This window comes from Rhinoderma darwinii, chromosome 1 (genome assembly GCF_050947455.1).
Source record: "Rhinoderma darwinii isolate aRhiDar2 chromosome 1, aRhiDar2.hap1, whole genome shotgun sequence".
NCBI classification, from domain to species: domain Eukaryota; kingdom Metazoa; phylum Chordata; class Amphibia; order Anura; family Rhinodermatidae; genus Rhinoderma; species Rhinoderma darwinii.
The window spans coordinates 134,811,633-134,955,811 of NC_134687.1; the positions used below are offsets into that span (position 1 = coordinate 134,811,633).

Below are 144,179 nucleotides of genomic sequence, written 5' to 3' on the forward strand. Positions count from 1 at the left end.
TGCGGCTCCTCTAGTGCAAGTGGCCGATGACAAAATTAAAAATTGCTCATCAGTCTCACTTGCACTTTCTGTTTCCGAGTAGATCATGGCACAGACCTCTTCTGCCGTATACAAACGCGGAGCCATTTTCTCACTATAAACCGGTAGCCCTATTTCTAACTAATTTCCCCCTAACACCCTACACCTAACTTACGCTACCTAATGCCCTACGCCTAACACTATGTAACAATAATGAACCCAACCGAACGCTAAATAAATGCTCCACTATTTTTTTCTTTTAATATATATATAAACGCTAAAACGTCCCTACCACACGAACCCTATAAACCTAATGCTGAAAAATGTTCCCTAACACTAGCCCTAACTATGTCTAACTAATTGCCACCCTAATTAATGCCCTACGCCGAACGCTAACTAAGCGCTAAACTATATATATATATATATATAAAATATATATTATTTTTTTTGGAGACAAAAGCACACAGCTCTGTTCCCAACGATCTGACAGGAATGAGAACGGAGCCATTTGCCCTGCCTCCCATCCTTTACATGCTGCGATTGGTCAGACAAATTTGACTGACCAATCACAGCGATCGCTGTACGAGGACCGATTGGTCCCTCGACGGCTCCGTGTGACAATCAGCTGTGTATGACAGCTGCTGCCAGAGACTTGCCACCATGTGTTTAAAGACGGTGACAGTTTAAGTACAGAACGGATATATCCGTCCTCCTGTGCAAACTAGCAGCCGCCGAGGATGGATATATCAGTCTTTCGTCACTAAGGGGTTAAAATTGCAACACCAAGAAGGGCAAGCCGTAAGGTTATGCAAATAGAACTAGCAGGTGTCGCTAAAATCTGCAAATTATCAAATTTTCAAGCACCTATTTCTAATTTGTGGCATGCGAGAGGGGCATAAAAGCCAGATTAAAAGCAAAGATTTTTAGCCAAATGAAACCTCAAATAGTGGATCAAGTGGTGTGGGATGATTGTGCAAGGAGTCCTGTTCATTGCCACTTGTCGCAAACGGAGAGGGGCAGAATCCTGAAACCAAGAAATTTTGGTTTATCACCTGTGTGCCTAGGACGAGATGTCAGCACCGTTCAACGTTATGTGTCCCGGAGGTTGGGAGAACAAACAACGAGAATGACAGAAGAGGTGCGCAGAGGCGAACCTCTGCATGGACGGATTGTCTGATTGGAAGAATGGTACATAGTGATTCCTTCTGTACTGTAAGTGAAATTAGATGTCACATCCCAAGCCTAGGGCGGCAACCAGTGTCAACACAAACCATTAGAAGGCATTTGCACGACATTGGGCTACGAGCCAAACGTCCAGCTACAGGTGTTCCATTGACCACACGCCACCGCTCACAAATGCTATCATGGTGCACAGGAAGACGGCAACAGAGGCTGGAATGGCGGTCTATCATCTTCAGCGATGAGTCCTGCTTTTGTGTCTGATGCAACGATAGCCGGAGATTGGTCTGGATAGCACGTGGGCAACGCCATGAAGAGGCCTTTACAAGGGAATGTCACACCGGTCCTACTCCCGAGCTTATGGTGTGGGATGGCATAATGTACAGTAGCCAGACCCCACTAGTCTTCATTTCAGGTACACTAACAGCTTGGCGTTACATTGATTGTCATTTCTCCCAAAGTAGTTTTTCAACAGAATAAGGCCAGGCCGCATGTTGCGCGTGCTACTGTGATCAGCCTGCGTGGTCTATACCTACCATGGCCTCCAAAGTCTCTGGACTGATTTTCCATCGAGCATATCTAGGATGTCATTGGTCGGCAATTGCAAAGGGTGCTTCCAGCACCCAAGCTTGACGATTTGCATGACCAAGTGCATTCATAGTGGCGTAACATTTCTCAGACAACCATTAATAACCTCATCGACAGCATGCTAAGGCGTGTAAGTGTGTGTATTTCTGCGCGTGGCGCTAACACAGGATATTGAATAAATCAAGATGTTGGAACTGGTGAAAATGGAAACAAAATATTTCAATTGTTTCACCAGTTTACAACTGCCATATCTTCTATTTAATCAAATAGGTGCTTTAATGTAGTTAAAGAGGCTCTGTCACCAGATTTTGCAACCCCTATCTGCTATTGCAGCAGATAGGCGCTGCAATGGAGATTACAGTAACGTTTTTATTTTTAAAAAACGAGCATTTTTGGCCAAGTTATGACCATTTTTGTAGTTATGCAAATGAGGCTTGCAAAAGTCCAAGTGGGTGTGTATGGGCGTTTTTAATACTTCTCTTCAGAGCGCCCAGCTAGTAAAAGTATCATCCACTTCTCTTCAGAACGCCCAGCTTCTGACAGTGCAGATCTGTGACGTCACTCACAGGTCCTGCATCGTGTCGGCCACATCGGCACCAGTTGATTCTGCAGCAGCATCAGCGTTTGCAGGTAAGTCGATCTTACCTGCAAACGCCGATGCTGCTGCAGAATCAACTGTAGCCTCTGGTGCCGATGTGGCCGACACGATGCAGGACCTGTGAGTGACGTCACAGATCTGCACTGTCAGAAGCTGGGCGTTCTGAAGAGAAGTGGATGATACTTCTCTTCAGAGCACCCAGCTAGTAAAAGTATTAAAAACGCCCCGATGTACGCACATAATACATGCCCACTTGGACTTTTACTTTTAAACACACCCACTTGGACTTTTGCAAGCCTCATTTGCATAACTACAAAAATGGTCATAACTTGGCCAAAAAGGCTCGTTTTTTAAAAATAAAAACGTTACTGTAATCTCCATTGCAGCGCCTATCTGCTGCAATAGCAGATAGGGGTTGCAAAATCTGGTGACAGAGCCTCTTTAAGTAGTGTTATTTTTTTTTTAATAAGACTTATTTTTGACAAAGTTGTGAGCATTTCAAGTATTATGCAAACTTGTTCTTAATGCCCAAGTGGGCGTTTTTTTTACTCTTGACCAAGTGGGTGTAGTTGAGAAGTGTATGGCGCTGACCAATCAGCATCATACACTTCTCTTCATTCATGTCCAGCTTAATCCACAGCACAGCGTGATCTCGCTGTGCTGTCACTTACTCCCATAGTTCCTTCACAAAAGCGACAGGCGTATGACCAGACATCAACTCCAGGCTGGAGGCGATGTCACGTCATTCTCCCGTCGCTTGTGTGAAGGAACTACGGGAGTGACAGCACGTGATCTCGCGAGATCACGCTCTGCTGCGGATTAAGCTGGACATGAATGAAGAGAAGTGTATGACGCTGATTGGTCAGCGCCATACACTTCTCAACTACGCCCACTTGGTTAAGAGTAAAAAAAAAAAACGCCCACTTGGGCATTAAGAACAACCTTGCATAACACTTAAAATGCTCATAACTTTGTCAAAAATAAACATTTTTAAAAAAGAAAAAAAACACATTACTGATCTACATTAAAGCGCCTATTAGATTAGGTAGAAGATAGGGCAGTTATAAACTGGTGACAGAGCCTCTTTAAATTAACATTGATGGATTTACCCACCATAAATTCACATTGATCTTGATGGACCAGTATAGTAATAATTTTATTAAGCCTAGTCTAAAAGACCATTTAGTATCAAAAAATATGAAGGAGAGAGGTCTATATTACTCTGCGTAAAGAAGAATCTGATCGGGCTTCAAAATGAGAACAATCCTTGCCTCCTTTATGGACTCCGATAGGAGCCCCTCAACAAGGCAGGCATTATACATTTATAACTGCAAACAAAGTATATCCTGATATTACCTGTAGAGCTTGAGAGGATTCCATCAATAACCAGTGACTTGTCTATCGGCATGGCCTTAAATGCATTTTTCAGTTCCTCCAGGGAAATAAAAGTGATCTTTCAATTCTCTCTGATCGAGGAATAGTGATGGTAACGGATCCATTTTCAGATCGTTATCAACTTCCATATCTCAGTACATTACCCTTAGAGGTATATAAGGATTCTTAATATGCTATGAATTCTTAGAGGATGTCCGAACTAACCTGCAGCATTCTTTCGTCTACTGGCTGAATACTAGGTATAAATGAAATTTTTTTCTGAATCTGGCAACAAAAAATATATATAATACAACCTTGTACTCTATAGATACTTTGTACTTTTTCCATGACTAAATTATTATATGCTGTCTGAAGCCCATCCCATGTCTCCCTATTAGCATCTATTGGATTATGCACATCTCTTATCTCTGCTTCTTAAAATGTTATCTGTAAAGGCAGACTGGACACGACCTTTAATATAGCAAGCCAGTTTCACCTATCCAATAAACGATCCAACACAGTATTATAGTCACCCACCACCAATATAAGAAAATTAAGTTACATCAGTTTTGGATGGATAAAAATAAACACCCCCTCAGAATTTTATGGGGGAGGAATATAAATATTTTCAAGTACCATAATGATACCATTAATTCTCTTGAACCAGAAGGCCAATACATATTTCTGTACAACTTTTTGTGAAAGTAGCTCAAATTGAATGATACAGATTGTATAAAACCTATAAGCAACCCATTATTTCCTGGTATAATGCAATGTATCTTCTGCCAGATGCGATTTTTGTAGGCATATAGCAGCTGGAAGAGGAGTTGAAATTAAAGATGGCCCAACATTCAATTTGTCTGCTATTCCCCTTAAGGATCGGGACAGTATTTTAATTGACATTGGACAATAAGGAAAAAAACATACTCGAAGGCTGGATTCGTACTGTAATCATGTTTTCAGTACGGGACAGTTGTCCTGCAGCGAGGCAGGTACTCCTAGCATCGTACATAAGTATGATGCTAGGAGCCCGGCTCCCTGCACGGTGCTCGGTACGGAACTTGCGGCCGAAATACGTCCGTCAATTACGGAGGTAACGTGCTCGTGTGAATCCAGCCTAAAGTTAAAAAGGCAATAATCCCTCATTTTCTTTCCGAAGGAGTCTCGTCTTCTTTATTAAGACAATCTATTAGAGTATCATCTAGATCAGCGGTCCCCAACCTTTTTTTTTTTTTAACCGAGGGCCATTTTCATGTAAGACAATTTTAAAACCCACGCCATAGACTATATACAGCACGTGTTTTAGCTTGCTGCCAGAGCAATCGGGCAGCTAAATGTCAGGTCTCCTGCAGTCAGTCACTGATCGGGACCATGAGGACGAGATAGAAGCAGTTTTCGATGCTTCTATCTTCTCTGATCTCTTCTACACAAGCGCTGTGTATATGAATAGAGGCAGCGCCGCTGCCTCTATTGGTCCCGGTGATCATGTGACTGGCCGCATGATCGCTGGGATGCCGTTAGTGGCAGACTGCTGCTGGGTCCAACTAGACCCAGCACAGCCCTATTAGTGACAATAGTCACTATGAGAGGACGGATTTCCCCTGTAACTGGAGCTGCTGTACATGGTGAAAAAAAATTATGCAAAAGAAGTAAAAAATAAATAAAGTCCCCCACAGGTCTTTTCTGAAAAATTTAATAAATACACATTAAATATCCACCCCCACCCGCCAATCACTAGCCCTGACCAAATTACCCTAAAATGGACATGTAATGCCTATTATGTATATTAAAATTTACAGTAGAAAATAAAACGTCTATTTTAGGGTGAAAAAGCTTATTTTTTTACCATTATTTTCAAACTTTAAGCCTAAAAATTCAAAAATAGCAAAAAGGATGTATACAAAAATTATCAAAAAATAAATAAAAAAAAAATAAATAAAAAGAAAGCTGCATTGTCTACGGAAAAAAAAAAAATTGCAAAAATCACGTCGCTAGCCCAACAAATAAAAAAAAAGTTATAGCCGTTTAACTAACGAGTGCCAACAATGGCTAAACGGTGTCTGGTCCTGAAGGCTCAAAATAGCCCGGTTCTGAACCGGTTTAGTGTGTGCATATTTATGCAACCACATTATTTTTGTTCTTTATTTTTATTTTTCCCATCCTAAAAGATTTCAGTTTGTTTTTCAATACAATTGTACAGATTATGGGTGACATTAAAGGTGGAAAAAGTTCTGAAATTACTCATCTTGGACTGATTTTGTTACATGACAAAATCCTGGAATTTTAACAGGGGTGCGTAGACTTTTATATCCACAGTACATGCAACTTCATTACATTTTCATACAACTGTAGAGCCATTACGACGAAAAACTTTGCATGCAAGCCACCCACAAATTTCTAATGAAGCAATTGCATCGCTACAGTCTTAGGCCCCATGCACACGACCGTAAAAAACCTCAGTTTTTGCGGACCGCAATTGCGGTCCGCAAAAACGGAGCCATTTACTTTCATTGAACACTGACACCTTTCCGTAGCACTACGGAAGGGTGTCCGTGGAAATGTTCCGGGAATTATGGACCATGTCCGTTCTTTCGCATTTTGCGGGCCGTGCTCCCATACTTTGTATGGGAGCACGGCCCGAAAATGCGGCTGTCAGTCAGCGGCCGGCCGTGCCCGCAATCGCGGGCCGTGATTGCGGCCACGGTCGTGTGCATGGGGCCTTATTGTAGCACAAAAGCTCCAATTTAGGCCCCATGCACACGAACGTGCTTTTGCGGCCGCAATTCACCCGCAAATCTGTGGCTGAATTGCAGTCCCCTTTATTTCTATGGGCCCATGCACACGACCGTGGTTTCCACGGTCCGTGCATTGCCCAGGAGCCTGGACCGAAAAAAGATAGGACATGTCTTATTACGGCCGTGTTTCGCGGTCCAGGCTCATAGAAATGAATGCACATGGTCATGTGCACGGCCCGCGGCTGTTCGAGCCGAAAATCACTGCCGTGCACACCACTACGGTTGTGTGCATGAGGCCTTAAACTATAAAAGTCTGTATGTAGCCCCAGCCTAAAGAGTAGGCTCAGCCTAGGATTTGCTAAATATTGTTTAAAACTTGTCGGGTGCTCCTTACTTGCTCTTCGGTATAAACTAATGCTATAACAAGGCTATTTTGCAGTCATGTTTGTTTTAATACATTTGAGGTATACATATACCTTAAAAGGAACAGTGTCACCACAATTTTTTTTTAAATATGTTAAAGATGTTAGTGCTTTATTAAAAACGTTTGGATTAATTTGTGTGTTACTTTTTTTTATTTTTACACTTTTTCTTCCCTATGGGGGCTGCCATTTTTTTTTCCATTTCTGTATGTGTCGATTAACGACACATACAGACATGGAATACGGCAGCTCCAGTCCCATAGGGACTGCGAACGGGGCCCGTTCCATCCACTATCATGTACGCCGCTGTGTGGGAACTGCGCATGCGCCGCTCCCACACAGTTCAATTTGAAATGCGCGCCGTCCGGCGCCATTTTCCTGTGGACCGGAAGTCGCGTCCGGACAGTAATATTACTACTTCCGGTCGCGGCTTCCGGACTTGTGCACATGGAGCAGCGGCAGCAGACGGAGCGGATGGACCGGAGGGTGCGGCGGCGACTGGAGCAGGTAAGGGATTTCTATGTATGTTCGTGTTTCAGTGTGTGTTTACTACTGTATGTTAACCTACTACACTGTGTGTTAGCTCAAAAAATGGCGACACACAGTGTAGGAGGTTTAGACCGTTCAAACCCCTCGTTTCTCCCGGCACTAGCCAGGATAAAGGAGGGGGGGATTCTGAGAGCTCACTAGAGTGAGGGATTTTTACCAAATTTTGCAGCATAAAGCAATGTGGTTGCTTTACCACATGCAATGCTGCAATTTTGGGAATGGCTCCATCTAGTGACCAGCAACGGAAAATATTATAAATTAGAATCCAATTTATAATATTTTCTGACTCGTGAAAAAAAAATAAAAAAATTAGAACAATGTTTAATCACCTACACACTAATTGTTTAACTAAAAAAAACAACATGTTTTGCTGGCAACACATTCCCTTTAATCCTATTGCCCCCTTTCTGAAATAGTGATAGGTATACATTAGCACCTGATACCAAGAACCAAGCATTTTTCTAGAAATAACAGTAAAATCGACCAGAACAACATTTATGGAACCACTGTTTTACTCCAGCAATAAAGTAACTGTAAGCCGCAATTCAGAATATTGACAATATAGAATACTTATCACACGCGACAATCCAAAGGAATCTCAATTTGATTTACAGTACTGCAAGGCACATACAGAACTTTCCCTCATTTACAAAGCAGATGTACTCCCTGAAGTAGAATTTTAAAAAATTCTGAAAACAACAACTTAGAAATACTATAAAGTTAGCATTTTGTTTTCTAGATTTAAAAAAAAACAAAAAACAAAAAAAAAAAAAACCTTGTAGAAGATCATGCATTATCATAAAAAGTGATTTCACAGAATTATATACATATGCTCTCTGATGCTGTATTATATTTTAGTGGAAAATACCCTGAACTGGATCAAAATGCATTATTGCTTTCGGCATATGATGCACCATAAAGCTTTCACTATTTCAGGAAAATATAACACAAAACAATGAGTAGTGGAAAAACAAAAATATCCCACTTTTACAGATCGCTATGCTCTTATACTGTATTTATAGAACTGTATATATATAGGCAGCTTTTCTTTCTTATAGGAGGAACATACTGATGCATATCCATTCAAGTGTACACAATTCATTCAAATATAAACAGGAGCTGCCCGTCAACTCAATTGTTTTTTTTATGTTCAGTAAAAAGTGATGTCTCACAGTCAGAGATTGGGCTACATAGTCTCATCGGCCAGTATGGTATTGTCATCAGTGCATATTGGACAACATATAGACATTTTGTCTTATTCAAAAGACAAGTCTGCCAATGGTGCTGAACCCTCCTTCTCCACCGCCTCCAGAAGGACCGCAGCTCCCAGGTGGGTCATTATCATCAAAACCATTAGGTCGAAAAGAGCAGGTGGCAGATGCTGCTTGCAGAGCCCGTGCGCGTGCATTGAGTTCTTGCTCCTAGAAAGAGAAAAAAAAAAAGGTGTTATGAAATGAAAACATATATACAATTATTATTGTTATATATACACTATTGAAATACACAAACTTTATTTTTTTGGTTTAGGTTTTCATAATTCCGCCTCTGTACATCAGCCCAACGGATAAACAAAGCAAATCGAGATGCGATTAAAGTGTAGACTTTCGGTGTCTAAACCCTTACTCCCATACAGTTTTTTTTTATTGCGGCCATTAAGGGTACTTATGCCACGGTGCGGTGTCATAAGCTCGTCTAAAGACAGGCTCTTGCTCGAATGACCGGGATCAGAGATACCTCCGATCCTGACGGTTAAACCCTTTAGATGCCACAGACAATAGCGACAGCAGAATCTAAATGATTTCAGTGGGAGAAGGCTCCCTCTGTCACCCAATCGCCCCCCCCCCGCGAGGTGATCGTGGGGTGCCAATGGTTTCCATGGCAGCCGGAGACCTAATAAAAGGTCCCCAGAGATCTGTCATTAGTGCATGCTATTAGTCCCTGCCACTTTTACACTGACAGGCAAGAATACACTGCAATACAGAAGTATTGCAGTATATTATAAAAGCGATCGGATGACCGCATGGTTAAGTCCCCTAGTGGAAAGAATTTAAAAAAAAAAGTTTAATAAAAGCTAAGCCTCAAAAAGATAAAAATAAAACAAAATAAAAAAAAAAAAAAAAAACAACCACACTTTCCCATTACAAAATGCTTTATTATGAAACAAAATAAGTAAAAAAAAAAAAAAAAAAAAAAAGGTACACATATTTGGTATCGCCGCGTCCGTAACGACCCCAACTATAAAGCTATTATGTTATGTAACCCGTTGGGCAAACAAAATAAAAACCACTGCCAGAATTGCAGTTTTCTGTTCAGCCTGCCTTAAAAAAAAAAAAAAAAAAAAAAGGGATAAAAAAGTCGCATGTGGTACTCCAAATGGTACCAATAAAAACTACAAGTCGTCCCACAAAAAAAAAAAAAAGTGCATTGGCGGAAAAAAAATAATAAAAAAAAAGTTATGGCTCTTCAAATATGGAGACACAAAAACAAATAATTTTGAAAAAACGGTTTTTACTGTGTAAAAGTAGTAAAACATAAGAAAACTATATCAATTTGGTAACGACCTGCCAAATAAAGTTATGTTGTTTAGACCACACGGTAAATTCCGTAAATTAAGGACGCAAAAAAAAAACAAAATTTGCCAAAAGTGCTGTTTTTTTTCTATTACCCCCCAAAAAGTTAATAAAAAAGTTGATCAATAAATACGTACCCCAAAATGGTGCTATTAAAAAATATTTTAAAAATTCAAATTTGTCCTGTAAAAAACAAATCCTTATACAGCTATGTCGATGCAAACATAAATAAGTTATAGCTCTTTGAATGAGACGATGGAAAAACTTAATATAGCTTGGTCATTAAGGTTTAAAATAGGCTGGTCACTAAAGAGTTAATTGTGCAAAAGTAGTAAAAAAAACAAAAAAACAATATAAATTTGGTATTGTCGAAATTGTAATGATCCGCAGAGTAAAGTTATTATGTTATTTATATTACACAGTAATTTTAATACCCAAAAAAGAATGGCGAAATTGCTATTTTTTTCCATTGCTTAAAAAAAAAATAAAAAAAAAATAAAATAAAAGTTAATAAAAGTCAAGCAATAAATTATATATATCCCAAAATGGCACCATTGAGAAATACAACAAATCCCACAAAAAAAAACAAGCCCTTATACTGCTACAGAATGGTTTTTAGGGCATGACCACACGTGGCGGATTTCCTCCGCAACTGTCCGCATCAATGCCGCACAGAATCTGCGTTGCAGATTCTGCTGCGGATCTGCACAAAATGTGCAGTACATTGATGCGGACTAGCTGCTGCGGACTGCGGGAAAAGTGCTTCCCTTCTCCCTATCAGTGCAGGATAGAGAGAAGGGACAGCACTTTCCCTAGTGAAAGTAAAAGAATTTCATACTTACCGCCCGTTGTCTTGGTGACGCGTCCCTCTTTCGGCATCCAGCCCGACCTCCCTGGATGACGCGCCAGTCCATGTGACCGCTGCAGCCTGTGCTTGGCCTGCGATTGGCTGCAGCCGTCACTTAGACTGAAACGTCATCCTGGGAGGCCGGACTGGAGACAGACGCAGGGAGTTCTCGGTAAGTATGAACTTATATATTTTTTTACAGATACATGTATATTGAGATCGGTAGTCACTGTCCCGGGTGCAGAAACCGTTACTGCCGATCGCTTAACTCTTTCAGCACCCTGGACAGTGACTATTTACAGACGTCTCCTAGCAACGCTCCCGTCATTACGGGAGCCCCATTGACTTCCTCAGTCTGGCTGTAGACCTAGAAATACATAGGTCCAGCCAGAATGAAGAAATGTCATGGTAGTAAAACCAATACGCTCCGCAGCACACATAAGATCTGCGGACTTCATTGCGGAATTTTGACTCTCCATTGAAGTCAATGGAGAAATTCCGCCATGAGTCCGCCACTGCTCCGCAACAGACAGAGCATGCTGCGGACACCAAATTCCGCTCCGCAGCCTATGCTCCGCAGCGGAATTTTACGCCTCGTCTAAACGAACACTGCTAAATTAAAGTGTAAGTCAATGGACAAACGGCTCCGCTGCGGATTAACGCTGCGGAGTGTCCGCAGCGGAATTTAAGTGAAATTCCGCCACGTGTGAACCCAGCCTTAGAATTAACTTTAGGAATTACAGCAATTTTTCACAAGCTCAAAAGTAGTTGGACAATTGACTGATAAGCAGTTTCATGGCCGGTTTCCTTGCAATTTCAGGATAAATTAGGGAGGTAAATGGCCTAGAATTGATTCCAAGTGATGAATTCGCATTTGGTAGCTGTTCATGGGAACTCTTAATATTGATTTCAAAGAGGAGTCAATGCAAGTGAAGGCTTGTTTTGATTTTTCAGCCTATCAGACACAGCACAAAGTTTAGGGACTGCCAAGTCAATAACTTGGTACATTCTTAAAAAGAAGCAATACACTAGAGAGCTCTGCAACACCCAATGGCCTGGAAGACCACAGAAGATAACTAAAGTGGATGATCCCAGAACTTTACTCTGAAAACACAAAAAACCTTCATTACATCTAGCCAAGTCAAGAACACTTTGGAGGAGGCGTGCGTAACTTTGACAAGGTCTACAAATCAGAGACACCTTCATGAATGTATAAAAAGACCCTTTTACACGGACCAATGATCGGGTGAACGAGCGCTCGTCCCCGATCATTTCCCTGTGTACACAGGGCAGCGAACCACCGATGAACTAGCAAACGCTAGTTCGTCGGCTGATCAAGCGTTTTGCGCGGCCAAAACAACGTGCTGTAGATAAGATACAAATGTATGAGGACGAACTAACAGATTAATGATGGTTTGTCCCTAAACATTTCAACCGATGCTCCATGTAAACGGAGCTAAATGAGTGCTGATCGACGTGCTAGATCATCGATTAGCGCTTGGCCTTGTAAGACCACCCTAAAGGCCAGATAAAAATGCTAGAAAACTAGACGATGCTCAGTTCTGGAACTATATTCTCTTAAGAGATGAAACCAAGATAAACTTGTACCAGAATGTTGGGAAGAAAACAGTATGGAGAAGGAAAAGAAGGGCTCATGATCTGAAGCATACCACATCATCATTCACACATGGTGGAGGCAGGATTAAGCCAATGGAACTGGCTATCTGTTTACTGATGATGTGACTGCGGATAGAAGTGGCAGGATGAATTCTGAACCGTATAGAGCGAGACTTTCTACTCAGATTCTGTCAAACGCTGTAAAACCGATAGGACGGCGCTTCACAGTACATATGTATAATGACCCAAAACATACTGCGAAAGCAACCCAAGAGGAGCTTCTTAAAGTATTGGAATATTCCTCGATGGTCGAGTCAGTCTCCCGATCGAGCGCGCTTTTCACTTACTGAAGACAAAACGGAGGAGGAAGGAACCAAAAACAAGCAGCAACTGAAGGCGGCTGCAATAAAGGCCTGGCAAAGCATCTCAAGGGAGGAAACCCAGCGTTTGGTGATGTTCATAGGTTCCAGACTTCAGGCAGTCATTCATGGTAAAGAATTTAGATCAAAACTAAAAATATACTTTAGAATTATAATAATGTTCGTTAGTCCAATTTCTTGTGAGAAAATGGAGAGACTAGCTAGAAAACGGCTGTAATTCGTAAACATTTAATGCAATATTTTTGTTAAACCCCTTACATTAAAGCTGAAAGTCTGCACTTTAAAGGAACAGTGTCATCACAAATTATTTTTTTATATGTTAAAGATGTTAGTGCTTTATTAAAAACGTTTATATTCATTTGTGTGTTTGTGTTTTACTTTTTCTTATTTTTACACTTTTTCTTCCCTATGGGGGCTGCCATTTTTTGTTCCATTTCTGTCTGTGTCGATTAACGACACATACAGACATGGAATACGGCAGCCACAGTCCCATAGGGACTGCGAACGGCTCCCGTCCCATTGACTTCAGTGTACGGCGTCTGTGTGGGAACTGCGCATGCGCCGCTCCCACACAGTCCAATTCGAAATTGGCGCCATCCGGCGCCATTTTCCTGTGGACCGGAAGTCGCGGCCGGACAGTAATATTACTACTTCCGGTCGCGGCTTCCGGATTTGTGCACTTGGACCAGCGGCAGCAAACGGAGCGGACGGGCCGGAGGGAGCCGCGGCGGCAGGAGCAGGTAAGAGATTTCAATGTATGTTAGTGTTTGTGTGTGTTTACTACTGTATGTAAACCTACTACACTGTGTGTTAGCTCAAAAAATGGCGACACACAGCGTAGGAGGTTACACCGTTCAAACCCCTCGTTTATCCCGGCACTAGCCAGGATAAAGGAGGGGGGGATGCTGAGAGCTCACTAGAGCGAGGGCTTTTAACCCATTGTTGCAATGCTGCAATTTTGGGAATAGCTCCATCTAGTGACCAAAAATGGGTAGTATAATAAATTAGAATTAATTTATAATATTTCCTGACTATTCCCTGACTCGTGAAAAAAATAAAAAAAATTTGAACAATGTTTAATCACCCACACACTAAATGTTTAATTTTTAAAAAAAAAACATGTTTTTCTGGCAACACATTCCCTTTAATCCCATCCTTATTACTTTGTACACAACCACAGTGGATTTGTTACAAAGGCAAAATTATGAAAATTGTATCAACGTCCAAATACTTCTGAGCCAGATTGTCGATACACATTTTTTTTTAAAGCCCCCCCCCCCCCTCTTAAAAACACAGCTGTCGTTGTGAACAGAAAAGTTCATGAATTAGTGTGCCAATGGTGAAAAGGAGCTTGAGTGAGTTTCTGCAAAAGACAAGACTGTGCGTTTGGGCGGCCCACTGGCTGCAGACCACTCATCTGCTGGTTGGTGCTTCAGATCGTACTGGTATTTCCTGCTTAAGGGTCAGTTCACACTGAGTTTTTTGACACAGAAACCACGTCAGAAAACGCGCCAAAAAAAATGCCTCCCATTGATTTCAATGGGAGGCGGAGGAGTTTTTTTTCCCCGCGGGCGGAAAAACAGTCTCGCGGGAAAAAGAAGCGACATGTCCTATCTTTGGGCGTTTATGTCTCGGACCTCCCATTGACAACAATGGGAGGCAGAGAAAGCGTATTTTGCAGCGTTTTGCCTATCGGCGCTCAATGGCCTCGGGCGAAAAACGGCGCAAAAAACACTCAGTGAACATACCCTAAGCCCTTATTTACACGAACGTATAATAAGTGCGTGATTTTTCATGCGCGTGGCACGGACCGATGTTAATGAATGGGGCCGTTCAGATTGTCAGTTAATATCACGCAGCGTATGTGCGCTGCGTGAAACTCATGACATGTCCTATATTTGGCCGTGTTTCGCGCAGCACGCACCCATTTAAGTCAATCGGGGTGTGCGAATCGCGCTCGGCACACGGAAGCACTTCCGGGTGTCGCGCGTGATGGGCGCTACAGTAGTAAAAGAAATGAATGAAAACCGAAAAGCACCACGTGCTTTTCGGTTTGTAAACATAAAACCAGAGTGTCATCATGATGCCGGCTGCACGAAAATCCCGCAGCCGCGCACTATATGCTGATGACACACGGACCTTTTGCGCGCGCAAAACAGCCGCTTTTTTTGCGCGCGCAAAACGGACTCCTCCGTGTGAATAAGGAATACGAGAGAAAGTCTCCTGCTTTATTTAACCCCTTCGCGCTCAGTGACTTACTATTCAGTCATTTGCGCTCCATGACGGAATAGTACGTCACGGGAGGAACGGCCATCTTCCCGACACATACAGGAGCTGTGACAGCTGCTATCTCGTACAGCAGTTGCCGCAGCTCCTACAGCGGGGACCGATCGTCGTGTCCCCGCGCGTTCTATAGCGATCGCGGCTTCTTAGGGGTTAAACCACAATTGACGGCCCGCTACATGATCGTGGGCAGCGATAGTTGCTATGGCATAGTTGCTATGGCAACCGGACGCCTAATAATGGCGTCCGGCTACGCCATCTACGGAAGGACCCACTATGCTTGCTGTCAGTGAGTAGCTGACAGCTCTAATACACTGCACTACGCATGTAGTGCAGTGTATTAGAATTGCGATTAGGGCCTCCTGTCCTCAAGTCCCCTAGTGGGACAAAGTAAAAAAAAAGTGTAAAAAATAAAAATACAAAATAAAAAGGTGTAAAAATAAGACAATAAAAGATTTAAAAAAGTAATAATAGTAAAAATCACCCTTTTTCCCTTATCAGTCCTTTATTATTAATAAAAATAAACAAAATAAACTATACATAATTGGTTTCGCCGCGTCCGTAACGGCCTGAACTATAAAATTATTTTGTTATTTATCCCGCGCGGTGAACGCCATAAAAGAAAAATAATAATAAACCATACCAGAATCACAATTGTTTGGTCACTTCACCTCCCAAAAAAATCAAAAAGTGGCATGTACCTAAAAATGGTACTGAAACTACAGTTCGTTACGCAAAAAAACAAGTCCTCGCACGGCTTTCTTGATGGAAAAATAAAAGAAAGTTCTGGCTCTTAGAATAAGATAACACAAAAAGTAAATGATTTTTTACATAAAGTATTTTATTGTGCAAACGACAGAAGACATAGAAAAAAAACTATAAACATCTGGTATCGCCGTAATCGTATCGCCCCGCAGAATAAAGTGAATGTCATTTATAGCGCACGGTGAACGCTGTAAAACAAATAGAATAAAAAACCAATAGTAGAATTGCTGTTTTTTAGTCACCACGCCTCTTAAAAATAGAGTAAAAACTGATCAAAAAGCCGCATGCACCCCAAGAAAACTACAATGAATTCCTCAAAGGGTCTAGTTTCCATAATGGGGTCACTTTTGGGGGGTTTCCACTGTTTTGGCACCACAAGACCTCTTCAAACCGGACATGGTGCCTAATAAAAAGGAGAGCTCAAAATCCACTAGGTGCTCCTTTGCTTCGGAGGCCGGCGCTTCAGTCCATTACCGCACTAGGGCCACATGTGGGATATTTCTCAAAACTGCAGAATCTGGGCAATAAATATTGAGTTGCGTTTCTCTGGTAAAACCTTTTGTGTTATAGAAAAAAATGGAATAAAAAGGATTTTCTGACAAAAAAAATAAAGATATGTAAATTTCACCTCTACTTTGCTTTAAACTCCTGTGAATCACCTAAAGGGTTAATAAACTTTCTATATACTGTTGTGAATACTTTGAGGGGTCTAGTTTTTAAAATGGGGTGTTTGATGGGGGTGTCTAATATATAAGCCCCTCAAAGCAACTTCAGAACTGAACTGGAACCTAAAAAACCAAAATAAAAATGATGCAATACTTCGCTTCTTACATTATACTGGTAATGAGCAGTGCCCACCCCGAGATGACCCCAGTTTTGACCGTTTGTATAAACGGAGACCCCTATTACACCATTTCAGTGCCCGGTTTTCCCAAGCATACACCCCCGAGAAGTGTATTTCTATTGATGTGTCCTTAGTACATTTTAAAGGGAGGCTTCAATTCCGCCAGTACCTGCCGGGTAAGAGGGCAAGGTATGGCGTGAAGATGTATAAGCTGTGCGAGAGTGCATCAGGGTATACCTACAAATATAGGATGTATGAAGGGAAGGACACAAGTATTCAGCCCCCAGAATGCCCCCCCCCCCCCCTTACTGGGAGTTAATGCAAAAATTGTGTGGGATTTTGTGCCCCCACTGCTTGACCAGGGTTACCACCTCTACCTGGATAATTTTTACACCAGCGTCCCACACTTCAAGTGCCTCGCATCCAGAAGTCCTGCGGCATGCGGCACTGCTAGAAGAAATCTGAGAGGCCTCCCTAAGACTCTGCTTGAGCAAACACTCAGAAGTGGTGAGAGCAGGGCACATTCTAGCAGCAACATATTGTGTGTCAAGTACAAGGACGAGAGATGTCTTTGTATTGACAAGAATACATGGCCACACCAGTACCAGGACGAGGTACCAGTACAGAGACCCTCAAACCAGACTGCATCCTGGACTACAATAGGTACATGGGAGGGGTGGACTTGTCAGATCAAGTCCTGAAGGCCTACAATGCCATGCGGTGTGGTATAAGAAGCTGGCCGTGCACATCATACAGATGGCATTGTACAATGCGTATGTGCTACGTCGATGTGCAGGCCAGAGGGGAACTTTCCTGGAATTTCTAGAGGTGATTATCAAGAGCCTAATATTTAGGGACCAAGAAGAGGGAGCACCCAGTACTTCTGGTAGCGAGGCCACACACATCGTACCAGGGCAACACTTTCCAGTAGAAGTTCCACAAACTGGCAAGAAGGGAAAAAGTCAAAAGAGGTGCAGAGTCTGCTATAAGAGGGGGATAAGGAAGGACACAACACACCAATGTGACACGTGTCCCGAAAAACCAGGGCTCTATATGAAAGTGTTTAAAAATCAAGGGATGTATGATACATTTTAAATCTACCCCAGTTTTACTTACCCTGATGCACTCCGCACAGCTGATCACCCTTACCTTTCCTTTTTGAGCCCTGCTGTGTGCCCATACCCAGGAGAACCCACATTACAATTTATGGGGTGTATATCTCTGGTGGCGCATGCTGGGCACAATATATCGGAAACTGAAATGGCATATATGTAAAGGAATTTGCAAATCTCACTCTGAACCATCTGCTACGCATTACCTTTTACACAATACCTGTGGGGTCAACATGCTCACTACACCTCTAGATGAATGCCTTAAGGGGTGTAGTTTTTAAAAACAGGGGTCACTTCTCAAGGGTTTCAACTGTACTGGTACCTCAGGGGCTTCTGCATACATGACTTCGCACCAGAAAATCCCCAGTAGGCCAAATGGTGGTCCTTTCCTTCTGAACCCTCCCATGGGCCCAAACGGCAGTTTATCACCACAAATGGGGTTTTGCTGCACTCTGGACAAATTGGGCAACAAAATGGGGTATTTTATTCCTTAAGACATTCAGCCAAAACTACATCTTATTAGAAAAAAATTTCATTTTTTTAATTTCACAGCCCAATTCAAATAGGTGCTGTGAAAAAACGGGGGGTCAAAATGGTAACAACAACTATAAATGAATTCCTTGAGGGGTGTAGTTTCCAAAATGGGGCCACTTTTGGGAGATTCCTACTGTTTTGGCACCTCAACACCTCTTTAACCCCTTAAGGACGCAGCCTAGTTTTGACCTTAAGGCTCAGCGCCCATTTTTCAAATCTGACATATTTCCCTTTATGTGGTAATAACGTCGGAATGCTTAAACCTATCCAAGCGATTCTGAGATTGTTTTCTCGTGACACATTGGGCTTCATGTTCGTGGTAAAATTTGGTCGATATATTCAGTGTTTATTGGTGAAAAATTGCAAAATTTTGAGAAAATTTTGAAAAAAATAGCATTTTTCAGAATTTAAATGCATCTGCTTGTAAAACAGACGGTTATACCACCCAAAATAGTTACTAGTTCACATTTCCCATATGTCTACTTTAGATTGGCATAGTTTTTGAACATTCTTTTCTTTTTCTTGGACGTTACAAGACTTAGAACAATTTTTAAGAAAATTTCAAAAGCCTTTTTTTAAAGGTACTTCAGTTCTGAAGTGGCTTTGAGGGGCCTATGTATTAGAAACCCTGATAAACACCATTTTAAAAACTAGACCCCTCAAAGTATTCAAAACAGCATTTAGAAAGTTTAACCCTTCAGGCATTTCACAAGAATTAAAGCAAAGTAGAGGTGAAATTTGCAAATTTCATTTTTCTTGCTGAATTTCAATTTTATTAAAAAAAATTTGTTACACAGAAGGTTTTACCAGAGAAATACTACTAAATATGTATTGTCCAGATTCTGCAGTTTTTAGAAATGTTCCACATGTGTCTCTAGTGTTCTCGTGGACTAAAACACAAGCCCCAGAAGGAAAGAAGCACCTAGTGCATTTTGAGGCCTCTTTTTTATTAGAATATATTTTAGGCAGGATGCCAGGTTTGAAGAGGTGTTGAGGTGCCAAAACGGTAGAAATCCCCGAATAGTGACCCCATTTTGGAAACTACACCCCTCAAGGAATTCATTTATGGGTGTTGTGACCATTTTGACCCCATAGCTTTTTCACAGAACTTATTTGAATTGGGCTGGGAATTAAAACGAAATTAATTTTTCCCAATAATATGTAGTTTTGGCTGAAAATTTCTTATTTTCACAAGAAATAAAATACCCCATTCTGTTGCGCAATTTGTCCTGAGTTTAGCAATACCCCATTTGTTATGATAAACTGCTGTTTGGGCCCATGGGAGGGCTCAGAAGGAAAGGACCACCATTTGGCCTACTGGGGATTTTCTGGTCCGAAGTCACGTATGCAGAAGCCCCTGAGGTACCAGTACAGTTGAAACCCGCAAGAAGTGACCGCGTTTTAAAAACTACACCCTTAAGGCATTCATCTAGAGGTGTAGTGAGCATGTTGACCGGAGACATACACCCCATAAACTGTAATGTGGGTTCTCCCGGGTATGGCAATACCCTCAATATGGCTGTTAGCTGCCTGGGCACACAGCAGGGCTCAGAGGGGAAAGACGAGGGGGGATAAGCTGTGCGGAGTACATCAGGGTAAGTAAAATTGGGGTAAATTATAAACCAAGGGATGTATGATAAATTTTAAAACACTCTCATACATAGCTCTTGTTTTTCGGGACACGTGTCACATTGATATATTGTGTCCTCCCTTATCCCCCTCTTATAGCAGACTTTGAGCCTCTTGACTTTTTCCCTGCTTGCCAGTTTGGGGAACTTCTCCTGGAAAGTTTTGCTCTTGTTTGATGCGTGTGGCCTCGCTTCCAGAAGTACTGGGTGCCCCCCCCGCCCTGGTCCCTAAAGATTAGGTTCTTGATAACCACCTCTTGAAATTCCAGGAAAGTTCCCCTCTGGCCTGTACATCGACGTAGCACGTACACATCGTGCACATCATACAGATGGCATTGTACAGCCAGCTTCTTATACCACACCGCATGGCGCTGTAGGGCTTCAGGACTTGATCTGACAAGTCCACCCCTCCCATGTACCTATTGTAGCCCAGGATGCAGTCAGATTTGGGGGTCTCTGTACTGGTACATGGGTACTGGTGTGACATCTCTCTTGTCCTTGTACTTGACACACAATATGTTGCTGCTAGAATGTGCCCTGCACTCACCCCTTCTTGTTTGCCCTGCAGAGTCTTAGGGAGGCCTCTCAGGACTTCTGGAAGCGAGGCAGTTGAAGAGTGGGACGCTGGTATAAAAATTATCCAGGTAGAGGTGGTAACCCTGGTCCAGCAGTGGGTGCAACAGATCCCACACAATTTTTGCATTAACTCCCAGTAAGGGTGGGCATTCTGGGGGCTGAATACTGGTGTCCTTCCCTTTATATATCCTAAATTTGTAGGTATACCCTGATGCACTCTCGCACAGCTTATACATCTTCACGCCATACCTTGCCCTCTTACCCGGCAGGTACTCGCGGAATTGAAGACTCCGTTTAAAATGTACCAAGGACACATCAATAGAAATACACTTCTTGGGAGTGTATGCTTGGGAAAACCGGGCACTGAAACGGTCTAATAGGTGTCTCCGTTTATACAAACGGTCAAAACTGGGGTCATCTCGGGGTGGGCACGGCTCATTATCAGTATAATGTAAGAAGTGAAGTATTGCCTCATATATTTATTTTTTTAGGTTCTAGTTCAGTTCTGAAGTTGCTTTGAGGGGCCCATATATTAGAAACCCCTATCAAACACCCCATTTTAGAAACTAGACCCCTCAAAGTATTCACAACAGCATATAGAAAATTTATGAACCCTTTAGGTGTTTAACAGGAATTTAGAGCAAAGTAGAGGTGAAATTTCCTTTTTTTTTTTTTCAGAAAATCCTCTTTATATAATTTTTTTTATAACACAAAAGGTTTTACCAGAGAAACGCAACTCAATACTTATTGCCCAGATTCTGCAGTTTTGAGAAATATCCCACATGTGGCCATAGTGCGGTAATGGACTGAAGCACCGGCCTCCGAAGCAAAGGAGCACCTAGTGGATTTTGAGGCCTCTTTTTATTAGGCACCATGTCTGGTTTGAAGAGGTCTTGTGGTGCCAAAAGAGTGGAAAACCCCCAAGAGTGACCCCATTTTGGAAACTAGACCCCTTGAGGAATTCATGCAGGTTTCATGGGGTGCATGTGACTTTTTGATCAGTTTTTATTCTATTTTTAAGTGGCGTGGTGACTAAAAAAACAGCAATTCTACCAATTTTTTTTTTAAAGCGTTCACCGTGCGCTATAAATGACACTCACTTTATTCTGCGGGGCGATACGATTACAGCGATACCAGAGGTTTATAGTTTTTTTAATGTCTTATGGCGTTTGCACAATAAAATACGTTTTGTAAACAATCATTCACTTTTTGTGTTACCTTATTCTTAGAGCCAGAACTTTTTTATTTTTCCATCAAGAAAGCCGTGTGAGGACTTATATTTTGCGTAACGAACTGCAGTTTCGATCAGTACCATTTTTAGGTACATGCGACTTTTTATTCAATTTTTTGGGAGGTGAAGTGACCAAACAATTGTGATTCTGGTACGGTTTATTATTTTCTTTTACGGCGTTCACCGTGCGGGATAAATAACAAAATAAGTTTGTAGTTCAGGCCGCATCGGACGCGGCGATACCAATTATGTATAGTTTGTTTATATATTTTTATTAATAATAAAAGGACAGATAAGGGAAAAAGGGGGGATTTTTACTTTTATAACTTTTATTTTCTTATTTTTACACATCTTTTTTTAACTTTATTACTTTGTCCCGCTAGGGGACATGAGGGTAGGAAGCCCTGGTCACTATTCTAATACACTGCACTACATGCGTAGTGCAGTGTATTAGAGCTGTCAGCTACTCACTGACAGCAAGCATAGTGGGTCCTGATTTCGTCGATGGCAGAGCCGGACGCCATTGTCTGGTGTCCGGTTGCCATAGTCACCATCGCCAGCCGCTATCGCGTAGCAGGAGGCCCCAAAATGCACTAGGTGCTTCTTTGCTTCTGGGGCTTGTTTTAGTACACCAGAGCCACATGTGGGACATAACTAAATATGTATTGTCCAGTTTCTGCAATTTTTAGAAGTGTTTCTCTGGTAAAACCTTCTGTGTTACAGAATTTTTTTTTATAAAATTGAAATTTGCAAATTTCACCTGCACTTTGCTTTATTTCCTGCGAAATGCCTAAAGGGTTAAAAAACTTTCTAAATGGTGTTTTGAATACTTTGAGGGGTCTAGTATTTAAAATTGTGTTTTTTTGGGGTTTCTAATACATAGGCCCCTCAAAGCCACTTCAGAACTGATCAGGTACCTTAAAAAAAAAAGGCTTTTGACATTTTCTTAGGACATAAACCGCAATTTCTTAAGCCTTGTAACGTCCAAGAAAAAGAAAAGAATGTTCAAAAACTATGCAATCTAAAGTAGACATATGGGAAATTTGAACTAGTAACTATTTTGGGTGGTATAACCGTCTGTTTTACAAGCAGATGCATTTAAATTCAGAAAAATGCTATTTTTTTCTAAATTCTCAAAATGTAGCAATTTTTCACAAACACTGAATATATCGAACAAATTTGACCACTAACATAAAGCCCAATGTCAACAATCCTAGAATCGCTTGGATAGGTTTAAGCATTCCGAAGTTACCACAAAGTGAAATATGTCAGATTTAAAAAATGGGATCTGAGCCTTAGAGGCTCTGTCACCACATTATAAGTGGCCTATCTCCTACATAAAGAGATCGGCGCTATAATGTAGGGGGACAGTAATGCTTTTTATTTAAAAAAATGATCTATTTTCACCACTTTATTAGCGATTTTAGATTTATGCTAATGTATCTTAATACCCAAGTGGGCGTGTTTTTACTTTAGACCAAGTGGGCATTGTACAGGGGAGTGTATGACGCTGACCAATCAGCATCATGCACTCCTCTCCATTCATTTACTCAGCACATAGGGATCCTTTTAGATCACTATGTGATGTCTTATACTAAACACATTAACAATACTGAAGTGTTTAGACAGTGAATAGACATTCCACGGGATCTCTATTCAGAATCTCTGCACTTCGTTAATGTGTCTGTGGTAGTTACAGCAGAGGAAGCGTGATCTCGTTGTAACCGGTCATTTACTGCGTAATCTCACAAGATTACGCTTCCTCTGCTGTAACTACCACAGACAAAGTAACGAAGTGCAGGGGTTGTGAATAGACATCCCGTGGAATGTCTATTCACTGTCTAAACACTTCAGTATCGTTAATGTGTTAGTATAAGACAGCTCATAGTGATCTAAAAGGATCCCTATGCGCTGCCTAAATTTATGGAGAGGAGTGCATGACGCTGACTGGTCAGCGTCATACACTCCCCTGTACCACGCCCAGTTGGTCGAAAGTAAAAACACGCCCACTTGGGCATTAACCAACTCATTAGCATAAATCTAAAATCGCTAATAAAGTGGTGAAAATAGATCGTTTTAAAAAAAATTAAAAGCACTGCTGTCACCTAGATTATAGCGCCAATCTCCTTATGTAGGAGATAGGGCACTTCTAATGTGGTGACAGAGCCTCTTTAAGGCCAAAACGAGGTTGCGTCCTCAAGGGGTTAATGCCTGGGCACAAAGCAGTTCAGATTTCTGCAGCAGAGACCATACAGTGAAATACTGGTGAAGTCAGACAATTCTGCATGGGACTGAGAATAGTCCTTAAGCAGATTACAGGCAGCGGTTAGGTTTTATTTTATTTTCTGGTGGCTCATTTATTGCGTTCATAACCCTCATTTAAAATACCCTAATTTTTCAGTGGTCTGCATTCTGATGCTCTTTTTAGACATGGCCCAGGCTTAACCACAATGCAACAGTTCCATTTACAGACCATAACTCACTGCATGCCAACCACCAAGCAGGGGATTGGCATAAAAGTAGTCTTCTTCCCCTAACTGTAGTCAATAAAGAGTACAAAAATATTTACACTAGATGAGAACAGTGCAGCTTCAAGAGGCTCTGTCACCACATTATAAGTGCCCTATATTGTACATGATGTGATCGGCGCTGTAATGTAGATTACAGCAATGTTTTTTATTTAGAAAAACTATCATTTTTGACTGAGTTATGACCTATATTAGCTTTATGCTAATGACTTTCTCAATGGACAACTGGTTGTGTTTTACTATAGCCCAAGTGGGCGTTGTACAGAGGAGTGTATGACGCTGACCAATCAGTGACTAATCAGCGTCATACACTTCTCTCCATTCATTTACACAGCACATAGCGATATAGCTATATCACTATGTGCAGCCACATAAACACACTATAACGCTACTCAAGTGTCCTGACAGTGAATATACATTACCTCCAGCCAGGACGTGATGTCTATTCACAATGCTGACACTTCTGTAGCGTCTCTGTGATTTACAGCACAATCTCGCTGTGAATGACACCTTACACATCACGTCCTGGCTGGAGGTAATGTCTATTCATTATCAGGACACTGCAGTAATGTTAGTGTTTGTGCATGAGGCTGCAGATAGCGATATATGTATATCGCTATCTGCAGAGTAAATTAATGGAGAGAAGCGTATGACGCCGATAGGTCAGCGTCATACACTCCTCTGTACAACGCCCACTTGGTCAAAAAGTAAAACACACCCAGTTGTTCATTGAGAAACTCATTAGCATAAAGCTAATCTAGGTCATAACTCCGTCCAAAATTATCGTTTTTCTAAATAAAAAAAACACTGCTGTAATCTACATTACAGCGCCGATCACATCATGTACAAAATAGGCTACTTATAATGTGGTGACAGAGCCCGTTTAAAACAAGCCAAAACAATGGCTTAACTCTAAAATCGCATGTTCAGCAAAGGTCCTATTACACGGCCCGATATGGAGCAAAAAAAACAAGCCCCGGTCAATGAGACAGCTTGTTGATCGGCGCTCGTTTGCTCCTTTCAAAAGGAGCTATGATTGGTTATGTATGGGGACGAGCGATCATATGAAACGCTCATTTGCCCAATAATTAGCCATGCGTAAAAGGACCATAAGCCTACTTATCCTGGATGGCTGGATTTTCTCTTCATGTGATATATGCTCTGCAAACATTCTTTATAGCATACAGTGTGTTAGGAGGCATTACAGTGTCTTAATCATTAAATATTATCAAATACTGTAATCCACAAAGGTAGTAATCGGCACGTACCTGTAAATAGAGCTTATTATCCTTTGTAATAGCATCCATGAGCTCCTTCTGAAGTGGGGGCTCCCCATTTACCCAGAGTCCATGTGCAGAATTAGACTGCACATTTTCTAGATCACCACAGCCGTGCTTTTTATAAATCAGCACATAGGCCGTGTCCTTTGGAAAACGACTTGTAATATTTAAAACTGACTGAAATGATGTAAAAGTCACTCTACTGTCATTAAACAGAAACCATTCTTTTGACAGATCATTGCACGCTTTGTCATTTCCAACAACAGAGTTGCAATTTTCGTTGCCTACGATCTGACCTTGATGTGAAGTCAAGGTGGTGCTCTCTTGTTGGATACACCTTGCTGAACTAGTGACATTCCTGGCATATGAGTAATAATGGCCACTTTCTGAAGAGGTGCCAGAATGGACCACAATAGAGCTTAAAACATAAGGTATAGGTTGTGCGCAGCTCAGATCTTCAGTGCCAGATGGTTTCAGCTTTTTGGCCAAGTTTTCGCCAACATCAGGAATGTCAACATCTCGATTCCCTTCTCCAGAGGAAGCCACTGAGGTAGATCTTTCTACTGGCAGCTCAAGTACCAGTGGAATGGACACATTATCCAGAATTTTACGCCTCACATGACATTTTGGATCATATGAAAATCTTAATAAAGTTAATATGAGGTATTCAGGCTCTTCCAGGATTTCCATAGTCTTTTCAGCGTTTTGGAGGGAAGCACAATTTTCACAATGATAACGATTTTCACCATCAAGGATCTCAGGAGCTAAGAAATAGTTTAACAAGTCGGTTACAGACAGCGGTTTACCTCGCTCACCGTTTCTACAAGCGTCATTAGCACACTCTACTATACTTTCGCATGAAGGGCTGTTCAATACACAGGAACTATTGGCCTGAATATCACTCCCGGCAGATTTCGGCCTGGTGGAATCTTGGTCGCCTTCTTCAGCTGAAGGAAGAATTACACTTTGGGGTTCAGTTTCAGGTGCGACATCAATTTCTATACAATCATCATCTTTTTCTGTGGGGGAGCAGATCATGTTTTGTGCAGGTTTGTCAGCTGCTAAAGGACAAAATGCTAAAGAAAGGTCTGAGAAGGCTTCTATCTTCTGTGAAGTACTCCGGCAGTTCAGGCAGCAAATATTCGTTTGGAGCTTTCCTCCAAACATGCTTTCGATTAGGGTCTTTTCGTCATTTCTCCAGCCTGTGTTCTGTAGAGGGGGAAAGTCTTCTGCTCCTGAAGGGGAGGATGGCTGCACATTACCATCAGTGATCATAGTATCTGGATTCCTTGAGGACAGGGCTTTGATAGTCTTCTCCTCTTCATGTAATCTAGCAAAGACCAAATATAATCCATTACAAAAGGGAAGCACAAAAGAAAAATTTGATCAAAGCAAAGGATGGAAAAATGTAATAAATTCTTAGCCTCTTATCTACATAGCCCATTTTGGAAATGTCAGTGTTTTTTTTTTAGTTAGCAGAGTTGTAGTTTTTAAATGGTATTTTTTTTAAATGTAACTTATAATGTACTGAAAAACAAACAAAATATATTGTGAGGTGGAATTGAAAAACGCAATTCCAGGTTTGGTTTTTACAGTGTTCGCTGTGCGGTAAAAATCATATGTTAACTTTATCCTGCGGGTCAAAACAATACCGGTGATACCAAATTTCTATATATTTTTAAATATTTGACAAAAGTAAAAACAGTTTTGCCATAACTTTTTGATATTTTTGTAGTCGAGCTGTAGATTTTATTGGTATGTTGGGGTACATGCAACTTTTTGTTCACTTTTTATTCTTCATACTTGAAGCGAGGTGACTAAAAATAGCAACGCTTGTATTGTAAATTTTTCCTTTGGCGTTAATTCGGCGGTTTAAATAATGTAATATTAATAGTCAAGACAATTTTTTTACTTATTATTGCTTACATAATTTGTGAAAAATTTGAACTTTTTTTCACTTATTTAAAAAAAAGTGATATTTATTAAAATTGTACTTAAAGAGGCTGTGTCACCACATTATAAGTGCCCTATATTGTACATGTGATCGGTGCTGTAATGTAGATTACAGCAGTTTTTTTTATTTAGAAAAACGATCATTTTTGACTGAGTTATGACCTATATTAGCTTTATGCTAATGAATTTCTCAATGGACAACTGGGCGTGTTTTACTATATGACCAAGAGGGCGTTGTGGAGAGAAGTGTATGACGCTGACCAATCAGCGTCATACACTTCTCTCCATTCATTTACACTGCAGTTCGCGATATAGCTATATCGCTATGTGCAGTCACATAAACACACAGACGCTACAGAAGTGGTCAGGAGAATGAATACACATGACGTCCTGGCTGGAGGTAATGTACTGTATATTCATTGTCATGACACAGGAGTTGCGTTATAGTGTGTTTATGTGGCTCCACACAGGGATATAGCTATATCGTTATCTGCAGTGTAAATGAATGGGGAGAAGTGTATGACGCTGATTGGTCAGCGTCATACACTTCTCTCCACAACGCCCACTTGGTCATATAGTAAAACACGCCCAGTTGTCCATTGAGAAACTCATTAGCATAAAGCTAACATAGGTCATAACTCCGTCAAAAATGATCGTTTTGCTAAATAAATAACACGGCTGTAATCTACATTACAGCGCCGATCACATCATGTACAATATAGGGCACTTGTGGTGAGAGAGCATCTTTAACTTTTTTTTCACTTTTATTTAAAGTACCCCTTACATATTCCAGTGTATTGGCTTTATCTGTGCTCTTCTATTAAAAAGTGTAACTTTCATTTAATTTTTTTTTTAAATGTATGGGGCAGGCAATATCAATACTTTATTAACCGATTTAGCCTCCTTTCATTGTAAAACTGTTCCTGAACTGCTGCCACTATCCTCAGCTATTGGCCGTTGATCGGGGAAATCTGAATACAGATACTCTGTGTGGGGAACACTTCATGCTGCCTGCTCCTTAAACCCGATGTCTCAGTGTATTGGGTATTTCTGCAACAGACGGTTTCAGTCCGTTCCTAACAGTTCACAATGATCTTATTCCCTGCCAGACACTCTAAAGGGTGGGGATGCAGACCTCGGGCTGGATTTCCTCGCTCGTCCCTCACTAATCAAAGCGCCTGGCAGGGAGAGGAGATAAGTGTGGCTGGAAAAAACTTAACTTTTTTGAAGTCAATGGGTGTCAAACGGAGTGTCATAATGATGGCGGCTGCGCGAAAATCACGCAGCCGCGCATCATACGGGGCTGACACACGGAGCCGTTAAGTGCCTTTTGCGCAGGCAAAAGGCAGCGTTTTTTGCGTGAGCAAAACGCACACGCTCGTGTAAATGAGCCCTTACTGTGATGGTTAATCATGGCCGTCGTCGTCGTCAGTTGCAATAAGGGTCAGCCTCATCCTAGTCGTGCATGTGACATCTCCATGTACCCCTCCACCTCCAACAGCTCCTCATCATCATCTCCCTCGACGGGACATGTGGGTTCTTAACAGAGACAGGATGGCTGTTGGGGACCCAAAAGCCACAAGGTGGCAAGCAGGATGTGGATGCTGTTCTTCCTCCACCTCTCATATCAGTGTGAGTGTTTGCTCAAATATGAATATCAGGGGGATTACATAGTTGATGCCACTTTTGTCCCTGCTCACAATTCTGGTAGCCTCTTCGAAGGGCCCAAGTAGTCGACATGCATCCCTGATGAGCTGCCACTGCCTGAGCTCAAAATGACACACGCTCCCAGCTTTGGAGGCCTGGTGTATGATTTAACCATTGACCGCTTTATGCTGCTCGTACAGACGGGTCCAGCAAAAAATGCAAGGTGGAATTTCAGTTGAAACATTGCAGATTAAGCGGTGGAAAGGCCTACCATTCTGTTGCTGCAAGCCCAGGATGACATTCTTAGCTACATAACGGCTGAGATACGCAGAAACTCCCCTGGTCATGGTCAGCACCTTCTGCAAGCCACAATGCGTTTCAAAAAAATGCCCCTACCAAATTTATGACATGCGCCAAATGCAGTGCACCCACATTATGACATGCGCCAAATGCAGTGCACCCACAATGTTCCTGCCGTTGTCGCTGACTAGTTGTTGGCCAGTTGTAATCAGCATGGCGACATCCAGCAGGAACTTTGCTGCTCGATGTAGAACAGTAACTGACCTGTGGCTTCTCTTGTCCGGACTCATAAAGGTGTAATAATAGCAGCGCTCGAGCTTACACATAGGAAAAAATGGAGAAGCAGAAGCAACGCTATGACCTGCTGCTGTTGGAAACGGGAAGATGTCCACTGAAAAAAGACGTAGAGGGGGTGGGGAAGAGCATGGTGCCAGAACCAGACCTGAACAACCATGGGGGTGTCACTAGCACCTGGCCTGCTTGCCGGTGGTGAATAATCGGCAATGCCACACAAAACATTGACCCAGTGGACCATGAAAGACATGTACTGTCCCTGGTCATAACTGCTGCTTCACGTGTCTGTGGTGGCGTGACCCCTGCTGCGCAGCGACAATCCCAAGGAGCAGCCCACATTTACCACCATGTGAGTACAAGGCAGGGACGGCTATCTTTGAGAAAAAAATAACTGCTAGGGATCCTCCATTGAGGCAGAGTGTACACCATCATTCGCCTAAAAGCAGTGGGATTTATTAGAGAGGTTGTCCACTTTATATTTTTTCTATTAATTCATTTATACAACAGGAAATCATACAGATTTCTAATATACATGTACTTAAAATTCTGCTCACATACCTTTCTTATATCAATGCAGTTGTCGGTCTAAAAAAAAATAGTATAGCCTCAGATTTGTCCATAAAAAAAAGCACCCATAGGAGAAGTGAATGGACAGTCATGTGACCACTAGCATCCAGGTAACACTGTCCAGGTATATAATAGGTTATTGAGCAGCAGAGGTTATAAAGCATTTCTACCTCTGCCAACATCTCATCATGTCTGTCAGTGTCTGTGAGAAGCAGCCACTAGAGACAGGCAGTTATTTTATAAATCATCTAGAGACAGTGAAGTAGTTGTTCATATCATTATTCCACCATTACTCCTATTCACATAGCCCATGTTGCCCCAACACAGTGTGTGTGCGTGACAGTCACATGACTGATGCCATGTCTAGTCATATTAAGTTAGCCTGTGGATACATTACACAGGCCTAATCTGTGCGCTGTACCATTCCACTGTGACAGGGGCCTCATGCGCTATAATAAATGTATGTGAGCAGAATTTCTAATACATGTATAATAGAAAAACTGTATGATTTCCTATTTACAAATAAGTAAAAAAAAACTGGACAACCCCTTTAAGTGGCACACAAAACGACTACTGGGCACGTATTGCTATTACCCGCCCAGACATTGACGACTGGCGATGGAATGGGGGAGGAGGAGCAGGAGTAGACGATGATGATGATGATAATACTTAGGAATAAGGTTTGGCTACTAGAATGAGGACAGTCTCGCTCACATTGCTGGCCAAGTAAGCAGGTGATGCGGCTTCCTGTGCTGAAGGATTGCTGCAGTTCCTACATTTGTGCCTGAACGGCCATAGCTTATTTCCTGCCTGCAGAGCTTGCACACTTTGGGAATTTTTTCCCCACATCACCTGCCAAAACCAAAACGGGAGACGCCCGCACAAAGCAATCAGAAGCAAAGCTCGCCACATTTCTGCGACCAACACCCGAGCTTGCCCTAGATCTGACAGCTAGCCTACGCCAACAGCAGCATCACCGCCTCCCGAGCAGATCTGCCCCTGAAAGGTTTTGATTTTTTGGCCATATGTCAGCTCTGCAATTTATTGCCGCTGCCGGCACCACCACCACCACCACACCCCTTCTCTGATGTCATAACCAACAGATCCTCATCCCCTTGATCAGCTTTCAGGTCCTGTCATCATCCCACCACTTTTCTCAGACTGTGATATGCCATTGGCCCCTTATTCCCACCTCTATATTTGCCCCAAGGGCCACTACCACCATAGCAATGCATTTCACTCATCCCCTTCACCTCTGCCGGATCCTCCTCCACATCGCAGTCCAAAGACTGTCCTCCTTAGCACCCGGGTACGGTCTTATAAGAAAAGAAGGCATCACACTAGGGATTAGCGAAGAGAGAGATCTATAAATACTTCTATTAGGCCGCAAAGTACTTGAAAAAAGCAGGAGGAGCAGGAGGAAAGCGCTGAACACTGGCTCAAAGTCACGGTGTCAGAGATAACATCATCCTGCTGTGACCGAGATGATACGCCTATCAGAGGCGGACAACTGTTGGCTGCTGCTACTTGCGCTACGGCCATCCACATTCTTACTGGCGGATGACCAGGCACAGCCCAGCCCACAGCAACTCGGTCTTTTACAAAACATTTTTTCTTTTTTCACTAAGGCACCAGAGTCTGCGAGAGTTATTCTGACCACAAGGCTTATGAAGAGGAAGATTTAGAAGTCAGACTGTCTCTACTCAAAGCGCACTGTATGACTGCTGCTGTTATTTTTTACTAGGCTTAAAGTGTAGCTAAATGTTTGACAAACTTCTGCCATGTCATAGTGACATGTCAGAAGTTTGTATTGGTGGGGGTCCGAGCACAGACCCCCACCAATCGCTAGAACGAAAGCAGCTGAAGTGCTCGTGTGAGTCTTTAGCCGCTTCGTGTCTGTTCGGCTTTTTCCGGAATACCGATGTATCGGAGTACAGGCTCATAGACTTTCTATTGTGTCTGTACAGCGATGCATTTATTTCTGGAAAAAGCTGAACAGACACAAAGCAGCTGAGCGTTCACACGAGCACTTCAGCTGCTTCGTTTTAGCGATTGGTGGGGGTGTCAGTGCTCGGACCACCACCAATCCAAACTTCTGACATGTCACTATGACATGTCAGAAGTTTGCCGAACGTTAGCTACACATTAATGCTTAAGAATAAGGACATTTTACTAGTACTTTGTAGCAATTATATATATGTAAACAACGAGTGACGTCTGTTTCAGACCTCCAGGATTATTAATATCATTATTTATAATTATATTAATATTGCAGTTTGTTATCTCGCAGTTTATTCTCAAGCTCTGTTTGCAGTCTTCTCTCTCTCTCTAACCTATATCCCCATAAAGAGGAAGCATTTCCTGGCTGGGCTTTTTATAGTGAATAGGATTCATCCACCTATACCCCCTCATGATTGGCTGTGCTAAAAATGGAGGGATAACCAGGCTGCCTGCAAGGTATTATGGGAAAGCCCGCCCAAGGTCATGTGATCCTTTTTCTAATCTGTAGAATGACACTCGGCACTCTCGGGCAGTCATTTTGCCGCGATTCATGCACCACTAACCCAAAAGGTTCGGATTTTGCAGAATCCGAAACTTTAGGTAAACGGTCTGAATTTGATTGGCTAGATGTAGCCACGTGGGAGAATAAGATAAGCAGCAGAAAAAAAAAAACAAAGTCAACATATTACTCTGAGGTAACAAGGATCTTTATTAATCCCAATTAGACATTGTGGCAGCGTAACACCCGTCTTTGGCCCGACACCTTTGAGGTTTTCACTCACTGACCCGAACCACAAAGAAACTGCTGTGGCTTTCGTGCAGTACTATGAACCACGGGGCATTACGTGAAACGAGGTCACAAATATTGTAAAACATTCGGTCAGGCCAGAAAGATAAGAATAGTCGAGAGTTCCGATCTTGTTTCTCTTGAGAATCACAAGAAAAAGAACCTAAAATAAATGTGTCGCCTACTGCCGCAAAACTTTGTGTATTTACCAAACATTTTTTATTTTTTTTCTGTGGTTATGGAGTGCTTCTCCGCTGAGAACGTTCACGGGTGTCCTTTAAGTCTGGCTTTTCCTTAAGGGTATGTTCACACGTCTTAACAAAATACATCTGAAATTATGGAGCTGTTTTCAGGCGAAACCAGCTCCGTAATTTCAGACGTTTTTGCAAGTGCACGCGTTTTTCGCGGCGTCCATTATGGACGTAATTGGAGCTGTTTTTCAATGGAGTCAGTGAAAAACTGCTCCAATTACATCCCAAGGAGGGACATGCACTTCTTTAAGGCGGGCGTCTTTTTACGCGCCGTCTTTTGACAGCGAAGCGTAAAAATACATCTAGTCTGAACAGAACATCGTAAGACCCATTGCAAGCAATGGACAGATGTTTGCCGACGTTTTGGAACCGTCTATTCAGGCGTAAAACGCCCGAATTACGTCTGGAAATAGGCTGTGTGAACATACCCTAACATTTATATCAAAGCAACACATGGATACTAATTACAATTAATTGAAGTCTACCATACCTGTCCAAAAGAAATCGGAGGTACTCCGAGCAATCTTGCTGGGATCGTGCTGCGAACCAAGGCGGTCTAGAAGACTCAAAGAAAACCTGAGGTGCATATGCTTCCCTCTGTGAAGCGGAAAAAACAAGTAATATTAAACAAAATGTAGGAAAAAAACAAAACAAAATAAATACAGTAAAACTCCTTTAACCCCTTGCGTACCTTCGCCGCAATAGTACGTCGCTGGCCGCTTATTGCAGCGGACCTTCGCCGTACTATTGCGGAGAAGGAATAAACTGTCACTAAGTGAAATCACATAGTGATATAACAGCGGCGGCAGCTGTCATTGACAGCTAACCGTCTCTGCTACCGGCCTGGGGACCAATTAGCAGTGCCCAATGCTGGCGATTGGTCAGTCTCTGAAGACTGACCAATCACAGCCGTCTGTGACGTCGTCTGCAGGAGAAAGCTCCTGTCACTTTCTCTGATCTCCTCATTTCTGTAAGATCCGTGAGGAGATCAGAGAAAGCGGTGTAAAAAAACAAAAAACACTATTTTTATTAACCCCTTCCCGAAAATGGGCGTATAGTAACGCCCTGAGGATGAAGCGGGCACAGAAGCTGTGCTCGCTCCATCTTCATCGGATGTCGGCTGTAATATACAGCCGACGTCTCACTGCAACTACAGCGATCACTGTCCTCTCCGATCGCTGTAGTTTAACCCCTTAAATGCCGCTGTCAATAGCGACAGCGGCATTTAAGTGATTGATACAGAGGGAGGGGGCTCCCTCTGCACCCCATTGCCCCCCCCGCGAAAAATCGCGGAGTTCTGATGGTTGCAATGGCAACCAGGAAGCCTAGCAACGGCTTCCTTGTTGCCAGGTACGGGAGCCTATTAGGTCCTGCCCAAGGCAGGATGTAATAGGCTCAACGGTCAGTTGTAAAGTGACAGTTACAATACACTGCACTACACAAGTACATACAGAAGTAGTGCCGTGCCGTGTATTGTACAGGGGATCAGAAATTGGGATCTTCCAGTCCCCTAATATGTGTAAAATAAAAAGTGAAAAAAAAAGTTAAAAAAAAGTTTTAGATAAATAAATAAAAGTTTTACGTAATAAAAACAATAAATCGCCTGGTTTCCCTGATCAAGCCTTTTAGGCCTCATTCACACGGCAGGGCTTCCCGGCCGGGTGCCGGCCGTTCATAAATCGTCCGGCACCCGGCTGCATTAGGAATGATAGACCCCTAATGGGGCTATTCACACGACCGATTTTTTGACGGCCGGGAAATCCGGCCGTCAAAAAATAGGACATGCTCTATCTTCGCCCGGGCACCCGGCCTCCATATAAGTCTATGGGGCCGGGTATTACACGGCCATCACCGGAATGTGTTCCGAGTGATGGCCGGGTTTCCCGGCGCTTGCGCTCTATCTCCTCCTCCTCACAGCGCAGAGTGCATGTGAGGAGGAGGAGTTGATGCCATTCTGACGAATGGCATTGCTGTACACTGTGTTGCAGGGCCGGGGTGTACAGCAGGTGGAGGGAGCGCTGCGCTGGCTCCCTTCCCCTGCTTGTTAAAAGCACCCTGGCTCGGCGACACCTTCGATGGCGCCGCTAGTAGCAGCAGCTGCTGCTGCTGCGGCTGCTACTACTGCAGCGACGCCACTATAGCAGAGCAGGGAGGTATCTCCCCACTCTGCTATGTGCTAGCCGCACTTTAGCTCCTTGGAGCGGAATCCCCGTGTTTTCGGGGATTCCGCTCCTGGACAGAGCGCTTGAGGTCTCTGTCCATATCTGGGCAGTGACATCAGGGGAAACTCCTGAAGCGGAATCCCCGAACACATGGGCATTCCCCTTCAGGAGCTGCCGCTGATGTCACTGTCCGGATCTGCCCGGCACGGATGCATAACTTTATGCAAACCGGCCGGGCAAAATGGCCGATTTTACCGGCCGACACTCGGGCTCGGGAACGACCCGGTCGTGTGAATCCCGCCTTATAATTAGAAACAAAATGAAAAAAAAGACAAAAACTAGACATAATAAGTATCGCCGCGTTCGTATCGGCCTGACCTAAAAAAATATCATATTATTTATCCTTCACGGTGAACACCGTAAAAAAAAAATACCATAAAAAACAATGGCAGAATTTCCTTTTTTGGTCACATTGTTTCCAAAAAAAATGGAATAAAAAGTGATCAAAAAGTCGCGCGTAGCCAAACATGGTACCAATAAAAACGACAGTGTGTCACGCAAAAAACAAGCCCTCACAAAGCTCCGTCGACAAAAAAAATAAAGTTATGGCTCTCAGGACATGGTGACACTAAAACACTTTCTTTAGAAAAAAAAGTGTTTTTATTTTGTAAAAGTAGTAAAACATATAAAAAACTATATAAATTTGGTATTGCCATAATCGTATCGAACCGCCGAATAAAGTAAACATGTTTATACTGAACAGAGAACGGCGGTAAAAAATTATAAAAAAATAGTGAAAGAACTTCTGTTTTTTGGTCTCCTCACCTCAGAAAAAATGGAATAAAAACTGATCAAATTATCGCATGTACCCCAAAATTATACTAATAAAAAAAGACAGCTCATCCCATGAAAATCAAGCACTCACACAGCTCGTCAACGGAAAAATTAAAAGTTATGACTCTTGGAACGCAATAATGCAAAACGACGGCCCAGACTAATTTATATGTGCAGTTCTTCACCTAAAACCCCACGTCATCATTTGCAGCCCCCACTGGTAGACCCTGTAAATGCAGCGGAATCTATGACATTTTGGGGTCTGTGCTACATATGGGGCTAGTGAAGAAGTCAAAGATTAGGCAATACTGGAGTGCGGATGTTTTGTACAATACCATGGACACCCTTCAGAAGTGCGACTCCTGCACCCAATAATCCGCCTGTGCATAAAGGATTGGTTCAAAGCGGACGTCACTATCCATGGATTTTATTATTTATTTTCCCCATTATTACATCATCCTATTATGACCTGTAGCACTCCGCCCAGCTTACATATACCCTGATGTACTCCTCACATATTACATATACCCTGATGTACTCTGCACAGCTTACATATACCCTGATGTACTCCGTCCAGCTTACATATACCCTGATGTACTCCGCAGTTTACATATGCCCTGATACACTCCGCTCAGCTAACATATACCCTGATGAACTCCGCCCAGCTTACATATACCCTGATGTACTCCGCCCAGCTTACATATACCCTGATGTACTCCACCCAGCTTACATATACCCTGATGTACTCCACACAGCTTACATATACCCTGATGTACTCCGCCCAGCTTACATATACCCTGATGTACTCCGCACAGCTTACATATACCCTGATGTACTCCGCACAGCTTACATATACCCCCACATTATAAACTGAAACACCAGTAAAACACTAAACAAAACTACTACCAAGCAAAATCTGCGCTCCAAAAGCCAAATGGCGCTCCTTCTGGGCCTGGCAGTGTGCCCAAACAGCAGTTTATGACCACATATGGGGTATTACCGTCTCCAGTGGTACAAGCTGGGCCCAACACATTGGGCACTGAAATAGCATATCCGTGGAAAATGGCAATTTTCAATCTGCAACATCCACTGTGCACTAATTTCTGCAAAACCTTTGGGGGTCAAAATGCTCACTACACTTCTAGATGAACTCCTTGAGGGGTGTAGTTTCCTAAATGGGGTCACTTCTCAGGAGTTTTCACTGTACTGGTACCTCAGCACAATGCAACATGGTGTCAAAAACACATTTTGGAAAATCTCCACTCCAAAAACGAAATTGCACTTTTTCCGTTTAGACCCTTGCTGTATGTCCAAATAGCCGTTTACAACCACATATGGGGTAATTGTGTAACACATTTTGGGGTGTCTTTTCTCCTGTATTCCTTGTGGAAATGAAAAACTTCTGAGCTAAATCTACATGTTATTGAAAAAAAATTTTTTTTCCATTTTCACAGACCAATTCTAATAAAATCTATAAAACACCTGAGGGCTCAAAATGCTCACTACACCTCTAATTTAATTCTTTCAGGGGTATAGTCTCCAAATTGGGATCACATCTGGGGAATTTCTACTGTACTGGTACTTCAGGGCAAATGCGACATGGCCCCCAGAAACCAATTCAGCAAAATCTGAGCTGCAAAATCCAAATGGTGCTCCGTCCCTTCTGAGCCCTGCCGTGGGTCCAAACAGCAGTTTATTACCACATATGGGGTATTACCGTAATCAGGAGAAATTGCTTTACAAATGTGGAGGTGCTTTTTCTCCTTTATTTCTTGCAAAAATTAGAAATTTTTACGTTTTTCCAGAAAAAAAAGTAGATTTTCATTTTCACAGACTAACTCCAGAAAATATAGCAAAATACCTGTGGGGTCAAAATGCTAACTATACCCCTAGATAAATTCCCTGAGGGGTGTAGTTGAAAAAATGGGGGTCACTTTTGGGGGTTTCCACTGTTTTGGCACCACAAGACCTCTTCAAACCTGACATGGTGCCTAAAATATATTCTGAAAAAAGGAGGCCCCAAAATCCACTAGGTGCGCCTTTGCTTCGGAGGCCTGTGTTTCAGTCCATTAGCGCACTAGGGCACATGTGGGATATTTCTAAAAACTGCAGAATCTGGGCAATAAATATTAAGTTGCGTTTCTCAGGTAAAACCTTCTGTGGTATAGAAATTTTTTTATTACATAGTTTCTAATATATAGGGCACTCAAAACCACTTCAGAACTGAACTCATCCCTTAAAAATTAGCTTTTTGAAATTTTCTTAAAAATATGAGAAATTGATGCTAAAGTTCTAAGTCTTGTAACGTCCTAGAAAAATAAAAGGATGTTCAAAAAACGATGCAAACATAAAGTAGACATATGGGGGATGTTAACTAGTGACTATTTTGTGTGGTATTACTATCGGTTTTACAAGCAGATACATTTAAAATTGGAAAAATCATATTTTCTCTAAATTTTGGTGTTTTTCACAAATAAGCAATGAATTTATCGACCACATTTTTGCCCTAACCTAAAGTACAATATGTCACGAGAAAACAATCTCTGAATCAATTGGATAGGTAAAAGCATTCCAGAGTTATTACCACATAAAGTGACACGTCAGATTTGAAAAAAATGGGTCTGGTCCTCAAGGCCAAAATGAGCTGGGTACTCAAGGGGTTAATATGCTAATATGCGTAGGTTTTTTGTTTTTATTTAGTGTAGGGGAAATAAAAAATGTATTTAATGCAAAATAAAGACTTTTTGGCACTTTTTTTATTTATTTGTTTTGTTACTTTTTTTTTTTTAATCCCATCAAGGGATAACTTTATTTGTAACTTTATTTTTTACTTGTAATGTATTAGCATACTTCTGTACGCTAATACATTACACTGTGTCACAATGACACAGGCTGCTGATCGGGCAGCACATAGTGTGCCCGAACAGCAGGCACACGGAACAGACAGCCCTGGGGTCCTTTGTAGGTCCCCAGGACTGACTGCAGAGGGATTCCCCGGTGTTTGATCGCATCACTGGAATCCCAGTGATGCGATCAAAGAGGGATATTCCCTTTGATCATGCCGTGGTCACGGACCGCGGTAATCAAAGGGTTACACAGCTGGGGTCCGAATGTTTGCCGACCCCAGCTGTGTTCAGGAGGCTGCTCTAAGATCAGGAGCTGTTAGTAACAGCTCCTGCTTAGAGGATGAGTGCTCACACGAGCGCTCATCAGCCTGATCTGCAGCGACGCCAAAAGACGTCTCTGTAGATTAAGCACCCGCACCGCCTGACGTCAAAAGACAGTGGGCGGTCGGGAAGGTGTTAAATGAGTCCAGTCGGGTTTCTATTTCCCAAACAAAATAGTCCTGCAGGCTGCGCTATTCTGTCTGGGATTGTTAGCAAAATCTGCGATAGATGTGAACGAAGCCTCAGAAAGTCTTTAGGAAAAAAAAAAAAAAGCCTTTAAAAATTGCTAACACAAATTATGCTACGGTCACGTTTTTTTAATATTAAAACCAGGAAAGTTTCATAATGTTCCCATGGTTCTGATAAGATTGCTAAGGAGATCTGTGCTATAAACAGGTGCCGGATTATCAGAAATACTTGAATGTTAGATGCAGAGATGAGTTTCGTTTCTTTGTATAATAACTCATTCTATTAAAAGAAAAAACTAAATTTACCCCCCCCCCCAAAAAAAAAAAAAAAAAGTACTGTAATGTCCTCTTGTTCTTATTCGGTCACGTGTCTGATACTGCAAGCAAAACAGATTTATAAATAACCCCTACTTCTTCTCACTAATTTCAGACCAGTCTCTGGCTGTAAGGTAACCGGCTGCAGCAGGAGCCCTCCCCCACTGGTCTCTCTGCTATAGGAGTAAAGCACCATTCCCCACTCCCTCAGCCACCAGTCAGTGGATAATGGAAGAGATCAGCAGGAAAACAACATCTGTGTCTCTGACGAATGTTTTTCACGCTAAAATCTTGCATTGTGGGCAAGTTTTACCTTTATTTTTTATGACAGTACCTGGGTATGAGCCAAGAATGCAAAAAGGTGCTGGAGTTTCTTCATCAATGAGTTGCACCCATTCAAATTGAGTGACAGCACCTGCCTCCTAAAACTGAAAGAAAATGAAAAACATTTTCACACGTTTATGGGCTCAAAATAAAAAACAATGTTTTTACTTCTCCCTATTTTGCTATTTTGGACTCCTTCATATCCTCATAGTCAGAATCCAAAATTAGACATGAAATTACCGTACATCTAAAAAAAAAAAAAAAAAAAAGTGTATTTTTATTAAAAACGGCAAACAAATAATGTATTCATCCGAATTACACATAAAAGATGCAGCTGTCAGATTTAGCTGTAGTCACTTTCAACAAAAACGATTAAAGAGGCTCTGTCACCAGATTTTGCAACCCCTATCTGCTATTGCAGCAGATAGGCGCTGCAATGTAGATTACAGTAACGTTTTTATTTTAAAAAAACGAGCATTTTTGGCCAAGTTATGACCATTTTTGTAGTTATGCAAATGAGGCTTGCAAAAGTCCAAGTGGGTGTGTTTAAAAGTACAAGTCCAAGTGGGTGTGTATTATGTGCGTACATCGGGGCGTTTTTAATACTTTCACTAGCTGGGCGCTCTGATGAGAAGTAACATCCTCTTCTCTTCAGAACGCCCAGCTTGTGACAGTGCAGATCTGTGACGTCACTCACAGGTCCTGCATCGTGACGGCCACATCGGCACCAGAGGCTACAGTTGATTCTGCAGCAGCATCAGCGTTTGCAGGTAAGTCGATCTTACCTGCAAACGCTGATGCTGCTGCAGAATCAACTGTAGCCTCTGCTGCCGATGTGGCCGTCACGATGCAGGACCTGTGAGTGACGTCACAGATCTGCACTGTCACAAGCTGGGCGTTCTGAAGAGAAGAGGATGTTACTTCTCATCAGAGCGCCCAGCTAGTGAAAGTATTAAAAACGCCCCGATGTACGCACATAATACACACCCACTTGGACTTGTACTTTTAAACACACCCACTTGGACTTTTGCAAGCCTCATTTGCATAATTACAAAAATGGTCATAACTTGGCCAAAAATGCTCGTTTTTTAAAAATAAAAACGTTACTGTAATCTACATTGCAGCGCCTATCTGCTGCAATAGCAGATAGGGGTTGGAAAATCTGGTGACAGAGCCTCTTTAAGCCCGGTTCACACAGAGGATTTTGCAGGCAGAAAATATCTGCCTCAAATTTCCTTCAGGAATTTTGAGGTAGATTTTGACCAGCCTACACTTTCTTGCCGCAGCGTTTTTCACCGACGCCCATTGAGTGCTGCGGGCAAAAAAAAATGTTTTTCCTGCCTCCCATTTATTTCAATGAGAGGTCAGAGAGGCGGAACCACAGCAAAAAAAGAATATGACGCTTTTTTTTTCCCGCGAGTGGCTGAAAGTCGCCGTTGGGAAAAAGCGCCTATGCGGCTTTTCAATTAACGGGAGGCGGATTCGGCCAATTTTTGGCACAAATTCCGACGTGGTTGCCGCGTCAAAAAACTCTGTGTGAACCGGGCCTTGCACTGGTGTGTGAAGAAAAAACAAAAACAACAACAAAAGACAGCATAGTTTTGGTGCAAGCACGCTTCACCGTTTCCTTAACCCCTTAATGACCAGCCTATTTGAGACGTTAATGACCAAGCCATTTTTTTAAGTTTTTCCATCGTCGCATTCCAAGAGCTATAACCTTTTTATTTTTGCGTCGACATTGCTGCATAAGGTCTTGTTTTTTGCGGGACAAGTTGTATTTTTTAATAGCACCATTTTGGGGGACATATTTATTGATTAACTTTTATTTGGGGGGGAAATAGAAAAAAACCCTGAAATTTCGCCACTCTTTTTCGCGTATAAATCTACGCCGTTTACCGTGTGATATAAAGAACACAATAACTTTATTCAGCGGGTTGTTACGATAGCAACGATACCAAATTTGTATAGTTTTTGTATGTTTTACTACTTTTACACAGTAAACGCGCTTTTTTTTCAAAATTATTTGTTTTTGTGTCTCCATATTTGAAGAGCCGTAACGTTTTTATTTTTTCGCCGATGCGGTTGTGAGGGCTTTTTTTTTTGCGGGAAGACTTGTAGTTTTCATTGGTACCATTTTGGAGTAGATGCGACTTTTTGATCACTTTTTAATCACATTTTTTTAAAGTCAGGATTCACAGAAAACAGCAATTTTTCCATAGTTTTTTATTAAATTTTTTACGGCGTTCACCTTGCGGGTTAAATAATGTAATAGATTTTTAACCAAACAAGAAAAGGACCATGGAGTCTACAAGTCAAAAAATATATATAATCTTTTTATTACACAACAATATTATACTGGTTACACATATGTGTTTCTAAAAATGAATCACAAATATAAGCATGGCCGCCAAACGAGTCAAATGTTCAACAAATGAAATCATGTGAATATTGAGCTTGTTAGAATATACCTCAAAACAAATGCAAATAGCATAGTACGAATGTAGTAGGGTACACTAGTTACAAATAATGTGTTCTGCTGTTTGAGGATAAATAGGAAGGATGTTAATAACATATACTGAAAATTAGGTGACCAACGGACCAATAGAGAGTGTTATATCCAAAGATATATTCATACATATGTGAATGCTAAATGCAATTTGTATATATATCTTCCGAGCAACAAGAACAACAAGCAATGGATAACAAAGTACTAACTCATGTGGCTGAGACTCAAAGAATGCCGACCGGCCCCAACGCGTTTCGGCTTCCGCCTTTGTCTGGGGGTGGCACCTACAAGTATATCCTTCCTATTTATCTTACATAGAAGCCAATTAGAGACCGATTGGCCAGGTGAAAGTAATGCACCAAATATTTACCTCAATCAATTACTTACATTCTTTGAGTCTCAGCCACATGGGTTAGTACTTTATTATCCATTGCTTGTTGTTCTTGTTGCTCGGAAGATATATATATATACAAATTGCATTTAGCATTCACATATGTATGAATATATCTTTGGATATAACACTCTCTATTGGTCCGTTGGTCACCTAATTTTCAGTATATGTTATTAACATCCTTCCTATTTATCCTCAAACAGCAGAACACATTATTCGTAACTAGTGTACCCTACTACATTCGTACTATGCTATATGCATTTGTTTTGAGGTATATTCTAACAAGCTCAATATTCACATGATTTCATTTGTTGAACATTTGACTCGTTTGGCGGCCATGCTTTTATTTGTGATTCATTTTTAGAAACACATATGTGTAACCAGTATAATATGGTTGTGTAATAAAATTATATATATTTTTTGACTTATAGACTCCATGGTCCTTTTCTTGTTTGGTTAAATATATATTAGGAGTACAGTCGCGTTACAAGGGAGGATGTACTTTGCTAGATGATGCAGTATGTATGCCCTGTGTATCGGATTTAATGTAATAGATTTATAGTCGGGGTCGTTACGGACGCGGCGATACCAAATATGTGTAACTTTTTTTTGTTTTTTTAATAGTAAAGCATTTTGTAAGGGGAAAAGCTGGGTTTTTCATTTTTTTTTAAAATTAACTTTATTAAACTTTTTTACTAGTCCCACTAGGGGACTATAATATGCGATTATGCGATCGCATTTATAATACACTGCAATACTTTTGTATTGCAGTGTATTACTGCCTGTCCGTTCAACACGGACAGGCATCTGCTAGGTCATGCCTGCGGCATGATCTAGCAGGCATTCACTCCAGGCAGACCTGGGGGCCTTTATTAGACCCCCGGCTGCCATTGGAGACACAGACACTCTGCGATCGTATCGCCGGGTGTTGGTGGGATGAGAGGGAGCTCCCTCCCTCTCTCCAAAACCACTAAGATGCGGTGCACGCTATTGTGCACCGCATCTGAGAGGTTAAACGGGTGAGAGCGATACTAATATCGATCTCACCCGGCAGAGCAGGGACGCCCCCAGCTGCCTCTAGCAGCTGAGAGCAGGGAGATTTGACAGCTCCCTGCTCTGTTTACTTATTCCGATGCCGCAACGTAAAAAGTCTATGGCATCGGAATAAGGCCCGTTAGTGACCGACGTAGAAACACGATGGGCCGGTCACTAACGGGTTAATTCACATAAGCTTGAATGGAGAGTGCGGGCTGGAGCAGATGCACGGCTGTCTAATGACAGCCAAGCTCCTGCTCTAACAACAAGTATCAGTCAATGGCGACTGCAACATCTAAGTAGTTTGCAGAGGGAAAGGGCTTCCCTCTGTCACCCATCAGCAGCCCACGAATGTGATCATGGGCCACCGATGGGGTGCCATGGCAGCCGGGGGACTAACAAAGGCCCCAAGGCCTGCAATGAGTGTATGCCTATTAGGTCCTACTAGAGGCACGGCCTAATAGATTGCCTGTCAATTTTACCCTGACAGGCAATAATACTTTGGTATACTAAATCGTTAAATAAGTGATGAGAAAATAGTTCAATAAAAGGTGAAAGATTATTAAAAGAAGTGCAGTTTTTGGAATGGAGAAATAATGTTCTTAAAATAAAAATGTATGAGAAGATAAGAACCAAGTACATAAACGGGAGGAGCTTTGGGGTGTCTGGAACTGATGTGAAGTGGTGGTTTTGATGCCGTTTTTGGCTCAGTTTGTGCTACCAACTCGCAACTTTTTTTTTTGCCTGTAGAAAATGTGATCAGCTGACGAACGAGCGTTTGCCTAATCATCAGCGGATAATTGTACGGTTTACACAGGGCAATAAATCGGGAACGTGTGTTCATATGAATATTCGTTTAACCGATCATTGGCCGGTGCAGAAGGGCCTAAAGGATATATTTACACACCTTAGTTCAGCGCCTGTGCCATTCACAATAGGACAGATTTTAAGTCACAGAAATGCCTGTAACAATTCTGTGTGAACATACCCTAAAGCTTTACAAACAATTCCTGCTACAAGCTATACCCTGTCCCATCTTTTGTATAACTTGACAGCTCGCTGCTTTAGTGGACCACAGATTACCAACATTGATGAACATGAGGTACTTACTCTGTAGCCATAAAAAGTGCTTGTAAGACACTGTTCATGTAACACGTATTCCCCAGGTTGATCAGCCCAGTTTTTCCAGTTTCCGATTTCCCCGACAACCTGGGTAAACACGCCGCTAAAGCATTGGATTGAGATGTCCAGGCACTTTGGTTTAAAATAAGTTTCACTTTTTCTTCAGATGGTTTGGGTAGGTCCTACAAAAAAACAAAAATAGAAAAATATCACAATTTTACTACGGACTTGTATGCCTGCGACACTACAAATCCCAAATATTGTGGTCTAAAAATACAACATCTATTTCGTATCATATGTCAGCAAATCTTAAAAAGCTACCACAAAAAAACATATCGCTACTTGAAAGATTACGTAAACCTTAAAACCAAGACAGACGTTCTGCTGAAAAAAACACAACCAGCAGGTGGTTGCTTATGAGCAGATCTATTAAATACAGAAGCATGAAATATTTCTAAATTGCAAAACATGAAAGTGCATTTCATCTATGCTTCTCGTCAATTAACACTTTCCTCGCAGTCGACAACAGCATATTTTACACTCATTTATGTACTGTATTTTTCGGATAAGACGCACCTGACCATAAGACACGCCCAGGTTTTAGACAACAGAAAATAGGGAAAAATTATTTGTTAAAAAAAAAAATTGTTCCGTTTCACCACATTCTGAGAGCCATAACTTTTTTTATTTTTACCATCGATTGAGCGGTGTGAGGGCATATTTTTTGCGAGACGAGCTGTAGTTTTTATTGCCACCATTTTTTGATCACTTATTTCTTTTTTAGCGCTAAGGTGACCAAAAAACAACGATTCTGGCGGTTTCAATTCTTTTTTTCTTTACACTGTTCACATTGCGAGTTAAATAATGGTATATTGTAATAGTTCGGACTTTTAGGCGGGATTCACACGATCGGGTCGTTCCCGAGCCCGAGTGTCGGACGGTAAAATCGGCCATTTTGCCCGGCCGGTTTGCATTCAGTTTTGCATCCGCGCCGGGCCGGGCAGATCCGGACAGTGACATCAGCGGCAACTCCTGAAGGGGAATCCCCATGTGTTCGGGGATTCCGCTTCAGGAGTTTCCCCTGATGTCACTGCCCAGATATGGACAGAGACATCAAGCGCTCTGTCCAGGAGCGGAATCCCCGAAAACACAGGGATTCCACTCCTTCAAGGAGCTAAAGTGCGGCTAGCACATAGCAGAGCGGGGAGATACCTCCCTGCTCTGCTATAGTGGCGTCGCTGCAGTAGTAGCAGCCGCAGCAGCTGCAGCTGCTAGCGGCGCCATCGAAGGTGTCGCCAGCCAGGGTGCTTTTCAAGCAGGGGAAGGGAGCCAGCGCAGCGCTCCCTTCCACCTGCTGTACACCCCGGCCCTGCCACACCGTGTACAGCGATGCCATTCGTCAGAATGGCATCAACTCCTCCTCCTCACATGCACTCTGCGCTGTGAGGAGGAGGAGATAGAGCGCAGGCTCCGGAAAACCCGGCCATCACTCGGGACACATCCCGGTGATGGCCGTGTATTACCCGGCCCCATAGACTTCTATGGGAGCCGGGCGGCCGGGTACCCGGGCGAAGATAGAGCATGTCCTATTTTTTGACGGCCGGTTTTTCCGGCTGTCAAAAAAATCGGTTGTGTGAATAGCCCCATTAGGGGTCTATTATTCCTAATGCAGCCGGGTGCCGGCCGATTTATGAACGGCCGGCACCCGGCCGGGAAACCCTGCCGTGTGAATGAGGCCTAAGGTACACAGCGATTTTTTTAACTTTTAATTTTTTTTGGACACATTTTATTAGTTCCCCTAGGGGACTTGAACCAGCGATCGCTAGATCGCCGGTACAATAAACTGCAATACAAATGTATTGCAGTATATTGTGATATTTACAGGCTTCGCTTAGCAGAGGCAGACAGGAGGCAGGCCTGGGGGCCTTCGTTAGGCCCCCGGGCTGCCATGACAACCATCGGCACCCCCCCCCCCCCCCGATCTTGTTGCTTTTGTCCTCCTCCAAATGATTAAATGTATTAATATATCCAGAGGATGCATCATAAATGTCAGATAGGTGCGGGTCCCAGAGGTGGGACCTGCACCAAATCTAGAACGGGGCCCCCTAAACCTCGTTCTAACTTTTGTGCTCACGCTGACTCCCGGCCACTTACTGATTATATGGACGGGAGTTAGGGAAACCCTGTTTCCGTAACTGCCATAGAACTGAAAAGTAGTTACAGAAACAGCGTAGCTCGCATGCTACGCGGTTTCCATAACAGCCATTCACTACTATGGGAGTTAAAGAAACAGCGTAGCTCAGCGAGCTACGCTTTTTCTGTAACTACTATTCAGTTCTTTGGGAGTTACGGCAACAGCGTAACTCCTGACCATGTAATCAGTAAGTGGCCGGGAGGCAGCGTGAGCACAAAAAGCTTGAATGGGGTTTCGGGGGCCTCTTTCTAGAGATAAAATGAAGAAGGTTTGGACCCTTGGTAGTTGGCAGGTCTAATACAACAAATGAACAAGATGCCAGAGGCAGAAACGACCTTATTTCCCAACTACCAATAAATTGTATTTATAATCTTTAATGTGCTATTACAGCAAACAGACATACAGACAAAACCAACATAAATGGTAAAAATTTTTTTTTTTTTTACCATTTATGTTCTTTCTAGAGATAGGTGCGGGTCCTAGAAGTGGGACCAGTATCTATCTGACATTTATGACATTCTGTGGAGTGTGTCACCAGATGTCTATACTGAACTACCAACAGGCTATTATAGATTAGGCAAATAGAATTCTGACGTGTATTATGTCTTTCCCCAGAGCGCCTCCTTTGAAGAGAAAGTTTTTATTAGATTTATGCAAATGAGAATTTGAGCAACGAGGGCATCCATGTTGCTCCAAAGTGCTTTCTCGTCATTCCCTAGTTCAACCCCTCTCCCTCCCTGCTTCCTTTGATTGACAGGGGCCAGGCGGCATACTAGGCGTGTTCACGCCTGGCCCCATAGTATAGTGAACACGCGCACGTCCCTTCATCCTAATCGGCGCAAGATTAGGCAATTAGAACAATGAGCATGAAAATTACACTGCGCATGCGCCGATTGGGAGCCGGCGCATACGCAGTACAACCTGTGCGCTCCATACGCACCCGGGACTAACGGCCAGGAACAGTGATCGCGCTGTGCCTGGCTGTTTATCCCCTCAAATGCTGCGGTCAATCTCGACCGTAGCATCTCGGGCATTGAAAAGAGTGGGAGTGGCTGCCGACAAAACAAAAAAAATCTTAAAAGTTAAAAAAAACAAAACACTTTTCCTATTTTTTCCTCTATATTAATGTAAAAAATACAAAAGTAAAACAAAATTGGTATCGCTGCATCCATAAAAAAAAAAGTCTAAACTATTACAATACAGCGTTATTTAATGCGCACGGTGAATGTCGTAAAAAATAAGAAATTTAAAAACACCCAAATTGCTGCTGTTTGGTCAACTTCGCTCTCAAAAAAAACAAAACGTAATAAAAAGTCATCAAAAAGTTGTATTTACCAAAAAAATGGCACTGATAAAAACAGCTTGTCCAGTTATGGCTCTTGGAAGGCGCGGAGTGGAAAACAAAAATGAAAAAAAACAAAATGGCTGTGTCCTGAAGGGGTTACATTTTTATTCAAAATGGGGAGGGGTGGGGGTTATTAAAGGGAGTCTGTCACCAGCATTTGACCTATTAAACCAGCAATACCAGGGGGTAGAGGGTGAAAAATAATTTCTATATAACTTATAATTGTCTTCTTAGTCGGCTCTGTAGCTTTACTATTCAGTTTTTTTTGTGTTCCCACACCGTATGCTAATGAGCAGAAAAGAGTCATATCTTCGTTTGAAAAGAGTCAAATCTTCGTTCCTCAAGTCTTTCCGAGTTTACCCCGCCTCCTTACTTTTGATTGACAGCTCCTCGCCTTCCCCCAGCACCCAAAATCCTGCGCTTGTGCATTGATGTCCTCTTCTGGTGTGTGCGCACAAAGGGACACCGGATTATTACGATAAAAAGCGTCAAATGTTTGCAGACCGTTATTTACAGTCGGGGGAGGAGTTTAGGAGCGGGGATAACGGCAATGAACTTTTCATAGCAGCGGCCAGTGAGGGATAAGTAAAGTTCAACAGGTGAAATGCTGGTGACAGGTTCCCTTTAAGACGACAAAGCCTTCTATAGTCTTTACTTTAGGTTTGAAGCTTCCACTATGTGAAAATCAGGTTTGGGGTAAGGGTTGGCGCTTTGGTTCTTTTGTCTCTGGCTAGGAGTTGTGCGTTTTTACTTTTTTCATTAATTTTTAGTTGTAGCTTTAGTTTCCCTAGAACTTGAAAACTACAGGCCTAAAAACTTGACTGATTATTCCACTGAAGCAAAGAAAAGAACACAGAATAGGGTCTCTATTCTGTCAGTAATTGTAAGCAGAAGACAGATTACCTTAAGAGCTTCCAAAATTGGCTCATAAAGATCTGGAAATCCAGAATAATGATAGATCATACAATGCATCAATTCTGAAAACTGGATAAGGAAAGTTGCACTAGACGGGAGGCCATCACTTTTAAAAGATTTAACCAAGTTAACCACATGAGGAACAATCTAGGGAAGAAAAAAAATAAAAAATAAAGATACATTGTATACACATTATACCATTATCTGTACATCATAAAAACAGTCCGATGTCCGCAAAGTTGCTTTACCACCACGTGTATTTAAACTTTTTTCATTAGAATTCAGTTAAACATTTGTTATACACCAGTTAAAGGGGTTATCCGGGTTATTAAATTTGATGGCCTATTTTTAGTATAGGCCATCAGTATTAGATTGGTGGCGGTCTGACTGCCGGCACCCCTGCCGATCAGATGTTTGAAAGGGCCACGGCCTCTTCATGGTTTACATGGTTGTCGTCCTCGTTCGTACTTGCACGTTCTGTTACATCTGTAGCGGCAGTGCAAGGCATTGCACCACTGTATCGTGCAAGTACGACCGAGGAGGAGAACCATGTAAACAATGAAGAGGTTGCAGTGCTCGTACAAGCGGCGCGGCTCCTACAAATAGCTGAGGATAGGGCATCAATTTTTTAACCCGGATAATCCCCTATCCAAAGCTGGACACAGACAACTGATGGGCCATGTGAAAGAACAGCTGCCAATGCCAATATCCCAGGTGGTCTGGAGTAGTGCAAGTGACTAATCGTAATATTTTCACTGGTCTCGGGCAGTGAAGGGGTTTATGATAACATCCACGGTGGTCTTGGGGAGTGTAGGGAAAGGCTATGGATATGGAGGGTGCAGGACTCTTTTATGGCTTTTTCCTTCTCCACCATCCTAGACTGGTGTCTTAGACCACTAAAGAACAAAGCGCTGCATTATCAGCCAATTACAAAGCAGTTTAGCCAATAATAAAAGGCTGTGTGATTGATGAATTACACAGGCAATGCACCATTATGCAGAGACCCATAGAGACTGAAGCAGGTTAAGCAGCATCTTCTCATGGCCAGAGTGGGCCCCCTCCCACCTCTGGGCATCTGCATAGGCTGTATGGCTGCCCTGATTTCCGTCACTGGCCGAGAGGTGTCTGAAATAAAGCCGGCTGCATTGGATTTCAATGAACTACTAAAGATTTAATGAACAGAGGAAAATATGTCCTCTCACTATCCGTTCATTATTTCAGATAGGCCCTTCAAATTAGATCAAAGGGGGTCTTCCCATGAGGGACATTTAGGTCATATCCACAGGATAGGGGAACCGCACCGATCTCTAGAACAGGGCCCCTAAAGCCCGTTCTACCTCTGTGTTCGGGCCGATTTCTGAGCATGAACTAGAAAACAGCGGAGATGGCCGAGCTACATATTTTCTGTAAGCCACATAGAACTGAATGGAAGTTCTGGAAGCAGCGTAGCTCGCATGTTACGCTGCTTCCATAACGGCCATTCACTAGTATGGGAGCTACAGAAACAGCGTAGCTCAGCGAGTTACTGTTTACGGAATTCCCGACCATGTAATCAGGAAGTGTCCGGGAGGCAGCGTGAGCACAAAAAGCTAGAACGGAGTTTAGGGGGCCCTGTTCTACAGATAGGTGCGGGTCCCAGAGGTGGGACCCGCATCCATCTGACATTTATGACATGTCCTGTGGTTATGTCATAAATGTCCCCCAACTATGCATAGTTTTCTCCATTCCAACTAGTCTTATTACTTGCCTTACAAAATCATATTTTAGAATGTACAGTAACATCGATCAAAAGTATTAAAATTGTCATAAAGAAAGAAGAAACCTTCTGACTACAAAAAAAGGGCTCACCATGTGAAACGCCTCTGGAGAATGTTGAAAGCTAAGTAACATGTGAGAAAGAACAGCCAAAGCTCCTGGTCTCACCAGAGGAAACCAGAGTCTATTAAACACCTAAAAAACATAAAAAGTAATAGACATCAATGGTTATGAAAATGTTCCGCCAAAGCCTAAACTCGCCATGAAGATAGATGCACACGTGGATGCAGCAGTAGATAGCAAAACGAAAATACCGGATGCGCCAGTTCCATTGCATGACGAACACTATCAGTGCCCAACGGCACCCATTGACTTTAATGGGTTCCATCTGTTTCTGCCATGAGGTCTGTAGTTTTACCAGTAACAATTGCTCCCAGTATTTCGGGCCGGATATGTGACAGGAGCCCCTAATGCAGCCTCCAACGCAGATGTGAACAGGCACGAAGCTGTAATTTTACTAACAACCTGTATCTTTTCTATTTTGTTTTTGTGTGGAGCTGGAACCATTTCCTTTTATATGTGAAATCCGAGGAACCAATCAATCTTACTGAACATTTTCTATGCTTACTTTCATCGTATACTCAAGTACGGTACCAGAGAAAAGTAACAATAGTATGTAGTTTGAGAATAGACTAGTCAGCAGCACTGTAGACCTCCGCCATCTAATTCATTGTGTTCTTTTTGTTACTGTAACTAGCAGCATCAGCAAACTGCAAAGGGTCTCAAAGTAAAAAAAACAAAAACATTATTTGCTAAGCAAATAAGCAAAATAGGTGCGGTGCAATAATGTACAATGGCTTCCCTTCTGACTGTGACATGAACTAGAGAACAATTTGCTACCATATTTACCCCCAATGTACTAGCAATTTCCAAGATCACTGTGTGAAAATAGGTTAGTCGTCTGAGCCCATTATAGCCGGTTTCGCACTCTGGTGAGCTTTTCCTCCAATATACCATTTCCAAATGCATAAGCCACCGATCTGAATTCAGAATTGCACGCCTGCCCTTTACTGAAACCTCCCTTGCAATGGTTTTCCTCTAGGGTAGAATAGCTCCATACATAAGTATGTAGGACGACTCACAGTCCCATACGGCTCTGTAGTACTAGAGAGCCAACTGCAATCTGCTGAAGAATAATAGGGAAGAGTTCCAAAGGGTAGTTCCGGCAACCAATGCGGCCACATCTCCCACCAGTTTTAAAGAAACAGTGGGAGCAGCCGTGGGAGTGGGCAATGTATTAGCCTAGGCAAACGTCTGAAAGAATCACTCAAATACTAACTGGAGTGATCCAGAACCATTATAGAATTCCTTAAAATTATATAAAAAACATAGATCTTCAATGTAATTGTACTTACTAAATGCATGTAAACTACTAGTAAGAGCAATGTGTAACATGACTGGATAGGGCACGAATGAGATCGCAAGTTATATCTACTAGTAACCATATTCTACTTCCAGCCTTGAAGTATAAAGCACATATCTCCTCTAAGCATTATGTATGTATGTATGTATGTGTATATATATATATATTCAACAAAGAAGTGGGAATTCGCTCTGAAATGTAAAGGCTGAAATGAAACCGGTGAAGTCGTATACATACCAGTTCAATTTTGAGCAATGTGACATCGATGAGAATAGTAAATTTCTGGACGGCAGCCAGTCCCTTCAGCAGAGCAATCACCCATGTCTCCACATGCTGTGCTAGAGGCCAGGAAAGCCAGTCAATCATCCTGGAAGAGAGGGGACAGCATGTTCTAAATACGGAACTTCTTGTCACAAGGGATTCAATAACTCCAATTAGGGGAATGGTCTAATGATGGATGTACTAATGAGCCAGACTGGGGAAGTAAACATGGTTCTGTAGCACTCCGGCAGTTTTCATGCAGCTAAACCTCAAATGACTTTTAACCCAAAAATAAGTGTCTGTGTGATGAGGAGCGGGGCAATGGCTGTAAAACAGCCGCAGCCCCGTTCCAACGGCCGAGATCCGACTGTTCTCCGCTGTTATAGCCATAAATGCTGCGATCAAAGCGGACCACGTAATTCAAAGGGAAAATGCGAAGTGGGAAATCCCCGTGACGCGATCGAGGGATATACCTTATATGCAAAGACAACGCAGGGTCCAATCTGTCTGACCATATTTCCTGTTAGGACATTCTTAGGTATGCCTTCACAATTGCCATCAGTACACAGGCTAATGTACTGGCATATAGATATATGCAAGTTCATTAAAGTTAAAAAATAATATTAACCCCTTCCTGACAATTGTCGTATGGACACGTCATGGAAAGCTAGTGATTCCCGCATTTTTCCGTATCCATACGACAAATCGTGGACACCGGCTCAGAAGCTGGGTCGGTCCCACCATACCCGGATGTGGGCTGTATGTTACAGCGGCACCCTGGGGTAATGGCGGGGACCGAAGTGTACTCCTCGCTATTAACCCCTTAAATGCTGAGGTCAAAAGCGATTGCTACATTTAAGGGGTTTGCAGCTCATCGGCACCCTGGCTATGAAATTGTCAGGGTGCCGATGGCTGCAAAGTAAACCGGAGGCCTAACACTAGCCTCTCGCTATGCCTAGTATGGAAGCCTTTCAGGCCCCCCTGGAGGCAGGGCCTAAAAAACTTCCGTAGCCGCCGGCAAGATGGCGCTGGCTCAGGAGCTGAGCCGGCGTCATCAGCGGTGGATGTCAGCTGTATTGTACAGTTGACATCCACTAGTAATGGCAGTAACCGGAGCTAGCTCAGATTCCTGCCATTAACTCCTTAGATGCAGCGATCGAAAGCGATCACTACATCTTTGAGGTTGGTAGCAGATCGGCAGCCCTGCCATGCAATCAGGGCTGCCGACTGCTGCTATGGCAACAGGAGGCCTAACATGCCTACAGCGTGCCCAAACAGCTGTTTACTTCCACATATATGGCATCGCCATATCCGGGAGAACCCTTTTAACAAGTTTTGGTGTGTGTGTCTCCAGTGGCACAAGCTGGGTACGACATATTTGCCATTGAAATGGCATATCTAGAAAAAAAAATTCAAGTATTCACTTTGCACCCTACACAGCGCAATCATTTATGGAAAAGACCTGTGGGTGAAAATGCTCACTACACCCCTTAATAAATGCCTTGAGTGGTTCAGTTTCCAGAATGGGGTTAATTCTCAGGGGTTTCTGTCATTATTTCACATCAGATCATCTGCAATTGTGAACCAATACTTTGTAAATCGACAATTTAGATCTCAATTTTATATTGTACGCTTTCACTCCTGAGCCTGGTCAAATGTCCAGGCAAAAGATTAGGGCCACATGTTGGGTGTTTCTAAAATCGGGAAACACAGCATAATCATTAGAGAGCTGTCTTGTTATGATGGCACAATCTGGGCACGCCATATTGGCATATCTATGGAAAAAAAATCCCATTTTCACTCTGCAACATCGAGTGCACACTAATTTCTAATAAACACCTGCGGGGTGAACATGCTCACTACACCCCTAGGTGAATACCTTGAGGGGTGTAGTTTCCAAAATAGGGTCACTTCTGGGGGTTTCCACTGTTTTTGTCCCACAGGGGCTTGGCAAATGCGACCAGAAACCAATCCAGCAAAATCTGCACTCCAAAACCCAAATGGCGCTCCTTCCCTTCTGAGCCCTACTGTGTGCCCAAATAGCAGTTTATGACCACAAATGGGGTATTGTCGTACTCGGGAGAAATTTCTTTACAAACGTTGGGGTTCTTTTTCTCCTTTATCTGTTGAGGAAACTAAAATTTTTGAGCTAAAGCTACATCTTATTGAAGAAAAAGGATTGTTATTATTTTGACTGCCCAATTCTAATAAAATCTATAAAACACATTTGGGGTCAAAATGCGCACTACACCTCTAGACGAATTCCTCAAGGGGTGTAGCTTCCTAAATGGAGTCACTTTTTGGGCGTTTTCACGGTTTTGGTCCCTCAGGGGCTTTGCAAATGCGACATGGCCTTCGCAAACCATTCCTGCTAAATTGGAGCTCCAAAAACCCAAATGGCCCTCTTTACGTTCTAAGCAATGCCAAAGGTGTCCTAACAGCCGTTCCTAACAACATATGGGGTATTGTTTTACTCGGGAGAGATTGCTTTATAAATGTTGTGGTGCTTTTTCTCCTTTAGTCCTTGTGAAAATTAAAAAAAAAATAATTAGTTAAACCTACATTTTCTTTGAAAAACTTTTTAAGATTATAATTTCTACGGCCTACTTCCAATAATTTCTGCAATAAACCTGTGGGGTCAAAATGCTCACTATACTCCTAGCTAATTTCCTTGAGCGGTGTAGTTTCCCAAATGGGGTCACTTTTGGGAGATTTCCACTGTTTTGGCACCGCAAGAGTCCTTGAATCCTGACATGGTGCCTAAAATATAGTCTAATAAAAAGGAGGCCCAAAATCCACTTGGTACACCTTTGCTTTTGAGGCCTGTGCTTCAGTCCATACGGACACTAGGGCCACACGTGGGATATTTAATAAAACTGCAGAACCTGGGCAATAAATATGGAGTTGCGTTTCTCTGGTAACACTTTTGTGTTACAAAAAAAAATGTATTCAAAATTAATTTCTGAAAAAAAAAAAAAAAAAAAAAAAAAAAAGGAAGAAGAAGAGAAAGACATTAAACTTGTACATTTCACCTCTACTTTGCTTTAATTCCTGTGAAATGCCCAAAGACTTAAAAAGGCTCTGTCACCACATTAGAAGTGCCCTATCTTCTACATAATGTGATCGGCGCTGTAATGTAGATTATAGCAGTGTTTTTTTATTTAGAAAAACGATCAATTTTGACAGAGTTATGACCTATTTTAGATTTATGATAATGACTTTCTTAATAGACAACTGGGCATGTTTCTACTTATTGACCAAGTGGGCGTTGGAGAGAAGTGTATGATGCTGACCAATCAGCGTCATACACTTCTCTCCATTCATGTACTCAGCACAGCGTGTGCTGTCACTTACACCCACATTAACGTTACTGAAGTGTCTTGACAGTGAATAGACATCGCTTCCAACCAGGACGTGATGTCTATTCATAATCCCGACACTACGGTAACGTTTGTGTGGGACTTAATGAAAGCAAGCGTGATCTCGCGAGATCACGCTGTAAATGACAGGTTACAGCGTGATCTCACGAGATCACGCTTGCGGTGCTGTAAATCCCACACAAACGTTACCGAAGTGTTGGGATTGTGAATAGACATTGCGTCCGGGCTGAAGGCAATGCCTATTCACTGTCAAGACACTTCAGTAACGTTAATGCGCGAGTATGTGACTGCAAATCGTGATCTCGCAAGATCACTATGTGCTGAATAAATGGAGAAGTGTATGACGCTGATTGGTCAGCATCATACACTCCTCTTTACAACGCCCACTTGGTCAAAAAGTAAAAACACGCCCAGTTGTCTATTAAGAAAGTCACTAGAATAAATCTAAAATAGGTTATAACTCCGTTAAAATTGATTGTTTTTCTAAATAAAAAAAACACTGCGGTGATCTACATTACAGCGCCGATCACATTATGTAGAAGATATGCCACTTATAATGTGGTGACAGAGCCTCTTTAAGAAACTTTCTAAATGCTGTTTTGAATACTTTCAGGGGTGGAGTTTTCAAAATGGGGTGACTTATTGGGGGTTTCTAATCAAAAAGGCCCTCAAAGCCACTTCATAGGTGAACAGGCCCCTGTAAAAATAGCCTTTTGAAATTTTCTTGAAAATGTGCGAAATTGCTGCTAAAGTTCTAAGCCTTGTAACGTCCTAGAAAAATAAAAAGGATGTTCAAAAAACGATGCCAATCTAAAGTAGACATATGGGGGATGTTAATTAGCGACTATTATGTGTGGTATAACTGCCTGTCTTACAAGAAAGATACATTTAAATTTACAAAAATGCTAATTTTGGCAATTTTTCGCAAAATTGTTTTTTTCACAATTAAATAGTAAATGTATCGAGCAAATTTTGCCAGTAACAAAGTCCAATGTGTCACGACAAAACAATCTCAGAATCGCTTGGATAGGTAAAAGCATTCCGAAGTTATTACCACAAAGTGAAACATGTCAGATCTGAAAAAATGAGGCCCTGTCAGGAAGGTCAAAATTGGCCAAGGAGGGAAAAGGTTAAAATGATTTTCAATACGAAAAAAATGTGAAACATTTGGTACAAACTCACCCGGTACAGCCAGCTTAATACCACCTAATAGCAAATATTTGGAAGTCTTAAACCTGTATTCTAATTGGGCCTTAACCTTGAGTGGATTGTAGTCATTCCAATAGAGCAGGGATTAATAATGTGCTGTACCTGCAGAGAGCTTGAGTCATGCTTGCATCCTTCACATTAGGATCAGTGGTCAAACTTCGGATGAGGACAGTAATCATCTGTAAGGGAATATGCTGTACCAGGCTCGCCAAGGCAACAGATGGTTCAAAGGAAGCATCTGAAAAAAAAAAAAAATTCATAAAATTAATTTAGCCATAAAATTTTTTTTTTACATTGTAAGCAAAATGCTACAGGAAACAATAGACATGCACAGGTTTTTAAAAAGAGTCTAAATCAGGCTATATTCCCATCTGCATTCTGTTCTCTGTTGTTCTGATCCATCAAAAGGAGCAGAACGAGAAAAACTGAAGCGCCGGATCGCCGCACCACTAAACCGATTGACTTTAATGATTTTCCATAATTTTGCTGGACACAATAGCGCTGCATAAGAGACCCAGATGTGCTCAGAGCCTAAACTGGCAATGGGCAACTTGATTTCAGATCAAGTGGAATGGACATGACCAGATGTCCCCCAATTATGGTGGGATACCATGGCACACTTAATAGGGGGACTTCCATTTGGCAAATAGTAGTCATGACATCTCGAAGCGTGTGGCATACAAGATAATATGAACTGTGCATGAAAAAGTCACCAGGGTCACACAAACAAAAAAGGTCAAGTTATATGAAAATGTAACCCCTTAAAGCGGATCCGTCACTAGTTTAGTAATGTCCTGTCTCCTGGCTAATCTAATAGGCGCTGTCACACTGATACTAGTGAAAATTGTGTCCCAAAAAGTTTATTATTTTAAAAGTTGAGCTTTTTTCTAAATATGCAAATGAGGCTATACTTGACAAGCGATTCTCCTGAGGTGGAGCTACGTCACAGCCCCTGACACTGCCCTATCAGAATGAAGCTGCTTCACACAGTGTGAGAGACTGAGACTGGAGGGTAGGGGGATCAATTCAAAACAGCCATATATCGGGCTGTGGACCACCTAGAACAGCGGTTCTGGTGGCATATGAAAGAGGAGATCCAGCTATTTCAGGTCTAGTTGTGAAACAGGAGGTGTCGCCAGTTGAAAACAGTCGGGAATGGAAGCTGTACACTATAAGATCACCGGTGTTGCGGGTCAGGGAAGGGGGAGAAGCTGTATGCTGATTAGACAGCGTCACAGAAAACATTACACCGCCCAGAGTGAAAAGAAAGAGTCACCTCCTATTTGGCAAGTATAGCCAAATTAGCAGATTTAGAAAAGTGCAAGTAATAAACAATTTTGAAAAAAAATAAAAATCACACTAGTTATCAGCATCATAGCGCCTATTAGTTAGGCGATAGGCCATTAATAAACTAGTGACATATCCTCTTGAAGGACGCGGGTTTTTTTTTCTTCATCACTGCGTTCCAAGAGCTATAACTTTTTATTTTTTTCGATTCACGAAGTTTCAAGTTTTTATTTATTTATTTATTTTTTAAAAGGCACCATTTTGGGGTACAGATGTTGTCTTGAGAAACTTTCATACATTTTTCTATGGGGGGAGGGTAGGCGAGTGTTTGACAAAAAAAACCTGCGGCAATTTCACCATTTTTTCACCATGCAGTATAAATGACGTGTTAAACTTTATGCTTTGGTTTGTTAGGATGATGGCCATCCCGAATTTACATAGTTATTTTTGAGTTTTACTACATTTGAAAAAAAATAAAAAATAAAAATTTAACCATTGATGGAGCTGTATCCATCATACAACTCCATCAATGGTAAAAAAAAAACAAAAAACTTTTTTTGCAGAAAAAGTTGCAGTTTTTATTAGTGCCATTTTGGGGTATATAGGATTTAGTAGCTTTTATTCGGTTTTTTTGGGAGGGGAGGGTTGAACAAAAAGGCAATTTTTTTAAACTTTGGATTGTTTTTTTCTCATCATTTTAAAAGGCTATGTACACCTTTATAAAGCAATTTGTTTTTTTAATAAAAAAGGTGTATCAGTGTGATTGGTGCAACTTTACAGATACTTTATTAAAAATTTGTTTTTACTTTTTTTTTTTTAGATACAGCTGCTCTGTATTCTCTATACAGAAAAGCTGTATCTAGCACTATTGACGGAATCAGTCAGTCCCACGGACCTGACGGGTTTAGTGACAACGGGTCCTGCATGTCTCACACGCAGGATCCACTTGTAAGGCCCCATGCACACGACCGCAATTTCATCTATCCGTAAATATGAATCTGTAACTTATCCAGAAATACAGTCCGTATTGAATCTGTAACAAAAAAAAAAAAAAAAAAAAAAAAAAGGGAGGGTGGATGCAAATAATGTCACCAACATGTTGCATAGCAACGCTTGCGTAAATGCGGACGGTTTACGGATGCACATCCGTAGCCGGTCGTGGGAGAGTCCGTGCCGTAATTACGGACAAGAATAGGACAGGTTCTATAATCTTTTCAGCACGGACACCCATCCGTAAAAATACTGAAATGTGTCCGTGGCCAATAGAAATGAATGTGTCCGTAATTACAGATGAAATATACGGTTGTGTGCACGGGGCCTAAACTATCGCATCTATCTGCATAGAGAATACAGAGGAGCTGTATCTAAAAAAGTAAAACTAATTTTTCATAAAAAGTATTTGTAAAGTTGCACCAAAACACACTGATAAACTTTATTAAAAAGAAAAAGTTTCCTTTTCAAAGGTGTACATAGCCTTTAACTTTTTTTTTTCCCAATCTCTCTTTAGTTTTAGTGTATTATGTAACCGACAGACACATTTGATTGCTCCCATAATACACTTAAACAGAAGTATTGAAATATTGTAAAACTGAACGGCAGTCCCTTATAGGCATACACACAGCAGAACTTATTTAGGCCATGGCATTCCACTTGCACTCCGCGAACACCAATAGCTTAACAGGGGGAGACCCCTTCCTCTGTCTAACCACTTAAATGCTGCGATCACAATTATGTAATACACAGCTGGCACAGCATAGCTCCTGTTCCGACACCATTCCCGTGCCATACATGAATGGCGCTTTGCGCTTACTAGATAGCGCTAGAGCCACAAATGTACTGCACCGTTGCCAAAGGTTTAAAAGAGGAAAACCCATGTAATACGGTTTAATGCGTATAATCCCACAAAGAAATATAAAAATGCGAACTTACATTTTTATATATTTGCAATAAATTTTGTGCTTCAATACTCGCCAGTGAAAAGGCTCCGGGACCGGATGGTCTTCCGGTGGAGGTTTTTAAAGAATATGGGGAGGAACTCACACCTCATTTACTGGCCACTCTTCTGGATAGTTTTGATAGGGGGCGGCTTCCGGAATCAATGTATGAAGCAACTATAGTGGTTCTGCCTAAAGAGGGTAAAGATCCCCAGCTCCCGGGCTCCTACAGACCAGTCTCACTATTGACGGCAGATATTAAAATCATAGCGAAGGTCTTGGCGCTTCGACTGGCTAGGGTAGTGGCTGGGGTGGTACATGGAGACCAGGCCGGATTTATGCCATCCAAATAGACGGCGGTGAACCGGAGACGGCTGTTCTTGAATTTGCAAGTCCTTCCAGATAATCAAGGGGGGAGAGCCATTCTTTCCTTAGATGCGGCTAAAGCGTTTGATTGCGTGGAATGGGGATACTTGTGGTCAGTTCTGGGAAAAATGGGATTTGGGTCTAATTTCATAAAATGGGTAAGGTTGTTATACGTAGCCCCGACTGCAAAAATAAGGGTGAATGGAGCCCTCTCTGATCGGTTTGAGCTGGCGCAGGGAACACGTCAGGGATGTCCCTTGTCTCCGCTGTTATTCGCGTTGGCGGTGGAACCATTGGCGTGTGCAGTAAGACAACACGAGCATATACAAGGGTTGAGATATGGGGGGGTGGAGGAACGAATCGCATTATACGCGGATGATATGCTGTTGTTCATGGCGGATACCGAGCGCACACTACCGTTAGTTATGGCCCTGATTAAGCGTTTTGGGAAATATACTCATTAATTGGTCGAAATCGGCTCTTATGTTCATGGATCCGGGGGCTATCCAGACTGGGGAGGAGGTGGAGATACCGGTGGTCACGGAGTTTAAATATCTGGGGGTCAGGGTGACGGCGAAAGCACAGGATTATATGTCCCTTAATGTGATGCCACTGTTGGCAACGATAAAGGCCAAAGTAGAGGCTTGGAATAAGCTACCGCTATCTGCTCTGGGTAGGACAAATTTGATTAAAATGATCCTTATGCCTCAAGTGCTGTACATCTTACATAATTCCCCGGTATGGATCCCCAAATATTGGTCTAGGAGGTTGCATAACCTTTTCAGAGACTTAGTATGGAAGAAGGGGGTACCCAGGATTAAACTGGAGAAACTTCAATTGCCTAAGGAGGAGGGGGGCCTAGCTTTGCCTAATGCTTGGGTGTATTATTTAGCTGCCCAATGTCAGCATTTCTGGGGGTGGGAGCAGGAGGAGACCTGGGGGTCCAGTGCGTGCATCTGGGGGGGGGGGGGGGGGGAGGAGAATCCGCTGGCAGGACTGGAAGAACACAGCTATAGAAGACTGGCGAGTACTCGACCCACCCTGCTTCTCATACATAAGGTGTGGTGGCAGTGTAAGCACTTGTTGAAGATAGGAGAATGCACTAAATATACCCCACTCTGGAGGAACACATATCTGGGGGAAATGGACGAATTGGAAGGGATGCAGGGGTGGGAGCAGCGAGGCATAATACGATTGAGTCAGTTGTACAAGGGAGGCATACTCAAATCCTTTCAGCAGTTACGGGAGGGGTTTCAGTTGGATTCCCGCATGTTCTATCAGTACCTGCAGATTCGGCATGCTGTGCAGACACAAGCGGCCAGTGTAGACATAGCGATCCATGCCACCGGAGTGTTGGAACATATTGCAAAAGCAGTAACGTCAAAGGGATTAATTTCATTGGTTTATCGCAGGTTACTGTCGGAACATCTGGGAGATCCTATGGCACCGGTCAAAGCGGCATGGGAAAGAGATGTGGGTCCTATTCCTACAGACCACTGGGAGGCGGTATTGGCGGCATCAAGTACTCTGAGATCTTCGTTGTGCTACATTTATGGACAGTTATTTCTGATACATAGGGTGTATAGGACCCCATGGGTTCTGAAACAAATGGGATTAAGGGCAGACGCCAGGTGTCCTAGGTGTCCGGAAGAAAAGGCAGACATCCTTCAGATGTTCTGGTCCTGCGGGAGATTGGGGGCCTTATGGACGGAAATGACAGAGTTAATGGGCCGAGTGTTTGAGGTACAGATTCCATTGGATCCAGTGGTAATGCTGCTGGGGTATGTAGGGGACTTGGAGGGGGATAGGATGACAGGGCTGGCAATTGCAAAAATACTATACCAAGTGAGAAAGGGAATAGCAAAGCACTGGCTGGATGGGGAGCCACCCTCGAAGCAAGAAATTATAGGGGCACTAAATTCTCAGGTTCTGATGGAATATAGGATATATTCCAAGAGGGGGTCCAAGACTAAATTTGAAAAAAAATGGGCTAGATGGATTGATCACTCTGGGTGTGCTTCCTCTGAACTTATGACGCTACGTGCGCTGGGCCCACTCTAAATGGTTCTGGGGTCCAAGGGAACACTAAGGGCACGGGGAGCACGGGAGCAGGGAGGGACAGGTCACACATTCAGGAACAGAGCCACTGACGGTTGCGTACACGCGGGGAGTTGGAGGAGGAGGGGGGAGGGAAAGGGGAAGGAGAAAGAGATAGGATAAAGAAGATTGTAACGGGAAGGCCGGCTGGGGGATACAGGGGGGAGTTGGGGGGGAAGGGATTGTTTTGTTGGAAATAAATGCTTGGGTCTTTGGAGAAATGCTTTCCTGTATTGATGTGAAGTTTGTTGACTAAACTTGAACTGATTTAAAAAAAATAAAAAAAAATTTGGTGCTTCAAGTAGACAATATAAAATATGAAATTACCATTGTTTTTTGGATTGGACTTTCGTTACTCTGTGTGAACTGTCGTTTAAAGGGAACCGGTCACCTTGAAAAAGTAGTACAAACCAGGGGACAACATGTTCTAGAGCAGATTGATATATATTTTAGGTTGTGAATCACTGGTTTAGTTTGTGGCATGTGTGTAAGGGTATGTTCACACGCCCTATTTACAGACGTAGTTCAGGCGTTTTACGCCTCGAATTACACCAAGAAAAAAAACGTCTCCAAACATCTGCCCATTGAATTCAATGGGTCCTACACTGTTCTGTGCAGACGGGCTTTTTAAAAAGACGCCCGCCTCAAAGAAGTGCATGTCACTTCTTGGGACATAATTGGAGCCGTTTTTCATTGACTCCAATGAAAACCAGCTCCAATGACGTCCGTAAAAGATGCCGCGAAAGACGTGTGCACTTGTCAAAACGTCTGAAATTCAGGAGCTGTGTTCGCCTGAAAACAGCTCCGTAATTTCAGACGTATTTGGTATTGCCGTATGAACATACCCTTATAGTCAAAGCAGGTATGTCATGACGCGCTAACTGGAAATATTGAAGAGGTTAGTAAGACCACAGGGCCATGTGTAACACAAAAAGGTCTCAGGCAAAAATTCGGAGTAATGAGAGAGACTGTAATTTATATATTTTTTTTATGCTTTACTACTTTTGCACAATAAAGACCCTTTTTAAAAAAAAAAAAAAAAATAAAACAACAATTTGCTTGTGTCACTGTATTCCAAGAGCCCTAAGATTTACATTTTTCTGTCGAACGAGCAATGTGAGGGCTTATTTTTTGCGGGACAAGTTGTAGTTTTCATTGGTACCATTTTGGTGTACATACAACTTTTTAATCACTTTATAATACATTTTGAGACAGGGTGAACCAAAAACAGAAATTCAGTAGCTTTTTTTTATGGTGTTTACCATGTGGGATAAACACGTTAGTGTCAGGCCGGATTTACACGAGCGTGTGCGTTTTGGTACTTAACAGCTCCGTGTGTCTGCCGCGTATGATGCGTGATTTTTGCGCAGCCGCCATCATTATGACACTGTTTGTAAACAGAAAAGCACGTGGTGCTTTTCTGTTTGCATTCATACTTTTTACTGCTGTTGCGCGAATCACGCGCGTCACACGGAAGTGGTTCCGTGTGCTGCGCGTGATTTTCACGCACCCATTGACTTCAATGAGTGCGTGATGCGCACTCACAAATATAGGACATGTCGTGAGTTTTACGCAGCGGACACACGCTGCGTCAAACTCACTGACAGTCTGAACGGCCCCATAGACTAACATAGGCTCGTGCGAGGTGTGTGAAAATCACACGCGTTGCACGGACGTATTACACGTTCGTCTAAATAAGCCCTTATAGTAAGGGTCGTTAAAGTTGTGGCAAATCTGTGTTCTTTTTTGAATTTATTTATATCTGTTGAGAAAATAAACCATTTTGTTATTTGGAAAAAGGGGGTGAAAGGGTTTTTTGTGTAGCTTTCTTTTTTTTGTCTCACTAGGGGACCATGCGATCGCTGATATAACACAATGCAATACGTCTACACCCTGTCGATGGGTGGATAGAGGGAGCACCTTCCCTCGGTCTAACTACTTGGATGGCCATTATCTATACAGCTGCGTGTGTGTGTGTGTGTGTGTGTGTGTGTGTGTGTGTGTGTGTGTGTGTGTGTGTGTGTGTGTGTGTGTGTGTGTGTGTGTGTGTGTGTGTGTGAGCGATGACTGGCACCATGTTTAGTCCTATTCAGTTAGGACATGGATGACTTACACAGGACTAATCTGTGAGCTAGAACAATCAGAGAGGGTAACTGCACGGTTATAAGAAAGGTATGTGAGAAGAATTCCTAATACATGTATATTAGAACAATGTATTATTTCCTAGTCTATAAATAAATAAAATCTGGACAACCCCTTTAAAAGAGGCTCTGTCACCACATTATAAGTGCCCTATCTCCTACATAATGTGATCGGCACTATAATGTAGATAACAGCAGTGGTTTTTATTTTGAAAAACTATCATTTTTGACAAAGTTATGAACAATTTTAGATTTATGCTAATTAGTTTCTTAATAGACAACTGCGCGTGTTCTTACTATATGGTCAAGTGGCCGAAGTACAGAGGAGTGTATGACGCTGACCAATCAGTGACCAATCAGCGTCATACACTTCTCATTGTTCCAGCACATTGTAAGGCCTCATTTACACGAGCGTATTATACGCGCGTGCGACGCGCGTGCTTTTCACGCGTGTCGTACGCACCTATAATAGTCTATGGGGCTGTTTAGACGATGCGTGAATTTTGCGCTGCGTGAGTGCGTTGCGTAAAACTCACGACATGTTCTATATTCTTGCGTTTTTCACGCAACACGCACCCATTGACTTCAATGGGTGCGTGAAAACAACGCATGCCACACGGACGGTCCTGCGTTGCTTGCGCGAAAATCACGCAAGAGCTGTCAAAAGGATGAATGTAAACAGAAAAGCACCACGTGCTTTTCTGGTTACAAACATCCAAACGGAGTGTCAAATTAGAGAAGAGCGCACCGAACTTCACCGGGTTCGGCCGAACTCGTTTTGACCGAACCCGGCAAAAAATGTTCGGGTACGCGACGTCAGGAGACAGTCACTGCCCACGGTGCTCAAAGACTTAAACTGTTTCAGCACCATGGACAGTGACTTTCGATCACAATATACATACCGTGTTTCCCCGATAGTAAGACACCCCCGATTGTAAGACGTATCGGGGGTTTCAGGGGGGTCGGCTAATATAAGCCGTACCCCGAAAGTAAGACATATGTCTTACTTTCGGGGAAACACGGGGGTATTGCCGCCTCCTGCCCACTTCCACTTAACGCCGAAGGACGGATATATCCGTCCTCAGCAGCTGCTAGTTCGCGCAGGAGGACGGATATATCCGTCCTGTGATAGCGCGGGTACTGAGACTGTACCCACGCGATCAGCGGCAGGAGCACGGCTGTTATCCACAGCCTGGCTCCTGCTGCAACTGCCGGAATCGAAGCGCGCGCCGATTCCGGCAGTTTAACCCATTAAATGCCGCTGTCAATAGTGACAGCGGCATTTAATGTGTTTGACAGAGGGGGGAGCTCCCTCTGTCACCCGATCGGCGCCCCCGCAAACAAATCGCGGGTCGCCGTCGGGTTTCCATGACAGCCGGGGGTCTAACAAAGACCCCCAGGTCTGCCTTCAGCATCTGCCTGTTAGGCGATGCCGGAGGCATGACCTAATAGGTTGCCTGTCAGTTTTACACTGACAGGCAATAATGCTTCGGTATACTAAGTATACCAAAGCATTATATATGCGATCGGCACATCGCATAGTGAAGTCCCCTGGTGGGACTAAAAAAAAAAATGTAAAACAGTTAAATAAAGTTTGTGAAAAAAAAAAAAAAAATTTTTTTTTTCCAATATAAGACATACCCCGAAAGTAAGACATAGTGGGGCTTTTGGGGATAAAAAGAAAGTAAGACACTGTCTTACTTTCGGGGAAACACGGTATACGTGTAAAAAAAAACAGAAGTTCGGACTTACCGATAAGTCCCGGCTCCTTCCTCCAGTCCGACCCCCCGGGATGACAATTAAGGCCAAGTGACAGCTGCAGCCAATCACAGGCCAAGCACAGGCTGCAGCCAATCACAGGCTGCAGCGGTCTCATGGCCTGCCGCGTCATCCTGGGAGGTGGGGCCGGATGACAAGAGAGGGACGCGTCACCAAGGCAACGGCCGGGAGACCGGACTGGAGGAAGCAGGCAGTTCATGGTAAGTTTGAACGTCTTTTTTTATTCACAGGTTGGTGTATATTGTGATCGGAACTCACTGTCGAGGGTGCTGAAAGAGTTCCTGCCGATCAGTTAGCTCTTTCAGCACCTTGGACAGTGACGGGCGTTGACTAGCCTCATCTCTATGATGGCGGCTGCGCGAAAATCACGCAGCCGCGCATCATACACGGATGACACACGGAGCTGTCAATTGCCTTTTGCGCACGCAAAACGCAGCGTTTTTTTGCGCGCGCAAAACGCACACGCTCGTGTAAATGAGGCCTTACAGTGTGATTCTGCAGTGAAAGAAGCTGGGCTGGAACAATGAGAAGTGTATGACACCGAGTGGTCACTGATTGGTCAGCGTCATACACTCCTCTGTACAACACCCAGTTGGTCAAAATTAAAAACACGCCCGGTTGTCTATTAAGAAACTAATTAGCATAAACTTTAAATTCTTCATAACTGTCAAAAATGATCGTTTTTCAAAATAAAAAACACTGTTATCTACATTACAGCGCCGATCACATGCAATAGGAGATAGGGATTTGATAATCTGGTGACAGAGCCTCTAAGAATGGGACGAACGGTCATAAACTAGAATATTGACATAGGACAAATAACATGGATCTTTGCATATCTTGACATACCTGTAGAAGAAATAATGGCAAATACTTCTTGTAGGGATGGAAGTAAAGTGCACGGCTCAGCCTTCCAGATGTTCTGTAGCAAGCTACCAACTTTGGTGACTTGAGAAACATATTCCCGCAGTTCCTTCTCCAGTGTTGAAATACATTGGAAATGCCCAATGGTCCTAACAAGCTGCTGGCAAAAGGCGATGGACATTTTACCTTTTGGAACACATTGTACAAAGTCACTCAGTAGCTCACTCAACCTAGCACACAAGAATGACTCTGGTCTTTCGCAAACTATCCTCAAAACCTCCACTTGGAGGACAGAAAAAATTTCCAGAACAGAAGGACAACTCATGATCAACTTGAGTCCACTGTGAATGTAGTCAACAATGGCTACATCTTTCCGGTCTAATGCTCCATAGCCTTCTTGCAAGAGGGTTAGGACAAAGTTTCTATTGAAAAAGTTCTCAAACTCTGCACGGTGATATCTTGCATATGCTTCCAAAACCTGGTGCCCAACTTGCTTCTGAAAACAGTCCTCACCCTCCAATACCAATCGGGTAGTCAAGGTGAACATAGCTTTGCATTGCTCCTCATTGACGGAGTTCTCAGCAGATTCAACAACCTTTTTGACAATAACTTTCTTCAGATTTAAAGGATGGGCAGATGTCACTAAGCCTTCCAAAATCTTGTCCATTTTGACCCGAAAAATAAGTCTTACATCTAAAAACAAAAGAAGAGAAATATTTAGACATTGTCAGCGATGTTATAATACCCAAATGAAGGTGTAATGCAGGAGTGGACAGACTACTATAGACTTTAGGAGCCAAATCAGACCACTTCATGAGCCGGATTAGTTTTCCAGGTGCCAGATACTTTACAAACCTCAACAGAAAAGAACACAAAGACGTAGTCGCAAGCAGCATATTTCTAGGTGCACTGGATACCAAGGACTTGTCCAGAACTGATGCGCGGTCATCGAAGAAAAAGTGGTTGCAGAGTATCAGTAGCCCACAATGTGAAATTAGAAGATAATATACCACTTTAAGCACACATATATATGACTGTATTACAGATACGTGTTGTATGGATCCCGAATATACCACTAACAGCTTGCTATGGGGCCCATCCTGTACCTCCAATTTCAAATGGAAGTTCACAGAGTTAGTTTTTCTCACGGATTCATCAACTCCATAGCATTATGTAGAATAAGTTGTCTCACAGAGGCACCGTATAGTGGCACAGAGGGCATCTACGGGTCTGTAGTACAGTTCCTTAACGTGAATGAGGCTTATGTGTAATAGTATACAATTCAAGAACACCAACTGCAAACCATGATATAACTGAAGACAAAAAAAACCCACAATATTAAAAGGTTAACTGCATTTCCACAAAATGTTCTTGAAACCTGTTAAAAGTTTTGGTTGGTGGCGGTCAGGGTGCGGAAACACCCACCAATCACTGAAACGAAGAAGCAATCAGCAGATCACTGTGCCCCTTTGGTTGTGATGGTCACTGCCCGACTATTTATCAGCTCGAGATGAAGTCTGAGCCCGTCGTCCGCTAACAAGGAGACCCGAGGACTGACGATCACAGCAGAAGGGGCACGACGCTTCGTTCGTGCCCTTCCTTTTAGTGATTGGCAGGGGTCCCAGCACCCAATCCCACACCAATCAAAACTTCTGACATCTCAAAAGATTCGCAAGAGGGCAGTTAATCCTTCAACGTCATGTCATGAACGCTCGTGACGTATAGGTTATGCTATACTGAGGAATACGTCACCCATAAACTCCTATGTTAAAAAAACCTTATACCGTGCGGTAGACTTTTTTTCTGGGGGATTCCATAGGATGGATTAGTGTAGCCTACTATGGTATTCCATCTTTCATAAAAATAAGATATACCGAGGTATACCAACATGGTGAAGGCCAAAAGGACATTCTTTTGGCCCCCGTCAGGCTAACAGAGCTCAATGTACATGTTTAGCACGAACGCTGGGAGTTTTCACCATGTACACGCTAAACGTAGGGAAATATTCGTGATGTGAAAGAGTCCTAACAAATACATTGGGCGAAATTCAAATTTTTTTTAATGGCGAGTTCATATGTAGCCGATTCCTCACAGTTTTGCAGTGATTTTTGGAACAATCTTCATTGTGTGGCTTCACCCTAAAATGGATAAAGTATGTCTGTCACCTCGAACGGGACTCAATAATCCAACTTTGTCGATCTGCAGTTTTCCACCGTCATCCTACAACACTTGAAACTAGAATAGATGAAGATCTATAACTAATATCTACATAGCGTCAGATTGAAGCACGTGGCATTACACCACTGCCACATAGGAATGCAATGAGTTGCACAACGTGTGACTATGAGCCTGCAACTTGATGGGGGATTGAACAACACAAACTTCCCTGGAACTTGGTCATCATCACCTACAGGAAAAAACCGGAAGGCGATACACCAAGTTGCATCATGTGACCCATTAACACGGCCTCCATATAGCGCTGTCCTTAAATGTACCACCTGAGAGCTCAGGAATCATTTTACATGTACAAAACATTAATGTATTATCTGTTTGTATAATGAACAGCTAAACAATTTTCCAATATACATTCTGTATTAATTCCTCATGGTTTTCAAGATCTCTACTTGTTGTTATTTAGTAGGAACCTTCATTGTTTACTTCCAGTGGATAAAATTCTGTCCATGTTCAAGTGATGGACACACGTGCTGGGATCGTTACAGTTAGTAGTAGTGTAAACATTTTTTAATAAATAAAGCCTTTGTACATGGAGACTGCTCAAGTGCATATAATGACAATTTATTCTTTAACCCCTTAATGACCGCCGATAAGCCTTTTTACGGCGCTGCGTTAGAATAAAACAGAGCAGGGAGCCGTCAAATCTCCCTACTCTCAGAGGTAGCTGAGGGCTGGGGGCATCCCTGCTCGACCGGGTGAGATCGATATTAGTATCGATCTCACCCGTTTAACCCCTCAGATGCGGTGCTCAATAGCGTGCGCCGCATCTGAGTGGTTTTGGAGAGAGGGAGCTCCCTCTCATCCCACCGACACCCGGCGATACGATCGCCGAGTGTCTGTGTCTCCGATGGCAGCCGGGGGCCTAATAAGGTAGTGAATGCCTGCCTGTAGGTTTTAAACGGACAGGCAGTAATACACTGCAATACAGAAGTATTGCAGTGTATTATAATAGCGATCGGATGATCGCATATTAAAGTCCCCTAGTGGGACTAGTAAAAAAAAGTTGAATAAAGTTAATAAAAAAAATGTGAAAAATATAAATAAAATGAAAAACCCACTTAATCCCCTTACAAAATGCTTTTACTATAAGGCTGGTTTCACACGACCTATTTTCAGACGTAAACGAGGCGTATTATGCCTCGTTTTACGTCTGAAAATAGGGCTACAATACGTCGGCAAACATCTGCCCATTCATTTGTATGGGTTTGCCGACGTACTGTGCCGACGACCTGTAATTTACGCGTCGCCGTTCGACAGCTGTCAAACGACGACGCGTAAATTGACTGCCTCGTCAAAAGAAGTGCAGGACACTTCTTTGCAACGTAATTTGAGCCCTTCTTCAATGAAGTCAATGAAGAGCAGCTCAAGATTACGGGCGTCAATGACGCCTCGCATAATGCGAGGAGGTGCTTTTACGTCTGGAACGACGCAGCCGTTTTCTCCTGAAAACAGTCTGTCTTTTCAGACGTAAAAAACAGTTCTCGTGTGCACATACCCTTAAAAAAAAAAAACACAAAGCAAGAAAGTTACACATATGTGGTATCGCCGCGTCCGTGACAACCCAGACTATAAAGCTGTTACGTTATTTAACCCGCACGGTGAACGCCGTATAAAATAAAAAACAATGGAAAAATTGCTGTTTTCTGTTAATCCTGACTTTAAAAAAAATGTGATAAAAAGTGATCAAAAAGACGCATCTACCCTCAAAATGGTACCAATAATAACTACAAGTCGTCCCGCGGAAAAAAAAAGCCCTCATACAACTGCATCGGCGGAACAATAAAAAAAGTTATGACTCTTCAAAAATGGAGACACAAGAACAAATAATTTTGAAAAAAAAAAATGTGTTTTTACTGTGTAATAGTAAAACATACAAAATCTATACAAATTTGGTATCTTTGCAATCGTAACAACCTGCTGAATAAAGTTATTGTGTTGTTTATACCACACGGTAAACGACATAGATTTAGGACGCAAAAAAAAAAAAGTGGCGAAATTTCAGGTTTTCTATCCCCCCCCAAAAAAAAGTTCAATAAATTATATGTACCCCAAAATGGTGCTATTAAAAAGTACAACTTGTCCCTCAAAAAACAAGACCTTATACAGCTATGTCGACGCAAAAATAAAAAGAAGTTATAGCTCTTCGAATGTGACGATGGAAAAACGTAAAAAATGGCTTGGTCATTAGGGCCCAGAATGCAAGCAGGGGGAAGGGGTTAAAATCACATTCAAAATGGGCGGTGCCTGATGAAGACCTTCGTACAAGGTTGAAAGGCATTGCATTTTTTTTGTCGTTTTGAATGTGATTTTAAGAATCAATTTTCATTCTACGCACTTGAGCTGTCTCCACGTACAAAGGCTTTTTTTTTTTTTTTTAACTACTGCTAAAACAGGAGAACCATTTTGTTCGGACTATAAGGGAGAATTTACACGAATGTGTAATACGTCCGTGCAACGTGCGTGCTTTTCACGCGTGTCACACGGACCTATGTTAGTCTATGGGGCAGTGCAGACTATCAGTAATTTTTGTGCAGCGTGAGTCCGCTGCGTAAAACTCACGACAAGTCATATATTTCTGCGTTTTTCACGCATCACGCACACATTGAAGTCAACGGGTGGGTGAATATCATGCATGCCGCACGGAAGCACCTTCGTGTGACGCGCGTGATTTGCGCAACAACAGTAAAAAGTATGGTTGAAAACAGAAAAGCACCACATGCTTTTCTGTTTACAAACATCCAAACAGTGTGTCATAATGATGGCGGCTGCGTGAAAAGCACGCAGCCGCGTACCATATGGTAATGACCGACGGAGCTGTAAAGTGCCTTTTGCGCGCGCAAAACGACACTTTTTTGCGTGCGCAAAACGCACACGCTCGTGTAAATCCGCCCTTAGACGCACTTTTAAGCAAGAACAAACCTTGCTAAAAAGTCCCTGCGTCTTATAGTCGGCAGTCAAGGACGGCTTCCTCACTTAACGCCTTCCCGCTCCGTGATGCACCGACACTTCGTGGAGCGGGGATTAAAGCGGACACGCATGCCAAACGGCCAAGAACAGCGATCGCGCTTATGGCTCTCAGAACGCGGTGAAAAAGAACAAAATTAGTTTATTTAACAAATAGTTTTTTCTTTGTAAAAGTAGTAAAATATGATTTTTTTTTATCCCCCGGTTTTCTGTCTAAAACATGGGTGCGCCTTATTGTCAGGTGCGCCTTATAGTTTGAAAAATACGGTATGTATTTTTCTGACCATTGGGAAAAGCTTGGTTTCTACCGGCAACCGTTAACTCCGACGGGTCGCAGACTGTATATAACCTCAGTTCATAAATTCAGAACGCACCAAGTGGAGTTGTGCCGATGACCTTGCACAACTCCAGGTGAGTCCGTTTAGATCTCATAATCGTCTATTGTACACCCGCATATCCCTACCTAATTCACTTTAGAGGAGCGCCTGTTTTTATTTTTCCCCCTCCCTTTTTCTTTCCAGATACTCATACAAATAAATAACATTCATTTTGCTGAAACTGGACAAGCCCTTTAAATAGATCATACTTCACACATCCCATTCATATGCTGATCACCCATACACGTTTTCCCCATAGTAAGCAGCACTTCCTCATACTGATCTAACGACACTGCTTACTCCAGAACAATGCCAGGAACCTCAGCTATTAACATGACTGGACAGAATTCACCAGCAGCCCAGGGGGGACGGCGCCATTAGGTTTTGTATGCAGAGCTACATCGTCATCATGGCTCAGCCCTCACCTCACAGCCATTAGGTAAATAATAGCAGGAACATGACAGACATCAGGGCTGCCGCTCCTTATCTATTTGCCGTCACTACACTTACCTGGCACAGGTGGAACTCAGCATCAGTTGGCGGCTGACGCAGAGATGCACAAATTGCGTTGATAGATTATCTATTGCAGGTAATCGCCACTATTCACTGTTCCTATACACAGCGCCGCCATATTGTGCTTTCCCAGCCGGGTTTGCAGGCGGAGCTTAACCATGTACTATCTGATTGGTGTATCAGTTGATGATGTCATCGATAAACGCCCCTCATGCCTCTGTTGCCATAAACATCTCGCATTCGGGCAGCGGGTTAGGCGTAAGAGTCATGTGATCGAATGACGTGAAGGTTTTTCGGCCATTTTAAGTGTGGTCAAAACAAAACTACTACTGAATGTTGTGTGGCCACAGACGGCAGTAACCTGCATGTCGTATAAGGCGTTACTGGCTTGTTGCACAGGAGAGGAGGCGGGCAAAACACGTAGTAGTGAGTGGGAGAAAGTGTGCGACCTCTAGTGTTCAAGTTAAGAAACAACGATGTGAGCTTCGGTCACCATTTTGGGTGGGCCCTGACTGAGCGCTTCCTGGCTGTAAGTTGCGCGGTGTGATCCATTTAACCCCTTCCCTCTTTGGCCACTTTTGACCTTCCTGACAGAGCCTCATTTTTCAAATATGACATGTTTCACTTTATGTGGTAATAACTCCGGAATGCTTTTACCTATCCAAGCGATTCTGAGATTGTTTTCTCGTGACACATTGGACTTTATGTTACTGGCAAAATTTGCCCGATACATTCAGTATTGAATTGTGAAAAACACCAAAATTTAGCGAAAAATTGCAAAAATTAGCATTTTTCTCAATTTAAATGTATCTGCTTGTAAGACAGGCAGTTATACCACAGAAAAATGTTGCTAACTAACATCTCCCATGTGTCTACTTTAGATTGGCATCGTTTTTTGAACATCATTTTATTTTTCTAGGACGTTACAAGGCTTAGAACTTTAGCAGCAATTTCTCACATTTATTTCAAAATGCTATTTTTACAGTTCAGTTGTGAAGTAGCTTTGAGGTCCTTATATTTTAGAAACCCCCAATATGTCACCCCATTTTAAAAACTGCACCCCTCAAAGTATTCAAAACAGCATCTAGAAAGTTTCTTAGCCCTTTAGACATTGCGCAGGAATTAAGGCAAAGTAGAGGTGAAATTTACAAAGTCTATTATTTTTTTCCAGAAATTCATTTTGAATCAATTTTTTTTGTACCACAGAAGGTTTTACCAGAGAAATCAACTCAATATTTATTGCCCTGGTTCTGCAGTTTTAGGAAATATCCCACATGTGCCTTTAGTGTGCGACTGGACTGAAGCACCGGCCTCAGAAGCAAAGGAGCACCTGGTGGATTTTGGGCCTCCTTTTTATTAGAATATATTTTAGGGACCATGTCAGCTTTGAACAGGTCTTGTGGAACTAAAACAGTGGAAACCCCCCAAAAGTGACCCCATTTGGGAAACTACACCCCTCAAGGAATTTATTTAGGGGTGTAGCAAGCATTTTGACCTGCCAGTTTTTTTGCAAAAATTTCTGGAACTAGCCCATGAAAATGAAAATCTAAATTTTTTCAAATAAATTGTAGGTTTAGCTAATTTTTTTTCATTTCCAAAAGAACTAAAATAGAAAAAGCACCACAACATTTGTAGAGCAATGTGGTAATAAACGGTTGTTTGGACACACGGCAGGGCTTAGAAGAGCCATTTGGCTCTTGGAGCTCAAATTTAGCAGGAATGGTTTGCGGAGGCCATGTCACATTTACAAAGCCCCTGAGGTCACAAAACAGTGGAAACCCCCAACAAGTGACCCCATTTTGGAAACTATACCCCTTGAGGAAATTATCTATGGGTATAGTGAGCATTTTGACCCCACAGGTTTTTTGCAGAAATTTTTGGAAGTAGGCTGTGAAAATGAAAATCGAAATTTTTTCAAATAAAATGTAGGTTTAGCTAATTTTTTTTCATTTCCACAAGGACTAAAGGAGAAAAAGCACCATAAAATTTGTAAAGAAATTTCTCCCGAGTAAAACAATACCCCACATGTGGTAATAAACGGTTGTTTGGACACACGGCAGGGCTTAGAATGGAAAGAGCGCCATTTGGCTCTTGGAGCTCAAATTTAGCAGGAATGGTTTGCGGAGGCCATGTCGCATTTGCAAAGCCCCCGAGGGGACAAAACAGTGGAAACCCCCAACAAGTGACCCCATTTTGGAAACTATACCCCTTGAGGAAATTATCTAGGGGTATAGTGAGCATTTTAACCCCACAGGTTTCTTTCAGAAATTTTTGGAAGTAGGCTGTGAAAATGAAAATCTACCTTTTTTTCAAATAAAATTTAGGTTTAGCTAATTTTTTTTAAATTTCCACAAGAACTAAAGGAGAAAAAGCACCATAAAATTTGTAAAGAAATTTCTCCCGAGTAAAACAGTACCCCACATGTGGTAATAAACGGCTGTTTGGACACACGGCGAGGCTGAGAAGGGAAAGAGCGCAATTTGGCTTTTGGAACTCAAATTTAGCAGGAATGGTTTGCGGAGGCCATGTCGCATTTGCAAAGCCCCTGAGGGGACAAAACAGTGGAAACCCCCAACAAGTGACCCCATTTTGGAAACTACACCCCATGTGGAAAGTATCTAGGGGTACAGTGAGCAGTTTGACCCCACAGGTGTTTTACAGAACTTATTGGAAGTAGGCCGTAAAAATGGAAATCTACATTTTTTTCAAAGAAAATGTAGGTTTAGGTATTTTTTTTTCATTTCCACAGGGACTGAAGGAGAAAAAGCACCATAACATTTGTAAAGCAACTTCTCCCTAGTAAAACAATACCCCACATGTGGTCACAAACATCTGTTTGGACACACGGTAGGGCTCAGAATGGAACTAGCACCATTTGGATTTTGGAATGGTTTCTGGGTGCCATGTTACATTTGCTGAGCCCCTGTAGTACTAGTACAGTGGAAACACCCCAAAAGTGACTCAATTTGGGAAACTGCACCCCCTGAGGAATCATCTAGTGGTATAGTGAAAATTTTGATCCGAAAGGTTTTTTGCTGAATTAATTAGAATTAAGCCATGAAAATGAAAAATATTTTTTTTTCCAACAAGATGTAGTTATAGATCAACATTTTTAATTTTTACAAGGATTAGAAAAGAAAAATCACCCCAACATTTGTAAAGAAATTTCTCCCGAGTACGGTAACACCCCATATGTGGTTATAATCGGCGGTTTACATATATGGGAGCATTCAGAAGAAAAGGAGCGGTATTTATCTTTTGGAGCGTAGATTTTGCTGGAATGGTTTGCGGACAGCATGTTGCAGTTGCAAAACCACTGATGTACCAAACAAAAGTGACCCCGTTTTAGAAACTACACCCCTAAAGGCATTTATCAAGGGGTGTAGTGAGAATTTAGACTCCACAGGTGTTTTTCAGAAATTAATACGCAGTGGATGGTGCAAAGTGAAAATTGCAATTTTTCCACTGATCTGCCTATTCATCGCACAATATTTTGTGCCCCTAGAGAATCTTACCCCATAAATTGTTAAGCGGGCTCTCCCGGGTATGGTAATGCCTTACTTGTGGCCATAAATTGCTGTTTTGGGCACACTGTATGGCTAAGAAGGGAAAGACCGCCATTTTGAGCATGGATTTTGCTTGGTAGTTCTGTTTGGGGTTTTGCTGGTATTTCCGTTTATAAAGTGGGGGTATATGTAATCTGTGCCAACTACATCAGGGCATAATAAGAGGGTATAATAATGGGGTAAATAATACAATTATCCATAGATGTGTGTTACGCTGTGAAGCGATCCGTTATGCATAGGCTGGTGTCGCACTGATAAACGGTTTTCTTTCTTATCCCCCTTTTGTAACGCTCTGCACCTTTTGGGGACTTTTTCTCCTTCGTAGTTTGGGAAATATTACTGGGAAAGTGTTGCGCTGGTATAATACGGGCACCCTCGCTTCTAGCGGATGTGCCATGTCCCTTCCCTTTCCTATTTCCTAAATACTAGGGCCCTGAAACTGAAGGAATGTTCCCCTCCGGCCTGGGCATTGAGATGTTTTTTCATCACCGCATTACTAGTGCCATAACTTTTTTATTTTTCAGTTGATTGAGCGGTGTGCGGGCTTGTTTTTTGCGAGACAGGCTGTAGATTTTATTGGTACCATTTTAGAACACATACGACTTTTTGATCACTTTTTATTTCATTTTTTGGTAAAGGAAATTACTAAAAACAAGCAATTCTTGAATAGTTTTTTATTGGTTTTTTTTTCGGCATCCACAGTGCACCCTAAATTACATGTTAGCTTTATTCTGCGGGTCGATACGATTACGGCGATACCAAATTTATATAGTTTTTTTTATGTATTGCAGCTTTTGCACAATAAAATCCCTTTTTTTATCAAATCATTTGTTTTCTGTGTCGACATATTCTAAGACTCATAACTTTTTTATTTTTGCGTGCACAAAGCGGTGTCAGGGATTATTTTTTGCGGGACGGATTGTCGTTTTTTATTAGTACTATTTTGGAGTAAATGTGACTTTTTGATCACTTTTTATAGCATTTTTTGGAAGATGTGACCTAAAAACAAAGATTCTGGCGGTATTTTTCATGTTTTTTTTTACGGCGTTCACCGTGCGGGATAAATTACATAATTGTTTTGTAGTTTGGGTCGTTACGTACACGGCGATACCAATTAAGTATAGTTTTTTTTTATGTATTGCAGCTTTTGCACAATCAAATCCCTTTTTTTATAAAATCATTTGTTTTCTGTGTCGGCATATTCTAAGACCCATAACTTTTTTATTTTTGCGTGCACAAAGAGGTGTCAGGGATTATTTTTTGCGGGACGGATTGTCGTTTTTATTAGTACTATTTTGGAGTAAATGTGACTTTTTGATCACTTTTTATAGCATTTTTTGGATGGAGATGTGACCTAAAAACAAAGATTCTGGCGTTGTTTTACATGGTTTTTTTGTACGGCGTTCACCGTGCGGGATAAATTACATAATTGTTTTGTAGTTTGGGTCGTTACGTACGCGGCGATACCAATTAAGTATAGTTTTTTTTATGTATTGCAGCTTTTGCACAATCAAATCCCTTTTTTTATAAAATCATTTGTTTTCTGTGTCGGCATATTCTAAGACCCATAACTTTTTTATTTTTGCGTGCACAAAGCGGTGTCAGGGATTATTTTTTGCGGGACGGATTGTCGTTTTTATTAGTACTATTTTGGAGTAAATGTGACTTTTTGATCACTTTTTATAGCATTTTTTGGATGGAGATGTGACCTAAAAACAAAGATTCTGGCGTTGTTTTACATGGTTTTTTTGTACGGCGTTCACCGTGCGGGATAAATTACATAATAGTTTTGTAGTTTGGGTCGTTACGAACGTGGCGATACCAATTATGTATAGTTTTTTTAAATTTTTACGGTTTTTCCCATCATAAAAGACTTACTATGGGAAAAAAGTCAGTTTAGCTCTATTTTTATTTTAAATGTGTGTGTTTTTATTGTTTTACCACATTTTTATTAACTTTTTTTAAATTTTTTGACTTGTCCCACTAGGGGACATGAGGGCCTGATGCCCCAATCGCTACTCTAATACACTGCACTACATACGTAGTGCAGTGTATTAGCGCTGTCAGTTATTCACTGACAGCAAGCCTATGAGGACTCGCCGCAGGCGGGTCCTCATCGGCTCCCGTACAAGGCAGACACGGACGCCATTTTCTTGCGTCCGATTGCCACAGCAACCCAGCGATTGCGTCACTGGGTTGCCGGTCGGGTGAAAACCAGATGCTGCGCTCTATTGCTCCGGTCCTGGCAGTTACAGGAGGGTGGCAGCTATGTAATACAGCTGTCACCCCGCGGTGATGGTGCCGGCTCTGCTCCTGATCCCACACCATCACTGCGCCATAACTGTACTGCGCTTTGCGGAAACACCTTCCCGGCAGCGCCGTATATATACGGCGGATGTTGGGAAGGGGTTAAACGAGACAAGCCAACCATGAGGCCACTGCTTTGTATAATTGATGCAGAAAAGCCCTCACCATTAGGCCTGATTTACACGAGCGTGTGCGTTTTACGCACGCAAAAAAATGCAGCGTTTTGCGTGCGCAAAAGGCACTTGACAGCTCCGTGTGTCATCAGTGTATGATGCGCGGCTGCGTGATTTTCGCGCAGCCGCCATAATAGAGATGAGGGTAGTCTACGTCAGTCACTGTCCAGGGTGCTGAAAGAGTTAACTGATCGGCAGTAACTCTTTCAGCACCCTCGACAGTGAATTCCGATCACCATATCGAGTAACCTGTTTAAAAAAAAAGAGGTTCGTACTTACCGAGAACTTTCCGGCCGTTGCCTTGGTGACGCGTCCTTGGTGACGCGTCCTTGGTGACGCGCCTCTCTTGACATCTGGCCCCACCTCCCTGGATGACGCGGCAGTCCATGTGACCACTGCAGCCTGTGCTTGGCTTGTGATTGGCTGCAGCTGTCACTTGGACTGAATTGTCATCCCGGGAGGTCAGACTGGAGGAAGAAGCCGGGAGTTATCGGTAAGTCAGAACTTTTTTTTTTTTACACGTTCACGTATATTGGGATTGGAAGTCACTGTCCAGGGTGCTGAACCAGTTTAACTCTTTCAGCACCCTGGACAGTGACTGTCTCCTGCCGGGTTCGGTCAAAACGAGTTCGGTTCGCTCATCTCTAAGACACTCCGTTCGGATGTTTGTAAACAGAAAAGCACGTGGTGCTTTTCTGTTTACATTCAGTTTGACAGCTCTTGCGCGAATCACGCAGTTCGCACGGAAGTGCTTCTGTGCGACCTTCGTGGTTTTCACGCACCCATTGACTTCAATGGGTGCGTGATGCGCGAAAAACGCAGAATTTTAGAACATGTCGTGAGTTTTTTTCAGCGCACTCACGCTGAGCAAAACTCACGGACTGTCTGCATGCCCCCATAGACTTGTATAGGTCCGTGCGACCCGCGTGAAAAGCACGCGAGTCGCACGGACGTATATCACGTTCGTGTAAATGAGGCCTTACAGAGGTGTGAGTACTCAGGTGACTAAAATAATTAGAATATATTCACACGTGCAGGTTTTGTTCAGGGTTTTTGAAACCAAAACGAGGTTTTTTTTCTGTATTGAATATGTTTGATAATTTTGGAATAAATTTGTAACTTTAATCAAACAAAATCCCATATTAACCCCTTAACGACATGTCACGTACTGGTACACGGTAGACTTTAAACTGAGGATGGGCTGAGCTCGCTCCATACTCAGTGGGTGACGGCTGTGTTATACAACCGACGCCTCACAGCGACGGGCAGATTTAAAGAACACTTTGATTCCCCTGTTTAACACCTTAAGTGCGGATTTACACGAACGTGGCGTTTTGCGCACGCAAAAGGCACTTAACAGCTTCGTGTGTCATCACATAGGATGTGCGGCTGCGTGATTTTCGCGCAGCCGCCATCATTATGACACTGTATGTTCACATTCATACTTTTTACTGCTGTTGCGCGAATCACGCGCGTCCCACGGAAGTGCTTCCGTGTGGCATGCGTGATTTTCACGCACCCATTGACTTTAATGGGTGCGTGATGCGCGAGAAACGTAGAAATATAGGACATGTCGTGAGTTTTATGCAGCGGGAGCCCGCTGCGTAAAAATCACGGACTGTCTGCACGGCCCCATAGACTAATATAGGTCCGTGCGATGTGCGTGAAAATCACGCGCGTTGCACGGACGTATATCACGTTCGTGTAAATCCGCCCTAAGGCTTAGTTCACACGTCGCAGACTTGATGCAGATTTTCAGTGCAGATTTTCCCCTTTGCAATGCAAAAGGATGAGATCTGCGTCAAAACCGCAACAAAATCTGTGACAAATCCGCAATGTGTGAACTCATCCTAAATGTTGCGGTCAATCGCGACCGCGGCATTTACATTTTTAGAACCAGGGGGTGCCCCTTCGAACACGGCATCGCACCCCCCCTGTGACGGGATCGGTCAGTGACGACGATTGTTATGGCAGCCTGGGGGCCTAATGAAGGCCCACAGATCTGCCATCTTTGTACTCCTTTGAAGCCCAAGCCCTGCCAGAGACTGTCAGAATGACGATATACTGCAATACTACTGCAATACATTAGTATTGCAGTAACCTAGGGGGGCTAATAAAAAAAGTAAAAAACAGTTAAATAAAGATTTTTATAATTTTCCCCAAAAAAAAATAATATTAAAAGTTCAAAAACCCCACTTTTCCCATTTTTTCCCTAAAGCAATGTTAAAAAAAAATAACAGTTAAAGGGGTTGTCCCAAGTTGATAAATGGAGCTATAAAGCTCCCCCATGTAAAAATAAGAAGAATTCTAATTACCTGTCCGTCGTCCAGCGATGTCGTTTTCTTGATATCGTTGATTGAAGTTGCGGTCGGTCCCTCTTTGTATCCTGATCGTTGCCTAGGTTCCCGGCCACCGCTATTTACCTTTAGCGGTGGCCGCGCATGCGTAATGACATCCTCTGCGTCCTGAGCAGAGGATGTCATTTACTCATGAACGCACATCTCGGCGCATCTCGGCGCATGCGCAGGAGATGCAAGGAGATGCAGTGGAAGGCACCCGTCGCGAGAAGTCTGCGCTCCGCTAAAGGTAAGTGTGTGTTTGTCTGTGTCTGTGTTTGTGTATATATGGGTGTGTTTGTGTATATGTGTTTGTGTATATGTTTGTGTATATTTGTGTGTGTGTTTATGTGTGAGTGTATATATGGGTGTATTTGTGTGTATATGTTTGTGTATATTTTTGTGTTTGTGTACATGTGTGTGTGTGTTTGTGTGTTTATGTGTGTGTGTGTGTGTATATATGGGTGTGTTTGTGTATATGTTTGTGTGTGGGTGTGCTTTTGTATATGTGTGGGTTTGTGTATGTGTTTGTGTATATATGGGTGTGTTTGTGTACATATGTTTGTGTGTATATGTTTGTGTGTATATGTGTGTGTGTTTTTTTGGTGTGTTTATGTGTGTGTGTTTGTGTATATATGGGTGTGTTTGTGTATATGTGTGTGTATATATGGGTGTGTTTGTGTATATATGGGTGTGTTTGTGTATATGTTTGTGTGTGTGTTTGTATATGTGTATGTTTGTGTATATATGGGTTTTGTTTGTGTACATGTGTTTGTGTATATGTTTGTGTGTATATGTGTGTGTTTGTGTATATGTTTTTGTGTGTGTTTGTGTGTTTATGTGTGTGTGTTTGTGTATATGTGGGTGTGTTTGTGCATATGTTTGTGTGTATATGTTTGTGTGGTTTTGTATATGTATATTTGGGTGTGTATATGTGTGTGTTTGTGTTTGTGTATATATGGGTGTGTTTGTGCATATGTGTATAGGTTTGTGTGTATATGTTTGTGTGTGTTTTTGTATACGTGTGTGTTTGTGTATATGTGTGTGTGTTTGTGTATATATGTGTGTGTGTTTGTGTATATATGGGTGTGTTTGTGTATATATGGGTGTGTTTGTGTATATATGGGTGTGTTTGTGTATATATGGGTGTGTTTGTGTATATGTTTGTGTGTTTGTTTGTTTGTTTGTGTATGTGTGTTTGTGTATATATGGGTGTGTTTGTGTACATGTGTTTGTGTATATGTGTGTGTGTATACGTGTGTGTGTGTGTATATGTGTGTGTGTTTGTGTTTATGTGTGTGTGTTTGTGTATATATGGGTGTGTTTGTGCATATGTGTATATGTTTGTGTGTATATGTTTGTGTGTTTTTGTATGTGTGTGTGTATATGTGTGTGTTTGTGTATATATTGGTGTGTTTGTGCATATGTGTATAGGTTTGTGTGTATATGTTTGTGTGTGTTTTTGTATACGTGTGTGTTTGTGTATATGTGTGTGTGTTTGTGTATATATGTGTGTGTGTTTGTGTATATATGTGTGTGTGTTTGTGTATATATGGGTGTGTTTGTGTATATATGGGTGTGTTTGTGTATATGTTTGTGTGTATATGTTTGTGTATGTGTTTGTGTATATATGGGTGTTTGTGTACATGTGTTTGTGTATATGTTTGTGTGTATATGTGTGTGTTTGTGTGTATATGTGTGTTTTTGTTTATATGTTTGTGTGTATGTGTTTGTGTGTTTATGTGTGTGTTTGTGTAATATATGGGTGTGTGTTTATATGTGTTTGTGTATATGTTTGTGTGTGGTTGTTTGTGTGTGTGTAGGTGAGTATAAGTATCAGTATTGTTCACATTGATAACTTTTTTTTTATGTTGTTGCAGATTTTGATGTACCAATTGGACTACATCTTCGATTCGTTGGACTACTGCGTAGATCTACGTTTTTTGAAAATTTTAATAAAATGGTTAACGAGGGTTTTGTTGGGGATTTCTTATTTCAATAAAAAAAAATTGTCTTTGTGTTTTTTTTTCAAACTTTATTAGTGCCTAGATAATGGTAGTTGGCTGATTGACAGCGTCCATTATTAAGGCAGTACTTAGTGTTAGCCGGTGCAGAGGCTAGCACTAACCACCCATTATTACCCCGGTACCCACCACCACCAGGGGTGCCGGGAAGAGCTTGGTACGATCCAGTACCCGACCATCTGTTGTGATGGTCGGGTACTGGGGCGGCCGTAGGCTGGTATTATGAGGCTGGAAGGGCCAAAAACAGTGGACCTTCCCACCCTTGTAATGCTAGGCTGCTGCTGCTGTGTTGTATCGGGCTGGTTATAAAAATGTGGGGGAGCCCCACGTCGTTTTCTTTTTAAATTTAACAATAGACGTTGGGTCCCCCACATTTTTAATAACCAGCCATACAAGGCCAAGCCGGACAAGGCCGCAGCAGCCTGGCATTACACGGGTGAGAGGGGCCACTGGTTTAGTACATTCCCAGGCTAATAACACTGTGTTGTTTGTGGCTGGTTATGATAAATTGGGTGGAACCCCATGTCTTTTTAATAAAAATAATAAATAAATAATAAAAAAAATGACGTGGGGGTCCCCCCCATTTTTATAACCAGACAGATATAACACAGCAGCAGCAGCCTAGCATTACAAGGGTGGGAAGGTCCACTGTTTTTGGCCCTTCCCAGCTTCATAATACCAGCCTGCGGCCGCCCCAGAGCCCTACCATCACAACAGATGGTCGGGTACTGGATCGTACCCAGCTCTTCCCGGCACCCCTCGTAGTGGTGGGTACCGGGGTAATAATGGTGTTTAGTGTTAGCCTCTGTACCGGCTAACACTAAGCCTCCCCTTAGTAATGGACCTTGTCACTCAGACAGCGGCCATTACTAAAGTGATAGCAATAAAACTTGAAAAGAAAAGACAAAGATATAGATAAAATATTTTATTGAAATAAAGCACCCCCAACACAACCCTCATTAACCATTTTATTGATGAAAAAAAAGCGTCATCTAAGTAGTCCTCGAAACCGACGTGGTCCAAACACCAAACCTGTAAAAAATCAAAAATATATAAAAAAAATGAAATAAAACATGTCGTAGGCTTAGTTTCACTTTCATGTGTGATACTGACTGTTATACCATGTATAGAAGCCTGCGGCAAAGTTGGCTTAGATACAGGGCGCCAGCAGACAGTATCATACATGGCCATACAGACATTTATACAAACAAACATACATACATGCAAACATACATACATACAAGCAAACATACATACATACATACAAGCAAACATACATACAAGCAAACATACATACAAGCAAACACATACAAGCAAACATACATACATACATGCAAACATACATACATGCAAACATACATACATGCAAACATACATGCACATGCACATATACACATACAAACATGACAACATACATACAAGAAAACATACATACAAGCAAACATACATGCAAACATACATACATGCAAACATACATACATGCAAACATACATAAATGCAAACATACATGCATACATACATGCAAACATACATACACATATACACATACATGCACATATACACATACAAACATGACAACATACATACAAGCAAACATACATACAAGCAAACATACATACATACATACATACATACAAGCAAACATACATACAAGCAAACATACATACAAGCAAACATACATACATGCAAACATACATACATGCAAACATACATACATGCAAACATACATACATGCAAACATACATACATGAAAACATACATACATGCAAACATACATGCACATATACACATACAAACATGACAACATACATACATGAAAACATACATACAAACATACATACATGAAAACATACCTACATGAAAACACATACATGAAAACATACACACATACAAACATGACAACATACATACAAGAAAACATACATACATGCAAACATACATACATACATGAAAACATACATACATGCAAACATACATGCACATATACACATACAAACATGACAACATACATACATGAAAACATACACACATACAAACATGACAACATACATACAAGAAAACATACATACATGAAAACATACATACATGCAAACATACATGCACATATACACATACAAACATGACAACATACATACATGAAAACATACATACAAGCAAACATACATACATACAAGCAAACATACATGCAAACATACATACATGCAAACATACATGAAAACATACATGCACATATACACATACAAACATGACAACATACATACAAGAAAACATACATACATACATACATACAAACATACATACATGCAAACATACATACATGCAAACATACATGAAAACATACATGCACATATACACATACATGCACATATGTGAAGGATGGAGTGGACAGAAGTTAATGTTTATAATAATTTTCTTTCTTTAATAAAATATAGACTATAGAGTTGTGTACATAATTGTGATGAAGCAATAGTAGGATTAGATAAGTATACGTGGCAAGATGGCCCCTGAACAGGGACTACGCACTAATAAAATAACAAGTCACTTCCTGGTATGAACGAACTATGAACTATGAAGACATATCTAAAGGACCAGATAAGGGTGAACCTATCCAAGGATGACACAAGTAACAAGAGGCTTACAGTGATACGTGCTTTTATAAAAGTGTGATAACATGTACCCACCCCCAGGAGAAAGGAGATATAGAACAAATGTGTGTAATAAAGCAGTGACGCCTCTCCTGATGCTGAGTAAGGAGCTTTGTACCAGACTCTGTGTGGTGTGATTCCTTTCGTACGAACTCAGCGTATTATCCCTGCCGGTTGAGACTGATTAGTACCCGAACATTTTGGCGCCCAACGTGGGGCCACACTCGAGGGATAAGCCGTGTCCGTGATCGACGACCCCCAGACGCCTCAACATTGAATCGCCAGCCACGCTCCCAGGAAGTCTGATCAGCTTCAAATAAAACACGGTAAGGTTAAGTTCATGTTTATGAATATTGGCTCTTATTCGTGTGGGAGAGTGAGCAGGTGATAAGATACCGAGGTATTTGGAGTCGATCCCGGCCACACTCTCAGCGACAGAGAGTTAACCCGCTGTGTGGCTCCAAGAATCATAGTATAGATAGTCGCGTCTCGCCGGCATAGGTGATAAGTATAAGTGTAATAATTTAATTAGTCGCAGGGTATAGTTTGATACCATTAAGACGACAGGTATAAGTGTAATAATTCAATTAGTCGCAGGGTATAGTTTGATACCATTAAGACGACAGGTATAAGTGTAATAATTCAATTAGTCGCAGGGTATAGTTTGATACCATTAAGACGACAGAGACAGACAGTCAGTTATAATTGTGTTTTGTGTTCAGAAACATCGAGAATAAGGTTTCATTCTCAGGACGGTGTTAAATATAGAACAGTATGTTTAATGTGTTTAAAACAAAGAGACAGGCAAAGGAATGTGGTTCATTAACCGCAAAAGAGATAGTAGAAAAAAGAGAAGGCAAGAAGAATGTAGAAAATAGTAAGAAAGTTATGCACATATGTGGCATATTTATAGATGGAAGGTTACAACCAGGAGAATGGGCTGCAGCTCTTAGGGAAAACAAGGGAAGATTAAGTGACGAAGGAAAGTTAGATGAAGCATTAGCTTGGCAAAGAACAGCCATAGCCATAACTAAAGACAAGTTTACTGAGCAAGAAATACGAGACAGAAAGGGTAAAATCATCAAATATGTGTATTACAAAGAACGTGTCCAGCCACCGACCTATAATGGCGACGGTGGAATTCTAACTGCGTGGGAGTGTCCCAGTTGTGGTCAACAGAACCCGCCCCAAGTTGAATATTGTGTATCATGTCACTTTCCACGCCCTGATCCTCCCATATATGCCACGCCTTCGGCACCACTCCCCGCCCCCGGAGGCCATCTTGGTACACCTAAACCTGTTGTTCCGTTATATCCGGTACTCACACAAGAAGGTGGATTTTATAAGCCCCCTCCGGAGGATAAGGTCACAGCTGACGTTCCTCTAATGCCAGTGACCACCCGTAGCGCCAACCCCCTTATATCCACTACACCCATCGCCCATCAATTAGCGGCCAGAAGGAGATGTATCCATCCTAATGATGATGCCCAATCCGAACATTCGGAGGGAGGATGGGGGGAAGAGATTACAATTACAATCCCGCCTGCTATACCTCCTTCACAGTCACCGCCTCCCCCTAGTCGTCCGCTACCCCTCCCTCTGGCTGGACGGCCACCCGTGGCCCCCCGACCACAATTCCCAGAATGGCCAGCGCCACCCCCTGAATCCTTTCCGGAACAATGGAATCCCCAGATACAGCGTATGATATGGGAAGGGAATTCACTTTTAACAGTGGGACACGGGAATATGGTCACCCAAAGGGTAGACGCCATAGTGAACGCTGCCAATATGAATCTACAACATAGGGGTGGATTGGCAAGAGCCATCATCGAACATGGCGGTGCTTCCATTCAATCCGATTGTGATGACATTGTCCAGCTTGTAGGGCCACTCCCAACAGGACACGCTGTTCTCACGGGTCCGGGCCTTCTCCCCTGTAAAGTTATTATTCATGCAGTAGGGCCCCTGTACAACCCTTCTAAACACTCCGAATGTGTAGCCTTGTTAAAACAAAGTGTCTGTTCAGTGCTTGACCTTGTTGAAAATAAAGTTTTCACTACGTTGGCCCTGCCACTCCTTGGTGCAGGCATATTTGGATTTCCCCTCTATCAGTGTGCCGAGACTATAATCACCACAATAAAAGAACACGCCCCCGTGCGCTCCATTCAAGAAATCCGAATCGTTAGTACTGACCCCTCAGCGATAGCGGCCGCAGTAACTGCCCTTAAATCCCCATTTTCGCCATCTCTACCCGTAGACCCTCCTTCTAATCGCTGTGATACTCCAGTTCTAGCCCACGAACCTACCTCCCCCGAATGTCCTAAACCTGGTGTCTTGACCCGAGCATCCCCGGTCCCCCTTCTCAATCACCTACCCCCAACGACCTATGCCCCGTTCACCCCACCCCAAGTCCAAAGCATATGTGCAATCCTAGAAGACCCAGAGAAAAATCCTATGGGATTTTACCGAAAGCTACGCCAAGTGCAGCAAACTTATTCCCCCACTTGGAAAGATTTGCTACACGTATCCAGTATTAAAGCCGGGGATAGGTTCTGGCCAATCATTAGCTCCGCTCTAGACACCGATAGAGTAGGTGACGACTGTATGTACCACTCCGGTGTTGAATTCACCCGCCAAATAAAAGCCTGGGCGCAGGACAGAGTTGGGGACTCTACCACCAATATATCCGATTGCACTCAGGAAGAGAAAGAATCTGTCGAGAAGTTTTTTACACGTATCCAAATGCTGTTTCAAGACCAAGGATATGACATGCAGAAGAAAGTACAGAAGACGCTTCTCGTATCATCCTTCGTTACAGGACTCAGAGATCCTGTAAAAACCAAACTTTGCAGCACCCGCCCAGAATACCCCGACATGGAACCCCGTCAAGTTCTTCTCATTGCCAAGGCTATAGATAGACAACTACAAGCTTCCTTTCAACACCCAACACCCAAGCCCGGACCCCTTATGCTTGCGGACATCGCTCCCCATCCCTTTTCGTCAGTACCTACCCCTATGTATACTCATCCACCACCACAATTTCCTCGCCCATCATTACAGAATTACCCATATTTGCAGGAACATCGCCCCTCACCCCGAAGACGGGGTGATATCTTTTGTTACAATTGTGGGCGACCAGGACATTTCCGTAGCCAATGCCGTTCTCCTAGAGAAACTCAAGACACAAGCCGCAACCATCCCCCACCACCTAGGTATCCTCGTCCACCTCCAACCTTTAACGGACCAGATAGGCATCCACCACTACAGCCAGACAGACCATAGGATAAAGGCAAGCCCGCAGAACTCATGGCCCTAACCAACCCCCGTATTGGACCCATTTCCTCCGTCTATCTCACTGTAGACGGCCATGAGCTTCCTTTTCTAGTAGACACAGGTGCAGCCACCTCCGTAATCAAGACTTCTGACCTACCCTCCTCCTGTGCTCTTTCTGAAGACTTTCTTTCCGTCGATGGAGTCGCCACTACGTCACGTCTTACGCAGCCTCTACCTATTGGGAAAAGTCAGAAATACGTCTCTCAATTTATAGTGTCAAAGACTTGCCCATTGAACCTTTTAGGAGCCGACCTCTTACACAAGCTCAAAGCCCATATTATATACGATGAATTGGGAATGCACCTTTCTACCAGTATCTCTCTTACGGACGAAGATACCTGTCTCCTCCGAACTGTACCGTTGTTTTTATCTCAACCGGCACCACACTCCTCAACCTCGGATATTCCACCGGATGTAGCCAGTTCTTTACCCCCCTCCCTCTGGTCTACCGGACCTGACGATATAGGCAAGCTACCTGTCCCTCCTGTCCGTGTTTTTCTCAAAGATCCTACGGTGCCCCTGCCTCGTATTCCCCAATACCCCTTACGTCGTGACCAAGAAACATCTCTGCAGCTACAAATCCAAGCCCTTCTGGACAAAGGTGCGCTAGTCCAGTGTATTTCACCAGCCAACACTCCACTTTTTCCTGTCAAAAAGAAATCAATACCGGGTTCCCCTACTGTTTATAGATTAGTTCAAGACTTACGCGCTATCAATGCAGTAACTATCATGGAAACTCCAGTGGTGCCTAACCCACACACGCTCCTCAGTGACATTCCCCCTTCACATTCGTCCTTCACCGTTATTGACCTAGCCAATGCATTTTTCAGTGTACCATTACATCAAGACTCCCAGTATCTTTTCGCTTTCACTCATCAAGGCGCCCAGTACACTTGGACTGTCATGCCTCAAGGTGCGCAGAACTCCCCAAATCACTTCACTCAAGCCCTCACGTCTTCTCTTCTACCATGGATAGCTGCACATCCGGAAGCCACCCTTCTCCAATATGTTGACGACTTACTCCTATCAGCACCAAACACCTCCTTGTGTTCAGTTCTCTCTCTAAGTCTTCTCACATTTCTCGCACAAATTAACTGCAAAATCTCCAAAAAGAAACTGCAATGGTGTGCCCCCAAAGTTATCTTTCTAGGACACTGTATTTCACAAGGATCACGACATCTCACCTTGGAACGAGTCTCTACTATTCTTGCCATACCTCTCCCTACTGGCCTTACGCAATTGCAGGCCTTTTTAGGAATGGTAACCTACTCTCGACAATGGATTCCCAACGCATCTCAACTCATGCATCCTCTATACGCCTGCGTTTCTGATCCCTCCTGGATGCCCAATCTCCCCCTTATTGCTGTACAATCGTTCTGTGAACTACAACATATCATTTCTACAGCCCCAGCCCTGGGCATCCCCAACTACCAACTACCTTTCCAACTATACATCTCAGAAAACCAAGGCCATGCATCTGCTGTCCTCACTCAAACACATGGAGGAAAACCTAGACCTATTGGGTACTTCTCGGCGAAACTGGACCCTGTATCGCAAGCCGCACCCATGTGCCTACGAGCTGTGCTGGCTGCACAGATATTACTGGACAAAACATCACCCTTTATTCTCGGACATCCAGTCACCATTTTAGCTCCACATGACTTATCCGCAATCATACTTCAAAGTCAACAAAAACAACTTTCCTTACAACGACGTATGCGTCTTCAATGTTCTCTTCTCCTTCCAGACAACGTCACTTTACAGCGCTGCCATACGCTCAATCCGGCCACCCTTCTGCCCCTTGTAAGGGGGGATCAAGATCAAGAACCCCATACGGAATCAGATCATGCACAATCTCATGACTGCTTACAACTTATGCAGCAGCAAGCAACATCTCCCTCCACGGTATCTGACACTCCACTTGACAACCCGGACCTCATTCTTTTCACTGATGGATCACGTTATGCTGATGAACAAGGTAAATTCCACACTGGATACGCTGTGGTATCACTGCACGAAACCATCCGAGCAGGCCGGATGCCACCCCACAAATCTGCACAAGAAGCTGAATTAAAAGCCCTCACAGAGGCATGCCACGAAGCGGCCAACCACACAGCTAACATATATACGGATTCCAGATACGCCTTCGGTGTGGCCCACGACTTTGGACAGATCTGGGCAATCAGAGGTTTTGCAACAGCTGCTGGTACCCCAATCAGGCATGCGCAAGCTGTGGCTGAATTACTTGAAGCCTTGACTCGTCCAGAAAAAGTGGCCATACTCAAGACCAAAGCCCATGGAAAAGCCCAAACAGAAGAAGCACAAGGAAATAAGCTGGCAGACGAGACGGCAAAGTGGGCAGCAACTTACGGAAAAGAGTCAGAAGGGAGTCCGGATCAAATAAGCTACCTTCAGATTATGACTAGGTCGCGGGCCAGAGAACAGATACCAAATGTGGAAGGAACCGACGCCATCAACCAAGTTACCATCTTCCAGAACAATAGTACCCCTGAGGACAGACAGCAATGGCAGACGGAAGGAGCAAGTGTGGATAAACAAGGAATATGGAGAAAGGACAAACGAGTTGCCCTCCCGAGAGCCCTGTACCCAGCAATTGTACAGTGGGCACACGGTCCTACCCACCGAGGGAAAAACCAGATGGTAACGGCAATCAACAAACTATACCTGGCCCCAGGAATATCCACCCCTGTCACCCAGTATTGCCGGACATGCATAATCTGCAATCGATGCAACCCTGGAAGGACTATGACCACTCCTGCAAAACACCTCGCCAGGACATCCTATCCGTTTCAAAGAATTCAAATAGATCACACACAACTGCCTAAAAGTGGCAAATACGAATATCTACTAGTGGTAATCGATATGTTTTCAGGATGGCCCGAGGCTTACCCGGTCACCAATATGACAGCCAGGACTACTGCAAAGAAACTTATGAAGGAAGTAATATGCAGATTCGGAATTCCAGAAGTAATAGAAAGCGATCAAGGACCAGCCTTTACTGCAGATATCACATCGGCAATTTGGAAATTAGTCGGGGCTGATCTAGGACTACATACTCCATACCATCCTCAAAGTAGCGGGAAAGTAGAAAGACTTAATGGTACCCTAAAAAACAAACTTTTGAAAGCCAGCCAAGAACTGAACATGGCATGGCCAGAACTATTACCTATAGCATTATACTCGGTTAGGAACACCCCTAAAGCCCCTACAGGATTGACGCCTTATGAAATACTATTTGGTGGTCCCCCAAGGTTAGGCCACTACTACCCCCAGCAGCTTAGCATGGGAAATGACAATCTAGTGAACTTTGTAATTGCATTATGTAAGGAACTGACAATAACACATTCTGCAGTATACTCCTCTTTTCCAGATCCGGAAGCAGATACTACCACCCACGACATTAAACCTGGAGAATTTGTGGTAGTCAAGAAGCATGTCCGAGGATCTCTAGAATCACGATTCGAGGGCCCATACCAAGTCATACTGACCACCACTACCGCTGTGAAAGTTGAGGGTCGCCCTACTTGGATTCACGCTTCCCATTGCAAACGAGTGGAAGTTCCGAAATGATCCAGTATATCCTTTTGTGTGGTACAGCATGGGTAGTAACCGGACAGGTAGCGGTCACTAAGATCGACGATATGACTGTCCTCTGGTTTAATTCAAGCAACACCCATGTAGCCACTTACACATTCGATTATTGTCAAATAATAGACTGTAACCATAGACAGTGGGAATACGGGTTGAACTATGATTGGGGAAGACACTGGATCAAAACCATAGGAGAAGGAGAACAATATATATGTGTTACGGATGATAATTGGGGAACTCAGGGTAAATACTGGGGCTCCGTGGGATGGAACACTGGAAGAGATTGGGGATATCAACCCCCTAGCGCTTTAAACAAAAAGGATGATAGCGGAAAATCTCTAATAACTAGGATGACCCTTACTAAGACCCCATTTCGTAGCCAGTGTCAAAATGTAGGTAGCTGTAATCCACTGATTCTAACTATAGAAAATCCCAAACACACAGATGGGGGACAGTATTGGCTGTCGTCTTATACAGGGAGTCTCGGCTATGTGGGACCTGAGGGTCCATTTAGAATTATGGATATGGTAAATTCCACAGAATGGGAAAAATTTATTATTGAACAGCCAAACCCCGTTGCCCCTAGGATCCGAACCATCTCACAAATAGTTGCAATCGCGAACCCAGGATTCGAAGACACTATGGCTATGGAAACTGGATTTGGGGATACAAATCTATGGTTGGAATGGATGAAATATTCCGCCACTAAAGTAAACAAAAGCAATTGCTATGTTTGTGCTGGGGCTAGACCCCATTTAGGTATGGTACCCTTAGAAATCCCAAAACAAATTCAGCCATGTTTTTTTAGTTTATTCACCAATACTACTACTGAACAAAATGAGTGTGAAAATTGGAAGAAAGAATATCCTATCATAACTGAGACCCCCAAGAATCGAGAGGGACTTACTATATACCCCGGGAACTACACCTGTTATGTAAATTATGAGGGAGAAGGGAGATTTGTAGGAAACTTTAGTAACCAGTGGTGTGGGACGTATAGCTCAATAAATGGAAGCCTCCTTCAGAACCAGGTCCAGTCATTAGGGGATATATATTGGATCTGTGGGGACATGAAAATTAGAACTCGGATCGGAGGGAACTGGAAGGGAGAATGCACCCTGGCGAAAGCGATCATGCCTTTTCATATACTCTCTGAGACCCAAGAGACCACCTCTCAAAATAGTCACATATTAACAAGGGAAAAAAGAGATCTGAAAGGAAGTTTTGACCCCCATGTGTATATAGATGCTATAGGAGTCCCAAGGGGGGTCCCAGATGAATTCAAGGCCCGGGATCAGGTAGCAGCTGGATTTGAATCATTAATCCCTATGATCACAGCTAACAAAAATGTAGATTGGATAAATTATATCTATTACAACCAGCAACGGTTTGTTAACTATACTAGGGACGCTTTACAAGGTCTAGCTGACCAGTTAGGACCCACATCTACTATGACTTTCCAGAACCGTATGGCCCTTGATATGATACTAGCAGAAAAAGGAGGCGTTTGTGCCATGATAGGTACTACCTGTTGTACTTTTATTCCAGATAACACAGGACCAAACGGCAAAGTAACCATGGCAATCAAACAGATTGTTTCTTTATCCGAGGAATTAAAACGAAATTCAGGTTTCACAGACCCATGGGATCAGTATTTCTCATGGTTAACCGGATGGCAGAAAATTCTGGCCCAAATTGGGATTGTAATCTTAATTTTTCTAGTGCTTTTCGCAGTTATTGCTTGTTGTGTATTACCATGTATAAAGAAATTAATGACTAAAACTATAACTGAAGTAACTCCCACTTTTATGTTTTCTTCAGAAATTGAAGGACTTTTACCAACTCCATCCATGAAAACAACCACCCTTTATCGAGACTATTGTTCTGAAGATGAATAGATAGTGTAGGGTGTGCACCGACTCTTTAAGTCCAGCTACAAAGGGGGGTCTCCTAATAGGGGAGGCTCGTCTCAAACTGGTGAAAAAATCCTTTTACTCCCCTTTCCCAGAGCATGGACACACTTAGGTTAAGAAATGAAGAAAATAATGATAAAAGGGGGGACTGTGAAGGATGGAGTGGACAGAAGTTAATGTTTATAATAATTTTCTTTCTTTAATAAAATATAGACTATAGAGTTGTGTACATAATTGTGATGAAGCAATAGTAGGATTAGATAAGTATACGTGGCAAGTTGGCCCCTGAACAGGGACTACGCACTAATAAAATAACAAGTCACTTCCTGGTATGAACGAACTATGAACTATGAAGACATATCTAAAGGACCAGATAAGGGTGAACCTATCCAAGGATGACACAAGTAACAAGAGGCTTACAGTGATACGTGCTTTTATAAAAGTGTGATAACATGTACCCACCCCCAGGAGAAAGGAGATATAGAACAAATGTGTGTAATAAAGCAGTGACGCCTCTCCTGATGCTGAGTAAGGAGCTTTGTACCAGACTCTGTGTGGTGTGATTCCTTTCGTACGAACTCAGCGTATTATCCCTGCCGGTTGAGACTGATTAGTACCCGAACACATATACACATACAAACATGACAACATACATACAAGAAAACATACATACATACATACATACATGACAACATACATACAAAAATAAACTCACCTAAGACGTTCCCACGAAGAGCTGAACGGTCCCGTCACTTTTCTTCTCCCATTCACAATAACAGAGCGGTGGGCGCAGATGACGTAATCACGTGGGCCTGATATGATTACGTCATCTGCGCCACAACGCATTGTTACTATGAATGCGAGCGGCGCCAAGAAGAAGGAAGATGGCAAGTGACGGGACCGTTCAGAGCGCCGTTAGAACGTCTTAGGTGATTATTATTTTATTTTATATATTTTTAGTTGTTCGCCGGGTGCTGATACAGCACCGATGCGGCGGGTACAAAAATGTAGTGACAGGGTGGGGGAGGGAAAAGTGGCTTGCCGAAACGGGGTGAATGTAGTGTAGTGTAGTGTAGTGTAGTGTACAGTACATTCACGGTAAGTTCGTCTCAATCAGGCTTACCATGCCCGCTTGAGACGAACATTCTCCCGATGTTGCTAGAACTACAGTATCTAGCAACATCGAAAGCGCGCACACTGCAGAGTGGAGCGGCTTGATTGACATCAAGCCGCTCACGCCCCTTTTTAGAAAAGATAACCAGCACTTGCTGAGTTATCAAGTGTAAAAAAAAGGCACTTAGGAAATGAATTTGAATTTTTTTTTAACACCAAATGTTTTAAAATTCATTTCCTGCTTAGAATGTATAAAAAAAAAAATTTGAGTCAACTTGGGACAACCCCTTTAACATAACTGGTATCGCCGAGTCTGTAAAAGTCCGAGCTATCACAATATATCATTGTTTAACCCGCTCGGTGAACGATGTACAAAAAATATATATACCGTATTTTTGGGACTATTAAGACAACAGAAAATAAGAAAAATATTAATATTTTACTTCTTTTACAAAGAAAAAATTATAGGTTAAAAAAAAATTATTTGTTCGGTTTCATTACATTCCGAGAGCCACAACTTATATTTTTCCATCATTTGAGCGGTGTGAGGGCTTATTTTTTGTGGGATGAGCTGTAGTTTTTATTAGCACCATTTTTTTGGTACATACGATTTTTTTATCACTTTTTATTTCATTATTTTTAGCGCTATGGTGACCAAAAGACAACAATTCTGGGGCTTTAAATTTATCTTTTTTACGCCGTTCACTGTGTGAGTCAAATAATGCTACATTGTAATAGTTTCTGACTTTTCAGGTCGCAGCGATACCAATTTTTTAAATAATTTTTTTATTTTTACATTGTGCTTGGGGAAAACTTTATTTCTTTTAACTTTTTTTTTTTTTTTTACAGTCCTGAAAATTTATGTAATCATGAGATCGCTGGTACAATACACTGCGATACATGGATGAGTTACGTAAACAGCGTAACTCGCTGAGCTACGCTGTTTCCGTAACTCCCATAGTAGTGAATGGCAGTAACAGAAGCAGCGTAGTTATGGTTTCCGTAACTACTATTCAGTTCTATGGGGCTTACGGAAACAGCGTAGCTCAGCGAGTTACGCTGTTTCCGTAACTTGACCGTGTAACCAGGAAGTAGCCGGGAGACAGCGGAGCCGGGTAAGATAGAACGCGGTTTAGGGGGCTCTGTTCTAGCGATAGGTGCGGGTCCCAGAGGTGGGAACCGCATCTATTTAATATTTATTACATATCTTGTGGATATGACATAAATGTCCTTCACGGGAAGATCCCTATAAATGCTGCGGTCGCTATTGACCGAGGCATTTTACTAGTTAAACAGTCAGGAACAGCGCCATCGCTGTTCCTTGGCCATTAGAGCAGTGAAACACAGCTGACACCTGCAGTTTATGGAGCGGGCTCAGCGCGAGAGCCTGGTCCGCTCCAAACATCATCCCCTCCCTGCTCAATGATGTGCCACGGGTCGGGAAGGGGTTAAGTAAGAAGCGGTCACGGGGCCAAGCGCTGCCGGGTCCCTTGACTGCTGACTATAAGACGTAGGGACCAAGATTTATTCTTGCTAAAAACTGCGTCTTATAGTCCGAAAAATACGGTATATATATAAAAAATGCAAATTGTTGTGTTTTGGTCACATTAGCTCTCCAAAAAAAAAGGAATAAAAAGTGATCAAAAAGTCGCATGTACCCCAAAATGGTATCGGTGAAAACTACAGCTCCCCCACAAAATTTAAGCCCTCACAAATTTATAGAAAAATAAAAAAAGTTTTGGCTCTCAGAATATGGTGACTGTTAGAAGAATTTTCCATACTTAGCAATAGAGATGAGCGAACCGGGACAACCGAACCCGGTTTCGGTCCGAACATCGGGAAAAGTTCGGTTCGCAGCGAATCCGAACTTCACCGGGTTCGGCCGAACCCGTTTTGACCGAACCCGGCTGCATTTTGGCGCCTGCTACATGTTAGATGTAAAATGGAGTATTTCACAATATCACCTGACATCAGGCTACCCCATAATGCCTTGCAAACGGCTCTGCCAGCCAATCGGGAGGCAGCATAGGGGCGGGCTCAAGCCTGCAATAAAAGTCTGTGCACGGAGCTCAGCGGGCATTTTAGAGACAGGAGCTGTAGGGATAGCATCTCTGTGCAGTAAGGGAAAGCTTTAGGAATCTAAAAGGCAGGAATCCAGCAATCGAAGGGGCTCATCCACTACTCACTACTCAGCCAGTGTGTGAATACGCTTTTATAAGGGGCTCATCCCCGTTGCATCCAACTTGCAATACAGACAGGCTTTGTAGTACTACAACGCCCAGCATTCCCTGAGTCAGTGCACAGTGGCTGATAGAAATTCTCATTCATTGCCATTTGCCAAGCCAGTGTGTGAATACGCTTTTAGAAGGGGCTCATCCCCGTTGCATCAAACTTGCAATACAGGCAGCTGAGGCAGCCTTTGTAGTACTACAACGCCCAGCATTCCCTGAGTCAGTGCACAGTGGCTGATAGAAATTCTCATTCATTGCCATTTGCCAAGCCAGTGTGTGAATACGCTTTTAGAAGGGGCTCATCCCCGTTGCATCAAACTTGCAATACAGGCAGCTGAGGCAGCCTTTGTAGTACTACAACGCCCAGCATTCCCTGAGTCAGTGCAGTGGCTGATAGAAATTCTCATTCATTGCCATTTGCCAAGCCAGTGTGTGAATACGCTTTTAGAAGGGGCACATCCCCGTTGCATCCAACTTGCAATACAGGCAGCTGAGGCAGCCTTTGTAGTACTACAACACCCAGCATTCCCTGAGTCAGTGCACAGTGGCTTATAGAAATTCTCATTCATTGCCATTTGCCAAGCCAGTGTGTGAATACGCTTTTAGAAGGGGCTCATCCCCGTTGCATCCAACTTGCAATACAGGCAGCCTTTGTAGTACTACAACTCCCAGCATTCCCTGAGTTAGTGCACAGTGGCTGATAGAAATTCTCATTCATTGCCATTTGCCAAGCCAGTGTGTGAATACGCTTTTAGAAGGGGCACATCCCCGTTGCATCCAACTTGCAATACAGGCAGCTGAGGCAGCCTTTGTAGTACTACAACACCCAGCATTCCCTGAGTCAGTGCACAGTGGCTTATAGAAATTCTCATTCATTGCCATTTGCCAAGCCAGTGTGTGAATACGCTTTTAGAAGGGGCTCATCCCCGTTGCATCCAACTTGCAACACAGGCAGCCATTGTAGTAATACAACTCCCAGCATTCCCTGAGTTAGTGCACAGTGGCTGATAGAAATTCTCATTCATTGCCATTTGCCAAGCCAGTGTGTGAATACACTTTTAGATGGGGCTCATCCCCGTTGCATCCAACTTGCAATACAGGCAGCTGAGGCAGCCTTTGTAGTACTACAACGCCCAGCGTTCCCTGAGTCAGTGCAGTGGCTGATAGAAATTCTCATTCATTGCCATTTGCCAAGCCAGTGTGTGAATACGCTTTTAGAAGGGGCTCATCCCCGTTGCATCCAACTTTCAATACAGGCAGCCTTTGTAGTACTACAACTCCCAGCATTCCCTGAGTCAGTGCACAGTGGCTGATAGAAATTCTCATTCATTGCCATTTGCCAAGCCAGTGTGTGAATACGCTTTTAGAAGGGGCTCATCCCCGTTGCATCCAACTTGCAATACAGGCAGCTGAGGCAGCCTTTGTAGTACTACAACGCCCAGCATTCCCTGAGTCAGTGCAGTGGCTGATAGAAATTCTCATTCATTGCCATTTGCCAAGCCAGTGTGTGAATACGCTTTTACAAGGGGCTCATCCCCGTTGAATCCAACTTGCAATACAAGCAGCTGAGGCAGCCTTTGTAGTACTACAACGCCCAGGGCCAGCATTCCCTGAGTCAGTGCACAGTGGCTGATAGAAATTCTCATTCATTGCCATTTGCCAAGCCAGTGTGTGAATATGCTTTTAGAAGGGGCTCATCCCCGTTGCATCCAACTTGCAATACAGGCAGCTGAGGCATCCTTTGTAGTACTACAACGCCTAGGGCCAGCATTCCCTGAGTCAGTGCACAGTGGCTGATAGAAATTCTCATTCATTGCCATTTGCCAAGCCAGTGTGTGAATACACTTTTAGAAGGGGCTCATCCCCGGGGTTTTGATTCAACTTGCTGCACTCCAGCAGTGAAATGTCTCGTAAAAAAAAGGTTGTGAAATGACAGGGTAGAGAAAAAAACACCCATGCCATGTCCTCTTCCAGTCCAAATGTTGGATCTGTTGGTGCCAGACCCAGTACCAGCATTTGTGGCACAAGACATGTGCCCAGTTCCACTAGTAGCAGCAGCCATGTGCCTGCTGGTAGTAGTAGCAGTATCAGAAAGCCAGACTTGTCCATCTCCTCTGGTGGGCGGGTTACTTTAGACAATACGGCCATTGTGGACTGGTTGGCTGGCTCGCGGTCATCTCAGCAGGAAGACTCTGACGATCTGGCTTCAAGCCAGGTTTCGTTTTATTCCAGATCCTCTACAGTTCCTTGGCACAGTGACAGTAGTAATATGGGTATTTCTAACGTTTCCATTCCATCATCTATGTCTTCACTCCCCCTTCCTAGCGGGAAGCCATCTTTCCTGAGAGTCCTAAGAGACATCTCCTCGGGTGCGAAGGAAGATATTACTGAACAACATAGTGATGATGATTTGTTTTCCGCGAGTCAGCCAACGGAGTGTGTTGCGGCGGTGGAGGAGGTGGAAGCGGTGTCCGAGCTGTGGTAGTGGGGGTGTTGGTGGTAGCCGTGGTGGCAGACGCAGTAATGAGGGGGGGCATGGAGCCCGCCATGATGTCACATCACATTCACAACACAGTGACAGAAGTGACCGGGATGATGAGGAGGGCTATGATGATGTTGTTTTAGACAGGACGTGGGAACCAGGTGACGAGGTGATGACGGCGTCAGAGGAGGAGGGTAGTAGTGGCGGCACTGGCAGTGATAAACAGCCAAGCCGAGGTAGGGGCAGAAGTCAATCTGCAAAACGTTGCAGCGGTAGGGTCAGCTCAGGAGCCGGTGACGGCGACACTGCTGCTACTGGTGTAGGCTCCCGAAAAAAGCCTGCCAGACAAGGGGCAAGCTCGGGTGGTGGTGGTGGACGTGGTACTACCTCTTTACGGTACTCTGCCGTGTGGCAATTTTTCTGTACCTTCCCGGAGGACAAAAACATGGCACAGTGCCGTATCTGTAAGCAGAAAATAAGGCGTGGGCAGGGCAGCAATGTAGGAACTACCGCTCTAAGTAAACACATGGAGTGGCATCACAATACCATGTGGGACAATTAACATGCCCCACCATCATGTACATCTAATGAAGACCCCTCTGCCGCTGCTGCTGCTCCGAGTCCCTGTCATCTAAGTAGTAGCCAGGCCTTATCCACCATCTCGTTGTCATCATCATCACTGTCATCTAGTGCTCCTCCTACGTCCCGTCAGTTATCCATTACGGAATCATTGTCCAATAAGCAACAATATATACCCAGTCATCCACTTGTCGTGCGGCTTAATTCACACCTGGCTAAGTTGTTGGTGGTGCAGTCGCTGCCGTACCACCTGGTCGACTTCACCGGCTTTAAGCAATTGATGGCGTGCGCTCAGCCTAGGTGGCGAATACCTAGCCGCCATTACTTCTCCAAAACAGCTGTCCCTGCCTTACACAAGCACGTGGAGGAAAAGGTGGGCCAGTCCTTGCAATTATCCGTGTGCAGCAGGGTACATGCCACCGTCGACACGTGGAGCAGCAACTATGGGCAGGGACAGTACATGTCTTTCACGGTCAATATTTTGCAGTCCAATGCACCACCGCAGCAATGCCAGGCATTATCACCTCCACGCTTGTATCTTTCTGGTTCAACTCCGGACACCAGGCGCCTACCATCCTCCTCCTCCTACTCCTCCTCCTTGCCCTCCTCAATGGAGGTCTTCCCGTTCCCGACAGGACACAGCGTATCTTCCACTCATCCTCCCTCCTCTTTTCATAGGTGCAAGGTGAAGCGCCACAACGCTGTCTTACACCTGCTGAGCCTGGGCGAGAAAAGCTACACAGGGCAGGAGCTGCTGCTGTGCATCAGGGAGGAAATTGCACGCTGGCTGTCTCCTCTGAAACTCACACTGGGCAATGTTGTCTCAGATAACGGGAAGAACGTTGTGGCTGCACTGCGTCTAGGTCACCTGACACATGCTCCGTGCATGGCACATGTAATCAATCTGGTCATAACACGCTTCTTAGTCATATGTTGGTTTGAAGGGTGTGCTGGCCATGTCCAGGAGGGTTTGCGTTCGCTTTAGACGTTCGTATGCATTTAAGCACGCCCTCCTGGACTTGCAGCGTCAAAACAATCTCCCAGAACACAGCCTGATTTGCGACGTTCCAACACCCTGGAATTCCACCCTGCACATGTTGGACCGTCTGTACGAACAGCGGAAAGCTGTGAATGATTTCCTGATGCAGCAGATGGGCAGCGTTTGGAGCCAGTGTAATTTCGAGCTCAGACACTGGCAGCTGGTTAGAGACGCATGTCGCGTTTTGAGGCCCTTTGAAGAGGCCACACGATTTGTTAGCCGTGACGCTAGCGGAATGAACGATGTTATGCCGCTGATATTCATTATGGAGCAAACGCTCACAGCGATGATTCAGCAAAGGATGGAGGAAGGATCACATCTGGCTATGGATGTTGAGGAGGAGGATGAGGATGAGGAAACAGGACCTGAAGAGGAGCTGGATTTGGAGATGGAAACACAGGAAGGGATAGGGGACGAGGCAGCCGCACAACATGACAGTGATGTTGATGACGAGTATGACGACCACGTTGATGATGGACAACCATGGCAGTATGGGGCGGAGATGGAACCAACCGGGCCCTCTGAAACGCTGGCCAGGATGGCGAGCTGTATGCTTCGTTACTTGCGCGCTGATTGTCGTATTGTTAGCATGAAGCAAAGAGATGAGTACTGGATAGCCACACTTTTAGACCCTCGGTATAAAGCCAGAATGGGGGAGTTTTTTGCGCCTTCCGAGCGGGAGGCAAAATTGGCTTGTTATCGAGAGAAGCTATGCAGCCAGCTTGTCACGGCTTTCAAACGGCAAACACCTGCTGCAAGCATGTCTGACCGGGGGGGGGCCACTCTCCGCTCCCCACTGTCTCATTGTTCCACCGCCTCTGGCAGAGCTACCTCTGCAATAGGCGGCAGCAGCAGCAGCCAATTTAGTTTGGAAAATATGATGACAACATTTTTACATCCAATACCCTGACCTGACACACATCGTAGTCACCAAAGCGATGTTCACCATCACCAGCACCTAACCAACCAGGTTCACTCGTACCTGGACTGTGCCCTTTCTCCGTCAGAAATCCTGATCCCAGACCCCATGGACTTCTGGGTCAGCAGATTGGATCATTGGCAAGAACTGGCCCAGTTTGCCATGGGTGTACTGTCTTGTCCACCCTCCAGTGTAGCGTCAGAGAGGGTATTCAGCGCGGCAGGGGGCTTCGTCACCCCTAAGCGAACAAGATTGTCCGCCAACAGCTTGGAAAATCTCACCTTTCTGAAAATGAATCAAGCGTGGATCAGTGAGGATTTTAAAACCCCTGTGCCTGATGCCACTGATTAGATCTGACATTGCTGTTGCTGCTTCCGCTGCCGCCTGCTACTACGGGATTCTGTTCTGTCCACTCTTTTTTTAATGTGCCACTGCTGTTGTTGCTGCTACTACTTCTACCACCAATCCACCCCCAGTGCCGTCTGCTACAAGCAGGCCTGCCCCACCACAGGGCTTTGTCCTGTGACTGTCCAGTCGGTTAATGTGCTGCTACTACTACCAACACCACCACCCTTGCTGTCCGTTGGCTACCTCTACTACCACCAATACACCTCCAGTGCCGTCTGCTACAAGCAGGCCTGCCCCACCACAGGGCTTTGTCCTGTGACTGTCCAGTCTGTTAATGTGCTGCTGCTACTACTACCACCACCACTCTTGCTGTCCGTTGGCTACCTCTACTACCACCAATACACCTCCAGTGCCTACAAGCAGGCCTGAGGCCTGCCCCACCACACGGCTTTGTCCTGTGACTGTCCAGTCTGTTAATGTGCTGTTACTACTACCACCACCACTCTTGCTGTCCGTTGGCTACCTCTACTACCACCAATCCACCCCCAGTGCCGTCTGCTACAAGCAGGCCTGAGGCCAGCCCCACCACAGGGCTTTGTCCTGTGACTGTCCAGTCTGTTAATGTGCTGCTTCTACTACTACTACCACCACCCGTGCTGTCCGTTGGCTACCTCTACTACCACCAATACACCTCCAGTGCCGTCTTCTACAAGCAGGCCTGCCCCACCACAGGGCTTTGTCCTGTGACTGTCCAGTCTGTTAATGTGCTGCTACTACTACCACCACCACCCTTGCTGTCCGTTGGCTACCTCTACTACCACCAATACACCTCCACTGCCGTCTGCTACAAGCAGGCCTGCCCCACCACAGGGCATTGTCCTGTGACTGTCCAGTCTGTTAATGTGCTGCTACTACTACTACTACTACCACCACCACACTTGCTGTCCGTTGGCTACCTCTACTACCACCAATACACCTCCACTGCCGTCTGCTACAAGCAGGCCAGCCCCACCACAGGGCTTTGTCCTGTGACTGTCCAGTCTGTTAATGTGCTGCTACTACTACTACTACTACCACCACCCGTGCTGTCCATTGGCTACCTCTACTACCACCAATACACCTCCAGTGCCGTCTGCTACAAGCAGGCCTGCCCCACCACAGGGCTTTGTCCTGTGACTGTCCAGTCTGTTAATGTGCTGCTACTACTACCACCACCACCATTGCTGTCCGTTGGCTACCTCTACTACCACCAATATACCTCCAGTGCCATCTGCTACAAGCAGGCCTGCCCCACCACAGGGCTTTGTCCTGTGACTGTCCAGTCTGTTAATGTGCTGCTACTACTACCACCACCACCCTTGCTGTCCGTTGGCTACCTCTACTACCACCAATACACCTCCAGTGCCGTCTGCTACAAGCAGGCCTGCCCCACCACAGGGCTTTGTCCTTTGACTGTCCAGTCTGTTAATGTGCTGCTACTACTACTACCACCACTCTTGCTGTCCGTTGGCTACCTCTACTACCACAAAATCCACCCCCAGTGCCGTCTGCTACAAGCAGGCCTGCCCCACCACAGGGCTTTGTCCTGTGACTGTCCAGTCTGTTAATGTGCTGCTACTACTACCACCACCACCCTTGCTGTCCGTTGGCTACCTCTACTACCACCAATACACCTCCAGTGCCGTCTGCTACAAGCAGGCCTGCCCCACCACAGGGCTTTGTCCTGTGACTGTCCAGTCTGTTAATGTGCTACTACTACTACCACCACCACCCTTGCTGTCCGTTGGCTACCTCTACTACCACCAATACACATCCAGTGCCGTCTGCTACAAGCAGGCCTGCCCCACCACAGGGCTTTGTCCTGTGACTGTCCAGTCTGTTAATGTGCTGCTACTACTACCGCCACCACCCTTGCTGTCCGTTGGCTACCTCTACTACCACCAATACACCTCCAGTGCCGTCTGCTACAAGCAGGCCTGCCCCACCACAGGGCTTTGTCCTGTGACTGTCCAGTCTGTTAATGTGCTGCTACTACTACTACTACCACCACATTTGCTGTCCGTTGGCTACCTCTACTACCACCAATCCACCCCCAGTGCCGTCTGCTACAAGCAGGCCTGAGGCCAGCCCCACCACAGGGCTTTGTCCTGTGACTGTCCAGTCTGTTAATGTGCTGCTACTACTACTACTACCACCACATTTGCTGTCCGTTGGCTACCTCTACTACCACCAATCCACCGCCAGTGCCGTCTGCTACAAGCAGGCCTGAGGCCAGCCCCACCACAGGGCTTTGTCTGTGACTGTCCAGTCTGTTTTAATGTGCTGCTACTGCTACTATTACCACCCTTGCTGTCCGTTGGCTACCTCTACTACCACCAATACACCTCCACTGCCGTCTGCTACAAGCAGGCCTGCCCCACCACAGGGCTTTGTGGTGTGACTGTCCAGTCTGTTTTAATGTGCTGCTACTACTACTACCACCACCACCCTTGCTGTCCGTTGGCTACCTCTACTACCACCAATACACCTCCACTGCCGTCTGCTACAAGCAGGCCTGAGGCCTGCCCCACCACAGGGCTTTGTCTTTGAATGTCCAGTCTGTTAATGTGCTGCTACTACTACTACTACCACCACCCGTGCTGTCCGTTGCCTACCTCTACTACCACCAATACACCTCCACTGCCGTCTGCTACAAGCAGGCCTGAGGCCAGCCCCACCACAGGCTTTGTCTGTGACTGTCCAGTCTGTTTTAATGTGCTGCTACTACTACTACCACCATTGCTGTCCTTTGGCTACCTCTACTACCACCAATGCACCTCCACTGCCGTCTGCTACAAGTAGGCCTGAGGCCAGCCCCACCACAGGGCTTTGTCCTGTGACTGTCCAGTCTGTTTTAATGTGCTGCTACTACTACTACCACCCTTGCTGTTCGTTGGCTACCTCTACTACCACCAATACACCTCCACTGCCGTCTGCTACAAGCAGGCCTGAGGCCAGCCCCACCACAGGGCTTTGTCTGTGACTGTCCAGTCTGTTTTAATGTGCTGCTACTACCACCCTTGCTGTCCGTTGGCTACCTCTACTACCACCAATACACCTCCACTGCCGTCTGCTACAAGCATGCCTGCCCCACCACAGGGCTTTGTCCTGTGACTGTCCAGTCTGTTAATGTGCTGCTACTACTACCACCACCACCCTTGCTGTCCGTTGGCTACCTCTACTACCACCAATACACCTCCAGTGCCGTCTGCTACAAGCAGGCCTGCCCCACCACAGGGCTTTGTCCTGTGACTGTCCAGTCTGTTAATGTGCTGCTACTACTACTACCACCACCACACTTGCTGTCCGTTGGCTACCTCTACTACCACCAATCCACCCCCAGTGCCGTCTGCTACAAGCAGGCCTGAGGCCAGCCCCACCACAGGGCTTTGTCCTGTGACTGTCCAGTCTATTAAAGTGCTGCTACTACTACTACCACCACCACCACCCTTGCTGTCCGTTGGCTACCTCTACTACCACCCATACACCTCCACTGCAGTCTGCTACAAGCAGGCCTGAGGCCAGCCCCACCACAGGGCTTTGTCTGTGACTGTCCAGTCTGTTTTAATGTGCTGCTACTGCTACTACTACCACCCTTGCTGTCCGTTGGCTACCTCTACTACCACCAATACACCTCCACTGCCGTCTGCTACAAGCAGGCCTGCCCCACCACAGGGCTTTGTCCTGTGACTGTCCAGTCTGTTTTAATGTGCTGCTACTACTACTACCACCACCACCTTTGCTGTCGGTTGGCTACCTCTACTACCACCAATACACCTCCACTGCCGTCTGCTACAAGCAGGCCTGGAGGGCTTGTGAAAAGCCATTGCTTGTTGCTTTTACATCCATGTATGGATGAATCCCGGCAGGCATCTGCCAATAAAAAGGGTAAATTTTTGGAGGGGTTTGTGAAAAGCCATTGCTTGTTGCTTTTACATCCATGTATGGATGAACCCCGGCAGGCATCTGCCACCATAAAGGGTACATTTTTTGAAGGCTTGTCAAAAGCCATTGCTTCTTCTTTTACCTCCTTATATGTATGAACCCTGGCAGGCATCTGCCGCAAAAAATGGTTAATTTTTGTACCTTTTTTAACAATGCATTAAGCATACAACATGCACAAGTGCAGTGGTTTCTGTTAGTTATCACCGTGTCCCATCCGTTTTCCTATAGCCATACATGTTGGCGTAACTTTGACACTAACTTTGCCTTAAAGACAGCTCAAAAGTACTTGGATACACTCATGGGTGACCTAAGAGTGTTATACAGGGCTTCTAGGGCTTTTAAACAGTGTTATACACGATTTTTACGGGCTTTCTTGAATTACAGGTTTGGTCAGAACTAGTTCGGTCCGAATTGAACTTTTCCGTGAAATTCGGCGAACCAGCCGAACCGATTTTTTCATAAGTTCGCTCATCTCTACTTAGCAATAACGATTCAAGTTTTCATCCCAATAAGAGTTTTATTCTCATCGATGAGGAGACAATGTCTGACTTCATTACATAAGCTCTGGCTTATATAGACTTTAACCACAAACAGATGACATCTTGCACATGACAGTGAATATCTTACACAAAATACTAGTCTAATGCAGTTTTGCTTCATATAGCATATTTTGACACTTACAGCTGAAACTGGGATAAAGTTGAACTTCCCTAAATTGCATCTGACTTTATTGAGAAATTTCAACTGTCCCAGACTTGAAAGCAAGTTAAAAGCTAAAACATTTCCTAAGAAGTTCTGCATAACTGAGAGTATATTTAATTTCGTTGCATCAAATAAGTAGAAATTTAAAATAAAACTTTCATAACATTCCACCCTGTTGTAAATTTATCAAGAAATGTTCTATAAAATATCCAGGACAGGTTCTCTTCTTTTGAATCTCTTGGCACATTGTCTTTGTCACTGAGGTCTCAATTAACCTTTGGATCAATCCTCTTATGCAGAGTATCGCATCCACAAAAGGTCAATATACTGGCAATAACGGCAATGGAAATAAGTACAGAGCCAGTCCATTTTCTAAACTACCTCTCAATCCATGAGGTGAAGATGTCATTTATTCTGGAGTTTTCCGCAAGCTCTTCGGACAGGGAATTGAGTCCTTCCAATGTCTTGGTAATACTGCCATCAGGAGCTGTATTATTGGGAATAAAAGTACAACAGAATATACCAAACATTTTGCAGACATCCCCTTTTTCTGCCAGTAATATATCCAGGGTCATTCTATTTTGCTTTGCCATTAAAGATGTAGGTCCCAACTGATCTGCAATGCCCTTTATTGCATCTCTGGCATAATTAACAAATCTCTGTTTATTGTAATAAATATAATTAATACAGTCGACATTCTTATTTATCGTAGACCACCAGAAAAGTACAGACTCAAAGCCTGATGCAATCTGATTTTGGGCCTTAAACTCATTTGGCACCCCACAGGGTACTCCTACTTCATCTATGTATATTCTATGGTCAAAGGAACTTCCATGGATAGACCGCTTATAGCGATTCAGATAGTCACCAGGGTGTTTTCTCATTCTCTGAAACTCAGGTGCTAAAAACAAGTGGAATGGCATCCGAAGCTGAACAAGAGTACAGCCTCCCTGCCACTTGGCCTTCCTTTCTCCACATAGCCACCAGAGATCAGTCCTTGCCCTTGTCTGGTTGGTAAACCAATTAGAGGAGTAATTACCATTATCGGTCACAAAATTCTTCAGTGAGGTTCCCTTATTTCTTACCTTGCCCATTCCTCAGAAAGCAGGTGTAGTTGCCTGGGTAAGCAACTACTAAGGGAGGGATTTCATCTCTCCCCACAGGTGGGTACAATAAAGAGAATGTCTTACATAATTCATCACCTGGATTATATGATGCATTATATAAAGATAACACACATTGCAGACCTTGTGGGTTCTCCTTATCGGATAGCCTGAAAGGTATAGTACCAACATGTGGCCCTGTTCTTGCGTAAGCGATACAGTTAATTCTATTATTTTGGATTTTCAGTGTATCTCATCCAGGCTAACCATTCATGTTTATCACTGTGACCTATTTCTAATGCCAATTTATCTTCATAAGTGAAGTTGGTCAGATAAACTATAGAGGGTAGGTCTATCTTTGGAACTAAAAAACTTTCAGTTGCAACCTTTTTCTTAACTTAAATAAAAAAAATTCCCTATAGCGTCAGTACCTGAAACATCAGTTCCTATAGCATATAGTCCCTTATCCTTTTTATTAGGGTATTTACATAGATAGTACAAATGTACTTATCTGAATATGCTAGTTTTTTAAGCTATGTTTCTATCCTTGCATTGATCTATAACACAGCGCAAAAATATATTTCATATATTGCAGTCTCACCTTGAGTGAAATTAAAATATTTAACTCTCCAAGCTAAGTCCTTAGTGAATCATACTCTCACCCTGTTTCCCAGGGATCCCATACCTTAGGTTGACACACCTTGGACCCCCATAGGATACCTAGAATAACATATAACATTTTGCCCGGTCTCCTCCCAGGCTCTGGATGTTTTCTTCGCTGAAGTTTGAGACCAGTCACTTCTAACAAATGACCACCCTTTGTAATCAGTCTTTTGTAGCCTAGGAGGATAGTGGCAATTCCCTAAATACATTACAGTGTGATAAGTGTATCCAAGAGGTACATTCGGCTATCTTTATGGCCGTAGGTATGGTAAGCAGAACCTGATATGATCTTTTTCAAGGAAAATAATATCCAATTTTCTGGCTTTTCAGGTTCAGGTACAGGTACACCTGGAATACAGTTAGAGATAGAAACTTCCCTGTTGGTTAGCATTTTCGCCATATATTCAGCAAGTGTAAAATCAAACTCTTCATCCATCCTAGAGAATGGATGTAACTGTGGTATTACAAATGGTCTACCCATTTGGTGAATACATCAATAATCACTAAACAATATTTCTTGCCTTTGAGTTTCGCATGAGAACTAAGGTAAAAAAATAACAAATTTTAATAACATACGAAATAAGCATTAATATACTTGTCTTAAAGAAACAATGTCTTTCTTATTCACTACATAAGAACAAGACGGGGTCTCCAAACAAGATGACTGCTGCACAAAATAAATTAATCTAAACATTATTTTAATCACTTTTATTTTTCCCACCTTTTCTTTATTTGAGGACATTTTGTACCCTAGCCAGGTACTTAAAGGAGGGCTTATTCCCCTTACAGACTTTATTTTCTTAGCTTGCTCTACGGTCATACTTGTCCTGCATAATGCCAAAAAGGTCTATACAGTGGCAACAGTTTGGGCCAACTACTTGGCAAATGCTCCCTTGGGCAGAATTCAAAACATCAAACACATAATCTGTAACAGTATCCAATCCATCGGCCACTTTCTCTATATTATGAGCATTCTTTACTACTAAACCTACTAATATTGGCAATAATCCAAACTTCTCCTCCACGGTACATATTCGTCATAATTGTCGCACTGAAAATTACTGTCCTAATGGGACTTTTACACCTGCAGATATAACAGGTCGTGGGCAGCATCTTTCTCAAACCTAAAGACACCCAGATAACATAACCTCCGGGCTCTCATTGCTGCCATGTACTTCTAGTGACCAGTGACCTTCACTTCACACCTCCACATAAAACACCTCAAGTTGTTGTTCACATTTCAACCTTGATCTGAGCTGATTACCTGTAACATCTTCTACTCACAGAAATATTCACAGATACCATATATTTTATCTGACAAGTGTCTCAAACCAAATTTTGTCTTACCTACTCTGAGATTCAAATTAACACCCTTATACACCCTTATACATATACCTAATATCTTAGGAAGCAAAAACAACTTCAATGAAATCCATACAAATGTCTTAGAATGGATATTGTGGATTTGGGAACTGTCCTCTCTTTGGTCTTACATTCCCCTGTAGATTATGTTTGGCGCATGTTAAACAAGTTAAACAATTTTTTTTAGAGTAGTTAGTAAAGCCATATGCCGTGAACACTTTAGATATGATTTCTACCATCCCCCCTTTTGAGACATGGCTTTTCCGATGGCTCAATATAACTTCATATCTGAATAAGTTGCCGGGTAGGATGTATTTGTTCTTACAAGATCCATCTACAAACAGTATGAGATCACTATTTGGTAGTGGAATATCTTTAAGATCTGATCTTGGTAACATTCTTTCTGCTATGGAGGATAGGCAATCAAGTGGTGCACCATCCTCCGCAGTAGACATCAAGGTCAAAAAATGTAAAGTGGTACATCTTTCTATCAAAAATAACACTAATGTGGCGGAAGCTCTTATAGCTCCTGCAGCGGCTACAACTGATTGAACACAGGGAGGTAAGGCTCTAGCTACTGGGTCGAGATTTGATGAGTAGTAAGCTAGAGGTCTATCCTTCACCTCCATACTCCTGTGTTAGCCCTGAAGTAATGTATCCATTTTTACAATCTACAGTTTGGATAAAGTTTTTTTCTTTGTTTTTTTTTTTTTTTTAATAATCAGTTAGTCCAAGCACTGAAAAGCCTACAAGAACCTGTTTTATCTGAAAAAAATGCCTCTTCATAAATCAAAGACATCAATGGTCCCGTAATAGTAGCCTAATTGGCTATCCAACTCCTGCAGAAGTTAGTCATACCCTTAAAGGACATAATTTGTCTTTTTGTCAGAGGTTTCGGTGCTTGGAGTATTACTGACTTTCTTCCTTCATACAGATGTTTACCTTCTTGGGTAATATGGTGTATAGAATGCCTGTGTGATGCCGAGGCTAGTAAGTATATGCCCTAATACTTCTTCTATGAAGTGGATTCCTCTGTCACTCTCAATTACTTCAGGAACCCTATATCGGCGCACTACTTCACTGAGTATTTCCCTAGCAGTGTTTGTAGCTATGTTTTTGGTTACTGGCCATGCCTCAGGTCAATTTGAAAACACGTCAGTACATATGAGGACATATTCATATACACCTACCTCGGGTAGCTGTATGTAGTCCACCTGCAGTCGCTGGAAGGGGTAATCAGGGCGAGGCGTGTTTTTACAGGGTGTTTTTATAATTTTACTGGGGTTGTGTCTGACGCATGTCAGGCAACCCTCCACATGTCGAGCAGCTGCGTTCTGAGATTCAGATGCAAACCAGTCTTGTATTGGTTTGCCTGCTGCAGTCAGAAAGCCTCTTGCTCGCCATATTGTGTCATAATCGTGTGCGACTCCAAAGGCGTACCTTGAGTCTGTATGGACATTCACCCTTTTACCTGTGCCCAACTTACATGCTTCTGCGAGTGCCATGAGTTCTGCCTCTTGGGCAGAGCTGCTGGAGGGCAGTGACTTTTTCTGCACTGTCTTACCTTCCTGGACTACTGCATACCCGGTGGGGAAATGTCCTGTCTGCTGATTCCAGTATCTGGATCCGTCTACAAAATACTGAACATCATAGTTAGTCAAAGGTTCATCAGTGACACCTGGTAACCCTTTGGATTCAAGTTGCATTAAACTGTGACAATCATGTTCATGTTCCATATTAAACAAGTCATTGTCATTTGCAAGCTCATACATTAACCCCTTAATGACCGGGCATGTTTGTACCTTAATGACCAAGCCAGATTTGTCAAATCTGGTATGTCTGACTTTATCAGAGAATAACTCTGTGAAAGTTTTGAATATCCAAGTAATTCTGACATTGTTTTTTCGTCACATGTTATACTTTATTTTAGTGGTAAAAGTAGACTGATACAATTTGCGGAAATTAATAAAAAAATAGAAAAATGGAAGAAATTTTGTAAAAATTACAATTTTCCCTATTTTTAACTGCAATATGTCACATATGTACACACATACTGTACAATTTTTTTAATTAAATATATATTTCCATCTCTTTACTCTATTTTGGCAGCACTTTTGAAAAAATAAAATACATTTTCAGCAATTTAGAGGACTTACAAATTGAATAATAATTTTATAAATTTTGAAGTACATTTTGTTTTCCTGCACCAAGCCTGGTTTTCAGAGGCTCATAGGTCTCAGAGTGATGGAAACCCCCACAAATTTCACTTTTTTTCATAAAAGTATCAATTTGAAGACCAATTTCTTTGTAAAGCGACCATGAGAATGAAGAAACACACCACAAAATCTATCACCCTGTTTCTTCTGTTTTCAAAAATACCCACATTGTGGCCCTAATGCGCTGCCTGGACAAACGGCAGGACCCAAAAGGAAGGGAGCACCCGGAGGCTTTCAGGACTCATATTTTGCTTGAAAATGTTTTAGGCCCCACTGTACATTTGGAGAGGCTTTGAGCTGCCAGAACGATAGAAACTCCCCATAAACGACCCCATTTAGAAAACTAGACCCCTTAAGGTATTTATTTAGCGGTATAGTAAGTATTTTGACCCCACAGTTTTTTGCTAAATTTAATGCATAACAGGTGAAAAAAAAAATTATTTCACTTTTTTCATAAAAGTATCAGTTTGAAGACCGATTTCTTTGTAAAGCGAACATGAGAATGAAGAAACACACCACAAGATCTATCACCCTGTTTCTCCTGTTTTCAAAAATACCCACATTGTGGCCCTAATGCGCTGCCTGGACACACGGCAGGGCCCAAAAGGAAGGGAGCACCCGGAGGCTTTCAGGACTCATATTTTGCTTGAAAATGTTTTAGGCCCCACTGTACATTTGGAGAGGCTTTGAGCTGCCAGAACGATAGAAACTCCCCATAAACGACCCCATTTAGAAAACTAGACCCCATAATGTAATTATTTAGGTGTATAGTAAGTATTTTGACCCCACAGTTCTTTGCTAAATTTAATGCATATCAGGTGAAAAAAATAATAATTTCACTTTTTTCATAAAAGTATTAGTTTGAAGACCGATTTCTTTGTAAAGCGAACATGAAAATGAAGAAACACACCCCAAAATCTATCACCCTCTTTCTCTTGTTTTAAAAAATACCCACATTGTGGCCCTAATGCGTTGTTTGGACACACGGCAGGGCCCCAAAGGAAGGGAGCACCCGGAGGCTTTCAGGACTCATATTTTGCTTGAAAATGTTTTAGGCCCCACTGTACATTTGGAGAAGCTTTGAGCTGCCAGAACGATAGAAACTCCCCATAAACGACCCCATTTCGAAAACGAGACCCCTTAAGGTATTTATCTAGGGGTATAGTTAGCATTTTGACCACACAGGTTTTTCGCTAAATATATTGGAATTAGTCTGTAAAAATTAAAATGTACTTTTTTTCTGAAACAACATAGAAATTTTTATTATTTACAAGGAATAACAAAGAAAATGCACCCCAACATTTGTAAATCAATGTCTCCCGATTACGAAAATACCCCATATGTGGTAATAAACTGCTGTTTGGACCCACAGCAGGGCTCAGAAGGGAAGGAGCGCCATTTGGATTTATGATTTTGCTGGAATGGTTTTCGGTGCCATGTCGCATTTGCAATGCACTGGAGGGACCAAAACAGTGGAAACCCCCCAATAGTGACCCCATTTTGGAAAAACCTTCAAGGAATTTTTCTAGGGGTATAGTGAGCATTTACACCCCACGGGTCTTTTGCAGAGTTTATTAGAATTAGGGCGCGAAAATTAATATCAAAATTTTTTCCTCTAAAATGTTGAATTTTCTCATTTTCACAAGGGATAAAGGAGGAAAAAAACAAACATTTTTTATAAAGCAATTTCTCCCGAGTACGGAAATGCCCCATGTGGTCATACGTTTTTTCATTAGAAATGAATTAACCCTTTCAGGACTGATCCATTTTTTGCTTTCATATTTTAGATTTTCACTCCCCGCTTTCCGAGAGCCATAACTTTTTTATTGTTCCATCAATAGAGCAGTGTGAGGAGCTGCAGTTTTTATTGGTACCATTTTTTGGTACATAAAAAGTGATTCAAAAGTTGTATTACATTTTTTTTTTAGAGCGAAGGTGACAAAAAAACAAAACAGCGATTTTGGCGGTTTCAATTATTACATTTTTTTAAGGTGTGCACTGTGCAAATTAAATAATGGTATATTGTAATAGATCGGACTTTTACGTACGTAGCGATACCAATTTTGTTCCTTTTTTTTACATTACTTTAGAAGAAAAAATGCGAAAAGGTGTTGTTTTTTTTAACTTTAAAAAAAAAAATTCTCACTACTAAAAACTATAATTCTTCTACACATTTTATTAATCAATCCCCTTAGGGGACTTGATCCAGCGATCATTGGATCACTGGTACAATACACTGCAATACTAATGTATTGCAGTATATTGTTATTCTTACAGGCTTCTGTAACAGAGCGATCGCTGTACTTGTCCGTCAGTCCCGGGTGTCAGCTGTAATACACAGCCGACATCCGCAGTGTATGGAGCGGGCTCAGCACGTGAGCCCACTCCATGCATCAACCGCCGCACCATGACGGGCAATTAAGTCATAGTGCGCAAAGGGGTTAATGCACAGCGGATGGTTCAAAGTGAATATTACAATTTTCCACTGATATGCCATTTTAGTGCATAATATGTTGTGCCCAGTTTGTGCCACAGAAGACAAATACCTCATAAAACGTTAAGCGGGTTCTCTCGGGTATGGCGACGCCATATATGTGTGGGTGCAAACTGCTGCTTGGGCACACTGCAGGGCTCAGAAGGGAGGGACGCCATTTTGCTTTTGGAGCGCAGATTTTGCTTGGCAGTAGTTTTGTTTGGGGTTTTGCTGGTATTTCAGTTTATAATTTGGGGGTATGTGTAAGCTGTGCGGAGAACATCAGGGCATAATAAGAGGGTATAATAATGGGGTAAATAAATAATATTTCATAGATATGTGCCCTGTGTCGCACTGATAAATGGCGCCCGATCTTATCCACTTTTGGACACTCTGCACATTTTGCATCGTTATATTCTGAAAGCCAGAACTTTATTTTTTCACCACCGGAGCCCTGTGAGGGCTTATTTGTTGCGGGACAATCTGTCATTTTCATTGGTACCATTTTGGGGTACGTGTGATTTTTTTTTTTTATCACTTTTTATTCAATTTTTTTGCAATCCTCAGCAAAAAACAGGAATTCTGACACCGTTTTTTAGGTTTTCTTTTTTCGGCGCTCACCATACACTATAAGTGACATTTTTACTTTATTCTGTGTGTTTGTACGATTACGGCGATACCATATGTATATAGGCTTGGTCCTTTTTTTTAGCGTTTGCACACTAAAATGACTTATTTATAAAAAAAAAATGTCTGTGTCACCATATTCTGAGAGACATAATTTTTTTATTTTTTAGTAAATAAAGCTGTGTAAGGGCTTCTTTTTTGTGGGACGGATAGAAGTTTTTATTGGTACTATTTTTGGGTACATGCGACTTTTTGATCACTTTTTATTCTTTATTTAGGGAGCGGTGGTGACCAAAAAAATTGTGATTCTGTCGTAGTTTTTAATTGATTTTTTTTGGGGTGTTCATCGTGCAGGAAAAATAACATTACAGTTTTATAGTTGGGGTCGTTACGAACGCGGTGATACCAAATATGTGTACTTTTTTAACGTGTTAATTTTTTTTTCTATAATAAAAGACTTATTATAGGAAAAAAAAGCAGTTTATGTTTATATCATTAATAACTTTTATTTTTACACTTTTTTAAAAACATTTTTATTATCTTTTTTTTTACTTTTTTACTTGTCCCACTAGGGGACACTTAGTCTTGCAGCTTTGATCGCTGCTGGAGTACATTACACTACACACGTAGTGTAGTGTACTCTAACTGTCATTGTGACGTAACTGTCACTCTAACATGAAGCATCGGAGGACCGGCCGGAGGCTGATCCTCCGAGGCTTCCGTACATGGCAACCCGGAGGTCATTATCTGACCTCCGATTGCCACGACAAGCATCGGTAGCCCCCACGATCACTTCGTGGGGGCTGCCGATGTGCTTCAAACCACTTATATGCCGAAAGCAGCGGCGATGGTCTGCTGTCCGGCGAGACTGATATGTCAGCTGTCTAGGACAGCTGTCAGCGCGCGCCTGTCACTCTGTGTTTACACAGAGTGACAGTTTTAAATACTGACGAAAATGAACATCCTGGTGCGGAAACTAGCAGCCAACCATGACGTTCATTTTCGTCCTTGGTCGTGAAAGGGTTAAGGAAGCTGTATTTATAACTTTAAAACCTGATTTTATACAGCTAACTTTAATGAGTCTATTTACACAATCTGGTACTTTAGTTCAATGTTCTAGGACTTTTTACACACTAATTTTACATATAATAACAATTTGAAATTCAATTAAATCAGTATCAACATATATTGACACATTCTTCTATAGTTCCGCTTTTCCGATCATTTTAACATTCTGTCAGAACTTTCTAACATGTTCCCTTTTTTGAGATTCTTCCAACCGTCGTCTTACACAATCAAAACCACACTTCTTTTTTTTTTCCACTAAATTATAACATTCAATTACCCTCAAATTCCTTTTAAATCCAAATTTGCCACACCACTTATCATCATCATCATCATCATCATCATTTTACATTCACCACATCTAATTTGTGCATATACTTAACATCCCCTTCTAAAGGAATATTTTAATACTTTTTAACACAAACAACAACATGTTGAAGCTGTTCCTGATACGTTACACATGTTACAAGCAGTGTCCTTTTAAAAGGAAATCTAATTTAGCAATTTTAGTATATGTCTCTCTCTCTATTTAATGGACACCTAAATGGCGTCTTTTAGCGATATATACAGTTTGCCTCCTTCTAGGTCCGTTAATAATATGCCAATAGTTTTTTTGTTTTTTTTCTAAAATAGGAGTCTTACGTATATTTAATTTAAACACTATTAATATGAAAAGATTTGATTAACTTTGTATCCTTTATCAATTATTTTGACTATTCTCCAACCTCCAGTAGAAATAGAAAACATTAATGCAAACATATACTCAGTACAAGAGATTCAAAACAATCTGGTGGGCCTTTGTCCTTTTCTAATATTTTTAAATATATTAGTCATCACAAATATAGTAAATAATAAAAGACCAACCAAACTTAATGAGAAGCCTTCGGGACAATAGATGTTAATCCACTTTTTTGCTACGTGACAATTTGACTTACTAATATTCATTTATCCCTTTATTCTATTATTTGATCTTGGCTCTATGATCTGACTCTGATCTGAATTTGATCTCATTCAAAGAGTCTTGTAGAATTTTGATGGTCAGTTGGGAATATTGACTAACAGTGTTCGTTGCACCTTATAAATAAGGCTGCTTATCAAAACGTTATTCTCCCTGGACTGTAGTACTCGCTGCACTCTAGACGCCTAGAGCCGCTTACCAAAACACAGTCCCAAGACAGTAATGTCGCTAACCCAAGGTGACCACGATGAGGAAATGTGAAAGACTGTCTCAACTCTCACTTTTGTCACATTTAGACAAGACACATGATTAACGATTAACAAACAAACAAACAAATTCGATATGAATAACAAAACCTACTATCATATTCTATATTTCTGTATACCTCGTATAGCTTGACCACAAGGTATTTTCAACAAAGTTTCACAGTACACACACAAAACACAACAATATTTACAAGTAATATGCTGATCAGTCATATACTTAATGTTCCTGGGTGTTTTAACAGTATTTTTCCTACTGATTTGTCCTTGTAACAATTTTACAAAAGACCATTCCTAATTGGACTCCCTTATACACACACAGGGTTTTATTTATTTAACCCTCATACATTCAATCTTCACAGTCAAGGAGTCTCATATATGTTTCATCTATAACAACCATTTCTTTTAACTTCACCAAAGAAATACTTGATTACCTTAAAACTTCTGGGATCAGGGGCGTCCAGAGACAATAAGAGGCTGGTCAAACCAGCAGCAGTTGTTCTGGATGTGTCTTTACACCACAGTTTGAAAGTCTTTATCTTTCTTTAACTTTGGATTTAGTTTATCTCAATCATTCAATACAAATAATCCTAATACTTTCTAACAAATAATCCTAATACTCTATAACAAATAATACTAATACTCTATAAGAAATAATCATAATACTCTATAGTCCTTAATCTATAGGAGATCCTCCAAATCTCCAACTACTTTATCTTTTACATGCTGCACGGAGTTATTTATTACCTGTAGCCTTCTCACATAGGCTATGGACTACTAACCTTCGAGAACCGTTATTCCCAGGTTTTTATATTAAGACCTGTGCTTAATATAACTAAGACCCAGTCTTAGTACCTAAGATCCAACTTAGGTTTTTTCACATAACCTTATACATCTAAATATAAAAAATAATAAAAACACATATATACAAAATTATATTACCATTATTCAGATGAAAACTCGAATCCTCAATTCTCCTTACTATGTTCTTTTAAAAATCGTCACTCCACCTCGTCCCTCCGTCTGACTGGCCTCTTTTTAACGGTAATTTAACCGGAGGTCTTTGAATTAAGTGAGTATTTTGATGACTCACCCCGTGCACGGTGTACAGTCCTCGGGTGGACGAGGGTCTGGAGATATTGGTTTCCGGTTCGAAGAACCAAGATGTTAGAAGAATTTTCCATACTTAGCAATAATGATTCAAGTTTTCATCCCAATAACAGTTTTATTCTCATCGATGAGGAGACAATGTCTGACTTCATTACATAAGCTCTGGCTTATATAGACTTTAACCACAAACAGATGACATCTTGCACATGACAGTGAATATCTTACACAAAATACTAGTCCAATGCAGTTTTGCTTCATATAGCATATTTTGACACTTACAACTGAAACTGGGATAAAGTTGAACTTCCCTAAATTGCATCTGACTTTATTGAGAAATTTCAACTGTCCCAGACTTGAAAGCAAAGCATATTTAAAACTTTAACAGCTAAAACATTTCCTAAGAAATTCTGCATAACTGAGAGTATATTTAATTTCGTTGCATCAAATAAGTATAAATTTAAAATAAAACTTTCATAACATTGACATAAAACATTATTTTTTTTCAGCAAATAGTTTTATTTTTTTAAAAGTGGTAAAACATAAAACAACATTTATAAATTTGGTGTCGCCGTAATCGTATCAACCTGTTAGAATGAGGTGAATATATCGTTTTTACCGCCTGATGGATGCTGTAAAAACAAAACCCCCAAAAAATGGTGTAATCGCTATTTTTTGCCCATTTCACCCAACAAATAATTTTTTTTTCAGATTCCCAGTACATTATGCGGTACAATAAATGGTGCCATGAAAAACTACAACTTGTCCCTTCAAAAAACAAGCCCTCATATTGCTATGTTGACGAAGAAATAGAAAAGTTATGGCTTTTGGAAGGCGTGGAGAAAAAAACGAAAATGAAAAAACTCAAATTGGCCTGGTCTTTAAGGGTATATTCACACGGAGTGTTTTCAGCCGTTTTTCAGGCCATAAACGTCCCGAAAAACGGCTGCCCATTGGTTTCAATGGGAAAAACAGCCTTCTGTTCAGACAGGGTGTTTTTTACACGGCCGTTTTTCAAAACGGCCGCGTAAAAACCCGGTCGCGAAAAAGAAGTGCATGTCACTTTTTCAGCCAAGTTTGGAGCCGTTTTTCATTGACTCTGAAAAACAGCTCCAAAAACGTCCGTTAAAAACGCGACTGATTAAAAACATCTGAAAATCAGGAGCTGTTTTCCCTTGAAAACAGCTCCGTATTTTGAGACTTTTTTTATTTTTTATGTGCACATACCCTAAGGGTATATTCACACGACAGTGAAAAAAAATGTTCATTAAAAACTGATCAACTGTCAGTTTTTCATGGCCATTTTGCATCCGTGTCTCCAAATTTTCATCCATTTCCATTCCGTCTGTCCGTTTTTAATGGCTGTTTGACATCCATTTTGCATCAGTTTTTCATGGTCGTTAAAAAAACTAATGAATTTTATTGGTCAGGCTTTTTTTTGTCGCAACCCCCTGAAAACACTCAAAGGAAGGTCACATGTTCACCTAGACACTATTTACAGCCTCCCTGTATATGATGCCACACACCTCCTGTATATCATCACACACACCTCCCTGTATATGATGCCACACACCTCCCTGTATATGATGCCACACACCTCCCTGTATATGATGCCACACACTTCCCTGTGTATGATGCCACACACCTCCCTGTATATGATGCCACACACCTCCCTGTATATGATGCCACACACCTCCCTGTACATGATGCCACACACCTCCCTGTACATGATGCCACACATCTCCTTGTATATGCCACACACCTCCCTGTATATGATGCCACACACCTCCCTGTATATGATGCCACACACCTCCCTGTATATGATGCCACACACCTCCCTGTACGTGATGCCACACACCTCCCTGTATATGATACCACACACCTCCCTGTATATGATGCCACACAACCTCCATGTATATGATGCCACACAGCCTCCCTGTATATGATGCCACACAGCCTCCCTGTAGATGACACACAGCCCTCCTGTATATGATGCCACACAGCCCCAATGTAGATGATGCCACACAACCCGACATGAATGCCCTACATACTCACCAATGCAGCACTGTCTTCTTCAGGTAAGGTCTCTCGTCTTCACGGGATCTGCGAAGGCGACGCGATTACACTCACCGATGCAGCTCGACTTCACGTGTGGTCTCTCGTCTTCACAGGATCTCCGAAGGCGGCGCGATGACGTCATTGTGTCGCCTTCGCAGAACCCGTGAAGACGAGAGACAACACCTGAAGAGGTCGGCGCTGCATCGGTGAGTATGTCATCGAGCCGCCGATAGCCAGCAAGGGAACTAGTAGTTCCCTTGCAAATCCCCATGTCACAGATCTTTTTTTAACGGTTGTGACATGTATTGACACGGACCCATTGACACCTATGGGGGCCGTCAGGCCATTAAAACGGCCAAAAATAACACATGTCCTATTTTTGACGGCCATTATTCACGGGCCGTTAAAAAAACAGCCATGTGAATACACCCATAGAACATCGTTGTTCTGAAAACGGCCGTGTGACGGCCGTCACACCCCTGTTTTTCAGTGTAGTGTGAATAAGGCCTAAGGGCTTTAAAAAAAAAAAAAAAAAAAAAAACGGCATAAAAATTAAACATAAAAAGCCATTATGTGTGAATAAACCCTTGGTCTTGCTGTGTACATTAATTCAGGGAGTTAGTTAAAAAAAGGTTACATGGCGACTTTGGCCACGACACAGGTCTCACGGAGAAAGATCACAGCCTGTATCACTGGTCATGAAGGGGAATGTGAGCAACTAAGTCCCCCTTATATATGACAATCCACAAACAAATATGTGACCTAAAGCCATACAATGAAATAAGGAAGATCACAGGTTCTCCTCCTCTCCCTGCACGATGTAAGTAAGTCCCCCGGTGGACATCTTCTACTCCTTCATAGAGGCTGAAGTGGGAGCTTCTCATAAGGCACACTATAAGGCCTGATTCACACGAACGTGTTAAACGTCCGTGGGACGGCCGTGGAAACAGCGGCCGTCCCACGGACCTATATAATTCAATGTGGCCGTTCACACAGCCGTTGTTTCAACGGACCGTGTGAAGGGTCCGTGCGAAAATAGGACATGTCCTATCTTTTCACACATCATGCATCCCTCTATAGACTCTCATCTATGGTGGATGCGTGACATCGTGTCCTGCAGCGCTGAGCACGGATGCACCTCGGACGTGAAAAATTGCAGTTTTTCACGTCCGAGATGCGCAGAGTTCGTGTGAATCAGGCCTAATGCACACGACCGTTTTATTTGTCTGTGCTTTCCGCAATTTTGCGGATAGCACAAGGGCCCATTCATTTATATGGCCTCATGCACACGATCAAACAGGCTGCAAAAACTCAGGACATGTCATTTTACTGTCTCTAATTGCGGATCATGTGACCTTCACAGGGGCTTTCTGCCTTACTTTTTTTTTGCGTATCCGTGAACATTGATGACACAAGGATGCACTACGGAAGATTTATTTTTTTGCGTACAAATGGACCGCAAATACAGACAACGAATCCGTGGTTTTGCAGACCGCAAAATCACCATGGTTGTGTGCATTAGGCCTAAATTAGCTAAATACTGGAATTTAGCAATGTGGGGTTGTACTCTTACTAAGGTCAGCTGGCAGCTCTGTAGTATATAAAAAAAAACTAGAATTACACCGGGCCTCTGTTTTCAGTGCTGTACGGGGACTGCGGTCTTCTTGTGTATGAGAATGTCCTTATGTTTTACAATGGTATATTGGAAATATGATTGGTTGATTGATTACTTAGACTCCATGTTGTATTCAGGTGGCTATATATGTTTAATGTTACTGGCATATAATGCTGCTGTTGCTAAATTATTGTATATCTTTGATATTATTTGTTTTGAACAAGTTGAGCGTTGTCTGGGCGTAGACCCCGCATTGTTCTGGACTAGTCCTGTGAGTGTCATTCTCTCAAGGTCTGGGGGTGGCCACTCCAGGTTATTGTGGATCAGATAAACAATACGTACACTGATTTAAAGTGCGCATGCACTGGCTATTGCGACGTTGCGTAATGTGTCAAAGGTCGAAATTGGGGACTGTCTCGATGCTGATTAGAAGCTTGTACCTGCAATTCTGAGGGACACCTCTATGTAGTGTGGAATTTCCCGCTTGAGTTCTCTGATCAGCACCGAGGGGGCTTCCCGGTTGATGACCTGTCAGATGATGCTTAACTCAGTGTTGATCTAAGTAACCTTTATCCTTTGTATATATTTACAAAAGAAGGACATTATTTTACCAAAGAAAATTATTACTCAATATTGAATTTAAAGGGAACCGGTCACCAGCATTTCTCCTATTAAATCAGCAATACCTGGTGGAAGTGGGTGAAAAATCATTTCTATATAACCTATAATTGTTTTCTTAGTCGGCTCTGTAGCTTTAGTATTCAGCTTTTTTAGTGTTCCCACACCGTATGCTAATGAGCATAAGAGTCATATCTTAGTTTGAAAAGATTCATATCTTCATTCCTCAAGTCCTTCCGAGTTTACTCCGCCTCCTTACTTTTGATTGACAGCTCCTCGCCTTCCCCCAGCACACAAATTCCTGCACTTGTGCATTGATGTCCCATTCTGGTGTGTGCGCACAAAGGACACTGGATTATTACGATAAAAGGCGCAAAATGTTTACAGAATGTTATTTACAGGAGGAGGAGGAGATTAGGAGAGGGGATAACGGCAATGAACTTTTGATAGCAGCGGCCAGTGAGGGATAAGTAAAGTTCAATAGGTGAAATGCTGGTGACAGGTTCCCTTTAATAAATTGTGAGTCCCTCTTTAAAGGGTATCCGAACCAAACTTCTGCAGTAGTTGGCAATGCAAATGGTGGAAGCAGTTGAGAGGGGCACGTGGCAAAAGCTTGGACTGAAAGTTTGGATGGGGAGTTTGCAGAAAGAGAAAAAACACTTGCATTTCACGTTGCCTAGAAAGCAATTGCCAGTCTTCACCATTAGGGTCAGTTCACATTTTGCATTAGATTCAACGGTGGCGTCCCCTGTCATTTGGATCGAGTGAAGTTTTATGTCCCCTGTCAATATTTTTAGTGATAACAATTCATTTATTCTAAACAGGAAAGTGCTACATAATCATACTACATGATCCTAAACAGGAAACGCTCCGGAATATGCAGAAGTAGAGTGTTAAATGCGTCTTTGACAAACCGATCTCCTCACATGAATTTTGCAAGATATGTAGGAAGCAAATCACGAAAACACCCCTTTTCGTCTTGATACGAGCCTTACATTTATTCCAGTAAGACTCTATATCAGGGGTGGGGAACGTCCGGACCACAGGCCGTATAAGGCCCGCGAGATCATGTGATCTGCCCGACCTCACTCAGACCGTGCTGACGCGTCATTCACTACTTGGCACCGTTCGCCCTACGCACTCACATTTAGGAGCAGGGGGAGGGTAGACGGAGCCAAGTATGGCGGCGGCGGTGGTCTGAGTTAGGTTGGTGGGTGCCGGCTCGATAGTTGACCAGCCCGGTCACCTGACCTGAGTCACCTGACCTCATGTCAGTGACGTGAGGTCAGGTGACTCTGGTCAGGTGACCGGACTGGTCCACTCCCGGGCCGGCACAGTCCAGTCACCTGACTTGAGTCATCTGACCTCACGTCATTGACATGAGTTCAGGTGACTGGACTGGTCCACTCCCGTCACAGCACGCAACGACCTCACTCTGGCCGGCGTGTCATTCCCTGCTTTGCACCGTCTGCCCTACTCACTCACATTTAGGAGCAGGAGGAGGGCGGTGGTCTGAGTGAGGCCGGTGCGTGCCGGCATGGGAGTGGACCAGTCCAAACACCTGACCTGAGACACCTGACTCAGTTCCCTGTTAGGGACCCCTATTCTATAAGCCTGAGCGAGAGCCTCTAGGTATCAGCTACTCCTACTCTCGCAGACCAGGCCTGTTTATATATTACAGGCTGCCTAAGTAAATGTATGTCTGTCCGCAACTTCCGCCAGCTATGAATGTTGATCGCCAGGGGCTCCAGAAGATAGTTTCAGCACACTGTCGACAAAACTGTTGTCCTATCATTTCTTTTAAAGAGGATAAGCCACCAGATTTCACAATACAAACTGAATACATTATTAAATAGGTATCTTAGACCAGATGAGACTGATGTACTTACTTTGAGAATCTGTGTAAGAATGGCTGTATAATCCTTTTGTAAAGGATCTGCCAGACACAGCTTCTGTGTCGACGCCCGTGGGTAATCAGTCTGCACCTGCTCCTAAGTCTGAGAGAGTGTCACGATCTTCTACCAGTCAGGCTGGGAGGCTGAGGAGTGGGAGAGCCTATCACAGCCTGGCCAGACGGAGCTAGCTCCCGCCCTCTGTCTATTTATACCTGCATTTCCTGCTCCTCCTTTGCCTGTGATTCTTTTCTGTTTCCTGGCTCTGCTGCTCCTGCTATGATTATTGAACTTGCTTCATTTTTGACCCTGGCTTTACTGACTACGCTCCTGCTCTGCGATTTGTACCTCGTGCACTCCTGGTTTGACTCGGCTCGTTCACTACTCTTGTTGCTCACTGTGTTGCCGTGGGCAACTGCCCCATTTCCCTTAGCTTCTGTGTACCCTCGTCTGTTTGTCTGTCGTGCACTTATTGAGAAAAGGGACCGTCGCCCAGTTGTACGCCGTCGCCTAGGACGGGCCGTTGCAAGTAGGCAGGGATTGAGTGGCGGGTAGATTAGGGCTCACCTGTCTGTCTCCCTACCCCGTCATTACATAATCACAGGCCCATATACCTTTTCTACCCTGGTCTCTGACACAACTATGGACCCCCTTGAGACCCTGGCTCAGCAAATGCAGGGTCTCTCCCTACAGGTCCAAGCCCTGGCTCAGAAGGGCAACCAGCATGATGCTACCCTGGTAGTGCCCCCCACCTCACCTCTTGAACCACACCTCAAGTTGCCTGACCGGTTCTCAGGGGACCGGAAGTCTTTTTTCTCCTTTCGGGAGAGTTGTAGGCTCTATTTCCGTTTAAAGCCCCACTCCTCTGAGAGCCAGCGAGTGGGTATAATTATGTCCCGGCTCCAGGACGGGCCCCAAGAATGGGCCTTCTCCTTGGCTCCTGACGCCCCTGAACTTTCCTCTGTTGATCTTTTTTTCCCGCTCTCGGGCTCATATATGACGAGACTGACAAGACTGCCTTTGCCGAGAGTCAGCTGTTGACCTTACGTCAGGGTAAGAGACCCGTTGAGGAGTACTGTTCTGACTTTAGGAAGTGGTGCGTAGCTTCTCGGTGGAATTCTTTGAGGTGCCAGTTTAGATTGGGTCTGTCGAACGCCCTGAAAGACCTATTAGTTAGCTATCCCTCTTCTGACTCTCTAGATCAGGTTATGGCTTTAGCGGTACGTCTTGAACGACGTCTCAGGGAACGACGACTTGAAAGTTTTTGTGCCTTCTCCACTGGCTCCCCCATGATGGCTCCCAAGGTTCCGTTGCTTCGTTCTTCCACGGGAATCTCGGATGAACCAATGCAACTCGGGGCCTCCGTGTCTCCCCAACAACTTAGAGAGCTCCGCAGGAAGAATGGTCTCTGCTTCTACTGTGGGGATGACAAGCATCAAGTGAACAACTGTCCTAGGCATAAGAATAAGCAGCCAGAAAACTTCCGCGACTAAGTGACCATCGGGGAGGTCGCTTGGGCGCACAGGTATTTCCCGTAAATATGAAACCTAATAAGATCTTGCTTCCCTTTCAGGTCTCTTGAGGGTAGGTCTGCCACCGGCAGTGCCTTTGTGGATTCAGGGTCTTCTGCTAATATTATGTCTGTGGAATTTGCTACGTCTCTAGCTATGCCATTGATTGATTTGCCTAAACCTGTCCCGGTAGTGGGTATCGACTCCACGCTAATGGTTATTTTACACAGCATACCCCTGTTTTTGAACTCATTGTTGGCTCCATTCATTTGGAGCAGTGCTCTGTACTGGTGATGCAGGGATTATCGTCCGATTTGGTTTTAGGCCTTACCTGGTTGCAGATGCATAATCCCACGTTTAACTGGAATACTGGGGATCTTACCAAATGGGGTAATGAATGCATGACGTTCTGTTTTTCTATTAATTTTATTTCTCTCCCGGAGGAGGTGAACACTCTACCTGAGTTTATTCAGGACTTCGCTGATGTTTTTTCTAAAAAGGCCTCCGAAGTGTTATCTCCTCATAGAGAATACGATTGCGCAATTGATTTGGTACCAGGAGCTAAGCTCCCTAAGGGTAGGATTTTTAATCTCACTTGTCCCGAATGTGAGGCCATGAGAGAATATATCAAGGAAAGCCTGGCCACGGGTTACATTTGCCCCTCTACTTCTCCGGTAGGTGCTGGCTTCTTCTTCGTAGGGAAGAAGGATGGTGGTCTTAGGTCGTGCATCGATTACCGAAACTTGAATAAGTTCACTGTAAGGGACTAGTATCCCCTTCCTTTGATTCCTGATCTCTTCAATCAGGTTCAGGGGGCCCAATGGTTCTCTAAGTTTGATCTTCGGGGGGCTTATAACCTTATCCGAATCAGAGAAGGGGATGAGTGTAAGACTGTGTTTAACACGCCCGAAGGTCATTTCAAATACCTCATCATGCCCTTTGGGTTGTATAATGCTCCCGTGGTCTTCCAGAATTTCATTAATGAGATTTTAAGAGACTACCTGGGGGTATTTCTTGTAGAGTACCTTGATGACATACTTGTGTTTTCCAAGGACTGGTCCTCCCACATTGAGCATGTCAGGAAGAAAATCTTTGCTAAATCCGAAAAATGTGTGTTTGGGGTGCAGGAGATACCATTTTTGGGTCAAATCCTCACTCCTCATGAATTCCGCATGGACCCTGCCAAGGTTCAGGCTGTGGCTGAATGGGTCCAACCTGCCTCCCTGAAGGCGTTACAGTGCTACCTGGGGTTTGCTAATTATTACAGGAGATTTATTGCTAACTTCTTGGTCATCGCTAAGCCTCTTATGGATCTTACTCGCAAAGGTGCTGAACTCCTCCACTGGCCTCCGGAGGCGGTCCAGGCTTTTGAGATCCTTAAGAAGTGCTTTATCTCTGCCCCAGTGCTGATTCAGCCTAACCAAATGGAGCCATTCATCGTGGAGGTTGACGCCTCCGAGGTGGGAGTGGGTGCTGTCTTGTCCCAGGGTACCAGGTCCCTCACCCATCTCCGTCCCTGTGCCTACTTCTCCAGGAAGTTCTCGCCCACTGAGAGTAACTATGACATGGGCAACCGCGAACTCTTAGCCATTAAATGGGCATTTGAAGAGTGGCGCCACTTCTTGGAGGGGGCTAGGCACCAGGTAACGGTCCTTACCGACCACAAGAATCTGGTTTTCCCAGAATCTGCCCAGAGGCTAAACCCGAGACAAGCTCGATTGGCGTTGTTTTTTTACTAAATTCAACTTTGTGGTCACCTATAGGGCTGGGTTTAAAATTATTAAAGCTGATGCACTGTCGCATAGCTTCATGACCAGCCCTCCTTCAGAGGAAGATCCTGCTTGTGTTTTGCCCCAGGTATAATCATATCCTCTGTTTATTCTGACTTAGTCTCCGAAATTGCAGCTAATGAAGGTTCAGCTTCCGGGAACCTTCCTGAGAACAAGCTGTTTGTTCCCCTGCAATTCCGGCTAACGGTACTCAGGGAAAATCATGACTCTGCACTATCTGGCCATCCAGGCATCCTGGGTACCAAGCACCTCATTGCTAGAAACTATTGGTGGCCTGGGTTGCCTAAAGACGTTAAGGCCTATGTCGCCGCTTGTGAAATTTATGCTAGGTCCAAGACTCCCAGGTCCCGACCAGCGGGCTTACTATGTTCTTTGCCCATTCCCCAGAGACCTTGGACCCATATCTCCATGGATTTTATCACCGATCTGCCTCCATCTCAAGGCAAGTCGGTGGTGTGGGTTGTAGTAGACCGCTTCAGTAAGATGTGCCACATTGTGCCCCTCAAGAAACTACCCAATGCCAAGACGTTAGCTACCTTGTTTGTCAAACACATCCTGTGTCTCCATGGGGTTCCTGTCAATATTGTTTCTGACAGAGGGGTACAATTTGTTTCATTGTTTTGGAGAGCTTTCTGTAAAAAGTTGGAGATTGATCTGTCCTCCTCGGCCTTCCATCCTGAAACTAATGGCCAAACTGAGAGGACTAATCAGTCTCTAGAACAATATTTAAGGTGTAATGATGGGGGTAGGGAAACAGACAAGTGAGCCCTAATCTACCCGCCACTCAGTCCCTGCCTCTTTGCAACGACCCGCCCTAGGCGACTGGGTACAACTGGGCGACGGTCCCTACACTCAATAAGTGCACGACAGACAAACAGACAAGGGAGCACAGAACCTAAGGGAAAAGGGGCAGTTGCCCACGGCAACACCGTGAGCAACAAGAGTAGTAAGCAAGCCGAGTCAAACCAGGAGAGTACGAGGTGCCAAACGCAGAGCAGGAGAGTAGTGAACAAGCTGAGTCAAACCAGGAGAGCACGAGGTACCAAACGCAGAGCAGGAGAGTAGTCAGCAAGCCAGGGTCAATACTAAGCAGCGACAAATAGTACAAGAAGCTGCAGCAGGGCCAGGAAACCAACAGAGAAGATTCACAAGCAAGGAGGAACAGGAAAGGCAGGTATAAATAGACAGAGGGCGGGAGCTAGCTCCGTCTGGCCAGGCTGCGATAGGCTCTCCCACTCCTAAGCCTGCCATCCTGAGTGGTGGAAGATGGAGTCAGTCTCACAGACCTAGAAGCAGGTGCAGACTGATTACCTATGGGCGTTGATAAAGAAGCTGTGCCTGGCAGATCCTTTACATAAGGTGTTTTATCTCTGACTGTCAATATGATTGGGTCTCCTTCATTCCCCTTGCCAAATTTTCCATTAATAACCGGGTCAGTAACTCGTCAGGGGTCTCCCCTTTTTCTGTAATTTTGGGTTTAATCCTCGGTTCTCCTCCGTTTCACCTGGTGGTTCTAACAATCCCGAGGTAGATGTAGTTCATCGGGAACTGTGCACAGTCTGGGCTCAGGTTCAGAAGAACCTAGAGGCATCCCAGAGCATACAAAAGACTCCGCCAGATAGAAGGCATTCTGCTAACCCCTTGTTTGTGGTCGGGGATCTGGTGTGGCTGTCTTCAAAAAATTTGTGTCTTAAAGTTCCGTCCCAAAAATTTGCTTCTTGGTACAGTGGAGGAAATAAGTATTTGATCCCTTGCTGATTTTGTAAGTTTGCCCACTGTCAAAGTCATGAACAGTCTAGAATTTTTAGGCTAGGTTAATTTTACCAGTGAGAGATAGATTATATAAAAAAAAAAAAAGAAAATCACATAGTCAAAATTATATATATTTATTTGCATTGTGCACAGAGAAATAAGTATTTGATCCCCTACCAACCATTAAGAGTTCAGCCTCCTCCAGACCAGTTACACGCTCCAAATCAACTTGGTGCCTGCATTAAAGACAGCTGTCTTACATGGTCACCTGTATAAAAGACTCCTGTCCACAGACTCAATGAATCAGTCTGACTCTAACCTCTACAACATGGGCAAGACCAAAGAGCTTTCTAAGGAGGTCAGGGACAAGATTATAGACCTGCACAAGGCTGGAATGGGCTACAAAACCATAAGTAAGACGCTGGGTGAGACGGAGACAACTGTTGGTGCAATAGTAAGAAAATGGAAGACATACAAAATGACTGTCAATCGACATCGATCTGGGGCTCCGTGCAAAATCTCACCTCGTGGGGTATCCTTGATCCTGAGGAAGGTGAGAGCTCAACGGAAAACTACACGGGGGGAACTTGTTAATGATCTCAAGGCAGCTGGGACCACAGTCACCAAGAAAACCATTGGTAACACATTACGCCGTAATGGATTAAAATCCTGCAGTGCCCGCAAGGTCCCCCTGCTCAAGAAGGCACATGTACAGGCCCGTCTGAAGTTTGCAAATGAACATCTGGATGATTCTGAGAGTGATTGGGAGAAGGTGCTGTGGTCAGATGAGACTAAAATTGAGCTCTTTGGCATTAACTCAACTCGCCGTGTTTGGAGGAAGATAAATGCTGCCTATGACCCAAAGAACACTGTCCCCACTGTCAAGCATAGAGGTGGAAACATTATGTTTTGGGGGTGCTTCTCTGCTAAGGGCACAGGACTACTTCACCGCATCAATGGGAGAATGGATGGAGCCATGTACCATCAAATCCTGAGTGACAACCTCCTTCCCTCCACCAGGACATTAAAAATGGCTTGTGGCTGGGTCTTCCAGCACGACAATGACCCGAAACATACAGCCAAGGCAACAAAGGAGTGGCTCAAAAAGAAGCACATTAAGGTCATGGAGTGGCCTAGCCAGACTCCAGACCTTAATCCCATCTAAAACTTATGGAGGGAGCTGAAGATCCGAGTTGCCAAGCGACAGCCTCGAAATCTTAATGATTTACAGATGCTCTGCAAAGAGGAGTGGGCCAAAATTCCATGTAACATGTGTGCAAACCTCATCATCAACTACTAAAAACATCTGACTGCTGTGCTTGCCAACAAGGGTTTTGCCACCAAGTATTAAGTCTTGTTTGCCAAAGGGATCAAATACTTATTTCTCTGTGCACAATGCAAATTAATATATATAATTTTGACAATGTGATTTTCTGTTTTTTTTAAAAATATAATCTATCTCTCACTGGTAAAATTAACCTAGCCTAAAAATTCTAGACTGTTCATGTCTTTGACTGTGGGCAAACTTACAAAATCAGCAAGGGATCAAATACTTATTTCCTTTACTGTATATAGGGCCGTACAAGGTCATTGAGGTACTTAACCCTGTCTCCTTCCGGCTGGAGTTACCCCCGTCTTTTCAACGACGTCTTTCATGCCTCCCTCCTTAAACGCTGCTCCCCGTCCTGGTCCCCCTCGAGGAAACCTCCTGTTCCCGTTCTCACCCCTGAGGGGGTGGAATTCGAGGTGGCCAAGATCGTGCACAGTAGGATGATCCAGGGCTACCTCCAGTACCTGGTCCATTGGAGAGGATACGGGCCTGAGGAGAGGACTTGGGTACCCGCACGGGATGTTCACGCTCGGGTATTGCTCAGGAGGTTCTATCTTCGATTCCCCAATAAGCCAGGTCCACCTAGGAAGGGTCCAGTGGCCCCTCATAAAAGGGGGTGTACTGTAAAGGATCTGCCAGGCACAGCTTCTGTGTCGACGCCCGTGGGTAATCAGTCTGCATCTGCTCCTAGGTCTGATAGAGTGACTCGATCTGCTACCACTCAGGCTGGTAGGCTGAGGAGTGGGAGAACCTATCACAGCCTGGCCAGACGGAGCTAGCTCCCGCCCTCAGTCTATTTATACCTTTATTTCCTGCTCTTCCTTTGCCTGTGATTCTATCTTGTTTCCTGGCTCTGCTGTTCCTGCTACTACTATTGACCTCTGCTTCAAACTGACCCTGGCTTTACTGACTATGCTCCTGCTCTGCGTTTGGTACCTCGTACACTCCTGGTTTGACTCGGCTCGTTCACTACTCTTGTTGCTCATGGTGTTGCCGTGGGCAACTGCCCCATTTCCCTTCACTTCTGTGTACCCTTGTCTGTTTGTCTGTCGTGCACTTATTGAGCGTAGGGACCGTCGCCCAGTTGTACTCCGTCGCCTAGGACAGGCCGTGCAAGTAGACAGGGACTGAGTGGCGGGTAGATTAGGGCTCACCTGTCTGTCTCCCTACCCCGACAGTACAGCAGCATGGGCAAAAACATTGTAAGTGAAATTTAATATCAATAAATGTAAAGTAATGCACTTAGGATGCAATAATATCATTGATTTATATAAATTAATGGAATAAAAGTGGGGATAACGGAACAAGAGAAGGACTTGGGTATTCTGGTAACAAATAAGCTAAGCAGCAGCACTCAAGGTCAGGCAGCAGCTGCAAAAGAAAATTGTATTATAGGGTGTATAAAAAGAGAGATAAAAACACGGTATTCAAGTGTAATATTACCACTCTATAAATCCCTTGTAAGACCATATCTGGAATATGGAATTCAGTTTTTGGCTCTACATTGTAAAAAGGACATACGAGAACTGGAGATGGTTCAAAGGCGGGCAACGAGATTATTAAATGGGATGGGCGGTGTCGCTTTTAATGAAAGGCTAAAAAAATTTAGCTTGTTCAGCTTGGAAAAAAGATGTCTTAGAGGGGATTATTAATATTTATAAGTATATCTGTGGTCAATACAGAGAACTAGCACATGATCTGTTCCTTCCAAGGACTCTACGAAGGACCAGGGGACACCCATTGCGTGTGGAAGACAGACGTTTCAAAAATCAATCTAGAAAAGGCTTCCTTACAGTTAGAGTGGACAAGCTATGGAATGCCCTTCCCCAAGAGGTAGTGATGGCAGATACTATGTCAGCATTTAAAAAAAGGCTAGATGATTATTTATTTACTAATGGCATTGAGGGTTATAGTTAATCAAACAATGAATAACGAGTAATTTATTGAGAAAGGTTGAACCTGATGGACCTATGTCTTTTTTCAACCTATGTAACTATATATTGCTCAATCACAGATCAATCACCGCATCCTACCACTATCAATTATCGCCTCACCCATACGCACAGGACATTCACTGTATCATTTATCCAGCAAAGAGCTTTCCAACAAACAAATTGGCAAAGTGATACTGCAACCATAACACAAATATGAGGACTATCCACTAGATGGCAGTCAAACAACACAAAATTTTTATTTTAAATAATACCTTTTTAAGTTATTTTGGAGTCTACATTTTTTATGAGTCTATGAAATGCTTAAAGGGTGATTTGAAGTAAAATTGAAAATTCAGCTTTGCTCTGAGTTTGGACTAAAAACCCCTCCAGTCTTTACTCACAGGGTATGCTGCTCAATCTTCTAACCCTTGGCACTGATGTCAGATTGTCTTTGTCATCTACTGCAGGACTGTGGAAATGTACATGACGTAATTTATCTAAGTCCCTGAGTAGCCAAATACTGATTCTACTGAATCTACTAGTCATTGTTATACAGAACAGGATCTGTGTTTTCTTACTCTTAGGGTATGTTCACACGATAGCAGGCATTTACGGCTGAAATGACAGCCTGTTTTCAGAAGAAAACAGCTGCCTCGTTTCAGCCTTAAATGCTCCTCCTCGTAATATACGAGGCGTCTGTGACGCTCGTATATCTTGAGCTGTGCTTCATTGAGTTCAATGAAGAACAGCTCAAATTACGTTGCAAAGAAGTGCTCTGCACTTCTTTGCCGAGGCAGTCAATTTACGCGTAAATTACAGGTAAATTACGCGTAAATTACAGGTCGTCTGCACAATACGTCGGCAAACCCATTCAAATGAATGGGCAGATCTTTGCCGACGTATTGTAGCACTATTTTCAGGCGTAAAACGAGGCATAATACGCCTCGTTTACGCCTGAAAATAGGTCGTGTGAACCCAGCCTCAGGCTGGGTTCACACGACCTATTTTCAGACGTAAACGAGGCATTTTAAGCCTCGATTTACGTCTGAAAATACGGCTCCAATACGTCGGCAAACATCTGCCCATTCATTTGAATGGGTTTGCCGACGACCTGTCATTTACGCGTCGCTGTAAAACGACGACGCGTAAAAAAGATGGCTCGTCAAAAGAAGTGCAGGACACTTCTTGAGATGTAATTTGAGCCATTTTTCATTGATTCCAATGAAGAACAGCTCCAAATTACGGCCGTAATTGACGCCTCGCAAAACGCGAGTACATGCAATTACGTCTGAAATTACGGAGCTGTTTTCTCCTGAAAACAGCTCTGTAATTTCAGACGTAAATGCAGTTATCGTGTGCACATACACTTAGGGATAAAGCATGATGTTACCTCATGTTATATTCCATTCCATATTTCAAAATATACTGAGTGATTCAAGCAATGTACACAATATGGCAAAGTATGTGGACACCCCTCCCAATGATTGAGTTCGGGTGTGTTCGCCACACTCATTGCCACTGCCGCATTTACACTCATACTGCCCTAGGCACTACGCCTGGATACATCTTCATTAAAGGCCTATTTACTTTAGCCAATCATCATGATTCGCTCATTTCTGACCAATTGTAATGATATTTGGTCAGTGTAAAAAAAAAAAAGATCAACGATAAAACCTTTGTTTATCGTTGCTCTGCAATTGCGATGTAAAAATAATTGTTATCAGTGACACAATTTCTAAATGTGAATGCCGCTCATGGTGAAATTTACACTTGGCATTGCTGTCTAGCGCACAGCCCGGTCCTGGTGTCAGGTGGTGTGGACTGTGTTCCCCAAAACTCATGTGTTCTGGGAAATACAGGGCATACTATGCTGTACCAGAATCTGGAATCTGCATACATAGATTAGCCCTACACCTAAATTATGATAATACAATCCTAAATATTACCACTATGACTAAATAATACCACCATACTGTGACTAGATAACACCGCCATACACTGACTGAATAATACCTTCATACAGTGACTAAATAATACCACCATACAGTGACTGAATAATACCACCATATAGTGACTGAATAATACCACCATACCTTGACTAGATAACATCATCATATAATGACTGGATAACACCACTATACCGTAACTGAATAATGCCCTCATACTGAGACAGAAGAATACCTCCATAGAGTGACTAAATAATACCTCCATACTGAGACTGAATAATACCACCATACAGTGCCTAAATAATACCTCCATACTGTGACTGAATAATACCACCATACAGTGACTAAATAATACTACACTAGGCAACTAAATATTGCAGTAATACATGTGTGGTTTTCGTTCACTTTAAATTCAAATAGTATCACTGTATGAATGATTAAAAATTTAATTTTATTGAGGTAAGTCAAAACACTAAAACAAAGGCTAAATAGCCATATTACAAAACAGACGTAAGCAAAGTGACCAGAGAGGGGGGCACAGAGCAGGTATCACACACCTATGTAAAGCTCTAGTACCAACGTGTCGCTTCCCCTTGTTGTATATTATAGTATAATGCCCTAGTTACATATGCCAATAGAATTGTGTCCCTCCGCATTTCTGCACCCCCAGTTTATAGAGTGCATCATCAGGGGGTCACATTTGTTATTATAGTTAAACACCTAATAGCCGGTGAGCACCTATTTTGTGCTCTGCATTCACCCGGCTCATGCAAGACACTAGTCAGCTGGTCGCACACGAGCCGGACGAACGCCGGACATAAATAAGTAATGTATTTGTAGAAGAATGATCGAGGCACTCACCGAAGCTGGCAAACAATTTCTTTATTACAAAAAGATCTTGGTCAGGATGTGGAATTGCCTACGGCCGTTTCACGTGCGTACACGCTTTCTCAAGGCCCTGTCAGGGCCTTGAGAAAGCGTGTACGCACGTGAAACGGCCGTAGGCAATTCCACATCCTGACCAAGATCTTTTTGTAATAAAGAAATTGTTTGCCAGCTTCGGTGAGTGCCTCGATCATTCTGCTACAAATATATCCAGCCGATTGTGCTACTCTTTCGATGAGCAACTCCGTGGCAATTTACCTGCAATTATCCAAATAGAAAGTAAGCCATACTTTTATACTCCCATTCCGATTGTGCGGTTTTGGCAGTGCCAGCCTCCTTCCTTCTTCCCATTGAAGGGATAAATAAGTAATGTCCCTCCCATTTAACGGTGACGCGGCGTCCGGCCAGCCAATCCCCGCATGCGACGTCACAAGCAAGGGGCGAGCCTCCGGACCCTTTAACCAACCACAAATAAGCAATAACGGGCGTACCTAGTAACCTAGGGATCAATAGGCGACCATACATATGTCCACTGTGAGAATAACAGTGGCAGCAGGGTGATTGACAAAACTAAATGGCAAATCATTACCACTACTGCAAATAGTTCAAAATGATCAGAGGGCCACTAAAAATACACATTCGCCCAGCAAAGGGCGGGCCATAGACAATTGGTACAATATAAAAGGCTGTGCTGAGAGGAACCCTCCACTATAAGAGTCCTCATAATATATACAGAGGGCTTAAAGTCTAAAGAGCAGGGACTTCACATGCCACTACATGTGGGCATGGGGGGGGGGGTAAAAAACCCCACCCCCACACCTGCTAATGAGGGCATGAATATAAAGAGGCCATGGAAGTAGGAACTTGTGAAAATAAAAAAGGAGATTAGACAAACCCTATGTAACGCCTATGGCCACGGCCCGTCGTTCTGACTTACCCCTCGACGGCCGTGGCCACGGACATGTGTGTTCTCTGCTGCATCGTCCCCCAGTGAGGCGCCGTCACTCACTTCCTGGTATCGAGACTGTCTCCCGGAGGGCGCGCGCGCCCAGTGGGTCCAGACCCCGCATCGTGACAGTACGTTCAGGTCATGGACCCCACTGGTCAATTCAAGGGCATGTCACCATCCTAAATCATGCAGGCGGAACTGCAGGATCTCCGAGCAAGACAGGATCAACTTCTTGTGGCAGTGGAGTCCATGGCACAGAAGCTAGAGACACTAGCTGCTTCCCTTCCTGCCTCTATGCGAGCTCCTCAGATCGACCCTCCTGCTACACCTCCTGGCAGTTCCGGCTCGGATCCTCGGTTCTCACTGCCATTACCTTCTCGGTTTAATGGAGACGCAAGTGCGTGCCGGGGGTTTCTGAACCAATGCTATATCCATTTTACCCTGCACGCACGAGCATTTCCGTCGGACGGAACCAAGATCATCCTGTCTCTACTTGGCGGCAATTCCCTGGTATGGACAAACCCTATCTGGGAACGTCAGGCACCCGAGACCCACGACTTCCAGGGGTTCGTGCGGTTATTCCGGACTGTTTTCGAGGAGCCCGGACGAGTCTTATCGGCAGCCACTGCTATCTTTAACCTTCGCCAGGAGGATACCTCCGTGGGCGAATACAACATCCAGTTCCGGACCCTGGCAAGGGAACTATCCTGGAACAATGAGGCCTTGGTGGCATCCTTTTGGCATGGTCTATTGCCCGAGATCAAGGACGAACTTGTTGCTCGAGATCTGCCACCTGCCTTGGACGACCTGATTCTGCTTGCCACTCGGGTGGACATAAGGCTGAGGGAGAAGAGATCTCATGAGGTTCTAGAGGGGAGAGACGGCTGCCTAGACTGGCGCCCAACTTCCAGCAACCCTCTTGCCTCCTTCTATTGCTTTGCCCGAAGTTCCGATGCAAGTGTATCGGCTAAAATTATCCGTCCAGGAGAAACAGCGCAGGCGCACTTCTGGACTCTGTTTGTTTATATTGCGGCCTCACTGACCATGTCGTGCGTTTGTGTCCTCAGAAGCCAAAAAACCCCAGGGCCTAGGTTTGGTTGGAGAGACAACCCTGGGAGCTACTGCATTTAATTGAGAACTCTCCTCCAAACTGTTCATTACCGTAACCATCATTGCTGGCGAGAGGCCCCATCCGGTCTCTGCCTGCCTGGACTCTGGCTCTGCAGCCAATTTCATCTGCCAAGAACTTGTGGATCTTTTACAGTTGCCCACTGTCCTGATGAAAAGGCCGTTGATCGTTGCCTTGGTAGATGGACTGCCATTGCCTGACCCAGTTTTGTCTGTGACCAAGATATTAAGACTTCAAGTGGGAGCTCTTCATTCTGAGCTCATCTCTCTGTTTGTCCTGTCCAAAGCCGTCAACCCCGTGTTGCTGGGTTTGCCTTGGCTCCGTTTGCACGCCCCAGTCCTGGATTGGAACTCTGGAGAGGTTCTCCAGTGGGGTCCCAAGTGTCTCGACCGCTGTCTGTGTCATATCCAGCCACCGCAGCCTCCTCCGCCTCAGTCATTGGCCTGGTTGCCTTCTTGTTACTCTATGTTCTCTGATGTCTTCAATAAGAAGGAAGCTGAGACCTTGCCGCCTCAATCGAGCATATGATTGTCCGATCGACTTGGTTCCTGATTCGTCTCCTCCTCGCGGTAGAGTGTACCCTCTCTCCTTGCCAGATACCCAGTCTATGTCTGCCTTCATTAAAGAGAATCTGGAGAGGGGCTTCATTCGTAAATCCTCATCCCTGGCCGGAGCTGGGTTCTTCTTTGTGAAGAAGAAAGATGGATCCCTCCGACCCTGCATTGACTACCAAGGCCTCAACCAGATCACGTTGAAGAACAGGTACCCACTGCCTTTGATTTCAGAACTGTTTGATCGCATACAGAGGGGGCAACATTTTTTCTAAACTGGACCTGCGGGGGGCCTACAGTCTGATCCAGATTCGTCAAGGTGACGAGTGGAAGACTGCTTTTAATACTCGTGATGGGCACTACGAATACCTAGTTATGCCCTTTGGCCTGTGTAACGCCCCCGTGGTGTTTAAAGAATTTGTCAATGACATTTTTCGTGATCTCTTTTATGTTTGTGTTGTAGTGTATCTCGATGACATCTTTATTTTTGCCCCAGATCCAGTAACTCATCAGAGTCATGTCTGCCATGTGTTGCTTTGTTTAAGAGAGAATCATCTTTATGCCAAGCTAAAGAAGTGTGTAGTTGAAAAAAAGTCTCTTCCTTTCGTGGGCTATATCATCTCCGATCAGGGTCTCAAGATGGACCCTGAGAAGGTAAAGGCTGTCCTGGAGTGGCCACGCCCCCAAGGCTTAAGGGCCATTCAACACTTCCTGGGATTTGCCAACTTCTACCTGCTGTTCATTCCCAACTTCTGATCTTTTTTTTTTAATCAGGTAACTTTTTATTAAAACAAACAAGTTTTACATTTTCCACAATACAAGCGTATTCCATCCCCTACAAGCACTTACAGTACCTGCAATGAGAGAAACACTCACATAAAACATATCAACATTCCCCACCCCGCTGCACCCGAGAAGTAACTTCCTACAATACGTAAAATCATTGCGACATCACATATTTTAGCAGCTCCCAACTAGACCCCCCACCTACAGCAGCCTTAAACTTTACCATTAGCACACTTATAGAACTACAATCCCAGCATGGTAGCTTATAATCTAAACAGGATTTCTAAATATACCTCTATCTCTTGTGAGTGCAGCTGTGGCCAAACGCGAGTTATCCAGCCAAGAAGCCCACATCTCCTCATATTTTTTTTAAAGCACCCGTTTTTAGGTACATAGGCTTTTCCATAGATACAAGCCAGTTAACTTTAGCAATATACTCTGACCGAGTGGGAGGTAACTCCTGCAACCATCGTTGAGTGATCAACTTCCTTGTCATATAGAGTAAACGAGCTACTACAGTTTTCAACATCTCCGACCCTCTCAGATCATCCACATATCCTAGAATACATATATATGGTGTCAATATAATATCAGTAGAGTACACCCCATTAATTACACTTACAACCTCTCTCGAAAAAGGTGTCAAGATTTGGACACGACCACATCATATGAATGAGACCAGCATTGTGAGTTTTACATCTATTACACAAGGGACTATTTCTCAAGCCAATATCAAAAAGGAACTGAGGTGTTTTGTACACCCTGTGCAAAAGATATAATTGTGACAGTCTATGGGCCTCACTAAGCGACAATCTAGGGGTGTACGCCACTATATCCTGCCAATGCCCATCCTCAATAGGACCAACATCCCTTTCCAATTTGATTTTGACCCCTAGAGGAATTTTAAAATGCTCTCTATTCAACAAGTAATTGTACACCATTGAAATAAGCCCCTTGGATTCCACCCTATCCCCAATGAGTAAAGGAGGCTACTGTGGGTGATTCTCTCACGTATACTGTGAATCCAATGGCCACTCTAACGCATGTCTCATCTGCAAATATTCGAAAAAGGAATCTTTTGGCAAAGCGATCTCAGATTGTAGATCAAAGAACATTTTCGTATTCCCCCCTTTATAGAGCTGAGTTAACCACTAAATGCCCTTGTACTTCCATCTCCCGAAGCCTTCCAAACTTGCAACTTCCGGTAACCAGGGGTTATTCCAAAGAGGAGTGACCTTAGTATGACCCTGCATTCCCAAGAGATCCTTCACCTTCCCCCACACCTTATGCATTTGATACAAAGTGGGCATTCTCTTAGTATGAGTCTTAAATTTCCCAATTTCCAAAGCTCCAAATAGCTTATAACACTGTGTATAATGTCGCAACATATTTAACGTGGAATCATGTTCATCCAACCCCCACCCTTAAGTGCTGTAGTTGTGCTGCCAAATAATAGAACCCCATATTAGGAGCTGCCAACCCCCCCGTCAGTTTTACTACGCTGTAAAGTGTCCAATTTTATACGTACATGTCCCTTCCATATAAGATCTGTAAACAATCTGTTAACCATCAGAAAAAAAATGTTGGGGTATCCAAACCGGAGAATTGTGTAGAACATATAACAATTGAGGCATCCATACCATGTTAATGAGATTTGTGCGCCCTATGACAGATAACGGTAACCCACACCATGCCACCAATTTGGTCCGAAATGTAGCCATTAGAGGATCTAGATTTAAACGTTCAAAA

At 43.2% G+C, this 144,179-nt stretch overlaps 1 protein-coding gene and 1 long non-coding RNA gene across 2 annotated transcripts; one reads left to right on the plus strand and one right to left on the minus strand.

The window, feature by feature from the left end:
- Positions 1-7,957: 7,957 nt before the first annotated feature.
- On the minus strand, positions 7,958-74,681 carry USP38 (ubiquitin specific peptidase 38). Its single transcript, XM_075860407.1, has 11 exons — positions 74,539-74,681; positions 68,438-69,145; positions 58,087-58,222; positions 53,372-53,501; positions 51,805-51,906; positions 49,945-50,103; positions 45,491-45,684; positions 40,459-40,552; positions 33,949-34,055; positions 25,647-26,988; positions 7,958-8,884 (listed from the first exon to the last, which is right to left on the minus strand). The coding sequence occupies exons 2-11, from the start codon at positions 69,117-69,119 to the stop codon at positions 8,723-8,725; spliced, it is 3,108 nt and encodes a 1,035-aa protein (XP_075716522.1). The 5' UTR covers positions 69,120-69,145; positions 74,539-74,681; the 3' UTR covers positions 7,958-8,722.
- Positions 74,682-87,320: 12,639 nt separating this feature from the next.
- Positions 87,321-96,669, plus strand: LOC142737372 (uncharacterized). The gene is made up of 2 exons (XR_012880577.1): positions 87,321-87,918; positions 96,359-96,669. It is a non-coding gene; the product is annotated as an uncharacterized LOC142737372 (long non-coding RNA).
- The last annotated feature ends 47,510 nt before the right edge of the window (positions 96,670-144,179 follow it).

Excerpts from the sequence above, each read along its gene's own strand:
- USP38 (XM_075860407.1), bottom strand. The coding sequence starts at position 69,119 with ATGGACAAGATTTTGGAAGGCTTAGTGACATCTGCCCATCCTTTAAAT. Across the intron at positions 58,223-68,437 it reads TGCCATTATTTCTTCTACAG|ATGCTTCCTTTGAACCATCT; the intron begins GTATGTCAAGAT and ends TTTTTTTTTCAG. Across the intron at positions 40,553-45,490 it reads GCACTTTTTATGGCTACAGA|TTTTAGGAGGCAGGTGCTGT; the intron begins GTAAGTACCTCA and ends ATTTTCTTTCAG.